Raw genomic sequence first — 139,778 nt, 5'->3', positions numbered from 1 at the left:
TGATGAAAACAAGAAAAGAAAATAGTAAAATTGTAGTGCTTTGTTTAAGATAAAGCAACTGACTTACTTGGTTAAATCCTTGTATCGGGAAACAAGATACTGCTTAGCAGCATCAATGAGTGGTTGGATTGCATAAGCCATTTGGATGGTATGAGGAAGCTCGAGGTAAAATAATGCAGAGTCAAGTGCCATGGGAGAATTCAGCAATATCCGGCACAGTTGTCTCGTGCGTGAAAAGGAGGCTTGTGTACAGTGGCGGAACTTGACATGAATGTTTGGAGGGGCTAGTATATTGTGCAAACTTTTGGATGTTTTGTTTAATATTTTGGTTCAAATTCAAACTTGATTTCATATATCTTTACATAATAAAGAAGTTAAAATTTGTCAGGTTAAACTTAACATTGATTGAAAAAATAGAGTTATGTTTACCATATAACTTTAACGTAAATCCACGTTAAGTTTAATAAAAATTAGAAAATAAAAGATACAAGTGATACTTAGAATAAAAAAAAGAAAAGGAAAGAGAAAAATGATGGATGTGTAATATATATGATAGACGTAAAAAATAGAGAAAAAATTAGATGTCTTTTAGAAGTTCATAGATTTTTTTATTTTTGAGTATCCTTACTCAAAAGCAGTCCCAAACCATTAATGCCCCATTCGTTAATAGTAGCAATATTTTTTCATACTCTTATTTTTTTTTCTCTCTCTCTTTTCACATCACATTTTTTATTAAATTTATCACTTATGACTTATTAGTATTTTTCTTAGTATCTAAAACTTGTGGTCTTCATCAAACATTATTGAAAATGAAAATACGTATTACAATTTCACTTTTCATTATAAAAACAACCTTTAAAAAAAAAAGTGAGAAGACATTGGGTTCAGAGGCTTCACGAACATCCAAAATTAAAGAAAAGGAGATTAGCATAATGTTAAAAAAGAGGTAGCTTGCATATGTAGCCTCTCACAGCTAGTATTGGAAACATCAGAAAAGTAGCTTTCAATTATTTTTATTATTACTAAAAGTAATCTCTTAAATTTGCTTCAACTCCTTCGTCTTCCTCTCGACTTTCACACCCAGAAAGCTTAAACATGGCTGGAAATGGTCTGTCTTACTAGTACGTTAAATTTTTCCGAAAATGATGGGGGAGCTGAGGCTCCCCTATGTCACCAAGAAGGTCCGCCACTGCTTGTGTAAGTGAAAATTCATTATTACTGCACATAACATTGAGTAGCTCCAGGAGAACAGGTTCGTCTATAATGCAATGCAAAAGAAATATATATATATTATACAGCATGCAAGTGATGAAAATTAAAGCAAATATATATATATATATATATATATATATATATATATATATATATAAAATTGTTACCATCCAGATTTACGAATCCAGAGGGTAATACGTTTGTACCGATTTGATAAAAGCTGCAAAAACAATAAAAGTAAAATTATACACAAAACAAACATACTTGAGGTTAGGTTAGGTTACATGTATGTATGTATGTACCTACCTTTTTGAAGGAAGGGGTTCTAATAGCCATGGCAGAAGGACTGATATGCAGGGTTTTAACTGGAACACCTGAGAAATCCATGGTCGAGTAAGAACCATTGTTGTTTGCAACGAAATCTCTAACATCTGAATTGGGTGAGGCGGTGGTGGTGACGCTAACTGAATAGGGTGAGGCGGTGGTGGTGTCGCTATCTGAATAGGGTGAGGCGATGGTGGTGGCCCTATCTGAATAGGGTAAGGCGATGGTGGGGGAAGAACTATCTCCAATCGGAAAGTCACTCTCTCGGGATTTAACGATGGAAGGGTTGGCATCTGGAACCCTCAAGCTATGGTGCAGGGGTAATTTAACCTATTTTTGGGCATACTTTTTAGGTTATTACATTTATGAAAGAAGAAACATTGAGTGTAATATGTGCTTGCAATTTCCCAAGTCATCCATAAATATATATCTAGAACATCTACATTTGATTAGAAAATATTCAATTTCTCTCGCTTCCATTTCTTTCTCGCATAAGTCTTGGGTTTAAAACAATATGGTGTTTAGACGGGAAGTGTTGGAGAATTAGTGGTTGCATATTCAAGAAGTGAGAAAAGTTTAGAGCGGCAGAAGTTTATTAATAGAAATAGAAATACATATATAGGCGGCCTTTCACATTCTCTCTTTGATTTGCTTGCTATCGACCAATGACGTTCAAATATGCCCAATCTAATCCCAACGCAACCTCGTTCGTCGCGTTTCCGCCGGAAGAGCCCTACGACTACCTGATTGTCGTCGTAATGGACAGGCATTAAATTTACAAGCTTAAGTTCAGCTCCAGAAACCCTATAATGCCACTAGTCCAGAGTTACGAAACCCATGTCGTCGCCATAAGCATCCCGTGGGGGAAGAACTATCTTCAATCGGAAAGTCATTATCTCGGGATTTAACGATGGAAGGGTTGGCATCTGGAACCCTCAAGCTATGGTGCAGGGGTAATTTAAGCTGTTTTTTTGCATACTTTTTAGGTTATTACATTTATGAAAGCAGAAATATTGAGGGTAATATGTGCTTGCAATTTCCCAAGTCATCCGTAAATCTATATCTAGAACATCTACATTTGATTAGAAAATATTTAATTTCTCTCGCTTCCATTTCTTTCCCGCATAAGTCTTTGGTTTAAAACAATATGGTGTTTGGACGGGAAGTGTTGGAGAATTAGGGGTTGCATATTCAAGAAGTGAGAAAAGTTTAGAGCGGCATAAGTTTATTAATAGAAATAAAAATACATAGATAGGCGGTCTTTCACATTCTCTCTTTGATTTGCTTGCTATCGACCAATAGTGTTCAAATATGCTCAATCTAATCCCAACGCAACCCCATTCGTTGCGTTTCCGCCGGAAGAGCCCTACGGCTACCTGATTGCCGCTGTAATGGACAGGCATGAAATTTACAAGCTTAAGTTCAGCTCCAAAAACCCAATAATGCCACTAGTCCAGAGTTACGAAACCCATGCCTTCGCCACAAGCATTGCGTGGGGGAAGAACTATCTTCAATTGGAAAGTCACTATCTCGGGATTTAACGATGGAAGGGTTGGCATCTGAAACGCTAAAGCTGTGGTGCACGGGTAACTTAAGCTGTTTTTGTGCATACTTTTTAGGTTATTACATTTATGAAAGCAGAAATATTGAGTGTAATATTGCTTGCAATTTCCCAAGTCATCCTTAAATCTATATCTAGAACATCTACATTTGATTAGAAAATACTCAATTTCTCTCGCTTCCATTTCTTTTCCGCTTAAGTCTTCGGTTTAAAACAATATGGTGTTTGGACGGGAATTGTTGGAGAATTAGGGGTTGCATATTCAAGAAGTGAGAAAAGTTTAAAGCGGCAGAAGTTTATTAATAGAAATAGAAATACATAGATAGGCGGTCTTTCACATTCTCTCTTTGATTTGCTTGCTATCGACCAATGGCGTTCAAATATGCCCAATCTAATCCCAACGCAACCCCGTTCGTTGCGTTTCCGCCGGAAGAGCCCTACGGCTACCTGATTGCCGCCGTAATGGACATGCATGAAATTTACAAGCTTAAGTTCAGCTCTAGAAAAACTATAATTCCACTAGTCCAGAGTTACGAAACTCATGTCGTCGCCACAAGCTTCACGTGGGGGAAGAACTGTCTTCAATCGGAAAGTCACTCTCTCGGGAATTAACGATGGAAGGGTTTGCATCTGGAACCCTCAAACTATGGTGCAGGGTTAATATGTTTTTGTGCATACATTTTAGGTTATTACATTTATGAAAGCAGAAATATTAAGTGTAATATGTGCTTGCAATTTCCCAAGTCATCCATAAATATATATCTAGAACATCTACATTTGATTAGAAAATATTCAATTTCTCTCGCTTCCATTTCTTTCTCACATAAGTCTTGGGTTTAAAACAATATGATGTTTGGGCGTGGAGTGTTGGAGAATAAGGGGTTGCATATTCCAGAAGTGAGAAAAGTTTAGAGCGGCAAAATTTTATTAATAGAAATAGAAATACATAGATAGGCGGTCTTTCACATTCTCTCTTTGATTTGCTTGCTATCGACCAATGGCGTTCAAATATGTCCAATCTAATCCTAACGCAACCCTGTTCGTTGCGTTTCCGCCGGAAGAGTCCTACGACTACCTGATTTTCGTCGTAATGAACAGGCATGAAATTTACAAGCTTATGTTCAGCTCCAGAAAACCTATAACACTAGTTCAGAGTTACAAAACCCTTGTAGTCGCCACAAGCATCACGTGGGGGAACAACTGTCTTCAATCGGAAAGTCACTCTCTCGGGATTTAATGGTGGAAGGGTTGACATTTGGAACCCTCAAGCTGTGGTGCAGGGGTAATTTAAGCTGTTTTTGTGCATACTTTTTAGGTTATTACATTTATGAAACCAGAAATATAGAGGGTAATATGTGTTTACAATTTCCCAAGTCATCCGTAAATCTATCTCTAGAACATCTACATTTGGTTAGAAAATATTCAATTTCTCTCTCTTCCATTTCTTTCCCCCATAAGTCTTCGGTTTAAAACAATATGGTGTTTGGTCGGGAAGTGTTGGACAATTAGGGGTCGCATATTCAAGAAGTGAGAAAAGTTTAGAGCGGTAGAAGTTTATTAATAGAAATAGAAATCCATAGATATGCGGTCTTTCACATTCTCTCTTTGATTTACTTGCTATCGACCAATAGCATTCAAATATGCCCAATCTAATCCCAACGCAACCCCGTTCGTTGCGTTTCCGCCGGAAGAGTCCTACGACTACCTGATTTCCGTCGTAATGAGCAGGCATGAAATTTACAAGCTTAAGTTCAGCTCCAGAAATCCTATAACACTAGTTCAGAGTTACAAAACCCTTGCGGTCGCCACAAGCATCACGTGGGGGAAGAACTGTCTTCAATCGGAAAGTCACTCTCTCGGGATTTAACGATGAAAGGGTTGACATCTGGAACCCTCAAGCTGTGGTGCAGGGGTAATTTAAGCTGTTTTTGTGCATACTTTTTAGGTTATTACATTTATGAAAGCATAAATATTGAGGGTAGTATGTTCTTGCAATTTCCCAAGTCATCCGTAAATCTATATCTAGAACATCTACATTTGATTAGAAAATATTCAATTTCTCTCGCTTCCATTTCTTTCCCGCATAAGTCTTCGGTTTAAAACAATATGGTGTTTGGACGGGAAGTGATGGACAATTAGGGGTTGCATATTCAAGAAGTGAGAAAAGTTTAGAGCGGCAGAAATTTATTAATAGAAATATGAATACATAGATAGGCGGTCTTTCACATTCTCTCTTTGAATTGCTTGCTATCGACCAATGGCGTTCAAATAAGCCCAATCTAATCCCAACGCAACCCCGTTCGTTGCGTTTCCACCGGAAGAGCCCTACGGCTACCTGATTGCCGCCGTAATGGTCATGCATGAAATTTACAAGCTTAACTTCAGCTCCAGAAAACATATAATGCCACTAGTCCAGAGTTACGAAACTCATGCCGTCGCCACAAGCTTCACGTGGAGGAAGAACTGTCTTCAATCGGAAAGTCACTCTCTCGGGATTTAACGATGGAAGGGTTTGCATCTGGAACCCTCAAACTGTGGTGCACGGGTAATTTAAGCTGTTTTTCTGCATACTTATTAGATTATTACATTTATGAAAACAGAAATATTAAGTGTAATATGTGCTTGCAATTTCCCAAGTCATCCATAAATCTATATCTAGAACATCTACATTTGATTAGAAAATACTCAATTTCTCTCGCTTACATTTCTTTTCCGCATAAGTCTTCGGTTTAAAACAATATGGTGTTTGGACGGGAAGTGTTGGAGAATTAGGGGTTGCATATTCAATAAGTGAGAAAAGTTTAGAGCGGCAGAAATTTATTAATAGAAATAGGAATACATAGATAGGCGGTTTTTCACATTCTCTCTTTGAATTGCTTGCTATCGACCAATGACGTTCAAATATGCCCAATCTAATCCCAACGCAACCCCGTTCGTTGCATTTCCACCGGAAGAGCCCTACGGCTACCTGATTGCCGCCGTAATGGTCATGCATGAAATTTACAAGCTTAACTTCAGCTTCAGAAAACATATAATGCCACTAGTCCAGAGTTACGAAACTCATGCCGTCGCCACAAGCTTCACGTGGAGGAAGAACTGTCTTCAATCGGAAAGTCACTATCTCGGGATTTAACGATGGAAGGGTTTGCATCTGGAACCCTCAAACTTTGGTGCACGAGTAATTTAAGCTGTTTTTGTGCATACTTTTTAGGTTATTACATTTATGAAAACAGAAATATTAAGTGTAATATGTGCTTGCAATTTCCCAAGTCATCCATAAATCTATATCTAGAACATCTACATTTGATTAGAAAATACTCAATTTCTCTCGCTTACATTTCTTTTCCGCATAAGTCTTCGGTTTAAAACAATATGGTGTTTGGACAGGAAGTGTTGGAGAATTAGGGGTTGCATATTCAATTAGTGAGAAAAGTTTAGAGCGGCAGAAATTTATTAATAAAAATAGGAATACATAGATAGGCGGTCTTTCACATTCTCTCTTTGAATTTCTTGTTATCGACCAATGGCGTTCAAATATGCCCAATCTAATCCCAACGCAACCCCGTTCGTTGCGTTTCCACCGGAAGAGCCCTACGACTACCTGATAGCCGCCGTAATGGTCATGCATAAAATTTACAAGCTTAACTTCAGCTCCAGAAAACATATAATGCCACTAGTCCAGAGTTACGAAACTCATGCCGTCGCCACAAGCTTCACGTGAAGGAAGAACTGTCTTCAATCGGAAAGTCACTCTCTCGGGATTTAACGATGGAAGGGTTTGCATCTGGAACCCTCAAACTGTGGTGCACGGGTAATTTAAGTTGTTTTTGTGCATAATTTTTAGGTTATTACATTTATGAAAGCAGAAATATTAAGTGTAATATGTGCTTGCAATTTCCCAAGTCATCCATAAATCTATATCTAGAACATCTACATTTGATTAGAAAATACTCAATTTCTCTCGCTTACAATTCTTTTCAGCATAAGTCTTCGGTTTAAAACAATATGGTGTTTGGACGGGAAGTGTTGGAGAATTAGGGGTTGCATATTCAAGAAGTGAGAAAAGTTTAGAGCGGCAGAAATTTATTAATAGAAATAGGAATACATAGATAGGCGGTCTTTCACATTCTCTCGTTGAATTGCTTGCTATCGACCAATGGCGTTCAAATATGCCCAATCTAATCCCAACGCAACACCGTTCGTTGCGTTTCCCCCGGAAGAGCCCTACGGCTACCTGATTGCCGTTGTAATGGTCATGCATGAAATTTACAAGCTTAACTTCAGCTCCAGAAAACATATAATGCCACTAGTCCAGAGTTACGAAACTCATTCCGTCGCCACAAGCTTCACGTGGGGGAAGAACTGTCTTCAATCGGAAAGTCACTCTCTCGGGATTTAACGATAGAAGGGTTTGCATCTGGAACCCTCAAACTGTGGTGCAGGGTTAATCTGTTTTTGTGCATACTTTTTAGGTTATTACATTTATGAAAGCAGAAATATTAAGTGTAATATGTGCTTGCAATTTCCAAAGTCATCCGTAAATCTATATCTAAAACATCTACATTTGATTAGAAATTACTCAATTTCTCTCGCTTCCATTTCTTTTCCGCATAAGTCTTCGGTTTAAAACAATTTGGTGTTTGGACGGGAAGTGTTGGAGAATTAGGGGTTGCATATTCAAGAAGTGAGAAAAGTTTAGGGCGGCAGAAGTTTATTAATAGAAATAGGAATACATAGATAGGCGGTCTTTCACATTCTCTCTTTGATTTGCTTGTTATCGACCAATGACTTTCAAATATGCCCAATCAAATCCCAACGCAACTCCGTTCGTTGCGTTTCCTCCGGAAGAGCCCTACGGCTACCTGATTGCCGCCGTAATGGACATGCATGAAATTTACAAGCTTAAGTTCAGCTCCAGAAAACCTATAATGCCACTAGTCGAGAGTTACGAAACCCAAGCCTTCGCCACAATCATCACGTGGGGGAAGAACTGTCTTCAATTGGAAAGTCACTCTCTCGGGATTTAACGATGGAAGGGTTTGCATCTGGAACCCTCAAACTGTGGTGCAGGGGTAATTTAAGCTGTTTTTGTGCATACTTTTTAGGTTATTACATTTATGAAAGCAGAAATATTAAGTGTAATATATGCTTGCAATTTCCCAAGTCATCCATAATTTATATCTAGAACATCTACATTTGATAAGAAAATATTTAATTTCTCTCGCTTCCATTTCTTTCTCACCTAAGTCTTGGGTTTAAAACAATATGGTGTTTGGACGGGGAGTGTTGGAGAATTAGGTGTTCATATTCCAGAAGTGAGAAAAGTTTAGAGCGGCAGAAATTTATTAATAGAAATAGGAATACATAGATAGGCGGTCTTTCACAATCTCTCTTTGAATTGCTTGCTATCGACCAATGACGTTCAAATATGCCCAATCTAATCCCAACGCAACCTCGTTCGTTGCGTTTCCACCGGAAGAGCCCTACGGCTACCTGATTGCCGCCGTAATGGTCATGCATTAAATTTACAAGCTTAACTTCAGCTCCAGAAAACATATAATGCCACTAGTCCAGAGTTACGAAACTCATGTCGTCGCCACAAGCATCACGTGGGGGAAGAACTGTCTTCAATCAGAAAGTCATTATCTCGGGATTTAACGATGGAAGGGTTGGAATCTGGAACCCTCAAGCTGTGGTGCAGGGGTAATTTAAGCTGTTTTTTTGCATACTTTTAGGTTATTACATTTATGAAAGCAGAAATATTGAGGGTAATATGTGCTTGCAATTTCCCAAGTCATCCATAAATCTATATCTAGAACATTTAAATTTGATTAGAAAATATTCAATTTCTCTCACTTCCATTTCTTTCCCGCATAAGTCTTCGGTTTAAAACAATATGGTGTTTGGACGGGAAGTGTTGGAGAATTAGGGGTCGCATATTCAAGAAGTGAGAAAAGTTTAGAGCGGCAGAAGTTTATTAATAGAAATAGGAATACATAGATAGGCGGTCTTTCACATTCTTTCTTTGATTTGCTTGTTATCGAATAATGACGTTCAAATATGCCCAATCAAATCCCAACGCAACTTCGTTCGTTGCGTTTCCGTCGGAAGAGCCCTACGGCTACCTAATTGCCGCCGTAATGGTCATGCATGAAATTTACAAGCTTAAGTTCAGCTCCAGAAAACCTATAATGCCACTAGTCCAGAGTTACGAAACCCATGCCGTCACCACAAGCATCACGTGGGGGAAGAACTGTCTTCAATCGGAAAGTCACTCTCTCGGGATTTAACGATGGAAGGGTTTGCATCTGGAACCCTCAAACTGTGGTGCAGGGTTAATCTGTTTTTGTGCATACTTTTTAGGTTATTACATTTATGAAAGCAGAAATATTAAGTGTAATATGTGCTTGCAATTTTCCAAGTCATCCGTAAATCTATATCTAGAACATCTACATTTGATTAGAAATTACTCAATTTCTCTCGCTTCCATTTCTTTTCCTCATAAGTCTTCGGTTTAAAACAATTTGGTGTTTGGACGGGAAGTGTTGGAGAATTAGGGGTTGCATATTCAAGAAGTGAGAAAAGTTTAGAGCGGCAGAAGTTTATTAATAGAAATAGGAATACATAGATAGGCGGTCTTTCACATTCTCTCTTTGATTTGCTTGTTATCGACCAATGACGTTCAAATATGCCCAATCAAATCCCAATGCATCTCCGTTCGTTGCGTTTCCGCCGGAAGAGCCCTACGGCTACCTGATTGCCGCCATAATGGACATGCATGAAATTTACAAGCTTAAGTCAGCTCCAGAAAACCTAAAATGCCACTAGTCCAGAGTTACGAAACCCATGCCGTCGCCACAAGCATCACGTGGGGGAAGAACTGTCTTCAATCGGAAAGTCACTCTATCGGGATTTAACGATTGAAGGGTTTGCATCTGGAACCCTCAAACTGTGGTGCAGGGGTATTTTAAGCTATTTTTGTGCATACTTTTTAGGTTATTACATTTATGAAAGCAGAAATATTAAGTGTAATATATGCTTGCAATTTCCCAAGTCATCCATAAATCTATATCTAGAACATCTACATTTGATTAGAAAATATTTAATTTATCTCGCTTCCATTTCTTTCTCACCTAAGTCTTGGGTTTAAAACAATATGGTGTTTGGACGGAGAGTGTTGGAGAATTAGGTGTTGCATATTTCAGAAGTGAGAAAAGTTTAGAGCGGAATTTTATTAAAAGAAATATAAATACATAGATAGGCGGTCTTTCACATTCTCTCTTTGATTTGCTTTCTATCGACGAATGGCGTTCAAATATACCCAATTTAATCCCAACACAACCTCGTTCGTTGTGTTTCAGCCGTAAGAGCCCTACGACTACCTGATTGTCGCCGTAATGGACAGGCATGAAATTTACAAGCTTAAGTTCAGCTCCAGAAACCCTATAATGTCACTAGTCCAGAGTTACGAAACTCATGCCCTTTCAATGGTAGAAGGACTGATATGCAGGGTTTTAACTGGAACACCTGAGAAATCCATGGTCGAGTAAGAACCATTGTTGTTTGCACCAAAATCTCTAACATCTGAATTGGGTGAGGCGGTGGTGGTGACGATAACTGAATTGGGTGAGGCGTTGGTGGTGTTGCCATCTGAATAGGGTGAGGCGATGGTGGTGACGCTAACTGAATTGGGTGAGGCGATGGTGGTGGCCCTATCTGTAGGGTGATGCGATGGTGGTGACGCTAACTGTATTGGGTGAGGCGATAGTGTGGGAAGAACTATCTTCAATCGAAAAGTCACTCTCTCGGGATTTAACGATGGAAGGGTTGGCATCTGGAACCCTCAAGCTGTGGTGCAGGGGTAATTTAATCTATTTTTGTGCATACTTTTTAGGTTATTACATTTATGAAAGCAGAAACATTGAGTGTAATATGTGCTTGCAATTTCCCAAGTCATCCATAAATATATATCTAGAACATCTACATTTGATAAGAAAATATTCAATTTCTCTCGCTTCCATTTCTTTCTCGCATAAGTCTTGGGTTTAAAACAATATGGTGTTTGGACGGGAAGTGTTGGAGAATTAGTGGTTGCATATTCAAGAAGTGAGAAAAGTTTAGAGCGACAGAAGTTTATTAATAGAAATAGAAATACATATATAGGCGGTCTTTCACATTCTCTCTTTGATTTGCTTGCTATCGACCAATGGCGTTCAAATATGCCCAATCTAATCCCAACGCAACCCCGTTCGTCGCGTTTCCGCCGGAGAAGCCCTACGGCTACCTGATTGTCGTCGTAATGGACAGGCATGAAATTTACAAGCTTAAGTTCTGCTCTAGAAACCCTATAATGCCACTAGTCCAGAGTTACGAAACCCATGCCGTCGCCACAAGCATCCCGTGGGGGAAGAACTATCTTCAATCGGAAAGTCATTATCTCGGGATTTAACGATGGAAGGGTTGGCATCTGGAACCCTCAAGCTGTGGTGCAGGGGTAATTTAAGCTGTTTTTGTGCATACTTTTTAGGTTATTACATTTATGAAAGCAGAAATATTGAGGGTAATATGTGCTTGCAATTTCCCAAGTCATCCGTAAATCTATATCTAGAACATCTACATTTGATTAGAAAATATTCAATTTCTCTCGCTTCCATTTCTTTCCCGCATAAGTCTTCGGTTTAAAACAATATGGTGTTTGGACGGGAAGTGTTGGAGATTTAGGGGTTGCATATTCAAGAAGTGAGAAAAGTTTAGAGCGGCAGAAGTTTATTAATAGAAATAGAAATACATAGATAGGCGGTCTTTCACATTCTCTCTTTGATTTGCTTGCTATCTACCAATAGCGTTCAAATATGCCCAATCTAATCCCAACGCAACCCCGTTCGTTGCGTTTCCGCCGGAAGAGCCCTACGGCTACCTGATTGCCGCCGTAATGGACAGACATGAAATTTACAAGCTTAAGTTCAGCTCCAGAAACCCTATAATGCCACTGGTCCAGAGTTACGAAACCCATGCCTTCGCCATAAGCATCACGTGGGGGAAGAACTATCTTGAATCGGAAAGTCACTATCTCGGGATTTAACGATGGAAGGGTTGGCATCTGGAACACTCAAGATGTGATGCACGGGTAATTTAAGCTGTTTTTGTGCATACTTTTTAGGTTATTACATTTATGAAAGCAGAAATATTGAGTGTAATATGTGCTTGCAATTTCCCAAGTCATCCATAAATCTATATCTAGAACATCTACATTTGATTAGAAAATACTCAATTTCTCTCGCTTCCATTTCTTTTCCGCATAAGTCTTCGGTTTAAAACAATATGGTGTTTGGACGGGAATTGCTGGAGAATTAGGGGTTGCATATTCAAGAAGTAAGAAAAGTTTAGAGCGGCAGAAGCTTATTAATAGAAATAGGAATACATAGATAGGCGGTCTTTCACATTCTCTCTTTGATTTGCTTGCTATCGGCCAATGGCGTTCAAATATGCCCAATCTAATCCCAACGCAACCCCGTTCGTTGCGTTTCCGCCGGAAGATCCCTACGGCTACCTGATTGCCGCCGTAATGGACATGCATGAAATTTACAAGATTAAGTTCATCTCCAGAAAACCTATAATGCCACTAGTTCAGAGTTACGAAACCCATGTCGTCGCCACAGGCATCACGTGGGGGAAGAACTATCTTCAATCGGAAAGTCACTCTCTCGGGATTTAACGATGGAAGGGTTGGCATCTGGAACCCTCAAGCTGTGGTGCAGGGGTAATTTAAGCTGTTTTTGTGCATACTTTTTAGGTGATTACATTTATGAAAGCAGAAATATTGAGTGTAATATGTGCTTGCAATTTCCCAAGTCATCCATAAATTTATATCTAGAACATCTACATTTGATTAGTAATGATAATCATCTAGCTCATCCTCTCTACTTATCTGATGCTTCATCCCCCACTTTGTCTACATAACACAGGTTTGGTCCTCCATTTGTAATAAGGAAACTTTGGAGTTTTGTACTCCCACTTAATATGAAGTCTTAATTATTGTGTTTCAACAATTTAAGAAATTGGTTAGCAATTTCATGAACTTAGTAAGGGAATTTATACGAATGGCTTTATTTTTGCATTTATATTGATTGTGAAATCCTTATTTACTTTTCAGGTCACAAGTCTTGACTTTAATTCCATTGAACCTACCCTTTTGGCTTCTGGCCCAGGAAAAGGAAAAGTTCACGTATGGGATCTGAATGCTCACGAATACTATGAATGGTTATAGAAGTTTCCATTTAAGACTTGGTAATGCTCTGTTTTGATGTGTTCTTAGACTTCAAATATCTTGTTTTATAATTTTATAAATTGATATGACAGGACAATGCTTATGGAGAAATTTCATCCTTATCCTGGAACCTGAAAATGCCAAATATATTGGCAACTACAGCATCTGGTGGAATTAATGGTGAGGATCAAATTTTTATATTTTGTTCTCAATATTGTTTAATAGAATATTATCAACTATTAATTTTTTTGCTTTTTTTTTCCAGTTTGGGATAAAAATATTAGGAGCCCAGTGAAGAGGTAACAATGAGATTTTTATGTTTTACCTAAGATTCTTTGAGATTTTATTGCAAAAAGCTCATTGTAACAATTATAAGTCCTATGGGAACTGACAGGTTCTTAGTTGGAAGATTGTGTTTCAAAGTTCAATGGAACCCTAACAGAGAAACAGAATTCGTAACTACATCACCTGATGGTTCATTCGTAACTACATCACAGAATACAATCCTCGTGATGATGTCTTTCAGGTGTTTTTACGAATGCAAGGCTCAAGAAGTTTGTCCGTGCACTATGATATTGCTGCAATGTCTAGATCATCACAAGAGTATACTACTCTGCGCAATGACTGGGATCTCATTCCCGCTTCTCGGTTTGAGGCTATAAACTATGCTGCATTGTTGCAAATTGCCTGGGATGTCTTGATAGCTGAGGATTATGATTTATATATAGATGGTGAACTCTTTTTCAAAGTTTTTTTCAACGTTCAAAATCCTGGTGACGAGTGGCCTTGACTTGTAGTTTTTGATTTCTCATTTTCTGTCATTTTAAGTACTTGTAATTCTGTTGAACATCCTGTAGAACTTTAAGACCAAGGCACTCTGCACTAGATTATATTCCTAGTATGTTACTCAGGCGTGTTCCTAGTACTCAGGTGTTTGTATTGGAAAGCTGTTGTTGGTAGGAACCCTCTTCCTAGATTGTGTTTGGAGTTTTGCAGTGTTAGGATTCATTTTATGACAGATTATATCATCTTCTTCAATCCCTTATAGTAATTTTTCATAAAATTAAGGGCCTGTTTGGTTTGAGGAAACATTTTCTGTTTTCATTTCCCATTTCCATTTTTTGAAAATGATTTTCATTTCCAATTTTTCAACATTTAGAAAACGTGTTTGGTTTAATTTGGTATTTTCCATTTTTTGAAAATGAAAATAATGAAAATGTGTTTGATTGAACTGTTTTCAATTTATGAAATAATTTTGAGTAAAATACACTCACCAAGGTTTGACATAATTAATAATATATTTTATATCTAATTCTTTTATTTTCAAATATAAAAAATGGTATATGTTTGTTATATAACTATTATAACAAAAATATTTATTATTCAAGCGTTGAATCCGGCTGTCACAACAAGTTGCAAGTAAGAGAAATATATTATAAATATTATAAGTATCATTGGTCTTAAAAATAAAAATTATACAATTCTACCTAAGATCTATTGAAATTTTCCCACATTTGATCTGCAATAGTTTCCCGAACATGAGCCATTTCAGCGGCTTGATTAGCATCAACATTGACTCCTTGTTGGTCTACTTGTAAACCTTGTGCATCCATAATTAAGTCTTCTTGAGCATATTGGTCAAAAAGATTATCTCTAGCGTATTGCATTCTAATAAAATTGTGTACTGTGCAACAAGCAATAGGGATTAGTCTTTGTCTTCGAACGGGATAATTTGGCATTAACTTCAAAATTGGAAACCTTGCTTTCAATACTCCAAAGCATCTTTCGATAATATTTCTCAATGAAGAATGTCGATAGTTGAATAATTCTTGTTTTCGTTGTGGTCTTACCCCATCACGAAAATCTCGCATGTGATACCTTTGCCTCCGAAATGGGGCAAGATAGCCAGACACATTTGGAAATCCAGAGTCAACAAGATAAAATTGATCTGTAAAAAATAGAGCATCTATTGAATAACAAAAATATGTTGGTAAAATTCATTATTAAAACTAAAAATTACCTCCTTCTGGCTTTGGAAAATTGTTTTCAGGAGTCAAAGCATCTAAAAACACTCTTGCGTCATTTGCTGTCCCTTCCCAACCAGAATAAACAAATATGAATAGCATGTCAAAATCACATACTGCCAGAACATTTTGTGTTATCAAGACCTTTCTTCCACGAAATGCAGTTTGTTTAGTAGCAGGAGCCCAAGCAGATACATGTGTGCCATCAATAGCACCAATGCAGTTCTACATTTAAAACATAAATAGTAGGTTAGTAGGAGTATTTAAAATATTATAAGTACGTGATAGAAATTTACCTTAAAATAAGGGAAATATTTTGGGTTGCCCATAATATATGGATGTGTAGTTGTCTGATTTCTTGGTCGAATAATGGTTGTGCCCAACTTGCAGACTGCCCTTAGAACAATTCTAAACCATTTGCTTATTGTATGCAATGAGTGTTGAAAGCGGTCGGCAACGAGTCAATGACGCAAGTTATGACACACTATGATCAAGAACATTGCAACTGCTTCTTGCAGGCTCACCTTTTTTCCATCTCTCAAGTTTCCAACATCTCTCAAAGTTTCGCAAAAATTCAGAAACACGGTCTTCTTCATTCTAAAATTATCATAGCATGTAGTTTCATTACCAAGCAAAAATTCTAGAGTATACATCCTTCCAGTCAACTTGGAATTTCTGCATGGTGTTTTACTAATAAAACTCTGCTGGTATTCCATGACCAATGAAGCAATAATAATATCTCCAAAGTCATCCAAATAAGAGTCAGTGCTACTTTCACTTGAACAATCCATAGATTTATCTATAGACATTTTAACCTGCTCAATTAAATAATAATATTAATTATTATCAATAATATGAAAACATTCATATACTAAAAAATAATGTCAACCCATTAAACGCATATCATAGCAATTCAATACTAACAAGGAAACAAAACAAGAAAATCCGATCTTCAATCTCATAAACAAAATAACATAAAATTAGAATCAATTAAATGATACTACTCAAGAGATGCTAGCCAATCCATTTTCCTAATTGAAGACATTGCTATAAACATTTTTCTCAAATCCTTATTTGTAAACTTCTCCACGGCAATGCTGAAAACTTTTGGGGAAATACCATCCATGGAATCTAATAATTTAATGCATGCGTCTGCAGAAGAATCAACTTCATTTTTATATCTATCTGCCCTTGCATCCATTGCGTTAGACCATTTGGTCACTGCTGATTCTAACACATCCAGCCTTGAATTTTTTGCTTCCTTACGACGACCTTCACTAGAAGTCCCAGTGACTTTTCTCCTTTTACTAACTTCTTGCAGATCCTCTCCATCAACATCAATAACTTTAGAATCAATATGAACACCTTTTGAGAGAAAGTCTTCCTCTATTTCTCTCTCTTCATCGGAGTTTGGTGGCTCTTGAGTAGAAGCTTGACTTAACTTTCCAGTTGCTGTACTAGAATTAAATATCTCACCAAGGATATAATAGTCATGCTCAAATCCATGTTTCTTAAACTGCTTGTAGAATTTTCCTTTCTGAAAAAAAAAGAACAATGATTATATTTCCCAACATGTGTACTCTTGTCCAAATACATAACAAAAACAGTAGTAGTTGAGATTATAATTACATGCTCACTTGTTAAAAGAAATAACTACTAAAACAAGTCCATATACATATATTAACTATATACTACTAAATCCAATGATAAGTTTTTACTAAAATTGTACATATACTTGCAGTATATACCACAACTACAAGTCCATATCATTTTTATTTTATAATTAACAAAATTTCATTCGGTTCAAGATAATTGTGTAGCCTACTAGCCTATGCATATATATATATTACAATACAAGAGCAAATTCTTTTTCCTTTTTTAAGAAATTCATCTCTGATTTGTCTTCACAATAAAGCCATTGATAATTGAAGAAGATAATTTAACAATGATAATGATATTCTATAAGTTAAACTTACCTTGTACATCTCTTCCCATACTTCTTCAGGAGAATTCACTTTGTTAGCCTCAGGATCCCATGTAACTCCTGTGCGAGATATCAAAGTTGAAAATTCACGATGTTGAAGGCGTAGCCGATTAAACTTTCCCTTCAGCCTTTCTACACCATCAGGTAGGGGTGCTCCACTTGTCTTTTGCAACTCAATGTTTATTTCTTCCCATATTGTTTTCTTAAATGTAGACCCTTGCAGCTGCCCTTTTTTCACTCGATCATAAATAATATCAATGAATATCTTTGTGTTTTGGGTTGTCCATTCCATGCTCTCCCCCTTCTCAGTTTTTCCTCCCATCTTATGCAAATAATCTCATATTAAGCAAGTAAACTATTAAAGGGCACAAGAGACTCTTACAAGGCAAGTAAAAAAAACAGACCCTGCAGAGCACAATTAAAAGAACACAAGAGACAATATATATGGATGCCATAACATTCAGATTATTGGTACAGCAACTGGAAAAAGTTAATAACCAAATGCAGCCACTAGCTTCAATCCCCAACAAAACAAAAGAAAAGGTAATACATCACACCCCTACTAGTCCCAAAACCAAAAGCCCCACCAAATTTACCATGGTGGAGGCATTCCCAAAAACTGAAAAAGAACCAGCACCTATTATTGGAAAGCCAACTACAAGCAACCAAGATGCAAGCATTCCTACATCAAAGTTGTTCCTACTACAAGTAAACCTTTTTTTTTTGGTAAGCCAAAGTTTAATTACTGCAAATACTATGAGTATTTTAAGCCATGTACAAAGCAAAAACAAGAAAGAAGGAAGAATACTAAAGCTACTTCTATCTAGTACTGGTACTGTACAAAGGAAACATAACACCATACCAAAAACAATTCAAATCCCCTACTAATTTAAAAATAGCAGCCACGGGCCCTTACAGAAACAGGAAAAATATGCAACCAGCCAAGTCTCCACATAAAGCCACTAGGTTCTATGGCAAACCCAAGGTTTCAATTGCCTCAGCATCACGTGTTTTTGCATAGCACATATGACATGTATTACTATGAAAAAATATATGTCCAGTTGGTTAATCTGTGGATTCTGTGTTGTATGTTAATTGTTGAAGACACCCTAATATCAGCAGTCAAAGTGGAGCAATTTGCCTGGACATCTTAAAAGACCAGTGGAGCCCAGCATAAAACGCAAACCAGCCAAGGAATAGAGTTCAGAATCAACCAAAAAACATGGGTTTTACAGATTTTGAAGGCAGTATAGAGGGTTTAAACATGGATTGAAACACCAAACCGAAAAAACTAGCTCCAAAATCAACCAAAACCCATCAAGTGAAGCACCCAAAATAGAGTAACCAAGAAATAAGGTTCATATCAGATGGCACCCAAAAAAGACATAAAATAGGGTTCACAGTGCAACATGGTGAGAACCCAGTTTCACGTTTCAAAAATTCAAAAAAGAGAAGACAAAAGAGAAGGAGAAGAACCTTGGTTGTGGGATGAAGGAGGTAGCAGAGAAGAACTTGCAGAGGTTAGGGCCGGCACACACTTTCTTCCTTCAGAACGAAAAGAAAAGAAAGAAATCAATTTCATTATAATTACAACCCTGCCACCGCGTGTTTCCATCATTTCGTTTCCGTTTTCATTGAAAATGTGAAAACGACTTTTTTTTATTTTCAAAAGTTGACCCATTTTCGGAAATATTTTCTCTGAAAATATTTTCAAATTTTTAATCAAACACGTTTTCACAACTATTTTCTGTTTTCTTTGAAAATGAAAACAGAAAATGGCCAAACCAAACAGGCCATAATATTTTCAGACTTACTAGTTCGGCTATTAACCCCTTAACCTAGCACTTTGAGTGAGTCATTGACCGACACGAGTTTAATAATTGCCGGTTCAACTGCCACTCATGTTATTTGAGCCTGACTCTTAATTTTTCTCCATTATTTGTCATTGTAGATACGAGGTAATAAAACATCGGATCACATTTTTTCTCTCTTAACCACAAAACTTGATTAAAAATAACTAATTAATAAAAATAATAATTTAGAAAAATAACACCATCATTTGTAATAAATATTATTTTTTTAGGTAAAGAGGAAAAAAGACATGTAATGATCTAATCGAGAATTATTCATCATGGCTTAAAAGTTTGATTTTACAAACACAAGGTAATGTTCCTTGCACAATAATTTTGGCATACTGTTCATAGTTGTGGTGGTCATTGGTCAGCATAGTTTGAATAACATTATAATACTGAATTGTTGACAAGTACTCATTTGGGTTGTGTACACTACATAGTATAAGAGCGAAAGAAAGATAACATAAAGAAATAATAAATGTGATATATGATGTTACGTAAGAGAGGTAAAAAATAAAATTGAGTGTACTAGAATTTACAACAATAATGGAATCAATTGTGATGTGTAGATTTCGTTTTTTCTCTATCTCTAAATTCTCATCACATCGCAACATATATATTATATTCATTATCGGGTGTCAACCAAACATTTTCCTAATAGAATATGGAGAGAGGTCTTGTCCAACCAAAGTTCTTTTCAAGGAGACAGAAGGGTGTTTGTCTTTGAGGTTTTATAATTTTATAAAGAAGTTAGTCTTCTATCACCCTAAACTACTTTTAACTTCGGGGTTACATTCTCCTTTAGTACTTTTCTTTGACAATTACATTGGAAAGATGGAAGGAGAAGGAAAAATGTCAGCAGAGAACAAGCAGAAAGGAAGGTTCAAAAGAATATGTGTCTTTTGTGGTAGTAGAGTTGGATACAAGTCTGCATTTAGTGATGCAGCTCTTGTGCTTGGTGATTTGCTGGTAGTTCTTTCTCTATTATTATTTGCCAATTCATAAAAGAGTAAATGTTCATTTGTATAGTTCTAACTCTTGCATGTGTTTGTTTATTCATTGTTTTGAATTATTTCATAGGTTGAGAAGAGAATTGACTTGGTTTATGGAGGAGGAAGACTAGGACTAATGGGCTTGATCTCTCAAACTGTGCTAAAGGGAGGCTGCCATGTTCTTGGGTAATATTTTTTAGTTCCTCAACTTGTTTGGAAATCCCTCTATAAATGATTCTACAGTCAAAATCAATTATAGAGAGAAGCTAAGTGCCAGAATTGCTTCTGACAGAAAATCAACTGATCCAAACATGTTATATATTAGGATCCCTTTGATTGATTACCTTCATTGTTTATCTTTTTTTCTTGTTAGAGTGATTCCTAAAGCTCTGTTTCCTGTTGAGGTACCATTCCATCCTTGATTGCTATGATCATGTGCTTCTTTCAATTTGAATTCTCCTCATAAAAGACTTACACTGATCAAAGCATGCAATTAGATAGCTGGGGAAACCTTTGGAGAAGTGATTTCAGTTGCAAACATGCATGAAAGGAAGTCAATAATGGCTAAACATGCTGATGCATTCATAGCCCTTCCTGGTATATGTAGATATGGAATTTCAGTGTTCTTTTCTGTAATTCAAACATTCCTTTAGTCATTTCACATACATGGATATCTAATCAAAGTTACAAGCTTTTAGGAGGCTATGGAACCATGGAAGAGTTGCTGGAGGTGATAGCCTGGTCCCAACTAGGAATACATGATAAACCAGTAAGATTATCCTTATCCACTACTTTTAGGTGAATGAGTATATCAGTAAACTTGATCTTGAAGAGGATGGACCATTTAGAAAGACTTCTTTTACAATAAAAACATATCTAACTGAACTTGGACTTTGCCATAAAAAACCATTCATGCTATTTTACCCAACAACTAAAGTTTTTGGGCTAGAGATTCATGACGCCCCTTTTAATTTATCATTACTTCTTCTAACTTGGTCACGTTCGGAAGAACTTGTTTGAGTTTATTTTACACTATAAGCGCTTATGTATGTGTTTGTGTGAGCTTAAGTCTACCTATAAGCAGTTTTGACTTTATTTATTTCTGTAAGCGACTCAAATTACCTATAGCTTATTTTTAGCTTATTTCAATAAGTTTATCAGATTAACTTATAAGTAAGTATTTTATGCGATACATGCTTATTGATAAAGTGCCTAAGGTGTTTATCCAAGCACACCCTATATGCAGGTGGGATTGTTAAATGTAAATGGGTATTTCAATAGCTTGCTGACCTTATTTGACAAGGGAGTGGAAGAGGGCTTCATAGACAACTCTGCAAGGCATATTGTGGTCATAGCAGACACAGCAGCAGAACTCATAAAGAAAATGGAGGTATGTTCTTACAATTTACACAAAACATGCTGATGGTCATCATGTCCAAGATTGTAGGCAAAAAATAAGTGAATTATTTTTCTTGTTTATTAATTTGCTTTTTTTATTTTGTGTTTTTCTAGGAGTATGTCCCCATCCATCACAAGGTTGCACCAAGACAAAGTTGGGCAGTGGACCATCTATTATTAGAGAAGAGTACTGAAACTGAGGAGATCCTAAAAGCTTAGACCTCCATCATCCGTTTGTATAAGAAAAATGTTTCATTCCAAGTCTATAAGTCTTGTCCCTAATCATCACATCAAACATCCTTTTTTGGTAAAGAGAGAGAAACTCAATTGTGATTTTTATAGTCTCCAATTGGTTGCAAGAAAAAATAGTGGTGTGAAAATAGAAGAATTTTGTGTATAAAAAACTGAAAACATATATATAGCAAGTTTAGTTCCATTTGCATTAAAAAAAGTCTTTAGTGTGGAAATCTCAGGATATAACATTATTAAGCATGAATCTTGCATGTTGGAGCTCAATAGATCAATTGAATAGTACTAAAGTTTGTGAAGTTTGAATCTCTTTCCCTAAAAGACCCATTGACTCTGATAAATTATATATCATGATGAGGTGGAAAAAAAGTGAGCAAGATTGTGATGTTCTTAATTATAATTATTTTTTCAGTATGGGGATGGTGAGGAAAGGACCAGGGACCTCCACTTGCTACCTAGTTTCATTTGTGTAAATGTGTGAACGGGAGCCTCTGGAATTGACCCCATTACACAATTGACACCTTTGTTTTTTAGTGTCTATTAACTTCTGAGAACCCCTATGGTGTGGAGTTGACAAATAATGGGGTAGCATTTCCTACTCTACACGTAGCTTAGATAAGGGCACATATCTGTAAAAACTAAAAACTATATCTTTATGTAGTGGAGTTACTTTCAAACACGAGAGAAAAGGTGTTTTTGGCCTTATGGGGACAGATAAGTTCCTTTCAAAACTTCTGGGACATCTTTTGTAACTAGCCTTTCTATATCATGATATGGATTTAAGGGAAGCATCACAACCGTTGAATGACAAGTCAACAATTGAGATTATAACTATAAACTTATACGTATATAAGAACTATGGTGTTCTTACAATTTCAACAATTAATTTTTTAATATGTGGTATTCTTACAATTTCAACAATTAATTTTTTAATCAACGGATATGATAACTTATTTAAACTTTTAAAGTGACTTTCCTCATTTTAGAGCATCTCCAATGGTGTGATCTTATTTTGAGACTTAACTCATTTTTTGTGGGCCTAGACCGCCACATAGGATTTAAGACACCCATAAGGTCCTCATGCACATTTTACTTTAGTGGTTGAAATCTTATTTTACTTTTGACCGGACCCACGATACCTAATATATTTATATTATTTATTTCTCTCCCTGATTTTTCACTTTGGTTATGGTATTGAAGGAGAGAGAATAAAATATTATTTTATTTAAGATCCCAGATTTGAGAGTACCTGAGTTAATCTCATACCATGTTACCATGTAGGATAACTCCAATGATGAAATTTAATAAAATCCGGATCTTATTTTGAAATCCCAAAATAAGGACTCCATCGATCGATCATAATACATAGGGAAAATCATGCAAAGGATCCTAATTCATTAGTGGTGTCATTAATGTTAGCAATTTGTTGGGGCTATACTGTAACTCATTTATTTGTCACATATTAACAGTTGGCTTAGTTGTAATTTTATCCCTCGTTTCCCAAAAAATAAAATAAAAAAGTGTCCCTCTAGTTTTGGGATAGGTAATTTTGATCCTATAGTGTCAGCTACTCCATTTGTCTTTCATCCAATTACTCCATTTAAATCTTTCTACTTTTAAAATTGAACAAATTTGATCATATAGTATATTAACTTGTCATCCATTAACTAATAAAAATAATATTTTTAATCAAACTAAATATATACTATTTTATATCTTTAACAAACTATTCTGATGCTCGGTCAGACATCATGCTTTTATACAAGTTCAAGGTTCCAAGCCATAGATATAAAACTATTAGCCAAGTTATGAAGTGAGTTTCCAGTTATAGCGGATGTGTACAGCAGCAATTCGGGAGGTAAATTTGATTTATGGTCTTGTACACAACTTTCCTTTCAAACAATTTACAAAACATCATTAATAAGACAGTAAATTACTAAGGCATTGCTTACAAACTACTAAAAAAAAGGTAGAAAGGGTTGTACAAGTAGAGGTGTAGCTACAGCGTTACAAAAGGCCAAAATACAGGATATTCAAGTTCAAAAGATAATTAAGCAAGCTCCACTTGTTTCTAATCCTAGTTGCAGAGTAAGAAGGTTGCATTAATAGAGATCACTGCAGCTATTAGAATAATACAATAACATGAACATCTAGCATCTAGAATCTAGAATCTACATCAAACCAAGGATGAGGGCATTTTACAGTACAAATAGAAAATGCTGAGGAATAAACATATCTTGAAATGGTGCAGATGACTACTGTCAGAAGCATTTCCGATGAACAATGGAAGGTCCGGTTTCATCATAGTCTGCCTTAGTTATATGCTGATTTTGAGGGAAAACTACTTTTGCAAGTATGGCACCTCCCACCCATGCTGAATACATGGTTAAATTTTCTGGCATGTACTCTGGAGGCTGAGAATATCCACCAGCAGAAACATGAATTAAAACATGAATAATCACACATTTTTTTTACAGTTTTTATGTAGTTGTACAAGAGGCGCAAAATACTTTTCCCTCTTGTAAAGATTTGATATTTACATTTACAAAAGAGAGTTAAAAAAAAACTAGCTCGTAACATATTGATTTTTTTATATAATATGAAGTTAGGTAATTTATAAGTCAACCAAATTACCTTAACAAGGGTAGGTTGAACCGCGGATGAACTTAAGTTAGATTCCTTCTGAAATCTGTCTTCAAAACCTGCAGAGAGAAGCAGCATTAACCAGTTAGAAATAATAATTCATATACCATAGATTCCTCATAAATAAGAAGTCAGAATGTTGAAATAACCCCCATCTTTATTGAACAAAATAAGTATGAAGATAAAAGACAATAGTCATTTCTCCAACTTCTATCTCTGTATTATGTAATTCTTGGGTCAATTCCCAGTTTGTGTATTTGGAAGTTTCTGTCAGACTATCATGTTTGACCAATTATCAGGCATCAAATTTACAAAATCACAATTGAGAAATTTAATGGTCTGATATTAAGTGGTATAGCCAAGATATCGTAATACTCCATGGGATCAGTCTCCTGCAAATGCAAGGTAAGGTTGCCTACAATAGGTTCATAATAGGTCCAACCCTTCCCCATATCCCACTATGGAAGAAGCCATAAGCACAAGGTTGCCCTTTTTAGTAAGTAAGGAAGTATTGATATATAAACCAAAGATCCACACATTATTCTTAAATGGGAAAAGAAAAAAAGTACAAGTTCGCATCAAGTTTGTCCTAAATTCACCACTACTATTAAAGAGGGAAAATTGACCTGTCATAGAAGAAGTGCCACCACAAACCACCGTATTTTCTAGAAGCTGCCGATGATTATCAGATGATACAGTTGAAATAGTTCGGACAAGCTGCTCAACAATGCCATGAGCATCTAAACCCAACAGACTTGGCTGGAATAAAGCTTCACCAACAGTATATCTTTCTCTCCCAATTGTTATCACCTAAGGTAATTCAACTTTCAAATGAAGTCATAAATTATTGAAGATTCATTGATAGAACTTAGAATGTGAAACCACATTGTTGACAGGCAAAGTTTTCCACCCCTCGGACAAGCCTGTTTGGCCTGCAAATAACCCTTGGGCTGGTCCAGATTTTTAGAAAACCACTTTTGTTGGCTCAGTCTGACAAAAGCTGCTGCTAGTTCTATAGATAGACAGCTAGAACACCTTTCAGAGGCATACTGCTAAACTGTCCCCCATAAGGAATGTGAAGATTTCAGAGAGAATTTTCAACAGTCTGAGTAGTAGAGAATTTGCAAAGTGGTTCTCCAAAAAAGCTAGTTATAACATATAAATACAATAAAAGAAATTCACATGATAAGCCAGAAAAATTATGATTTAATTTTAATCGGTAAACCATGAGAAGTTGAACACAATGTATTCCAATTCCAAAGTAACAAATATAGCCACTTTGTCATTTCAGCTTATAAGTTTTGTGTAAGTCTAACAGCAACCCAAATGTTTAAATCAAGCACAATAGTCGGAAAAAAGCTCTGATATCTCCATAATGATTCTTCATCCCCACACTCCCTTTCATTTTCATTTCCTTCCCACTCTTGCAATCAATATTAAGTCATCTAGAGTACTACCAAATTACCGATATATCAAAAGCTAACATAAAAATCAAGAATAGCAAATTATGAGTATCACAAGTCAAATCGAATCAGACAAATCACTAAATCAGACCTGTCCATCAGGAAGGGTATGTTTCTCCACAGGACAAAAATGTTCGGTCTTCTGATAAGCTAATTCATCTTCAGCACAGCATGAGTATTGCTCTTTTATTTTCTCCACATCAGACAGGCTGATATTTACTAGAGGATTGGACTTGCCAAGTTCTTGAGCCAGGAAATTAGTTAGATCCATACCTCCCAACTCGAATCTTCTTGAGGCAATGTGGTGAACAGCACCCTCAATTACTGGTGCAATATCTATTTATAAAACCAAAAATATGAAGATGCATGTAACAACCAGTGAGGTCAAGAGTAAATTCATATTTGAAGAACAACACTGAGACATCCATTTATCTACTTCAATGAAGTATGCAATATTTACAGGACCTAGGCATGGCAAACATATCTGAACCCATGGGCAGTTACTCGAACCGACCCAGCCTGACTTTGACAAACCGAACCGACTTTGACGGAGAAAAACCATTTTCAGTAGGTTTGGATATGACTGTGTGTGACTACTAATATACTACTCCCACTTGCTTTTCGGAGAATATTAACAAGCTAGACCTTTTCTATTTGGACCAACGCCCAATCTTTATTTTTAGTTTTCCTCTCCTCTCATGACTATTATTTCTCAGCACATTAGAAGTTTTGGGACCTAAAGCCACATGATTACGTGCTGGAGATAACATACACCTACATAAAAACAAACTGCCTGATCCACATAGCAAGCAGATCAAAGTTTCTAAAATTCTATTTATTGTATAACTCATATGCATAATTAAAATGAATTCCTATCACAAAAGACGTGGATACCTATTTTTCCGTGGCCAATATCAACAGTGCATCCTGAAATACGTCCCACCGCATACAGTGACAACACAGCTTGTTCTGAGGCATAAAACCCAGATATGTTGAATGTTTCAAACATTAGTTGCACTAACTGTTCCTTGTTGGCCTGGAAAACAAAAATAATGCATACATTGTTCAAGAAAAAGCTGTATATATATATATCACATGTATCACTTATTTATTTTGTCTTCCTAATATGGGTATATAAGAAAACAGAAGGGGAAACCTTTGGGGTACAGAGTGGATCAGTAAACAGTATTTGTCCTTCATTGCCAATTTCCCATCCAAGGCCAGTGTACAAAACATGGTGCAGCAAATCCTCAATGGCGTCCCAATCCCTGACGAACCCTCGCACGACAGGATCGACAGTGAAGCTATCAAGTGATGAATCTGACCCATCATCTAGCAGCCGTTTCATCTGAGTGGGAATTATCTGAAACAGAAAAATACACAGACATGACTAGCATCCATCAAAATCTAGTGTAGTAGTGATGGTAGCAGTGGGGAAAGGTAGAAAATGCAAAGAGGGGAGCATGGAGTCAAATAGTTGAGAATGAGAAATTGCAAATAATACCATGGGAGGAGTCTGATCAGGGATAGCAAAACCAGCTTTGAGGAGCTTGGAGCCGACGTCGACCACCGCCGCTTCCATCTCCGGCGAACCCTAAATCTTCTACTCTTCGTTTCCCAGTGAATCGTCTCTACTCTTCATAATAGTTGGTTTTTTTAAATCTTTTTTTTTAATTAATAAAAAAAATCATGATGTATATATATAAATGATTTATCAGTTTTTTTAAATAATAAAAAATCTATTTACAAAAAAAAGTTAAAATGATTTATCAATATTTTTTTAGTCAAAGACAATGAGCGTGGCATAGTGTATTAATGTTTGGCTTATTTTCAGAGAGATTGTGAATAATAGAAATCAAATAGTATTAATGGAAATTAATTTTAATATTGGAAATAAGTTGGAGTAGTCGAGTAGAGCTCTCCTGATGTGGTCAAGTTGATTGACTTGCCAAACGTGCCTCTATACTTCCTTTAGCTAGGCATACATTTCCTATGCATAAGAAAAATATTTTTAGGTATAATAATTTATTTTTTAATAAAATGAAAATTTCTTTTTTGACATACTAAGACAATCGGATCAGCTGCTAGGTCACAAAAATGATTGTTCTTACTGCAATTCTGATCTTAACTTTTAATTTTTTTTTTTTTTTATAGTTTTATCAAACACAACATAAATTCAATGTAATGTAATCCCTTTTTTGGTGTCATAGGAAAGAAATTCAAAATTTGTGGTAGCGCCTATCTTCACTAAGTTCACCAAGTTGTTCATTGTTTAGCCAGTGACCATACCAAAAGGACATGCAACTTGCGCAAAGTTTAAAAGTTGAACCCTTCTTTGATTGTCTTCCATATTGACAACATAAACGTATACATATCCACGAACAAACAGAGCACTAAAATTATGTGACATTGACTTTAACATGAATCATTTGAGTTCAGCGGAAATTCAAACACACACTAACATCTAAATATCAAACAGTAGCTCTATATTCTAATAAAAGAATAGAAAAATATCAAGAATTTCGATAATTGCAACGGCCTTATACGCCAACAATATCCAGTGGCACAAAAACTCTCATTATTTAACTATAATGTATGAAGAAAAATAATTCACCTCTGAATAATTCACCTGCAAGGACAATCAGGGAGTGACAGTAATTACAATTGTCATGTAACCACGCCATAAACAAGGAACAGCTGCAACATGTTTTTACGAAGCAACTTCTATGACTCTCTAAACAAATAATTATCTTTTGGTGGTACAAAATCTAGATAAGCAAGCAGATGAATCATATTCATGAAAACAGCTATATTTACAAATGGCTAAATGATCAAGATTCATGAACCGAAACAAGAGGTATATGACTAGAAAAGACTTCATATGAGACTTGATGGAGATATTTCACCAACATCACGCTTGCGTTTATGGTCTCCCTGCAGATTATCAACAACCCCCATGTTCACAGGTGAAGAAGCTATGGAAGTACAGAAGGCTTCGTCCAGAGCAAAATGATCGTCGCTAGCTGGATTCTCCAGTTCCCCATTGTTAACTGAGATCAAGTTACATTGCTCCTCAACTGAGTGACTACCATTGCCTTTCAGTTGAAGATCGTCATTGCTTTCCTTGAGTGATGGGTCTCTTGAGCTGGTCTCTGGTGTCTCAACCAGAAGGGCTTCAAGGAAACCCTCAGTAACAGGACTTCTCTGAGAAATGAATTTCACATCCAATAGCGGGATTTCAAAATCTACTACATTTGAAGCAAGTGAAAATTCCAGAACATTCTCTATAATGTTCTCATGGAAGGTTTTTTCTGGGACCTCTGTTGCACTTGCACTAGTAAGTTCAGTCCATGCAGCGGATCCTTCATGAGTGATATTAAGACCACTTGGGGTTTGATTGTCAAGCAACTCATTTGAAATGTAATTCACATCGGATGACAATACATCACTTTTTCCATATTTGTCATTTTTCGCAATCACCTCGTCACTCTCATGATTATCATCGTCTTCATTTAAAACCTCAGGGGCTTCATACGGTAGAGTATCAGTATTCTTTGGAGACTCTAAAGATAGAGAAGAAGATAAAAAATTAGCTAAAGCAGAAGATAAAGCATCATCAATGGACTGCTTTCCTCTATCATTTGGAGAATTCATTTCTGGTCCCGATGCATTATCAACCTCATCCTCATCATCAGAAAACTCAGGAGCTGTAACTACAAGACCTGGGAATATTTGAGGAGCATATTCCAAATCAGACATATCATGAGGAGAGACATACGATACCTCTGTGTGTAAATAATTATTATCTGATTCAATTTCTCTAATTGCAGGATCATCAAGACCAATGTCACAAGAGATGTCATCTGATTCAGTAGAAGAAGCATCAGGAGCAGAAATTCTATAACATGATGGTGATGCAGAACTCTGCAATTTCTGAGTCAGTGTATCAAGTTGCTGCTCAACTCGCTGGAGTCTTGTCTCAATGCTGTTCATGGGCATTACCATTTTCTCTTGAAAGCCCAAACAGATTTGTTCTAGCCTGTCCATTCGAGATACAAGTTGTTCCAGGACTCTTTCAACGCCGCCACCTGAAAACCCACCTTGATTGCTCTCAGTAACTGCAACTTGTGATGGGACAGTACTAGCACTGTGATTGTTCACCACTTCTGCAATTTTTGAGTGCACAGCACTGCAACTGCTATCCACTTTAGCAGCGTGTAAGGGAACAGCAGCATGGCCACTCTCCATGTTAGCAACTTGTGTGTGTATGTCTGGCTGGGATGAACCTTCTATCACCTCTTTCAATTTCACTTCTTGAGGATCACTCATGCTAGCTTTACCTTTAAGTTGAGTTTTAATTACAGAATCACTAGGGCAGGGGTTTTCCTCCAATCCATCCTCTGAAACATGTTGCTTCTCCTTTCTAACAGCATTTAGATCTCCAAGGCCCGTTTTTGCCTTGGATAACTGCATCAAGGTAGGAAGAAACATAGCCATGAGAGAACTGCTAGACGAGTTTTCATTCCGGGTTTCCTGGGTTTCTGAATCAACAGGATCAGCAAACACATAAATCTCATGGACATTAACGCAACCTTTACTCTGAAGCGAGAGCAAACGGATTGTAACAGAAACACAAGGATCCACATCATCAATCTCTGCCGTAGCCTCATAAAGATCCTAATGACATAAAAAGAGAACCTTAAAATCAGAAAACAAAGATATAACCAATAAATTACTAGTAGGTAGTAGCTAACAATTACCACCAACTTGGTTAAGAAAAAACCATTTAACCTGAGTTTGGATTTCCATAAAACTCAACATCAATCCAAGCTAAACTCAATGCCACAAAATCCTAGTTATCTATTTAATCCTTGAAATCTGTAAAATCATGTTTATATTAATGCAAACCGAAAACTAAAACACAATTCAGTAATTCACATTAGCTTCTATGGTTAGTGTCTAATAGTTTCAGGACTTAAAAAATACCCAACATTGGCAATAATACCATCATCTTCAAATTTATTTGGAATGAATAACAAAGTGGAATCTGCAACTACAAACCATACCTGAGTGGCATGATCGGAAGTATCAGCAACTTTGACTTCAACCCAATCATCTTCACATTTAACACTCGAATCTCGATTAGGTAAAGACTCGATCAAATTACAACGAAGAACGTCACCGTCTCGAACAGCGACACCACATCGAACCGTGCATAGATACTCGCCGGTGGTCTTGAGGTCGGGTGCACAGTAAATCTCGTAGACTCGCGCGGTGCTTCGAATGTAGACTTGTCTCAGCTCGTGTTTCCCTGCAAAATTAACTGCAAAACACAACACAACAGAGAATGAATGAGAATGTCTCAGTCAGATCATGGAACAGAGAAGAATGAAATTGAGATTACTGACTCTTGATCTCGCAAGGAGGGGAATCTGGTGAGGGAGGGAGGAGGAGAAGAGGAGTGGATTCGATGGTGGGTTGTTCGTCGTCGGTGAAAGAGAGAGAGGATTGGATGGTGAGGCAGTTAGGGATTGTGCCGGAGGCGATGGTCCAGTTGCTTTCGGAACTCCAATTTGTTTCCATCGTCGTCGTCGTCATCCTCATCAATACAGGTTTCTGAAGAACAAAAGGAGAAGGAGAATAAAGGTAGGGGTTTATTTATACTCTTCTTGAATCTTGACGGAAAAATCAAGCAATGTTTATTACGAATAATATCACCTATCACGTGCATATTTTAATGAGATGAGAACAATATAAAAAATATTAACAATTTCAAAAAAAACTAATTTTGATGAAAGTTTTTATTTGAAGATAATAAGTTAATAAATAATATTCTATTTTTATTCAATATAAAAAATCACCTTACCTTAAAACATGAGGTATAAAAATTACTTATTGAGAATAAGCATATCATTATTATATTTATATTTGGAAGGATTAATTAAAAGATGTTATTTGTGGGCCTGAGTAGAGTGGATCAATAATATTTTAGTTCTAATTAAACACCGTCAAATTTAAGGACACTCGATCAAACTGCAATAAACTATGAAATTAAAAAAAATTAAAAATGTGCTATACTCGTGGTTTTAAACATTTGGTATCATGTTTTTCTTCTTTTACCTTAACTTTTCAGGTTGTGACGGTTAAAATTGCCACAAATTACTTATGTCATTTGGGTGTCTGAATATAATGAATGTGACCCAATATTTCTGTCAATACACGAGCCATATAAATGAACATTTCGTAAAATTCTCTTATATTAAACTCTACCAATTTGCTAACTTAACAATAATTGAAGTAGTTTTTATTTTGGTTTATACCAAAATATCTACTGTCGGTGTTGGTGTCAACAGTAGAGACTAATCCCTTCATGAGTTCATGGTAAATATTTGCACTAAGCCGTAAATATCTTGTCGTGAATGTGCTACATTGGCATGAATATGTATTGAGTATTGGACTTCAAACCTCACCAATTTAGATGGCAATGGGTAGGGTACTATAATACACATTCCCGTACCCGCGTTTTCAAAAGATACCCGTACCCGTCCCCATACCCGCGTGGGTAGTAATTTGAATGTCCGTCCTCGTACCCTCTGGGTACCTATATGCCTGTACCCGTGCCCATTACCCACAATTTAGTTAACGAATATTTAATTTTCATTCTCCAAAAGAAAATAATATATAACTAATGTTATAAAATAAAGAGCATTAATCAAAAATACAAAAGACTATCCAAATACTTAATAAGTAATACCATTCATTTTTAAAAGAGTAATTTAGAAACTTATAACTTAAATTTGGTTTTATAACTTAAATTTAGTTTGTTGGTATATATATTTCAAAGTGTGTATATATAATAAAAATAATTATAAAGTGTGTGCGGGTATGGGGCGGGTTGGGTACTATACTACCCATACCCGCACCCGTACCCACTAATTTTTGCGGGTAATTATCCATACCCAACCCCATACTCATCTAGCAGGTTTTTACCCTACCCATTGTGGGTATTTTGAGCGGGTACCCAATGGGTCCGAGACCGGACCCATTGCCATCCCTAATCACCATTAAAGGATCAAGTGAGACCATAAATCCATCCCAAGATAGTAAGTTAGTAATTAAATCAAATCTAGTGTTATCACACCTACATTTCTCTTCACCACTTTACTTATCATACCTCTACCTTTTTTTTCTTTCTCATAATCTCTCTTCCTTCCAAATATATTTTGTTTCACATGTCTTTCTCTTGTACAGCATATGAAGATTCATTTCTTTTTCTTTCCAAAAAAGAAAATGCTGATCATCTCACGAATGAATGTTCTTGATCAAGTGGCTTCTAGTTAAATCTACTCAAGGTCGTTTTCATTTCATCTTTGTAAATCGCAAACATAATATTTCCTCCCCTCTCAAAAGAAAGATGAGTAACACATTTCGATGTTGCGCTGGTTATGAACCGTTAACTTGTTGGTTGGCTGAGATTCTCCAAACTAACAAACCACTTTAGAGACCGGCTAAAACAGATTCAACTAAAATAGATGCTAAAATTTATACTAGCCAGCATTAAACTGAAAACTATCAGAGACAAGAGATAAGGCAAAGGTTGTTATTTCTTTCATGATCAACTAGTACAGCGAGTCAGAAACGATCATGCAGATGAAACCAAAACATTACATACACCCCCCACTGTTATCAACTTTTTCCTTAGTTGCGGCAAATTCTAGCTGTTGGATTGGTGACACAAACAGGAGCATAGGCTTTCTTAGCTTCTGGGGAGCCACGTTTGGGCTCATCAGCCACAGCCATCCCAGCAACAGAGCAAACAGCTGCTGCTGCAGCAGCAAACATGATGTTCCTCCTTCCCTCCTTGTCATTGTCATAACTCACCTTCATTTTTTCTCCATCAACTGTTCTGGCAGCATTGGCTACCACCACGAGGCTCCGCCGGGAAGCCACGGGAGACCGGTTGGCGATGGCTGAGCTGCTGAGGAAGGATGCTGCCATGGTGACTGATGCCATTGCTGCAATGTAATGTGATCTGGTTCTGAACTCTAGTCCTTCTATGTTGCAAGTAGTTTAGTTGGATAAAACATAAAAGAACATATGAAAGGTAATCAGAATCACAAACGAGGTGCTGGTAGGACAATGTCATCCACTATCTTATCTCATTCAAGAAATGACCACTAAATTAGTGCCACGTTGAAAAGTTGATCCTCAGGAACTGGTGGCCCTGAGACTTACAATGAAGCTTGCGAATATCAGACTAGGAGGATCAGAAAAAATAAAACATGGGAATTGGAATTAATGACTTAAACACTTTATAGCTTCCTTTAATAATAGCTTTGGGCACACATCTTGGGTGTGATTGTGAAAAGAGCTCACATGTGTTTGGATAATAAGCTTAACTAAGCGCTTATTGTCATATATTACATAAAATAAGCTAATTTAATAAGCTTACTAAAATAAGTTTAAAATAGCTTATAGATTAGTAAAACATTTATAGGTACATCAGTTATTTTCATAAACTTACTCAAACACATGTTTATATTATGAGATAAACTCAATTAAGTTCTTCATATTGTTACCGATCGCGGAGCGTCACAACCAACCAAAAAATAGCGGGATCGTGCATAGAAGACAACTCAAGAAGGCCAAGTGGTGGTGGTTCACGCTTGAAAGAGCAAAGAAGACAGCTCAGGAAGAGGGGCGCTTTCATTTAGGTTTCTTTCACGTCAAAATACTAGAAAAGCCCCTAAAAGTACTCACTTAACATGGGCATTTCCGTACCTCCAAAGACATTTCACATTGCTGAGATCCCATGCAAACAGCAGTGAAATGAGCTGCGATAGTAAACTGAGACACAATGATACATGTTGTCCCAGGACCCAGGGTGTAGACACATTGTGATGACGCGATCGATAACCTAGGTTCTTCCAAACACAACATGTCTATCTCCCTCCCCCTTTTCCTTTTCCAGTTTTCTTTTCTCTTTTTCTATTTTTTTTGGGTGGGGTTGGGCTCATCTCAGTCAGAGTAGTGTGAGCCACCCAACATTCTACTTAAGCAGTCCTAACACCCACTACAAGATTCTACAGCCCAAAAGACAAGCTAAATCAAACAGCAAACGCCATAAAGAATTGCAATCCACACTGTTTTGCTCAATGCTACATAGAATAGAATAAAATGTACTTACATTTCAAAGTCAGTTGCTTAGAATAAATAACATCCATTTACATTGTATTAATGTGAGCTGATACATTGATTCGTCAACAAAAAAGGTGAGCTGTTACACGGGACCTAGAATTTCATTTTACAAAAAAATGGCAATGGCTTCAACCTGTTTTTGTAGAGTACAAGTGAACCTAAGCGCATATAATAACAGCCTCTTCTCTTGTCGTGTATGGAGGAGGCAGTAAACTGTCCATATTTGCAAAAAGATCTCTGCGGCCAGGAGTTGGTTCCACAACAGGCGAATCCAACACAGAGTCAGGAATTGCTACAAGGGTTTCTTCAAAAAATGATTTTATTGTCTACATGGTTCAAGAATTCAGTTAGCATTTGAATCAATTAATACAATAACATTAGTTATAAAAAGGACAGTTAACAGTGATCAAATTGGGTTACACACAAAAAATTGAACCAAATAAGACTTTAAGAAAATTCTCTTCTCCCGTGTCCTCCCTCCAACCAAACACTATCTAAATGACGTACACTTCTAAGCACTCAACTAAGTAGAATTCATCGTAGCAACTATACCGTGCAATGTCGGAAAGCAGCATCTGCTTTGCGCTTCCAAAGTCCATTCCCGGGCGCTGAATGGAAAAGATTGAGTAAAGGCTGCAGCAACATAACAGATGATGTTCATATAATAGCAGCAAATAGGATGTAGAAATTTGAAAAACATTACAGCACTATATAGAAAAACATAGTTTTATTATATTAAATATTGGCTATTCTATACTACATACAGCTCTACACAAGAATTACCAGTGAATAGTACAAAATATGAAATTGCAAAATCAACTGACTGAGTGTTGTATTTATTCACACCTTCACAATATCTCGCACAGTTGGCCTATGTCCATATTTTCCCAACACCGAGTCCCCGTAGACGATATATTTTTCAAGGACCTAAATTAAGTGAGAAATAAATAAGGATAAACTCTGAGTAACGTGAAGGAATTGGTGCTGATGAATTCATGAAAGCCGGTATGAACCTGACGACGTGTAAGACTACAGCTTGGTGCACCGTAAATTACAGTATCAACATGTCCCAAAATATGCCAAGGGCTGTTGAGATTATCAACAATGGTTACTCAAGCCACAATATATCAGTTCATAAAAAACAATATTAAGAAGATTCAATCAAGAAAGAATAGTAATAGATATGAATCAATTTCTACATCCCCACTTAACATCTAAAACTTTCAGAAAGGTTGTTTCTCCTTTTTATGAGAAGCAGATTCCTGGTTATTGAAAGCAACATTTTATTGGAAACACAAATGGGGGTAATTTGTATTGACACTTACTTATTGTATGCTGCACGTCCAACCATAACACCATAAGCCCCAGCTTCTCGAGCTGCATAAACCTACAAACAAAGTCCCCGTGAACACGGGCATAGATGGAAGCATCAGAATGATATATAGTGACTACAGAGAACGGTTTTATTCGGGAAAGTTCCAAAAATAGCATGCACATCATATTTCAATGCACAAAAAATGATTACAATGACAACAACTCACCTCGTCAACACTAGTAATGCCACCGTTTATTGTAAATGTTAAATCGGGAAAGTCACGTAAGAGGCCATAAAAGTATTCATATCTGCATTTTAAAAAGAAAAAACTTGACATATCTTTTGCAATTCTATATATAATATAACTACAAAAAAACAAATAGTACATACTTTAGTGGAGGAATACTCCTATTTTCAGCAGGGCTAATGCCATTGAGCAATGCCTTCCTTGAGTGAATTATGAAGTGCTTAGTGGGTGATAGAGAAGAAACCTTGAATATGAAATCACCTGACAGACAACAAAAAGTTCAACATATAACCACCTAAACAATGACACAGATATTTTATAGAATTAAGTAGAACCTATGATCTAAATCACATCAATGACAATGTACAATAGAGATCCATCAAACTTTAGGACAAATATCATAAAAGTGCCCATCTTGCCAATGCTAATTGAACTCAGAATACTTCTTAATAATGTACCACGAAAGGCCTTACACAGCTCATCATAAGAGTCATGATCGTCCACACCAATTCGACATTTGACACTAACAGGTACATTTGTATTGGCAGCAATGGCTGACATAGCCTCAGCAACAAACTTTCCTTGTACACATTATCAGATTTCTATATCAATGCGCCAATGATGAAAACTTGTATATTCAATCCATTTGCATGTCAGAAAAATTAATTTAAGAATGACTTTCTAACCTTTGGGTCAAGCATAAGACTCACACCAAAGCACCCATGTCCAGCTACTTTGGGACTAGGGCATCCGCAGCTGGTATGTGTTTATTTATTAATAAAGAAAACTACATCAGAAACCATAAGTAGAACAATGAAATTTCAAGATTTAAGATGATAGGAAATATACTAACTTTAAGTTGATCTCATCATAGCCATAGGCATTAGCAAGTTCAGTTGCTTTTGCCAATTTTTCTACATTACTCCCTCCAATTTGAAGCACGATGGGATGTTGGTCAGGAGAAAATGCCAAGAACCTGTCCTGAACATAATAGATAAAACAAAATAATAGATGGTTTTTAAAGACCAATTTATCATGAAATGATGATGTGTAAATGTCATTCCATTAATCTGCCCTCTGCTGCACACACATATGCCCCCCTGCTACAATATGAATAGTCGACTTTTAAATAAAACTTATAGTCTTTTTACCATTACTAGTTACAAGTACATCTTATCACAAATAACTCAGACACTACAAATACAGTACTTACAATCATGATCTTAGCTATTCGCATAATAAAACCCTTTTAGCTCTTTCTTTTCTTTTCTTTTTCATACTTTATTTTCTGTTAACAAGCAGTCTAAACTTACCAGATTGTCCTGTTGATAGACAATTGTCTCAGCTGCAAGCATCTCCGTGTAGAGCCAAGCATGTTTTGATATGAGGCGCGCTAGAGTCCTATAGTGATGATCTGTCCACTCCATCATTGGAGCAACACTGAAATTCAGCCAACGAAATACAAAGACCAAAACATGTCAATAGAATCAGCAGAATACTCATAGTCATAACCATGGTTTTAAATCAAGGTCCACGACCGTGATTTCAGCCGCCATGTCAAGGTTTTGGAGGTTTCTGAAACCGCAACGCGACCATGATTTCGGCCGCGAAAGCCACATTTGTTCACAATTTCAGCAATACAAAGGACAACAACAACAAAAATATGTAGAGACAACAGGTAGTACCCACCTAAACCAAGGAGGAAGATAGTAATTTGGAAGCACTCCTTTATCATGTGATTGTTGTTTCGCAGAAAAGAACCTTGAGCTGCTACGGAAATTCCTACCAACATGGAATCTGCAATTGTTTCTAATGACAGTGGAACCTACAGGAGAAAATGAAACCGCTAGGGAATATCCTGAAAACTTCATCATCCCTTTCAGCAATGCATTCTCTTTGGTGCAGTGCCTACCCATCAAGAGAAAGCATATGTCACACTCTAACACACAACAAAATACGTGTGGTATGTACATGTGATGCATGAATTGAGAGAGAAAGAGGCATTTATAGAACAAGAGATGTGCAGAATAGAGAAAAAGAAAAAATATATATATACGTGAAAGAAGGAGAGTTCTGCCGGCGCCGGAATCTTCCTCGACCTTGGCGGCGGAGCTCAGCGTTCAGAGTTGGATTGGGGGAGAGGCGGAGAGCAAGTTATGTGTAGCCAGGGGAGCTTTATCCAGGAAATTAACTGCAATGCAAGCACTTTCAGTATCTTAACAAATAATTGTTTAAAAAAAATATCCTAATAAATAAATAAAAAATATTAAGGTTACCGAAAAAAAAAATTGTTGTATGATAGCTAAAGTAGTAAGAGCTTTAGGGCCCGTTTGGTGCGACGTATAGTATAAGGCCTGATAATATAAGACCTGATAGTATTATGCCTGATAGTATAAGCCCTGACAACTTTCTTATACTATCCAGCGTTTGGACATACTCCGTATAATTTACCATATCGTTTAAATTAATGAAATTTTATATTTAATGAAGTATTGAATAATGATATATAATAAAAATCAAATATGGAGGTGATTATAACGGTGGTGGCGGTGGTGATGGAAGTAGTGGTAGGTTGGTGGTGGTGGTGGCAATGGTGGTAGGTTGGTGTTGGTGGCGGTGGTGGTGACAGTGGAGATAGGTTGGTGGTGGTGGTGGCAGCGATGGTGGTGGTGGTGGCAGCGATGGTGGTTGTGGTGGTGGCGATGATAGGGTGGTGGTGGTGGTGGTAAGGCGGTGGCGGCTACAGTGGAGGGTGGAGGCAATGGTGGTGGTGGTGGCGATAGGGTGGTGGTTGTGGTGTTGGTGGTGGCGGTGGTGGCAATAGAGTGGTGACGACGATTATGGTGGTGGTGGCGATAGGGTGGTGGTTGTGGTGTCGGTAGGGCGGCGGCGGTGGTTGTGGCGGTGGCGGCAACACCGATGGTGGCGGTGGTGGTGACCGGGTGGTGGCGGTGGTGGCAGCGATGGTGGTTGTGGTGTTGGCGACGATAGGGTGTGGTGGTGGAGGTAAGGCGGTGGCGGCTAAGTAGGGTGGCGACGACGGTGGAGGGTGGAGACAATGGTGGTGGTGGTGGCGATAGGGTGGTGGTTGTGGTGTCGGTGGTGGCGGCGATAATGGTGGTGGTGGCGATAGGGTTGTGGTGGCGGTGATTATGGTGGTGGTGGCGGTAGGGCAGCGGCGGTGGTGGTGGTGGCAACACCAGTGGTGACGGTAGGGCGGTGGTGGCGGCGGCGGCGATGATCGGGTGGTAGCGGTGGTGGTGCCAATGGTGGTGTAAGTTGGCAGCAATAGAGGGTGGTGGTGATGGTGACTTATACGTCACAACCTTATCATGCCTTATCCATCACTCACATGATGGATTAAATAATACGTCATTTTAACGTATAAGGGGACTTTGATGGATAAGCTTATACAATACAATGTCATCACCAAACAATGGATAAACTCATAATGTATTGTATAAGCTTATATTATCATGCCTAATTCGGCGTGCCAAACGAGCCCTTAAGGACATATATATACACGGGTGAATGGAATGTTTAGGATCAATTCCTGTAGAATGAAATTTATATTTCTCCTAAAAATAAAAAAAAAATCCACTACAATTGATAGATAATTTAACTTCTAAAGTAATTGCGGATATCAGAATCCACAGCTAATCCGAATCACGTCTTTCAAGTCGCACGTTGCTTTTTACCACATCGGTAATGGGTTCATGAAATTCTACATGATTATGCATTCCTAAGGGGCAACAACAACTTGAGGTGTGTGGTGTGCTTGTAATGTTTTTCGTCTAGAGCATAGACTAATCCATGATGATGTCAAGCTCGCTTCCATTCTTGCTAAGAAGCAGAGCTTCCAAGGAGCCTTGAGTCAATCGGCAGCGACTTCCTAGGTTTGTTGGATAGCTTCGAGTCCACCATTTGCTAATATAGTTGCGGTGAATTGTCATGGAAGCGCCGGAGGAGATCTACTTCAAGCTGGTTGTGGAGGTTGCACAAGGAACAATGATGGGTTCATAGATTTTGTTGGAGTGCCTTCTGTCTTCAATATGGAGATTGTGGCTACATGGCGTTGCCTACAAGTGGCTTGAGACCAGGGTATTGGAAGATTATTAACTAATCGGATTCTCTTCATCCTATTAATTTGGTGAGGACCCCTCCCTCCGATCATCATGCGTTTGACATTACCTCCGTTAATAGGCAATGAGAGATGCACGTAGTTCATACACACATAGAAGAAAACACGTGTCCGGATTTATTGCCTAAAGCGAGAACACGACAATTTTTAAATTTTCTTATTCAGGATCCCCTCTTAAATTTGAGTCTACAAAATTGGCCTGATTAGTTGTACATTTTAGGGCTTGACGTAGGATAACAAAACCCCGCACTCAGTGACCAACTCAGGTACACTTACACGTATCCTTCACTAATAAATATAAATACACAACGCAGTGCGCATTTAGATTGCACTTTGTTTCGTTTCTCTCTCGAATCCCTCGATCTTCATTCAACTCACTGGTAATCAATCTCTTCTTGCTTTCTTTCAACGCTTATCCACTCAACAAAATCATCATCTCCGGCAACCATTCCATCTTTTGATTTGTTTTCCTTAGCAGGTTATAGCTCCGTTCGGGTTTTCGATTCCTAATCAGGTACCCAATCTCTCTCAACACTCTTCTAGGGTTTCTACATTCCTCGCTTCCTCTCCATTTCCACATGCGTTTTCATGATTCCTCTTTCTCGAGTTCTTTCATTCATGTATTGATGTTCATGAATTGTTGTAAATCGTTCATTTCTGTTACTAAATCTATTTGCGAATGGAGTGTATATTTGATTGAAAATGTTTTGTTTAGGTTTTTATGCATGCTTATGCTTGTACTTGAAGCTGTGGCTGTCAATTCATCATGGGATTTGATAACGAGTGCATTGTCAACATTCAATCCCTTGCTGGAGAGTATTTCTGTCCTGTTTGTCGCCTGCTTGTGCTTCCGGATGAAGCTTTGCAGTCGCAATGCACTCATTTGTACTGCAAGCCCTGCTTGACGTATGTAGTAGGCACCACAAGGGCTTGTCCTTATGATGGTTATTTGGTCACCCAGGCGGACGCCAAGGTTTTTCTCTTTCCCATACGTTTCATTACAATATTATGCTGCTGTTCGATTTTTTTTAACCTGTGTTTATGAATTTCTATCTGTGTGTTTTAATTGCAGCCGCTGATGGAGTCGAATAAGACTCTTGCTGAAACTATTGGAAAAATACCAGTTCATTGCTTGTATCACAGGAGCGGATGCACGTGGCAAGGAGCTTTGTCCGATTCTACATCTCATTGTGCTGGGTGTGCTTTCGGTAACTCTCCTGTTGTTTGCAACAGGTGTGCGGTCCAAATAGTGCATCGCCAAGTGCAAGAACATGCACAGACTTGCTCTGTATGTGCTATCTATACATACATGTTAGTTCCTTCCGTCTATTTCTGGCAGGTTGGTTCTTATGCTTGTTGATTGGCAGGGTGTGCAGGGTCAGGTTGCCGTTGCCCAGGATCCTTCAGCCACTAGTGCTAGTGCTTCGACTGATCAGACCCAGGCTGCTGCTCTGGCTGGAGCAACGACTTCACAAGCTCTGACTTCTCAAGCTGTTGCTACTAGTACTACACCTGGGCAGGTTTCAAAACAGCTACCCAACCCACCTTCTCAAACTCAAGCTATAACTCAAACTGCTGTGCAGCCAACAGCAGAGCAATGGTATCAGCAGCAACAATATCAACAGTATTACCAGCAGTATCCTGGACAAGATCCATACCAACAGCAGCAGTATCAACATTATTACCCCTATCAACAGTCTGCAGTTCCACAATACCAGCAAGCCTATGGTCAACCCCAAGCTCAGCCCCAGGCTCAACCCCAAGCTCAGCCCCAACCACAATCACAGCCTCAACTTCAATCACAGCCCCAGGCACAAGGACCGTCTGCTCCGCAATCCCAGAAGCCGGGGCAAGTTCACCAACAACCACAGCAGGTTCAACCTGTTGTACAGCCACCTGGCCACAGTCAAGCCTTCCCTCAGGCTCAGGCACAGCCATATCCTTATGCCCAACAAGTGCAGCCTCATTCTGCACAACCCCAACAAAATATGCATATGCCTCAGTATCAGCAGCCTGTTCCTCAAATACAGCATTCGCAGCCTCAAATTCAACAATCAGTACAGAAGTATCCAGTTCCTCAAACTCAAGTTCATCCACAAGGACCACAACTGCAGCCCAATGCTACAATTCAACATCTTTCTCAGGCCCAGGTGCATCCTCACCAGCCTGTGACTCCTAATGTCCAGCATCAAGTGCCAAATCCATCTTCACATGCAGTGACAGGTCATCACTCTTATCCCCAATCTCTGCCTCACCAGAATATGCAACCTGGAGGTCCTCAACAGACTATGCACATGCATCCCCAAAGTGGCCCTCAGTTCCAGGCACAGCATTCTGTCCAGATGCAGAATCAATTTCCTCAGCAGATTCCGGCAATGCATCCAAATCAATCTCATGCTATGTTTCCTAACCAGCAACACCAAACTGTTCAGGGTCAAAGTGCCCCTTCTTTGCACCAGCAGCAGCCAGTATATGCACATAATCAACAACCTGGACAAATTGGCCAACGTCCTATCGTGCAGCCGGTTCAACAAATGTTGCCTCAGCAACCCTTTCCACAACAACAGTTGCCTATGCCATCTCATTTACGACCCCAAGGTCCAGCACATTCATTTCCTAAGCATGCTTATCCACATTCACAAGGTAATACTGCCCTGCCAAATAGCACTCAGCACAGTCAATCTCAAAATGCTATGGGAAGGTTGTTAAATACCAATCATACAGGACACATACAGCCATTTGCACAATCTGCCAATACCATTCCTGTTAGACAAGGTAATCAAGGACAATTGTCTTCTGAATTGCTGCCTAGGGCTCCAGAACCAATTGAAAGACAGGGTAATGTTGTTGAGCAACAAACTGAGTCTGCTTCTGGGAAACTCAGTAAAAATTTTAAGGATTCGGATGCAGGGTCTGGATCAGCAAATGAGCTGAAATCTGAAAAAGAAACAGACTTGAAACCAATTGAGGGTGAAGATCCACACTCTGTGAAGACTTTAGGCCCAAATGCAACTTCATTAGAAAATGGTGATTCAGGGATCAAGAATCTTGGCAATGAATCAGGTGGTGAAATGCCCGGGGTACAAGATGATAGAAATGAGCGATCTGCTGTCCCAGGCAATGAGACTCAAGAGTGTGCTCCGCAAAAAACAGAGACAAAACTGTCCGAGTCAGAAACTGATAAACTGTATAGTGATGGTACATGTGCTCCAAGACCTCCTGGTCCTGACAATCCGGCACCAGCTGTCTCCCAAACCGATGGTAGTCTAGGAGCTGGCATTGGGGGTTTTGCTCAGCCATCTCATCCAGCTCCTTTTACTGATCAAAGTCAGCATCAGCAGCAAATGATTAATTATAGGCCTGGCGTTACCCAGCAAAGGACTTCTGCACCGATGGCATCACATTTACCACATCCAGGAGTTCCGAATCAGCCACACACAGCAGGGAACTTGTCAGATCTTCAAGGGAATCATGGCTCTGCTCCTGGACCTCTAGGGAGCTTGTCACATCCTCAGTCTCTTGGACCTCTAGGGCCAAATAACCAAGTCCACGAGCCTCCTTTCCATGCTGGGGCTTCTAATTTTTCTCGTTTTGGAGGGCCTCAATTTGGTGCACCACCTGGTGGACAGACAACCAACTTACTACCTCATGCTCCTGAAGGTTTTGGTTTGCAGGATGAAAGGTTCAAACCTTTCCAGAATATTGATCGAAGAGAGTTTGAAAACGATCTCAAGAATTTTCCGAGGCTGCCTTTGGATGCTGAGCCAGTTTCTAAATTTGGAAAATTTTCTTCAGGTCCACATGAAGCTGGAAAGAATCTGCTTGGTTTTCATGACGATGCCAATAGGAAATCAGGTTCCACTCTTCATCCAGGTTATCATGGACTAGGTCCTGGATATGGGAGACATCATATGGATGGTATGGCTCCGAGAAGTCCTGTTAGTGAATATCCTGAGATGTCTTCTCGGAGGTTCGGTCCCCTCTCTGCTGGTCTTGTTAGTAAGCCAGGTGTTGATGATTTTGACGGAAGAGCTGCTGGTCGTTTTGGTGAGTCAGTTGGCATTCCGGATGCATTCCGTGATAGTCGGTTTCCTCATCTGCCTGGCCATTTGCCGAGAGATGAGTTTGATGGTTTTGGTAATTTTCGTATGGGTGAACATCCAAGGAGTGGCGATTTCATGGGTCACGATGACTTTGCTGGTCATTTTCGTAGGGGTGAACATTTAGGTCCACATAATTTTCCTAGACATTTGCAGGTTAGGGAATCTGTTGGTTTTGGTGCTCATCCTGGTCATTTGCGAGCAGTTGAACTTGGTGGTTCTCGGAATTTTGAATCTTTTAGCAAAGGCAACAGACCAGGACATCCACAGCTTGGTGAGCCTGGGTTCAGGAGCAGCTTTTCCCTTTCAGGATTTCCTAATGAAGCTGGGTTTTTAACAGTTGAGTGTTGTTTACCTCAAATGTTAATTATTGTGTTTGTTCACTTGTTGTTCTTATCATCTAGGTCTAAAGATGTTCAAGTCGAGTTCATGGAATGTGGAAGTTTTTGGGGAAATATAGTGATTGTTGTTTTCTTTGTTAATTTACTACAATATTGAATATTGGATTTTTTTCTTAATTTCTTGTGTTTTACTTGTGCTTCTCAGGGTGATAGCAGGTCGTTTGATAATTTGAGGAGAAGAAAGGCTCCTAGCATGGGGTGGTGCCGGTTATGTAAAGTTGACTGTGAAACAGTTGAAGGCTTGGACCTGCATTCTCAAACAAGGGAGCACCAGAAGATGGCCATGGATATAGTTAAATCAATCAAACTAAACGCGAAGAAACGGAAATTGTATGTTTTTTTGGCTGTCATTGATGATATTTCATACTTCTGGATAAATTTAATTTATTTTTTGGAAGATGAATCCTCTATTATTTCATAACACTCATTTCTTTTGCAGAACACCCAGTGAACAAACCTCTGTTGAAGATGGAAACAAGATGCGGAATATTGGTTTTGAGGGTCGTGGAAATAAGCATTGATTAGCTGGGGTTTGCTGTAATTTTGATATGCTCTCATGCTGTTGTCATCAAAAGATGTTGCTATGGTATTATTGCATTTGGCAATCCTTATAATTCCTTGCCCTTTTCCTAAGTTCAAATTTATTCATGCTACCGTCCTTTCAGGTTGCTGCAATCATGTTAATGGAGTTGTTTTTCAGACCTGAAGTACTGTGGCAGTTAAGTTTGTTGGCTTTTGAATTTGAAATCCATACCTTATAACTAGACTAGTTGTCTCGACTTTGGTGCTATGTTAGCAGTTTTAATCATTTCATTCTGCATATGTTATTTACTTGCTTTTGGTAATTAGTAATTACAATATCTATGGATGGCAATCTTTTGACATCTCTTAAAGCCTCCTATTATTGATTCTGCATTGATGGTATCCTCGCCCTGTTTTGTCTAGACTTTCCGCTTCTTTCTTATAGGAAGGGGATTTCCCCTTTTAGTGTTGTGAATTAACCCAGTATTTTTTTTCCTACTCTTGCTATCAAGAGGGGACAAAATTGTCATTGCAAAGTAACCTCAGAGCCATGTCACTTATACCCATCCTACTCTGTTTTTTTTTATAATTATTTTATAATACATATTGTAGTTTAAAAATCAGTTTTTGTTCATTGTTTAAGTTTTGAGAGAGTTTTACACGTCCATAAAGTTATATCTCCTCTAAGTCGGCATCCTGAGTGCTGTAAGTAATTAGCTGTTGGGTTCAAAGATGTCAAAGGTGCACCTAAGGTGCTAAGGCTAGCTGGCAGAAGGGTGCTTTGCTTTGATGTTTCAGGCAACACCCTTTTCATTTTGAACTTACTATCCTGCCTTATCAAACTTCTAGAGGCTATTTTGTTTCTGGTGATCCAGGTTTCCTATCTTAAATTGGGCAACAGTTAGAATCTTAGCTACAAAATCTCGAAATGTGTGTTTTTACCGCAGGGAATTTTATTTTTGTTGCAACTGAGACCCAGTCAGTTCGTGCATGGCACAAGATGAAGATTGCTTAGTTTTCCACCTTGTTATGGCATTTGTTAGAAATATGAAAATGCAAGAGCTGAAATGACTACTCTAAATTACTGGATTGAAACCAGCATCAGCTATCTATATTACCAAGTCTGGATCATATCAACATCCTTAGCTATATATAGCTCTTAAGGAAGTATATTATTCGGAAAAGAAGCCAAACCAATTCAATCATTAGTAAAAAAAAGTGGTAAGGGTTATAGGAAGAGATGGACTTTGAGAGAATAATTGTAAGTATTTCCAAAAGAAAAAGAATGCAACTATGTTGTCCAATAGCAGTATGAATTGCTGTGGAATAATTCAATCATGAAATAGGCCATGAGGAGAAGAGACATAAGACATCACTAAGAATATCAAACACCAGAAAACAAATTATGAAAATATGTAAATTTAATATGTAAATGGATATACCACTGAATTTTGTATTACATGGTGATTCCATTTCTCCACAACTTTCTTCTTTTTCTTCCCAACTTGGGAGCACATTTGTGGCACCTCTTGCCTCAAGGTAACTGGGTCTGAGTGACTCTCTCCTTCAACTACCTTGATTGGATTGTGGGTATCTAATAAAGAAATATTGATATATTGCATCATATTATCATATTTTGCTCTTTAATTTCATCATAACTGAAATTTTTTAGGCTAGGTGTTACACAACTTCATTTGAGTATTCCCAATATAGATGAGTCTTTGGAGAATTACTTAGGCCAATATTGTCATCACTCATCAGTATCCAGACAAATCCTAGGATTTCTTTAGATCGGGAGGAGGGTTGATGTTGTTTCCTTTGTTAGATTGGGAAGAGGGCTGGTGCTGTTTCCTCTATTAGTCAACGTGGAGTAAGGCCACGTTTGGAAACACAGCTTAATTAAGCACTTATGAGGTGCTTATGACCATAAGCGCTTATGACATAAGCTATTTTAAATATTTATTGAAATAAATTGAAAATAAGCTATATAAGCATAAGCTCTTTTTCATAAGCTATCCTGAATATCTTATGAAAGTAAGCTCAAAACAGCTTATGGTAGACCATAAGCTGTTTGCATAAGCTCTCCCAAACACTGGCATAAGAGCTTATGCTATTAGATAAGCTCCAATAAGCTCTTCCAAACGGGGCCTAAATGGTCTAATAAAAATCATCTGATTATGCAAACTAGGTCATATTTGGTTTCTACAAAGCAAGTTTTGGTTTTGATTGATCGACGAAGGAGAAAAGAATGTGCAGCTTTAGTTTTTTTCCTCTCACATTTGAACAGTGTGAGGCTATGAGCGATTTTCCGTATAATTTATTAATAGTTTAATACCTTGATCCTTTTGCTTTGGAATTTCCAAATATACTATTAAGTACACACATTGCCCTTTAATCTAAGACATGATAAGTTTTACAAGGTTTCGGAAATTGGTTTCCAGAAAACTATTTTCCCAGATGTTAAATTTGCATTCTGGAAATTTGTTTTCCGGAAACTAATAGAACTTGCTGTCTTCCAAAATAGGTGAGAAATGGATACCTCGGGGCATGTTTGGAAAATTAAATTGGAGAGGGTCGTGAAAGTAGGTGTGGGGATGGTGAGAAAAAGATGGTGTATACTTTGGGGTATGTTAGGATAATTAAATTGAAGAGGGTCGTGAAAATAGGTTTGGGGATGGTGAGGAAAGGAACTCCATTAACAAAACATGGCATAGACAGTTTGACATAAAAAAACACGACGTATACAGATTACAAATATAAAAAAAGGAGAATAAATCACTAATAAATGTTTGGACGTTGTAGATTTCAATACGACATTTAAGTGTGTTTGCGATGGCCAGAAGGTCTAATCCATTGCTGTTGTTAAGAGACTTTGTGAACTGAGTCTAGGCATAACTAGGTTTATGGCAACCTCTCACATATGATGTCCTTAATTCTCTAATATAAATCTTAAGAATATTCAACTAGAGTGCTCTGTCTTTGATTAAGTGACCTGTAGTCTATATTTGGATTCAAATAATATGTAGAGGTGATAGTGCCAATAATTAAAAATCTCTACTTCTAATTAAGAGGCTGTTGGGTGTTTTTTTCCTTTTTGTATTATTTCCTAGAATCGCTTCTTCCTAGTTAAAGGTCATATGGTCTATCATACGATGTTGGGAGCTTTCATTGAAGCAGTGAGATAGACTTCTTGATTGGCGATTCTGGGATTCCATCTCTACCCTGTCATTATGTTTTTATCAGGTTCGTGATTTTTCAATCTTAATAACTTATGTTAACAGATTCCTTCTTAACTCTATCAACAGCCTGACCCTTAAGCTGGCTTATTTAGTGTATATTTTGTGATTGTTTGTTATCTTTCTATAGTCTAACATGCCATGAGTCTCTTTTTTAACCCGTGATGGTACAAATTTTATGAGCAAGTAGGATAGGTGTGACCTTCCTGCCTGTTGCACTCACTTTAAGAGGGTCAACCTTAGCGCAATAGCAAGATTTCTGCCTAGGGCCTAGTGACCCTGTGGTCATTTTAACTAATGTTGAACTGGAAGTAGAATCAGCTCTACTCCCAATCTAACTCCCCTTTGAATAAGAGAGGTCCTCGGTTGACCTCTAATGAGAGATGTAGATGTTCAAAGTTTCTGACTTATGCTACCTTGTCAAAAGACTAGGAAAACCTAATAAGATTCTAGTGAGAATAAAAAAGTTCAGTCCAGGATTAACTGTGTGTTGCTGCTAGTTGATGTGAACATGCTTTCATCTCAATCCCTAGGAAGAATTTTGTTTTCTTTTTTGTCTTGAAGTGAGACGTCCGTTTGCACGGATGCCAACGGGTATTCACCGGCCTAAATATTTTGGAAATAAGTGAGTGAGGGAAATGAATTAACGCATGAATATCTTAAAGCTGTTAGGAGCACTTGGAAAGCTATGATTTTAAATAATAGATAGTTGACTAATATTTAAACTTGGTAGTAATGTATAGCCATAGCGTGGGATTAGGAGAGAGGGGAGGCAAGATAGTTATGATAATTTGCTTCATGAATCTTCGACATGAATTCGTGTTCGCTTCTTATGTCTTCTTAGTAGTTGTCGGACTGCATAACAGTAGCCTCACAACTAAAAAGGCATGAACTGATAAATTATAATGATATGCAATATATGATAAATTGTAGAAAATTGATTAAATATAATGATTGCTCATTGAAGACATTAAAAAGACAAAAGGAAGTTAGAAACCTAGATATGATAGTCAGTAGTTAGAAACGAAGCAGTCATGAGTTGCATAATCAACATAAATGATGTATATACATAGTTGGTTTAGACAACTAGTGATTTTTCAAAAGCTAGTGTGATGGATAAGAAGACAGGTAGTCAGGTCGAATAGGATAAAATTGAACTAACTTACTTTTAGATGATAATAAACCTTTACCACACCCAGGTCGGATATTATTGCTTTAATAGAGGATACCTGTGGGTAAAAACAAAATGATAATGAATTAGATAACCAATAACTTGTTTTATCTATAAGTATAATTATATTCTCACTAGCTATCCATTTTGTCTAGATCTTACAGAAACGAATACCATTAGTTATAGGAGTTGTGCAGTTCTTATGGGTATCTTTGCTCCTGCCTCTCCGCTCCTTATCAAGTTTTTTGTTTTTACAGTTTTTATTTTACTCCACTATTGCATCTTGAATCTCTTGTGCGTCTAGGTTGATGCTATTTTAGAGACTTGATTTTATTGTTGATTTGAGTATGGTCCCAAAAAAGAAAACCAACTCATTTTGGTATGCTTGTAAATCTGTACTATTGACCATCATAAATTTATAATATATATTCTTCGGATCCTCATCATAGATCCCATAAGTAGTCTAGAAGACAATTTTAACATATTCTCAAGATTTTGTACTAAAGCTAATTGTAAAGGAAAGTGTGCTGGTAACAAAGGGAATTTTGAATGATCACTTCAACCGGTTGATAAATATCCATGAAGCAGATAGGAACTGATAGGCTTACGTCTCTATTAATGTACCTAGAATTTGTAGATGGGAAGTTAAATGCCCACATTCACTTGTCGCATAAGACATTCCTATACTTTATCTTCTATTGAAATGGCAAATATCAAATCTTCAAATCATGGTAAGAGGTCCATATTTATTTTTAAATGAAAGAACGTACAAACAAACCTTTATGTCCACAATTAAGCTTAAGAAGTTTGATAAATCATAATCTGACAATGTGATATTTTTTACACATCCTATCACGATTTGGATTTACTATTTTGCCATATTATTCATAATTAAAATCAGAAATTTCAAAAAATAATGTGACAAAATATGATTGGAGGTTTGTATTAATCTTGTTACATGTTAGTGCATATAAATTAAATCATTAAGGACCCACGAGATGTCACTTAGTTGGCAATGCAAATTGAGTGTGAGAAGAGCTTTTAGGTTTGATCCCAGCACAATACCATGTGGGAGGGATAGAGAGCTTAACTCTAATTAAATTTTGAATCTAGTTTAGTCGGGTGTCAGAAAGGTGAACAGATATCACACAGTCTATACCCAAACAAAATAATTAAGGTTAAATTGTTATTCATGTAATGTAGTCTTTACTTTATCTACACTATTTTTAAGAAAAATATATCTACAATACAATTTGAACCTTTTAATATTTATAATTTTATTAAGATTATTTTGAATTAAAAGTTATATTTACCAAAAGTTTTTATAAATAACATGAAACCTATTGTACTTAAAAATTAGGTAAAATAATAAACTAGTGATTGTCATGTTTTGATATTAATGTGATCTCAATTTGAAAGTTCATAATGTTTTATTTCATGTCAAGATGCGATGAAGTGTAAGTTTTGTTTTTTGACCTTTTTCCTGTATCTTATGAACCTGTATCTTCTTTGGGTTTCTTTTCAAAGAGATTTTGCAAGTAGATTTCGGTGCTAACTTTTTTTTCCTGAAGCATGGAGATGACCCTTTGCCAGGTGTTAGTGATTCAATCTTGGTCTCTTTTTAATATATATCATTCTTCAGTTTAGCCCTTTGAGGTTATGAATAATCCTTGCTCTTGACACCATGGAAAATTCTCCACACACCTCCTAAATAGTTTCTGGAAATTAATTTTTGGAAAATTTGGCTAATTTCCGGGTGAGATATGGTTTTGTGGAGAGTTTTCCACGGCGTCCAGCAGCACCAAAAGAATGATTGTTTTGTAATCTGTTGTGCTCATCACCGGAGGCCTTATTTAGTACTCTTCCATAAGGGGCTATACAGTGTAATTATTTTTAACGTTACCCCTTGTAATGTAATTTTTTTTTTTAACAACCCTTGTAATGTAATTGATTGTATATTAAAGGATCTTATTTCATGCTTTGGCTATCATTTGTTTAATTGGCATGGTTGTTGCTTGTTTTATTCTTGTTACTCCGGCAGAAATTTCTAACCAATGTTTTAAAACTTGAATCAGTCATGTAACTTATATGACTTTGTTCATGTTAAGGAAAACTAATGACTTTGGGGTATTGATAACTGAATTTTATATGGGTAAGATACGGTTCGACGAGATGAACTTGATTAGTTGCAAAATATTACATATGAGAATGTTGAGTTCGACAGAAAAATGGTTGTAAAATCTGTCTTAGAACTTTTGAATTATTTTATTAGAAACTTGTGCGCTTTTGGGGCAATGATTATACTCTTGCTTTTTTATACATAGGAAGATTGATAAAAAAGACAAAACTACAAGCAGAGAGCGAGTCCCTCATGATGAAAGGTCCAACTTCCGGGTCTCAGACCCTCTAAATTATCAAAAAAAAAAAAAAGGTCCAACTTCCACCGTAGGCCTCTCAAAAATATGAACGCCCAACGAACTAGCTGTTGCACCAAGATGAGCCAAGCAATGGTGTTCCATTCTCTAGGTGTCCATTGAAACGACACTTTCCATGGCAACTAGAATCAAAAATGTATTTTACATTTTTACTTTAAATTTAATATTTTGTTTAAGAGATTAGATTAAAGACTTAAAAGATCAATCCAAACAACACTTGCAAAAAAGGGAAATCATACACAAATGTAGGTTAAAACTTAAAAGGTCCTTAGGCCCCTAAAATTAAAAGAAAAAACATAGTTTTCCTTATGGGGCTGAATGACCAATATGACCTATTGGGCCTACATAGTAATAAAGGGAGTTTAATTTCGCGCCTCCAACACTCAATTTCTGACCTTATTTTAAAATATAAAAAATACTATATTATCCCATATAAATTGTACTGAGTTCTAAAAACCCGAAATGTTTTATAATTTATTGTCCCATGAATTAAACTCTAACACATAAATTAAAGCAAACTAATACTTTGAGTTTGATGTTTTAAAGCTCCAACAAGTTGGATTTTGTGTTTTCAAAATCTAAGTGTAACATAAATCACAGCAAGCTAATACTCTGATGTTTTAATTACACTGTTGGATTTTGAATCACAGTGCTTTGATGTTTTAAAACTTCAACAAGTTCATTGACTAACTTAATGAACAAGGGCTAGATGTATAACTCTGCAACAACACTATCCAAAATATCTAGAAGCCAAGTGCAACATCTTTTCCATCAAGAATTCTCTGATAAAATTTATGTAAAAACGTTGAACTTTCAAGCTTTTCACTAATGGAAATGATAAATTCACTTTAAATTGGTAGGATTTGTTGTCTTCCAAAAGAGAGAGAAGAGGGGTGGAGGAAGAGAAATGAGTCGTAGAGAAGAATGGAACAAGCAATTGTCAAATACTAAAGTTGCAAGTCCTATATTCGTGGGTTTTTTCCCCTTCCTAATATCTAACAATTAATCCAACACAACACTAAAAATACTTTCAAATCCCTTCTAAAAGAGTTCGGGTTTTTAATGGTACTTGGATTTTTATCAATCATATTCGCCAATGGACTTGATAAGGACCTAATGATCATATTGTTCACGTGGTTTACATAGTCATCACACTAAACATGAAGTAAATATGCTCCTCTCCAAGCAAATACACCAATTCTTGTGTCAGTAGCCTTGTTTTCCTATCTTGCTTCCTCAACGGTCCTCACAGAGGCTATGAGTTTCCGTTGGGAGAGGGATTTGACGATTGATTTGGGATTCTGTTATATTTGTCTTGAGATGGATTGTCTCCAACTTTTCCAATGGTGGAAGAAACCCGACCTTGGGGTTTCCTATTTGGCTACTTCGATTAAGGATTGTTTTCGTTTTGTATATGGTTTTGGTTTTGTTTCTTTTCCATTGTATGTAGGACTGGTAATTGTGCGACTGGTTTTCTGACTCGGAACGCTGACCTATCCTCATTTTGTGTGGGTGGAAGTGGTTTAACCAGAGTTGGTCCACTTGGTCTTTTTAATATTTTGTGTGGGTGCGAGGGAACCATTGGCCCACTTGGTCTACTGCTATTGTGCTCAATTGGGCCTCGTGGCCAATAAGACCCACTAGGCTTGTCAATCTTTTACAACTTAAATCGGTATTATATGCTTCTTCTTTTTTTCTTCATCGGAAAATTACAAAACAAACAAACGGACCCTAAGGTTTTTTTTTATAGGCAAATATTAGTGGTTAGTTGTTAGTAAGTTAGAAAATTTCTTCAAATTTCTCTTCCAGGATTCGAACCCTGGACCTTCCCCTCCCCAACCCTTATGTCCCCTAACCTTTATGAACCTAAGGTATTATATGCTTTTAAAGAATATGTAACTAATTCTACTATTAAGATTTTTTTATAGAGGAAATCCTAATTATAATTAACAGATTTTAATTCATCATATTTAGTGAGAGTTTATATTTAATCTATATCAAATGTGAGAAGTATGAAAAAATTATTGTTTAATTATTTTATACAAGTGTCAATTAGGGTTTATTTAAAATAAATTTTCATTTTAAAACAAAAATTATCATCTAGTTATTGCAAAATTTGTATTAGTTTTATGTTTTCTTATCCATTAAAAATATATTATAATAAATAAATTTTTTTTTCTATTTATGAAATGTGTTCACTATCAATGAAGTAAAATTGACTAGACCTCAAATTAGTAAAGATATTAGTTAGCAATAACATTTTATATTAGTAATTAATAATTAATATAATTGTCAAAATTTCAAATTCTCATTATTAATGAAAACTTGAGAAAAAAATTAAAAATAATAATGATAATAATAAGTAAAATTACAAACCGGCTTGATCTTCACATCAATAAAAATATTAGTTAGTTGTTAATAAAATTATTCGTTATGTTAAGTACTAATTTTTTTAACTTTTCAATTTTTCATATTAATCACAAATCAAGGAAAATGTTTTAAATAATAATTGACTTCACGTTTTCGCTAAAAATTTATTATATATTTATTAATAATAATTTATGGTTATAACTAAACTAGCATGATTTTTAAAGAAAAAGTAAAATTGACTGAACATTTTCATTAATAAAAACATTAATTAGAAATTAATAATCTTTTATAGTTATAACTAAACTATGATAATTTTTATATAATGTCGAAAAATATTGTAAAAAATCGTGCATTATCATTATTATTTTTATATTTATTTTAAAATATAATAAGCAATAACTAATTTCCTTGGTAATATGTTTTAGAAAACGATAATTTCCTTGGTAATAAATATATTAAATTTAAAATTTTCGAAATTGTATTTTCAAAAGCTATTCAATTTTTTATAAACTTAAAAATTGACTTGAATTTTTCATTAGCGACACCGTTAATTATTCATTATATATATATATATATATTATTTGCAGAAATTATTACACATGTAATTAAAAAAATTAGAATACAAGATATTTATTATCTACCTCTTGTTGAGAAAAAAAAATTAAGCTATATAAATTAATATCTTTTATATATAATAAATATAATCAATTTAGGAATAAATGGTCTCTAGGGTTTTGCACCCTATGAGGGTGGAGCCATCGACTATGTGGAAGACGACAATGCGCTGGTAGTGGGAGGGGCAGCGTAGAGGATAGGGGGCGCGACGAATGGCGACATACTCATTACAATAGGTTGCATGGTCAAAGTGTAACATATCGTAAGAGTCAGAGTACCATAGAAAGATCCTGGTGTGATGCTGTAACGGGTACACGGTAGCATGAACAATGACATGAGCTAAGGGATGACGTTATACACATAGTGCGTCCAGCAAGATGTTACCAGAATCAGAGCTTACAAAGGATAAGATCGGAGGACATTGAATCGTTCTCAGTTTTCATTGATGGACAATGTGATGGGGTTACCACTTGGAAGATTGGGTCCATATTCACAGAGGTAGGTCGTTTACATCATGTGTTTATTCAACAACAACGTAAAGATGGCTGGAGGTTTAAGGTGTGTTATGTCCGTTATTCGACAATCCAATGCTTTAATGGATTGCGTTTGGAAGGGGCTTGCGTGACTAGAAAATAAGAGATGAAGAAGAAGCAAGTGTGAAGAAAGCGACTTGTGGACGTGTATTTATAGGTTAATGACGATTTTTTTCATTATGTAAAGTTGTCATTAAAAGCAAAAATAAAATAAAATAAAATATCAGACTATGTCGTTTGTATTTTGGACGTGTCATTAATGTGATCGACAACAAAGCGTGTAGGTTAGATAATTTGGACAGTTTGATCGTTGATCATACTACTGACGAATAAGTCGGTCGACATTTTCCCCCACTTTACTTTCATGCCAAAAAGGTCAACTTACGGATGACTCTAGTAGCCGGTAATACTTTTTATTTGAAAACATGAAAATGTCAATCGGGTTGGGTCTTAGTAACACTAAGATGTATTGAATTTTTTGATTGTGGATTGAATTTCCTTCTTACTCATGACTTGTATATTTGAATTATGGAAACAATTATTTTTTGGTCAATATGAAGAAGGGAGGTTGTTCTCGGTCTTAGGGCTAGAATGTAAAAAAAGAAAGTGGAGTTGTTTGGACATTTAGTAAATGGGCCTATCCCGGGCTAATATTAATAAGATTGTAACCCAACCCAAAGCGTTCGACCCTAGTAGGCGCATGATATCCAAAACCGAAAACCTGTGTGTGCTTCACCGCATTCTAATCTATTTCCTCCTTCCTCTTCTCGGTGAACGACGCCTTAACACAACAAAGCACTTCACCCCTCTTTCGATTTATTTTGTTTTTAAAATTCTAATTCCCCTTTTAATTGTCTTTTATATATAAAAAAAAAAGGTCAAGTAATTTTTGTGTGTGAGAGAGCAAAGTGTGTGTGTGTGTGTGCGCAAGGGGAGAGGGAGGGAAGGAACGATCCCCTAAGGTTGAAAAAATTGAAATTGAAATCTAAATCTACAACTCACCACACCATTAGCATAGAATACATACATGGCATTTCACCTCGCATGTCCAATTACATGGTATGTATGTTGCTTCGTTATTCTTCTCTATTCTCTAATCTCACTCTCTTCTTCTTCTTCTTCTTCTTCTTCTTCTGTTTCTTCTTCTCAATTACAATTCAATTGGTTAAATATATATATATATATATATAATTATCATTCTCTTCTATTCTTCTTTGCTGCTCTCTCATTTTCTGTTTTCTGTTTTCTGTTTGTTAGTCGCCGAATCTGCTTCTGTTCGTTAGGGTTTCCGCGCTCTCTTCCCGACGCGAATGCTTTTCTCAACGACGTCGCTTTGCTCACCGACTTCATTTCCGCCGGAACCACCGCCAATGATGCCACCGCCACCGTCCAGGTCGCTGTCCCCAAGGTTGTGCCGCCACCGCCTGAAGCTCTCCCCGTTGCTGGTGGTGACGCGCTTGATGAATCCGCCTCCATGAAGGCCAAGCGCGTCGCGCTCCAGCGTAAGGGCGCCGCCGCTATGATCGCCGCTGAGGAGTACGCTCGCCGCTTTGAGTCCGGCGATGTCCTGGTTAGCCTCAATTGCTATTGAATGGTGTTGTTGTTGTTGTAACTTGTAACCCTACTTGAGTGAATTTGTGATGTTGAATTCAGTGCTTGATTTCAAAGATGAGCTGCTCTTAAGATTGTTATTAGTTTCGCATGTAAATGGTGATGAATTTTGATTAGAAGAAAAGATTTATGGTGTGAATGAATGTCGGTATTGGACTGTTGAAATTTGGTTTATACATGATGAACTAGTGTAGTTAGTTGGTTTTGGTGCTGCTGTGTCTTTGTTACTGACCTGTGGTTGTGTGAGCAGGATACGCCGGGGAGTGTTACTGGAGAAGAACTGGGACAATCCAATGTGAAGGTCTTTTGTCGGATGTGCAATCGTGTTGAGAATGAAGGGAGTGAGAGGGCGAAGAAGATGCTGTCTTGTAAGAGCTGTAGTAAGAAATACCATAGGACCTGCTTGAAAAGTTGGGCTCAAAATAGAGGTGAGGAGGCGTATTTGCCGGCCTGTGCTTGCTGATGTGGTCTGAGTGCTATCTGTTCTCATCTTGTGGGCCTTGTTTTTTTGCAGATTTATTTCATTGGAGTTCGTGGACTTGTCGTGCTTGCCGAATTTGCGAGGTAATGATTGGTTCGCGCCTTCGCGGTAATAAATGTGCTTGTACTTTTTCTTGTACAGCTTGTCGAAGTTTCTAAATGCTCGTGTGGAAATGGTTGCTGGCCTTATAATTGATTATACTCTAAATCTAGCTATTCTATTTTCTTAGAGTATATTCATATTGCCCTTGCTTGAATGAAAATAGTATTTTAATTGAGCGTTTCATTTTATTTACTTGATCACGTGTTTCACATGTCGGATCCTTCCTCAAATGTCGCTCGACTTTGTAGGTACATCGAGATTTGCATTTTTAATTGAATGAAGTTGGACATTTGTTTTATTATTAATTAATAACTGGGGACTCGCCCTCTCTCTCTCTCACTCTCTAATAATTACTGGAATTCATATTACACATTCATTCAGTTTCCTATCTAAGTCTATTTGGAAATTAAATTGATTCGGGTTACCATAGAGCAATGTTGTCAGGACGTCAATCTGGATTCACTCTATCCCACGATCTGTGCAAGGCATTTCGACCGGAATCGGTGGAAGGATTGGAAAAGGGTTGGGATCGCATCGATCTGATCCTGAAGATTAGGGTTTCGGGTTGGGCTTCCCGTTTTCGATCCTGAATGTGAACTTTGTGATAGAGCAATGTGATTGAGCTGTTTGTTTCACAGCTTAGCCATGAACTTAGAAAAAATATGTTCTCTGGTGATCAGTTCTCGTTAGTTGCTTGTGGGGTTTTTGTATATCCTGTCATTACACTCCACCTCTAAATTTCCCTGAAAGTTTGTTTGTTTCAATGTGAAGTGTTTATAGTTACTTCTCATGTTCTTCACCTTGAAATTCCATTGCAATTGACATACTTCACAATTTACATTTTGAGTATATACAGTTCTTTGTAGATTGATTGAATGTTTTTGATTGTTGGTAGACAAATTGCTAATACCAGCTGATATTTCGTTATATTTATGCTAGTCTTATGCTTTATTGCTTCATCCAGGCATGCAGAAGGACTGGTGATCCCAGTAAGTTCATGTTTTGCAAAAGGTGTGATGGTGCTTACCATTGTTATTGTCTGCAACCTCCTCACAAGGTAGAGTCTGTATCACTTACTAATGAGCTTAATAATCATTTTATTTTATCCATGCCATTTCACTGATGTATATGCATTTTGTAGAATGTTAGTGCCGGACCCTATTTATGCCCAAAACACACAAAGTGTCACAGTTGCGGATCCAATGTCCCTGGAAATGGACTTAGCGTGAGGTATGAATCCTGGGTAATTTAGCTTTTATTGCCTTGCAGATTCCGTGTATTTTAATTGATGGAAGAACTTACCATTTTCTTAAATGCAACTTATAGGTGGTTCCTGGGATACACCTGCTGTGATGCTTGTGGAAGATTATTTGTGAAAGGGAACTACTGTCCTGTTTGTTTGAAGGTGCTTGTCTTTTCTCTAAATCTCTTCCTAATCTTATTTTATCAAACAGTTAATAAAATTCAACCCAGTATTGTTGGGGCAAGGATCTAGAGAAATCTCGAAAGGGAATGTCTTTGATTTGTTTTATAATGTTGGAAGGAACTTATCTGCAGCGTTTTAATTTCATTTAGTGCTTTGCTACATAATACGAACTGATTTTCCATGAAACTCAAGATTGCAGTATTCAATTGCTTTAATCTTTTGGAAATAGAATATCAACCGAGTTAAATAAAAAATCTTTCATGATCTAACGGTGGTAATCATTTCGTATAATTTCATTTTGAAACTTCTTGGGCTATTTATCATTTCTGTTACATTTGTGATCATTTGGACCATCAACCTAATTGATGGATATGGAAAATATTGTTTTTTTTTTAAATATTCACTAGAAGTGTGACACAGGTTTGTATAAAGTCTCATGTCCATTCAGCCTGCATCTCAGATATGCTGTGCTGGCATGCATAACATAATATCTTCTGTCAATTTCAGTTTCCCTCGTGTCCCCTGAATAAATAAACAATGCGGGGGCAGGAAATAAATTTCAAATGTTCACTATATGTTTTTTGGGTTACTTTCTAGGTTTACAGAGATTCAGAATCAACACCAATGGTTTGCTGCGATGTTTGCCAGCGCTGGGTACATTGCCAGTGTGATAATATTAGGTTAGTTTACCTCTTCTATTTGTGAAGATGGAGTACCTTTACTGTGCCCTATGTATTGCTTTCATTTGGATCCCAGAATACATATGTTGAGTAACATTCAAGTGGCCATTGATAACATTCTGGTGTTTACTTGTCCTGATTCTTTAATGCATCGTGGATTAGTACTTGGGTTTCAGTCATCAATGGTATATTTTTTGAAGTTTATCAATGGCAATTTTGGAATAGAAATTGTCAATTTTACATGTTACAGTATACCGTACAAGTAAATTGAATTAGCACTTTTGTATAGTTTATTGTGAGGTACAGATAGATTTTCAGTGTTGGTAGATTAATTTCTTTGAGTAAGTTTCTCTTTTAATGTTCTTTTTGTACTTGAATGGTTATGTTTGTTGATTCCTGTGCTAGTCTTTGTAAATCATGTGACACTCTCTGTTTTGGTTAGTCGGCCTATCTAGTTCACTTATATTGGTAGTACTATTTCTGCAGTGATGAAAAATATCACCATTTTCAAGTGGATGGGAATCTGCAGTATACATGTCCCACTTGTCGTGGGGAATGTTATCAGGTATATAGTCTGCTATCAATATAAAAGCTGCCTTTTGTTCTTCATGGAAAAAAACTCCTAAGTGAGTAAATCTATATGTTATTCTCCGTACCCACTCTACCTATATGCTTCAGGTCAAGGGTCTTGAGGATGCTGTTCAAGAGCTTTGGAGGAGAAAGAACATTGCTGATAAAGATTTGATTACCAGCTTGAGGGCTGCTGCTGGTTTACCAACACAAGAAGAAATATTTTGTATTTCACCATATTCTGATGATGATGATAGTGGGCCTCCGAAAATAAAGAGTGAATCTGCGCGTTCCTTTAAGTTCTCTCTAAAGAATTATTCATCCAATAACTCACCTATGAAGATGAAAGATTATGGGAAGAAATCTTCAAGCAAAAAGACTGCTAAGAAAAAGGATTCTCAGTCAATGTTGACTGGTAAAATTGACAATAGTTTTGAAGGACATAGTGATGTTAAATCTTTACATAGCTTGGATGATGATAAGTATGATGACATACAATCTCTGAGAAATGAAGGTCCTGATGTTTATTCATCACCTGCTACTGGAAGCCTGAGTCAAACTGAAGCATCTTGCCCTATCAATCAGCCAGGGATTTTGAAACGTAAGTTTGTTGATGAGGTGATGGTCAGTGATGAAGAAAGGAAGCCCAGAGTTGTTCGTATTAAAAGCAATAAGGCACATACTTTGAATAGTGAAGAGGAAAGTAGAAAGCATGGTGATAAGACTCAAAATGTGAAAGGGAAGAAGTTGGTTATAAATTTGGGAGCGCGGAAGATTAATGTGGCTAGTTCTCCACGGTCTGATAATTCAAGCTGCCAAAGAGATCAAGATCTGGTTACTGTTAATGGTATACATTTAGATGAAGTTATGTTTATTTATTTATTTGTTTCCCTTGTCACCATATATTAGCTTGAGAAATGTGATGGGGTTTGATTCCATTAAAGTGGATTATGGCTGTTTTTTCAGGCAATATCACTTCTTTATCCCCGTAAAATCTGTGGCATCTCTTATACATTTTAGAGAAGACATTAATTAATCTTTCAAATAATTCTGAATGTGCAGCAGCAATCACACATTTTTTACATCTCCATCCAGTGTTCAGCAATCACATATTCAATGGTTTCGATAAGCATTCTTCTTCTTCCTTTATCTTTCTTTGTGTGACTTTTCCATTTCAATTTTTCTCAGGAAATGAAAATATAAGCCATTTGAGGAAAGGAGACAAGTATGCATTAGATAGACCCGATGGGACAGGAATACTTGTTGATGGCAAAGGTAGTTTCCTTTTTAATCTATAACAAAGATAGTCTATTTCTTTTCATTATACTCAGCATTAGCATTTGGAGATATATCTGGTGTTTTATATAAAATTTGATTTTCAGGTAACAGAGTTGATTCTGGCCAATCAAAAATTTCAAAGGCTTCAGGGAGAGAGGGGAATTTTATTAAGCTGGGAAAAGTTAAGCCTGGTGCTTCTCAATTTAACTTGACCCCTAGTAGAGGCAAAATGTCTGATGGGGGTGAAATTGTTCCTTTAGAGCGTTCTCTCATCTCGAGGGGAAAACGTTGCACTGATGGAATTACTGGTCAAGTTGGAAAAGAGGCTACATCAAGAGGTGAAAGGACGTATTTGGGCAAGCAGTCAGAAGGCAGCTCTGATGCATACGATGAAGTAGATGACAATAACAATCAGACCCTGGCACGTTCTTTACCAAAAGATTGTAAACCTTTACTGAGATTTAAATTAAAGAAACCTAGCATGGAAAGTCAAAATTCTCATCAGGAGGAGGAAAAGACTACAATCAAGGGCCAGAGGTCAAAAAGGAAGAGACCTTCACCTTTTAAGGAAAAAATATCATTTAATGGGTCTGACGATACAAGTCAATCACATCAAGACCGTGTAATGGATGAGATCATGGATGCCAACTGGATATTGATGAAGCTGGGTAATGATGCAGTTGGAAAGAGAGTTGAAGTTCATCAGGCATCTGACAATACTTGGTTAGTGCCTTTTTATAACCTTCTGTCAATATTGTTAAAGCTATGGGTATGAACTGAACACTAAACAATTTCATGCAAGAGGCAATAATGCATTATTCATATTATTTTTTTTATAAAATGCAATTTCATCAATTGCTATGTTTGTCCCCAAACATTCCATTTTGAAAAAATAATCTGTTGGATGGATGAATGCATTTTGTACGGAACGTGGAAGTGTTTACTAGTTTATTCCCAAAGTTAACTCTTAAGAAATAAATGAATGTGTCTATGTTAAAAAAGTTTTGTTATTTGTTTGCATCACAGCACTGATGAAATGAATTGTGTTTGTTGTTCAAAATCATTTGAACAATGCCCCTTATTTTAAGCCATTTTGTGGCAAAATCATTCTAGATTTTGTAATGAATTACAGTTCATACTTTTTTTCTTTCCCATTTTTGTCCAGGCACAAAGGAGTAGTTACTGAAGTAGTTGAAGGCACTTCAAAGTTGCATGTTACCTTAGATGAAGGTAGGGTGGATATCTGCGATCTCAAAAAGCAGGGGGTTCGTTTTGTTCCTCATAAGCAAAAGAGATCAAAGACATGAACTTAACTTATCCACCCTTGGGGAATCAACTTAGATGGGGACTTTTCATTCATTGACTTTGAAGATTGTTTCATCTTTGAGGCCTCTCTTACTGAACTTATATTCATAGCCGCTCACATTCATGCTGAATTTTGGGTGAAGCATCCTCGATTATGGCAATTTCAGTTTTCTTTGAAAGAATTAACTGTATCCACCCAAGTCCTTTTCTGGGCTAAAGGTTCTTGACCTTGAATTTGATTTCCCCCCCCCCCCCATATGTATCTGATTTCATAAAGTAGATTTATGTCAGTGATGTATAGGTCATCGATACTGTAGAGTAGAGAAGGGCGCTAGGTGTTAGATGTATGATTAATGCTGCTATTAATTTTGTGAATTGCAGGCTTCAAGAGTTTAGATATTGTATTGAAAATTGAAACTTCCTGACATTTCCTTAAGGGCATTAGTTTTAACACCCCTTATTAATCCCACACCCTCTTTTATTTTCTAAATTCCCTTAATACCCTCTCTTATAAAGAGATAGTCAAAGTGTGATAGTATTTTCACACATACTTAGTGTGAAACATTTTCACACTCAATGTGTGTGAAAATATTTCACACTCACTAAGTGTGAAATGCTTAAAACGGAGGTGAAGAGAGAATAAAGATACTCAATTCGCACAATTGTGTTTCACACTCAAGGGTGTGAAACACAATTCAATTTCGCACTCAAGATCAGTAGTGTGAATGAACTTTATTTTCAATTTTAAATTTTTCGTTTCTTTAGAATTATATTTCACACTCAAGTGTGTGAAACATTTTCAAATTTCACACTCAAGAGTGTGAGTTATTGAACTGTTAATAACTTTTTAATTTTTTTTTTAATTTTCATTTCACACATATCACACTCAAGAGTGTGAAAGAACCAAGTGTTAAAAATTTTATTTTTAGTTTTAAATATTTAGTTTTTAATAATTAAATTTCACACTCAAATGTGTGAAACATTTTCAAATTTCACACTCAAGAGTGTGACTTATTGAACTGTTAATAATTTTTTAATTTTTTTTTGTTTTTTATAATTTTCATCACACTCAAGAGTGTGAAATCTTTTCAAATTTCACACTCAAGAGTGTGAAAGAAACAAGTGTTAAGAATTTTAATTTTAATATTAAATATTTAGTTTTTAATAATTAAATTTCACACTCAAATGTGTGAAACATTTTCAAATTTCACACTCAAGAGTGTGAGTTATTGAACTGTTAATAATTTTATTTTAAAAAAGTTGATTTTTTTATATTTTCATTTCACACTCAAGAGTGTGGAATAATTTCAAATTTCACCCTCAAGAGTGTGAAGGAGCCAACTGTTAAGTGTGAAATACTTAAAATGAAAGGAAGAAGGTGAAGAGAGAACGAACATACATCGGTTCACACTTACAATGAATGAAATGTTTTCACATATATTAAGTGTGAAAAGTGGCAACGAAGAAAACTATAAGATGAGAGTAAAAGTGAAGGGTGGTGTGATAAACAAAAATGATGGTAGTGATAAGATAGGAAAAGTGATATATTTAGAATTAAATTAAATTTTAAAGGGTATTTCAGATATTTTGGTGCATAAAGGAGGGTGGGGGATTAATTGAGGGGGTGTTAAAACTAATGCCCTTTCCTTAAAGGACATGGTAATTTACTTCTATCTTCTCATTCTCATTTTTTTCCTTAAAGGTGATTTTGCACCTTTACCATTGTTTTACTGCATTTTGTGTACATTAATGTCTTGAGGGGGCAGATCGGAGGACATTGAATCGTTCACAGTTTTCATTGATGGACAATGTGATGGGGTTACCGCTCGGAAGATTGGGTCCATATTCACAGAGGTAGGGCGTTTACATCATGTGTTTATTCAACAACAACGTAAAGATGGCTGGAGGTTTAAGGTGGGTTATGTCCGTTAGTCGACAATCCAATGCTTTAATGGATTGCGTTTGGAAGGGGCTTGCGTGACTAGAAAATAAGAGATGAAGAAGAAGTAAGTGTGAAGAAAGCGACTTGTGGACGTGTATTTATAGGTTAATGACGATTTTTTTCATTCTGTAAAGTTGTCATTAAAATCAAAAATAAAATAAAATAAAATATCAGACTATGTCGTTTGTATTTTGGACGTGTCATTAATGTGATCGACAACAAAGCGTGTAGGTTAGATAATTTGGACAGTTTGATCGTTGATCATACTACTGATGAATAAGTCGGTTGCATTTTCCCCCACTTTACTTTCATGCTCAAAAAGGTCAAGTTACGGATGACTCTAGTAGCTGGTAATACTTTTTATTTGAAAACGTGAAAATGTCAATCGGGTTGGGTCTTAGTAACACTAAGATGTATTGAATTTTTTGATTGTGGATTGAATTTCCTTCTTACTCATGACTTGTATATTTGAATTATGGAAACAATTATTTTTTGGTCAATATGAAGAAGGGAGGTTGTTCTCGGTCTTAGGGCTAGAATGTAAAAAAAGAAAGTGGAGTTGTTTGGACATTTAGTAAATGGGCCTATCCCGGGCTAATATTAATAAGATTGTAACCCAACCCAAAGCGTTCGACCCTAGTAGGCGCATGATATCCAAAACCGAAAACCTGTGTGTGCTTCACCGCATTCTAATCTATTTCCTCCTTCCTCTTCTCGGTGAACGACGCCTTAACACAACAAAGCACTTCACCCCTCTTTCGATTTATTTTGTTTTTAAAATTCTAATTCCCCTTTTAATTGTCTTTTATATATAAAAAAAAAAGGTCAAGTAATTTTTGTGTGTGAGAGAGCAAAGTGTGTGTGTGTGTGTGCGCAAGGGGAGAGGGAGGGAAGGAACGATCCCCTAAGGTTGAAAAAATTGAAATTGAAATCTAAATCTACAACTCACCACACCATTAGCATAGAATACATACATGGCATTTCACCTCGCATGTCCAATTACATGGTATGTATGTTGCTTCGTTATTCTTCTCTATTCTCTAATCTCACTCTCTTCTTCTTCTTCTTCTTCTTCTTCTTCTGTTTCTTCTTCTCAATTACAATTCAATTGGTTAAATATATATATATATATATATAATTATCATTCTCTTCTATTCTTCTTTGCTGCTCTCTCATTTTCTGTTTTCTGTTTTCTGTTTGTTAGTCGCCGAATCTGCTTCTGTTCGTTAGGGTTTCCGCGCTCTCTTCCCGACGCGAATGCTTTTCTCAACGACGTCGCTTTGCTCACCGACTTCATTTCCGCCGGAACCACCGCCAATGATGCCACCGCCACCGTCCAGGTCGCTGTCCCCAAGGTTGTGCCGCCACCGCCTGAAGCTCTCCCCGTTGCTGGTGGTGACGCGCTTGATGAATCCGCCTCCATGAAGGCCAAGCGCGTCGCGCTCCAGCGTAAGGGCGCCGCCGCTATGATCGCCGCTGAGGAGTACGCTCGCCGCTTTGAGTCCGGCGATGTCCTGGTTAGCCTCAATTGCTATTGAATGGTGTTGTTGTTGTTGTAACTTGTAACCCTACTTGAGTGAATTTGTGATGTTGAATTCAGTGCTTGATTTCAAAGATGAGCTGCTCTTAAGATTGTTATTAGTTTCGCATGTAAATGGTGATGAATTTTGATTAGAAGAAAAGATTTATGGTGTGAATGAATGTCGGTATTGGACTGTTGAAATTTGGTTTATACATGATGAACTAGTGTAGTTAGTTGGTTTTGGTGCTGCTGTGTCTTTGTTACTGACCTGTGGTTGTGTGAGCAGGATACGCCGGGGAGTGTTACTGGAGAAGAACTGGGACAATCCAATGTGAAGGTCTTTTGTCGGATGTGCAATCGTGTTGAGAATGAAGGGAGTGAGAGGGCGAAGAAGATGCTGTCTTGTAAGAGCTGTAGTAAGAAATACCATAGGACCTGCTTGAAAAGTTGGGCTCAAAATAGAGGTGAGGAGGCGTATTTGCCGGCCTGTGCTTGCTGATGTGGTCTGAGTGCTATCTGTTCTCATCTTGTGGGCCTTGTTTTTTTGCAGATTTATTTCATTGGAGTTCGTGGACTTGTCGTGCTTGCCGAATTTGCGAGGTAATGATTGGTTCGCGCCTTCGCGGTAATAAATGTGCTTGTACTTTTTCTTGTACAGCTTGTCGAAGTTTCTAAATGCTCGTGTGGAAATGGTTGCTGGCCTTATAATTGATTATACTCTAAATCTAGCTATTCTATTTTCTTAGAGTATATTCATATTGCCCTTGCTTGAATGAAAATAGTATTTTAATTGAGCGTTTCATTTTATTTACTTGATCACGTGTTTCACATGTCGGATCCTTCCTCAAATGTCGCTCGACTTTGTAGGTACATCGAGATTTGCATTTTTAATTGAATGAAGTTGGACATTTGTTTTATTATTAATTAATAACTGGGGACTCGCCCTCTCTCTCTCTCACTCTCTAATAATTACTGGAATTCATATTACACATTCATTCAGTTTCCTATCTAAGTCTATTTGGAAATTAAATTGATTCGGGTTACCATAGAGCAATGTTGTCAGGACGTCAATCTGGATTCACTCTATCCCACGATCTGTGCAAGGCATTTCGACCGGAATCGGTGGAAGGATTGGAAAAGGGTTGGGATCGCATCGATCTGATCCTGAAGATTAGGGTTTCGGGTTGGGCTTCCCGTTTTCGATCCTGAATGTGAACTTTGTGATAGAGCAATGTGATTGAGCTGTTTGTTTCACAGCTTAGCCATGAACTTAGAAAAAATATGTTCTCTGGTGATCAGTTCTCGTTAGTTGCTTGTGGGGTTTTTGTATATCCTGTCATTACACTCCACCTCTAAATTTCCCTGAAAGTTTGTTTGTTTCAATGTGAAGTGTTTATAGTTACTTCTCATGTTCTTCACCTTGAAATTCCATTGCAATTGACATACTTCACAATTTACATTTTGAGTATATACAGTTCTTTGTAGATTGATTGAATGTTTTTGATTGTTGGTAGACAAATTGCTAATACCAGCTGATATTTCGTTATATTTATGCTAGTCTTATGCTTTATTGCTTCATCCAGGCATGCAGAAGGACTGGTGATCCCAGTAAGTTCATGTTTTGCAAAAGGTGTGATGGTGCTTACCATTGTTATTGTCTGCAACCTCCTCACAAGGTAGAGTCTGTATCACTTACTAATGAGCTTAATAATCATTTTATTTTATCCATGCCATTTCACTGATGTATATGCATTTTGTAGAATGTTAGTGCCGGACCCTATTTATGCCCAAAACACACAAAGTGTCACAGTTGCGGATCCAATGTCCCTGGAAATGGACTTAGCGTGAGGTATGAATCCTGGGTAATTTAGCTTTTATTGCCTTGCAGATTCCGTGTATTTTAATTGATGGAAGAACTTACCATTTTCTTAAATGCAACTTATAGGTGGTTCCTGGGATACACCTGCTGTGATGCTTGTGGAAGATTATTTGTGAAAGGGAACTACTGTCCTGTTTGTTTGAAGGTGCTTGTCTTTTCTCTAAATCTCTTCCTAATCTTATTTTATCAAACAGTTAATAAAATTCAACCCAGTATTGTTGGGGCAAGGATCTAGAGAAATCTCGAAAGGGAATGTCTTTGATTTGTTTTATAATGTTGGAAGGAACTTATCTGCAGCGTTTTAATTTCATTTAGTGCTTTGCTACATAATACGAACTGATTTTCCATGAAACTCAAGATTGCAGTATTCAATTGCTTTAATCTTTTGGAAATAGAATATCAACCGAGTTAAATAAAAAATCTTTCATGATCTAACGGTGGTAATCATTTCGTATAATTTCATTTTGAAACTTCTTGGGCTATTTATCATTTCTGTTACATTTGTGATCATTTGGACCATCAACCTAATTGATGGATATGGAAAATATTGTTTTTTTTTTAAATATTCACTAGAAGTGTGACACAGGTTTGTATAAAGTCTCATGTCCATTCAGCCTGCATCTCAGATATGCTGTGCTGGCATGCATAACATAATATCTTCTGTCAATTTCAGTTTCCCTCGTGTCCCCTGAATAAATAAACAATGCGGGGGCAGGAAATAAATTTCAAATGTTCACTATATGTTTTTTGGGTTACTTTCTAGGTTTACAGAGATTCAGAATCAACACCAATGGTTTGCTGCGATGTTTGCCAGCGCTGGGTACATTGCCAGTGTGATAATATTAGGTTAGTTTACCTCTTCTATTTGTGAAGATGGAGTACCTTTACTGTGCCCTATGTATTGCTTTCATTTGGATCCCAGAATACATATGTTGAGTAACATTCAAGTGGCCATTGATAACATTCTGGTGTTTACTTGTCCTGATTCTTTAATGCATCGTGGATTAGTACTTGGGTTTCAGTCATCAATGGTATATTTTTTGAAGTTTATCAATGGCAATTTTGGAATAGAAATTGTCAATTTTACATGTTACAGTATACCGTACAAGTAAATTGAATTAGCACTTTTGTATAGTTTATTGTGAGGTACAGATAGATTTTCAGTGTTGGTAGATTAATTTCTTTGAGTAAGTTTCTCTTTTAATGTTCTTTTTGTACTTGAATGGTTATGTTTGTTGATTCCTGTGCTAGTCTTTGTAAATCATGTGACACTCTCTGTTTTGGTTAGTCGGCCTATCTAGTTCACTTATATTGGTAGTACTATTTCTGCAGTGATGAAAAATATCACCATTTTCAAGTGGATGGGAATCTGCAGTATACATGTCCCACTTGTCGTGGGGAATGTTATCAGGTATATAGTCTGCTATCAATATAAAAGCTGCCTTTTGTTCTTCATGGAAAAAAACTCCTAAGTGAGTAAATCTATATGTTATTCTCCGTACCCACTCTACCTATATGCTTCAGGTCAAGGGTCTTGAGGATGCTGTTCAAGAGCTTTGGAGGAGAAAGAACATTGCTGATAAAGATTTGATTACCAGCTTGAGGGCTGCTGCTGGTTTACCAACACAAGAAGAAATATTTTGTATTTCACCATATTCTGATGATGATGATAGTGGGCCTCCGAAAATAAAGAGTGAATCTGCGCGTTCCTTTAAGTTCTCTCTAAAGAATTATTCATCCAATAACTCACCTATGAAGATGAAAGATTATGGGAAGAAATCTTCAAGCAAAAAGACTGCTAAGAAAAAGGATTCTCAGTCAATGTTGACTGGTAAAATTGACAATAGTTTTGAAGGACATAGTGATGTTAAATCTTTACATAGCTTGGATGATGATAAGTATGATGACATACAATCTCTGAGAAATGAAGGTCCTGATGTTTATTCATCACCTGCTACTGGAAGCCTGAGTCAAACTGAAGCATCTTGCCCTATCAATCAGCCAGGGATTTTGAAACGTAAGTTTGTTGATGAGGTGATGGTCAGTGATGAAGAAAGGAAGCCCAGAGTTGTTCGTATTAAAAGCAATAAGGCACATACTTTGAATAGTGAAGAGGAAAGTAGAAAGCATGGTGATAAGACTCAAAATGTGAAAGGGAAGAAGTTGGTTATAAATTTGGGAGCGCGGAAGATTAATGTGGCTAGTTCTCCACGGTCTGATAATTCAAGCTGCCAAAGAGATCAAGATCTGGTTACTGTTAATGGTATACATTTAGATGAAGTTATGTTTATTTATTTATTTGTTTCCCTTGTCACCATATATTAGCTTGAGAAATGTGATGGGGTTTGATTCCATTAAAGTGGATTATGGCTGTTTTTTCAGGCAATATCACTTCTTTATCCCCGTAAAATCTGTGGCATCTCTTATACATTTTAGAGAAGACATTAATTAATCTTTCAAATAATTCTGAATGTGCAGCAGCAATCACACATTTTTTACATCTCCATCCAGTGTTCAGCAATCACATATTCAATGGTTTCGATAAGCATTCTTCTTCTTCCTTTATCTTTCTTTGTGTGACTTTTCCATTTCAATTTTTCTCAGGAAATGAAAATATAAGCCATTTGAGGAAAGGAGACAAGTATGCATTAGATAGACCCGATGGGACAGGAATACTTGTTGATGGCAAAGGTAGTTTCCTTTTTAATCTATAACAAAGATAGTCTATTTCTTTTCATTATACTCAGCATTAGCATTTGGAGATATATCTGGTGTTTTATATAAAATTTGATTTTCAGGTAACAGAGTTGATTCTGGCCAATCAAAAATTTCAAAGGCTTCAGGGAGAGAGGGGAATTTTATTAAGCTGGGAAAAGTTAAGCCTGGTGCTTCTCAATTTAACTTGACCCCTAGTAGAGGCAAAATGTCTGATGGGGGTGAAATTGTTCCTTTAGAGCGTTCTCTCATCTCGAGGGGAAAACGTTGCACTGATGGAATTACTGGTCAAGTTGGAAAAGAGGCTACATCAAGAGGTGAAAGGACGTATTTGGGCAAGCAGTCAGAAGGCAGCTCTGATGCATACGATGAAGTAGATGACAATAACAATCAGACCCTGGCACGTTCTTTACCAAAAGATTGTAAACCTTTACTGAGATTTAAATTAAAGAAACCTAGCATGGAAAGTCAAAATTCTCATCAGGAGGAGGAAAAGACTACAATCAAGGGCCAGAGGTCAAAAAGGAAGAGACCTTCACCTTTTAAGGAAAAAATATCATTTAATGGGTCTGACGATACAAGTCAATCACATCAAGACCGTGTAATGGATGAGATCATGGATGCCAACTGGATATTGATGAAGCTGGGTAATGATGCAGTTGGAAAGAGAGTTGAAGTTCATCAGGCATCTGACAATACTTGGTTAGTGCCTTTTTATAACCTTCTGTCAATATTGTTAAAGCTATGGGTATGAACTGAACACTAAACAATTTCATGCAAGAGGCAATAATGCATTATTCATATTATTTTTTTTATAAAATGCAATTTCATCAATTGCTATGTTTGTCCCCAAACATTCCATTTTGAAAAAATAATCTGTTGGATGGATGAATGCATTTTGTACGGAACGTGGAAGTGTTTACTAGTTTATTCCCAAAGTTAACTCTTAAGAAATAAATGAATGTGTCTATGTTAAAAAAGTTTTGTTATTTGTTTGCATCACAGCACTGATGAAATGAATTGTGTTTGTTGTTCAAAATCATTTGAACAATGCCCCTTATTTTAAGCCATTTTGTGGCAAAATCATTCTAGATTTTGTAATGAATTACAGTTCATACTTTTTTTCTTTCCCATTTTTGTCCAGGCACAAAGGAGTAGTTACTGAAGTAGTTGAAGGCACTTCAAAGTTGCATGTTACCTTAGATGAAGGTAGGGTGGATATCTGCGATCTCAAAAAGCAGGGGGTTCGTTTTGTTCCTCATAAGCAAAAGAGATCAAAGACATGAACTTAGCTTATCCACCCTTGGGGAATCAACTTAGATGGGGACTTTTCATTCATTGACTTTGAAGATTGTTTCATCTTTGAGGCCTCTCTTACTGAATTTATATTCATAGCCGCTCACCGTCATGCTGAATTTTGGGTGAAGCATCCTCGATTATGGCAATTTCAGTTTTCTTTGAAAGAATTAACTGTTTCCACCCAAGTCCTTTTCTGGGCTAAAGGTTCTTGACCTTGAATTTGATTTTTTCCCCCTATATGTATCTGATTTCATAAAGTAGATTTATGTCAGTGATGTATAGGTCATCGATACTGTAGAGTAGAGAAGGGCGCTAGGTGTTAGATGTATGATTAATGCTGCTATTAATTTTGTGAATTGCAGGCTTCAAGAGTTTAGATATTGTATTGAAAATTGAAACTTCCTGACATTTCCTTAAAGGACATGGTAATTTACTTCTATCTTCTCATTCTCATTTTTTTCCTTGAAGGTGATTTTGCACCTTTACCATTGTTTTACTGCATTTTGTGTACATTAATGTCTTGAGGGAAGTGCTAGTTGTTCTTCAACCCCCCTCTCTCCCCCCCCCCCCCTCCTCCTCCTTATGCTTATTCTTTACCGCGGGGTGACCTTGTTTGAATAAAGCTATGAAAAGAATAACAAATATTGTGTGAATTTAAAAAGATAAAAATACAAAAAAATTATTTAAAGGAATTGCATTTTACGTCTCAGCTTTTGTACCTCATTTCAGAGTGGCATATAAGCGATAGCATTCCATTTGAGTGTAAGTAGTGTTTAGGATTCCAACTCGGGACATCGTTTAAGTGAGTTAGCATCCTGCTAGCTGGTGCATAAGCTGGGATTTTTGTGTGAAACGAAAGTTTTTTTTAAATGATGATTAGATGAAAACTTACATCTAACTAACCAAAGCTTACATAAAAAGAGAAAAACAATTCCTGAGTGCAATACAACAATGGCGGGACAATGGATGCTCGGCTGCAAAGTATGCTTGTGCAATACAACCTATAATTCAAAGTAGTATGCTTGCGCATATAGAGGCAGGTGGAAGACAATGGATGCTCGGCTGCACCATACTCCACCATCAAATCCTTCAAGCCCAAAAAAAGGGTCACGGTGGACTTGGTCGTTGGAAGGAAGAGGGAGAGGAAAGAGGCAGCAGAAAAGATGAGGATGGAAATGGAAAGAAAATAGAGGCAGAAATGGAGGGTCAGTCAAATAGAAGAAGGGAAGAAACAAGAAAGAAAAGTTGTACCCAAAAATGATTTGAAAAACAAAAATTTATAATGAAAAGAGACGAATTCAAATTTATATTGTTTTTCTTTACACTTATACCACACATGATGGAGCAATTAATTTTAGCAATTTTTAACTATTACCCAATAAAAAAACGTAGCACTCACTTCTTTATATCTAGAGTCAACAATTATGAGATTAAGGCTATGTTTGGCACGTCTAGTTGATAAGCTAGCCGAAAGCTGAAAAGCTAGCTGATAGCTGAAAAGCTAGCTCATAGCTGAAAGTTGATAAGCTAACTGAAAGCTGAAAAACTACATAATTGGAACAAAAGTGTTTGGTAAAACTAGCTGTTGAACAAACTAAATTTGTAAAATGACATAAAAGAAAATACTTGCATAATACCACATTAATACCTATAGGATATTAATATTAAAATTATTATAACTTTAAACATTTTAATTTAACCCAATTTATTTACCATCTTAAAAATAGGTTTTCCGAAGGAATCAAAAAAATCATCTTAAAAATATAATATTAATTTTTACTTATTTTATTTTAACATTAATACCTATATGGTGGAATTTTAATAAAATAATAAGGATAAAATGACAATAAATTCAATAAACTATAAGCTTTAAGCTACTGAAATAAACTCCTTTACCAAACACTTTTATAGAGCTTTTAAGCTAGTCAAATAAGCTATAAGCTAACTGAAATGACATGTCAAACATAGCATAATCCTTTGCGGCATTGAAATTAAATTGAGTGGGTCAGTCTCTCCTATCAAATCATTCTCCATGTATACCTCCAAAAAACCAAACCCTGGACTAAATGCTTAAGAAGCTCAACTATCTACAATTGTGCTGGACCATATTAGTAGCAAACTTGCAATTACAATTTTCCTTTTAGCATTATAAGTAATATTCACGGCTGAAAACTATGAGACTAATCATCTCGAGAGGTAGATATCACATTAAGTGAAATATTTCTTCCAACAAATCATTCTCCATATATATTATTTAGAGATCAAATCCTCAACTAAATTCTTAATGATCTCTCAATGATTAATATTAAAAACAACTACATTAATACAATTTTTCAGCTCACTTGACAAAAGGATTAACCAACACAATTTTTAGATTGCTAATTTGAAAATAAATTAAAATATACAATCCCCGAAATTTTCAGTAAGTTGTCTTATAAATATATATTTGATCGTAGTGAGAGTGGAAGAGAGAAAGAAGCAGTTGCAGAGCAGAGCAGAAGAGTAGAGTGAAGCCATGAACGCACCTGATCGTTACGAGCGTTTCGTCGTCCCTGAAGGCACCAAAAAGTATCTTCTTCTTCTTCTTCTTCTTCTTCTTCTTCTTCTTCTTCCTTCCATTCTCACTTTCCTTTTTCTTCTCTCACTCGCTCTTTCTATTTTGTCTGAAACTTTCAAATTTTGATTTCCGAAAGGGTTTCTTACGAGAGGGACACCAAGATCATCAATGCGGCATCGTTCACCATAGAGCGAGAGGATCACACCATCGGAAACATCCTCCGAATGTAACCCTCACTCCTTTCTCTCTTAATCTGGGAAAATTCTCAGTTTCTAAACCCTAAACCCTAATTTGTGTTTTCTGTTTGTTTGTTTGCAATTTTGTGATGTTCAGGCAGCTTCACAGAGACCCCAATGTGTTGTTCGCTGGATACAAGCTTCCTCATCCTCTTCAGTACAAAATTATCGTCAGGGTTAGCTACCCCACAATCTTTTCCTCACTGATATGCCTTTTATTGATGATTTTTACTTAGTATGGCACAAATGCATGTCTTTTATTTACTTCCATGAAATGGGTATGCATAAAGTTGCCATTTTTTTTCTTGATTTCCTGTTTTTGTGATTATTTTTGCAGATACACACAGCTAGTCAGTCTTCACCTATGCAGGCATATAACCAATCTATTAATGATCTGGACAAGGAACTTGATCATTTGAAGAATGCTTTCGAGGTATAATCATGTTTCTCTTTACATCATTGATACTTGTTTTCTGTCCTATCTTGTATCAGCCATTAGTAAATTTACTATCACTCCATGCTTGTTTCCCTTGTTCCATTTCATTATCTCTGCTTCCCTAACCTTGAAAGTAGTTGTGGATTTCTGAAATTAGAATATTTATACCATTTGGTTATTTGTGTTTCTAGTGTTTACTGGTACCCTTGGATGAAATTGGAGATTGACTGAGGGTTCAGCATATATAACTCAAATTTATGCATTAGTACCCGGCTTTTCCTTTTGAGTTTTGATGTTGTCTTCTCTTCTATGGCACTCAGTTTTTTTTTTCATAAAAACATTTAGAACATTGTTATGTATGGGAGAATAAGAACACCATCTACTTGGGCGCTTGGGATTTGGTTTTCCTTCTCAAAGAGATTCTTCCTTATTTGATACGTAACCCCTTATCACATAACCTCTAATGATTCTGTAGCTCTTGTATAGATGGTTTAAAACACTAATACCATATAATTAGCTCCTTCAAGTGGTGGACATCATTATATCATTCCAGAAAGTGTGGAAATTTGGGTAGGATTTTCTTGAACCCATGTAATTCTTATAGATGATTGTAGTATATTCTACTTCATATGCTGGGAATGGGTAAATCTTATTTGGATTCTATTGGGCATTCTTATCTTATTTACTTTTTCCATTAGTAACATGCTCAAAATTTTAATTGCAGGCAGATATGTTGAGGTTTTCAAGGGACTATTGATTTACTCTCAAGATGGAAGTTGTGTGTGTTAGACACCTGAACAGATATGGAGATAGCAGATCACTACTGCTAAATTGAATTTAAATAGAATGTTTTGAATGTTTTAGGAGACTTGTTAAAGATGTTTGTGCTGGAACTAAGAAATTCAGTTGTGAACAATTTCAATGTGAAATGAAGATTTGCAAAGTAATTTCCTGTCTCATGCATCTTATATACTGTGGATTTCACGTTTACTGTCCATAATATATTCTTCTGAGAGCGTCTAGTGTTGAGTAACCGGTTATATTGCTTGGATTATTTTAGTGCATGTATTGTTTGAATACACAATGGAAAACTATAGGAAAGCAAAAATCACGGCGGGCAAAAACAACTTCTCTTCGCTTTTGCGATTGTCCACTATGATTTTAGGCTAAACCACTATATCCAAACATGTACGTAGTAAGAGTGTTCCTCCGTTGTTGAGATGCAATGATTTGCGATTTCTATCTGGTTTTCACTTAAAAGTTAGTCTCATTCTTAGTTGAAGTCAGCATGATAAGAATTGTGTCAAATTTCATTTATCTTTACAATTTGCACAAAGCAGTTCTAGCAATTTTCTGTTTCCTTGCTACAAATTAGTATCTACATCTACTCTACCTATCCATCTACACTCCTACATGATGGAGAACTCATCATCAAGCCCATCTAGTTCTCCTTTAATTTTGTGTTGTTGTATTATTAACACTGAGACAGTCTTTGAGAAATCTGGTCCTGATAGAACATCCCCTATTGGTCCCAGTTCTGGACACTGTTGCCAGTCATTCATACCCTTTGTCAATATAGAATTCACCCCACCTTCTCTTCCTACAATGACCAGTGAGTATTGTCCTTCAAATGATCTAAGAGTAGTGAAGGTCTCAGCTGCATTAGCAAGATGTTTCTCTGTATAGGAAATTCGACCTCCAACTACATGTCTCTCATAGAACTGTGCAAAGCATTCATCATCCAGCCCCGACTCATCCTCTTCTGGTAGGGTAACCCTGTAAGCTGCTATTCTTGATGATTCTGCACTGGTATCTACCAGGAATCTTATAACTGTAAGCTTCACTCCCGGGTGCTGCGCTACTCGACTGGCATAAACAAGTGCTTCTCTGTCATCTTTGCCACCTATGAATATTGTTGCCACATTGAGCGGTACCTGAGATCTTGATATCTTTGAAATGGATCCTAAGCCTCTGTTCACTAGAATCCCCACGGAACAAGGAGCATTCCTCAATAACTGTTAATCAAAACATCTGTTATTGGAAAAATGCATGCTAGTTGAGCTATTAAAGTACTTACCGGTAAACATTGCACAATCCACACTAATAAGACCATAAAGCATATAGGATAGACAGTAACTGCTAACTTAAACATGCTATCTAAGATTTTCGCATGGAAGGACAAGATTACAATGGCTTGAGTGTATTTTCATTCTGTGAAGATTTTCATCTTTCATTTTCATAAGACAATATTGTATAGGTGAGAATAATTTTTGTATTTGTTCAGAACCTCAAACTTCAGTTTGGATAAGAGATCTTAGGTTCAAGTTCATGACATTACCTTTCGGTTCACGTATCGGAAACCTTGATGGCCACCATCCAGTTTTCCATCTTGGCGCTGGGTCCGGTGGAAGGGTAATATGATGAGGGCCATCATCAAATCCTCTGCCAAATTGCAGATGTCCTGTGCCATGTTATTGATTGTTGACACTGCCACTGTTCTTTTGAGTGTGATTCCATCACCATCCTCATCAACATAGGCTTGAAATAAGCTTGTTATTTGGTCCCTCATGTCAATGACTGCCTTGTCTTTTACAGTTGTTGCTTCTACTCCTTCACCCTTCTCTGCTGTGGCTGTTAATTGATCAGTTAGTTCAATCATTTCTGTGACGTAAACCAGAATGCCAGGGTCTGCTATCCCTCTTGAGATCTCCATTAAGTTGATGGAAGCAGGAACGTTTTCAAGTCCATGAAGACACAGGAGTATCCTTAGCTCACTTGATGGATCAAGCAATTGGAGGGCCATGCGGTGAGTAGGTGCCCTTTTCCTGGCACGTTTGATGATGTGTGCCACAACACTGGGGGCATGCACAACTGTGAAAAATATTGCAATAATCAATCCAATGCCGGAAGAAGTGCTGGTGCCACAACCAATCTGGTAATAAAAGGACAACCTATGAGATTGGTTTGTTAGTATAGTATAATCATTCATGTGCAATTAATGGTTTGTTCCCCCTATTAATTTCAACACAAGGTAGGGAACCTTATACATTGTCTATGTTTCAAGCCCAATGAGCTCTTGACGAAGGGGTTGTGTTCCAAGTATAATATAAGATTATTTATGCATCTTCACCCAACAGTTTAATCCTTTGGGATCATTGGTTCATGACATGATTCAATGGTAAACAAGATTTCTGTTAATTTTGTTACAATGCTGGAAAAGAGTGCAGTTACTACTGAGAGTTCATGCTTTCTGCTGCATGCATATTTAGTTTGACAATAATAATTTATATGTGAGCTTGTAAACCCTTCATAGATTCTCAAATATGCCTGCAGAAATATCAAGAGAGAGATAGATTCCAAGTAAATATCTTTTCTAGGGCTCTTCTGTGCTTTTGCCTGCATAATGCTCATATCCTAGATTTTCAAATGACTTGGATTTCAAGAAGTACAAGAAGCAAAATTCAAGTGCTACACTTTGTATCATTGGTGAAGGAATATGTCTCATCAAAATTCATTCATACTTCTAACAGTTGAAGAACCATGCCTTTCTCTGGGTTAACTTACGCATACATGCATGCTGCTAGTGCTATGTGAGTTCAGCCAAACATAGAATAGAAACTTTGGACTCTATATACTAACATACACATAAATGCATGCAGTTGACATCACTTTGAGACATTATAAAATTTACCATGCTAGAAATTTGACATGATAAATATAGGTAAATGGTCAAACAACTATCTTGCATTGTGGAGAAAGAAACGGACCTCGATTCCTTGCAGTCAGGAAATCCCTGCATTCGATGAAGTCAGGGGTTCACTGCCGTCTGATCAAAGAGCCAATGGTTCAGATTTAAAGAGGTTACTATGTATTAAAATAGTTTTATTAAATCTGGACCGTGCGGTTTTGATGCGATGGCTATGAACATATGATTTCATTGAATTCAGGATTCTCTAGCTGCAGGAATCCGAATTCAAAAGAAACGAAGAGAATACTTGCCACTTTGATAGCCATGTAGATATGAAAATGTCCCTTGATGGTGAGAAGCAATCCTATTGCAATTGATTCAGGCCAGTGAAAGCCAAGAATAGCCCCATAAACAACTGTTCCAACAACTTTACCTCCTATTACTATTCCAATGGATGCAAACAATCTTATCCATGTGTCCTTTTCTCCAGGATGGAACTGCCTGAAATCAGCTGCATACCCCATCCACAAGAAAAATATGGGAAAGAAAAGGGTGGTTAGCATGTAGTTAATTTTGCTGATAACCCATTTGGAAACTCTTCCCTCCCTGGGAAACCATATCCCTGTCATGAATGCACTTAGAATTGGAGTGTAAGCGTATAGAGTTGAGGAGGCACAAATCATGACCATAAAGGCAATTGACAGCACCAAGTGTGAACCTTTCATGGGTTTCCCTTCAGGGTTCTCATTGTTAACCCAGTTGATGAATATTGGTGACACCAGCGCTGTGAACACAGTCTGAAAAAGAACAGCAAGCCCCATTTTGATTGACTTCTGAATGCGATTCTTCTCTGCATAAGGAGTGCACATTGTGTCCAATGGCATGGAAATGTAGCCAACTGAGAGAAGAAAAGAGCATATAAAATCTGAGTACATCCCTGCTCCTATGACAAGCTTCCCGATATCTGATTTCCCTATCTTGAGGCGTGTTATTAGGCGTGTGAGAACCGGTGACGCTGTACTAGAGAGGAGAGTTGAGAAGGCCAGGGTGAATTGTATACCGTGTTGATCTGAGAAGTAATAGAGAAGGGGGGATGTGAAACATGCAAGGAAGAATGTGGTGATGATTCCTGCAAAAGAAACTTGTGCATCCTTTGTTGGTCTTTTAAGGAGTATGTAAGGATCCATTTCTATACCCAAAGCAAACATGTAACACACCATGCCAAAATCAATGATAAATCCAAAGGTTTTGTTGAACTTGTCATATGGGCCACGTAAAAATGATACATTGCCCAGAATTAGTCCTACCTGCATGAACATGAACATAACAGCTAACATCAGAAACTTTATCTTCACCCTTCTGGATACCATTATTGTTTAGTGCATCTTTGGAAATTCTCCTATAGTTGATCTTAAAGCCAGAATCAATCTGGGGAGTAGCTTCTAGGACTTAGAATTGATTCTGAGAAAAGACTTTCAGAATAGCTTCTATAATCGATTCTATCAAAATCGATTTTCATACATAACTAATAGCATGTTTGGATCAACTTATTTTTCCTCATAATCAATTATGGAATCCAAAAACTACTTACAAAAAGTTTGAATTCAAATTCACTCCGGCCAACAAGCTATATAATATTTAGATTAACGTTAGCCATTGATTACAAGAATCAATGACTATAGTTATGCAGGACAGGAGAAGGGATGCTGTAGCATAGATTCTGCTACAGAGGATCCAAATATACCATAAGCTATTCTCCCTAGAATTGATATTTTGCACGTTTGAAGCCATGCAAATTGTGAAACTAAACATGCAAAAATGAGTAGAGGGGTTTCCTAGCATGCACTGAAAATGATTTAGAAGTGCTAAAGTAAATGCAAATTTGAGAATTGTTGATTATGTGAGGGGAAGCTTACAATTATGTCAGTAGCAATGCGAGGTTGTGAAAAAGGCCTTAGTATGTAATGCAAAGCATTGCATGCAATCACCATCCCTAAAAAGATAACGAAATTTAGGCCTAGTTCAAATATGAGGCCTCCTAGCCTCTGTGAACATTGGGTTATGGCCACTGGCATGATTGAGATTTGATATCAAATATGTATATTTGTGTGTATCCTGGCTTTCTTTCTCTCTAGCTTGTTACACACCCTATAATAATTTTTCTTCTTCACATTCTCATCACCATGTGGGCAAATTTTCCTTCTCATTTTTTGTTTTGTTTTGATGAAGATGATCAGTTGTGTTGCCAAAAGCTTTTGGAAGAAGTGAGTGGTTGTGATTCATAGCTTACTTTCAGGAATGTTGTTTCTCAATTGGACACTGCATGAGGCTATTGAACCGGAAAACATGGATTAATCACAAATGTTCTATAAAATCTCCAACGCTAATAATTTTTTTTTGTTACAAGAGTAAAACGCTAATAATGTATTTATCTATGAACATTATTTATTATAGTATTTTTCTGTATAATTGGAATATTTGTTTCGTATTTCCTTTTTTTGAGGTCATTCTATATCAATTTTAAAAAAATTTGTTTTTAGCTATTAATATCAACTTCATAAAAATGAAATTCAAAGAAACTATTGAATTAATTCAATTTATTTCATTCTACACATACAGAAATTTCCATTTATATAAACAAAAGTTATTTAAAGGATTTTATTCATTTTCATCTAAAGTGTAGGTGCACCTTTTGCACTTAAGAGGAGATGAATGATGAATCCATATTATCCATTACACGACTAAAATATTTATTTTTTCTACTTTATCACGAATGATTTATTTACACCAATTTTCTCTTTTATCTTATTTTTACTTACTTATTTTCTATCTCACTTTGTATTTTTTATCACATAATCTATCATATATAACTCACTTCTTTCCTTATTTCACTCTTTTCTTTTAAACCGAAATAACTTATTTTACTTGAGTTAAATTAATATGTGAATGCAATATAATTCTTAAAATATATAATGGTTATGTTGTTACTTCCTTGTAATAGAGCTCAAATAATTAGGAAAAGTGTGTATCTGTGTTGCACGGGTACGGTACCCGGTACGGGTACGGTATTGGGTACGCGGTACGCGATTTTTGAAAAAATAGGGGTACGGGTACGTTAGATATATATATATATATATATATATATTTTATACATAATATTTAAATATAAATAAATTATGCAAAAAAAAAATATATAACTAATTAAAATAAACATCCAAGACATAATATATCAACCATTCAACCAAATTCAACAAAGCAGAGGAAGAACAAATGAAAGGAAAAAAGCAACATAAGAATGATGTGGAGGAGGGCGGGTACCTGCGGTGGTGGCCGGCGGTGGAGAGGCGGCGCACGCTGGAGAGGACGGCGGAGGAGAGGACGGGCGGCGCTGGTTTCCTTCTCTGGTTCGTGAACCCTTGAACCTCTTCTCAGTTCTCAGCTGCTCTGTTTCTTTTTCTGCGTTTTCACGCGTTTTAGGTTTTTTTTTTTTTTTTAATGGCCAAAACGACGTCGTTTTGACCTAGAATTTTTTTTTTTTGTGAAACGGGTACGTACCGTACGCGTACCCGTAGCGTATTCGTACCGGGTACGTACCCGGTACGGGTACTCGGCCCAAAAGGGCGTACCCATGCTTCAGAGGTGTGTATAGTCTAAAACTGAAATAATTACTCTCATCTCCTAAATATAATATATATAGTCTCTTTCTGGTTAGTTTCAATTTTCAACTCATGAGCAACAATTTGAATAGCTTTTTAATCATTAAAAGTTATATCCTTGCTTTCCCTTCATACAATCAAGATGTTTGACAAGCAGCTCACTGAATAATAGTATTTGACAAGCTACAGCAATCTCTCTCTTCAGTTTCAAACATGACCAGTTACTAATTAAAGATGTCATTTTTTAATAGTACTAATATTTTTGCCATATCATATCGAAATATATAAATAATTAATTATGTAGTAGTATTTTCAAGTTTGAAAAAGGCTTGTTGGGTTGGCCATAAATATAATAGGGAAGAAAAGAAAAGGAAAGAGGTTACTTTGTTATTATGTGAGGTGTCATAAGAATAGAAACTGTTGTAATAATAATTATCCAAAACAAAAAAAAAAGATAATTATAATTATTATATATAAACGAAGAGAATCAAACACGAACGAGTCGAGGAAGAGGGAGAAGAAGAAGACGAAGAGGAAGAGGGTCTCACCTCACCTCACCTCACCTCACCTCTGATTCAGATTCGGAGAACCTTTCATTCTGCGTTGCTCTCGCATCCACATTCTCTCTCTCCCCCTTTCTTCTTCTTCTTCTTCTTCCATTTTCAATCAATCAATGCAATCGCAATTTCTATAATCAATCGCTCTTCTTCCAATTCAATTCAATTCAATTCATCATCATATAATTTAACAAATAATCTGCATTTTGAATTAGAAGAAGGCGAAGATGAGCGTGATTTCTCGGAACATTTGGCCTGTTTGCGGAAGCTTGTGTTTCTTCTGCCCTGCCTTACGTGAGAGATCAAGGCATCCTATTAAACGTTACAAGCATTTGCTTGCTGATATCTTCCCTCGCACTCAGGTCCCAAAGCTCTTTTCATTTCATTTTCCGCGACTCAGTGTCTGTGTGTGTGTTTGGATATCGGTTGAGTGCTATAGCGTCCTAACAAGAGTTCTGTTCACTTTTTATCTCTGCGTGTTATCCTTTTGTGATGATGCTAATGAATATTCAAAACATGACCTAAAATGAATGAATCAGATCATGAGACATATTAGGAAATGATGCTATTGCTATGTTGTTGTTGTGATGTCATTGATAACGTCTGTCTGTTTGCACTGGTGCCAACAAATATCCAAACTTAGGATAAAGTGAATAAATCAGATGAGTGAGATCAAGAAATGATGTTTTTGTTATGTTGTTATTCTTGTTGTAGGAAGAGGAACCTAATGACCGGAAGATCAGTAAACTTTGCGAGTATGCCTCGAAAAACCCTCTCCGAGTTCCCAAGGTATGTATGTATTATATAACAACTTCAAATGTTCTTTTTCTTATGAATGAATGACTGAATGTTCATGTAATGTGATTAACGAATCGTTCTATTCGTTTGTTTCAGATTACTAGCTATCTCGAGCAAAGGTGTTATAGGGAGCTGAGAAATGAGAACTACCAATCCGTCAAAGTTGTCATTTGTATCTACAGGAAGTTGCTGGTTTCTTGTAAAGACCAAATGTGAGTAATTGGTCATGACATGATATTTAAGCTATGAGTTTCTCATCACTTTAACTTTGATAGACTAAGGAGGCCATTCAGATTAGTATATACTACATATCATGACGATTGACTACACATAGAAAGTTTGGTTAGTCAACTTTATTGTGAAAATTGCAGCTCTGCAAGTGTAAGAGCTTGATTGTCTTGGATGCTCTAGTCTCCATGATTTCATATCTGTTTTGGAAAATAAAGAAACAACAGAAGATGATTTTCTGTAATTGTCCCAGAAAAGGAAATGGCTGGAGTACCCAATTTTTTCCAAACAATTTCGATTCACTTAATTTTAGTTATCGATTCACATATGCACAAAAGCAAAAATTTTATTGACAAGAAATACTATTATGACAGGCCTTTGTTTGCAAGTAGCTTGCTTAGCATTATACAGATTCTTCTTGATCAGACACGGCAGGATGATGTGCGGATTTTAGGCTGCCATACCCTGTTTGACTTTGTGAACAATCAGGTGGGGGGTAGGTTCTTTATTTGTGAGTTTACTGCTAGCTCATTTTTTACTTAAATAATTACATTCACGCCGGAATTTGAAGCGTGTAGCATTCTCTGATTTGTGCAGAGGGATGGTACTTACATGTTTAATTTAGATGGGTTCATTTCAAAACTTTGCAATCTAGCTCAAGAAATGGGAGACGATGCAAAGATACAACATTTGCGTGCTTCTGGACTTCAAGTCCTTTCATCAATGGTAATATAATGTCTCCTTTGTCATGTCTACAACATATGACATAGATGTTCATATGCTGTGACTGTTTCAAGCTCTTATCAATGTAAATCCATTTTCAACGTGCTAGATAAAGTTGTCAAATGAAGAGGATAATGCATTGCTGAAGTTAAATTGATAAAGATTCTTTGCATGTTTTGCAGGTTTGGTTCATGGGTGAATTCACTCATATTTCAGTTGAATTTGACAATGTAAGTTAGTAATCTATTACCTTACCTTTAAGGTATCTGTGGTACTTGAGTTATTGACCGTATTTTTTTGGTACTTCTCAAATCAGTGCTCTTTCCTTGACCTGGAACTAGGTGTTTAACGGACATGTAAATAATAACTCTAGCATCTGTCATAATCAACTTAACTACAATAGCATTGATTGTTCAATATATTACGTACTGACTGTAAGCGTGAAACACTTCTATTGTCATAGGTATGAGCTATGAACAAAGAGAAACACTGACTTTTATTGAAAGAATGACATGAAAAGTGAAAACTACACAAATCCCTGGTATTCGAGTGACCAGGACTCTCCCTAATTTCCCTCATGTCAAACAAGATACTTTAACTATTACCACCTCCCTCTTATTTATAATCTCTCCTCACTCTGTAATCTCTAACAAACTCCCTAACTATCCTCATGATTTCCCTAACTGAAGTGACTAAGGGGTGGTTACATATCATATTGACTAGAATCACTTATCATCTGGATTTGACTTTCCCATTTATCAGCATTACAATCTCTCCTAGAACAGTTTCCACTGGACCTTTTGTCTTACCCTTCTGTATACTTCTTGCATTTGACAGCTTTATTCATCTCTTGTTAACTCAGGTTGTTTCAGTTGTTTTGGAAAATTATGGGGATTCTCAAACTGGGAATGCGATGAGGCTTTACTCATGGAGAATGATAGTGAATGACAGAGGAGAAATTAATGTTCCTACGTAACTATCCTTCTCATAATATTACCTTTTGTTTTGAGTTACTCATGAATCATAGTTGATGTTAAATTCTTCATCTCCTCTACAGGGAGGATGCCATTAACCCTGGATTCTGGTCTCGAGTTTGCATTCAAAATATGGCAAAGTTAGCCAAGGAGGGTACAACTGTACGACGTGTTCTGGAATCATTGTTCCGTTATTTTGACAATGCCAATCTCTGGTCTCCAGAAAATGGGCTTGCTCTTCCTGTCCTGTTTGACATGCAGTCTATAATTGAACATGCTGGTATTTATTTTCTTGAGTGCTCTAAAATTAGATTTCTCTCAAACTTTGTTTATCCTTTCTGAAAAGTATGTAACTGGGTTCCTTGTATTTTACAGGACAGAATACACACTTGTTATTGTCCATTCTAGTAAAGCACCTGGATCACAAGAACGTCTTAAAGAATCCTAATATGCAGCTTGACATTGTTGGTGTTATTACCCATCTTGCTCAACAAACAAGGGTTCAACAATCTGTGGCTATAATTGGTGCATTGAGTGATATGATGAGACACCTGCGGAAAAGCATACACTGCTCTATTGATGATTCGAATTTAGGGACAGAAGTAATAGAATGGAACCAAAAATATCGAACACAAGTAGATGAATGCCTTGTACAATTAACCATTAAGGTGACAATGAATTCCCCACTTCTTAAGATGATTTTAGTTAATAATGTAGCAAACCAGATAGAAAATGGATCTGTATCCTGATTTGGATGTGAAGATTGGACGTTTAATTTTAAATCATCCAACATTCTTTTGTGTTCACTGACTTTATTGTTATTGCAGATTGCAGATGCAGGTCCTGTTCTTGATACCATGGCTGTGCTGCTGGAAAACATGTCTAATATAACTGTTATGGCTAGAACCTTGATTTCTGCAGTTTATAGAACTGCTCAAATAGTTGCTTCAATACCAAATTTGTCATATCAGAACAAGGCAAGATTATTTAAATTTCTTGATTGACTATCATTGTAATATTTTCTTGCTTCTTTCTGACTTTTTCTCGTCTTTTCCTATTTGTGTGCTAACTTGAAACTCTACTCTTTAGGCATTCCCTGAGGCATTATTCCATCAGTTACTCCTAGCCATGGTCCATGCTGACCATGAAACCAGGGTTGGTGCACACCGCATATTTTCTGTTGTTCTTGTGCCATCATCAGTTTGTCCTCAACCTTCTTCAAACCCCCCCTTGACAAAGGCGACTGATATTCAAAGAATGCTCTCAAGGAAAATGTCTGTGTTTTCTTCCTCAGCTGCACTCTTTGAGAAATTGGAGAGGAAACAACATTCCTTGTTAGAAGATAGTCATTCAGATGGAAAGAACAATGATAACACCGTCTTGAACAGATTGAAGTCAACTTATAGTCGGACCACTAGTACAAGAAAATCTGCAGTGACAGCTAGTGAATGTATAGATAACAGGAACTTAAAGAATAGTTCTACTGTGATGAATAGATTGAAGTCAAGTTACAGCCGAGTTACTAGTATGAAAAAGCCTCAATTAAACGTAACTAGTGAAGAAAATAGTGATAGTTCTGATAAACAACAGGTATATATACATTAACTTCTTTTATTTATTTTTTTCATTTTACTTTTACTATATGATACAACTTATCACCACGGCCTACTACCATTCTTCTTTCGACTTCTATGTTGCAGGTATTACCCATTAGGCTGAGCAGTCATCAGATTACCCTTTTGCTATCATCAATCTGGGCCCAGTCTATCTATCCTCTGAATACGCCTGAAAATTTTGAAGCAATTGCTCATACCTACAGCCTTGTCTTGCTAGTTGCTCGGAGCAAGGTAATGTCACCTTTCTAGTCATTGCTTTCTTGTGTGAAACTTGTTATCTTTTAGTATAACCTTTTAGGTATACCGACTTTCCGATCAAATAATTGAATAATTTACTTTTTAAACTAAAAATAGTGCTTTATATATGATTGAGAGAATTTGCATTAATTTATTAAAGTATAGTTAGTTTGCTTTTAATATTCTCATTAGTTCTGGGTGAGTACTTTTACACGCTTACCAACATTTAGCTGTTTAAAATCGAGGTTTTAGTAACTATGTGGTTTTGGTTTTGCCTCAAACTTTGTGTTTCAAAAGTTATTTTTAGGTGTAGCTTTTATTTTGTCCTCATATCTTGTATGTTTTGGCTCCTGCAGAATTCCTCTCATGAGGCTCTAATTCAAAGTTTTCAGTTGGCATTTTCCTTGAGGAGCATTTCTCTCAATGAAAAAGGTATTGCCTTGAATCCCATATTATTTAATTTTGTATATGTTATGGTGCCTGCATATTGTTGTCTATTGTCACTTTGTCAGAATGACAAGCTCAATATTAGAAATGTACGCTATGGATGGGTATCTTATGAACCCGTCTTTAGAGTCATGTGATTTACTTCTCATTCTTTCCTTCGAAGAGAAGGTTTGATACTCAGGAATGGGAAGATTCCATTCCTGACAAGATTCCATTCCTGACTCTATTATGCAGGAACAACAATTCCTTAATTTTGTATATAATGAAGAAATGAATAACAATTCCATTTCAATCCTTGACTCTGCATAGATGGGAGTAACCATTCCTTCTTAATGAGGCAGGAATGATCATTCCTTGCAGTTATGAATGAAGTAGTGCTCGTTCTATGATTCCATACGTACCAAACATGCTGCAAGCAATATATATGAGCTTATTTTCAGCTTGAACTCAGCTCTGACTTTTCATAATTGAACCAATGGTAGAAACTCTTAGCTTGTTTCTCACAAATGTTTACATATTATCATTCGAATTAAATATTGAAGTTAATGGAGGGTGGAGGCTCTGTAAGTAAATGTATGTTATCCATCACGTTTCAGATTAAATATGCAGGTTAAAATTTTGAAGCAATGTTTCTGCCAAAAATTGTCTATTTTGTTCTCTAATCAAAATAATAAAACTTTTATGTGATGTGTATTTTGAATGCCATCAGATGGTGATTTGTATTTTGAATTTATTAGGTGGAAGCTGTTAAACTTTTATCAAGAATCATTTGCATGATCATATATTCTGATTTAAAAAGATTGTACATAAAAAAACGATAATTTTATCATTGTAATTGACGTGTTGTACTCTATATGGCATTGCAAAATTCTAACATGGCAAGTGATGTAATATGCTTCAACAGGGAAGCTTGGAAGTTAGCATTTTCCATGATATCAAATTAGTCAGATTATTTTTACATACTCAACCAAATAGAAAGTGATGTAATAATATATATTTATTCATTGCATATGTCTCATATTAGATAGGCTTTCTGCTTATTTGTTTTATATTGCTTTTGGACAAAATGGTCTAGAGTTGCAAAAGCATTGTTAAGGTGCCAGTTATGAAACACTGTTTTTTTTTTTTCCTCCAGTTAAACTGCAGCCGTCGCGCCGCAGATCTCTCTATACACTAGCAACATCCATGATTATCTTCACATCCAAGGCCTACAATGTCGTCTCTCTCATTTCTATCGCTAAAATGGCACTGACAGATAAAACAGTACGGACATCTTATTCTGTACAATGAATGTTATTCATTTAAGCTGATTCATTTTCCTTATTTTATGTGATAATATTACTCTTCTTTATATCTCTTATAGTTTTTATGCTTCGTTTCAGGTTGATCCATTCCTGCAGCTGCTTAATGACAGCAAATTACAAGCTGTTACTGACTCAGTTAGGCAGCCAAGTAAAGTTTATGGATCGAAAGAGGACGATGAGGATGCTTTAAAGACACTTTCATCCATTAAATTAACTGAAAGCCAGTCTAAAGAATCATTTGCTACTATGATAGTGCAGAGTCTGGGAAAACCTTCAAATGTAAAACTAGATATCATGTAATGTTTCACTAATTTATCAGGATTAGTTTACTGATTTGAGTTCTATGTGCTGCAGGAATCATCTTCCCTAAGAGAGCGTCTGCTTAATGATTTTTCACCTGATGATGCTTGTCCATTGGGAGCTCAGTTATCTCCTGAGACAGCAGGAAATATTTACCAGTCTGGACTAAAGGATGATAAAGATCCTGATATGGTACCTTACACAGCTCTGCTCTTGCTTTTTTTTTAATTCCATTTTATTTTAACTTAAGGTTTATATACTTGAAATTATGCAGGTAGATATTCCATTATTTACAATTGATGATGACATTCAAGCTTCTGGTTTGGAAATCCAAGCTTATCCTAATGCACAGCAGCAGCCTTCAGAAAATCCAAGCGTGCTGAGTGTTGATGACATTTTGGGTTCGGTAAGTTTTCCTATTCATTGTTATGCACACGCTAACACCTTGTTATGTTCAGTTTTGATTAAGATTAAGGAAAGATTAAAATCACTCTTTTCAAAAGCTCTCTTAAATAGATTTTGATTATAAGCTACTTTGAATATAAAATAAGCTAATCCTCGGAGTAGAATAGCTTCCTTGGTTTGAAAAAAATTCTCTTCAGCACTCTCACCCATTTCTTTCTTCACTTGATTCATTTAATTCTAATGTGAATGGCACTTTCTGGTTTTACTGATTAAATTATATTTCTCAAAGAATAATGAGTTTTATTAAAAAAAATATATAATTCGTCTGCAGGTTTTGGAGACCACACATCAAGTAGGAAGGATTTCTGTTTCGACACCTTGTAACATGCCTTACAAAGAAATGGCTCTCCATTGTGAGGCCCTCCTCAGGGGAAAGCATCAGAAGATTTCCACTGTGATGGGTGCCCACCCCTTTCCTTCATTTAGAATTCCTGCGCCTGACCACAACCAGGAGAAGGACGAGTACTCAAATTACAATGTCCAACTGAGTTTGCCTATGGTACTGCTTTACTTCATTTATTTTTTATATTTAGAATAAACGTTATTCGCTTTGAGATATCAGTGAGTGTGTTTGAATTTCCGTTAACAAGACTTACAAGCACTTTCATTTCATTTCACGATATTATGAATTGAAAGTATTTTTTTTAATGTAACGGAAATTCAAACACGCTTATAACATGTTTGGTTCCACGATGAATAGAGTCACTTATGACTAAACATGCATTGGATTCTATCAAATTGTGAAATCAAACTGTTATTTATCATTAAAGTCTACACTGGATATTTGTTGAATGTTATCAAGTTTAAAAGGTTGAAGGTATCTGGTTTCCTACTGTCAAATAACCACTTTATCCCAAAAGCTTAAGCTGTTGGGTAAGGATCACTTTAATGGTTTTATATTATATTCTAACACGCCCCCTCACGCAAGAGCCCTTTGGGCTTGAAGCGTGGATTACTGCACAGGCCCACCTACCATGTGCTTAATTAAATTCCACTTTTTAATTAGAAAGTGAGGGGAGCAAGGATCGAACTCTAGACCTCTCGGTCATAGAGGCTCTGATACCATGTCAAATAACCACTTTATCCCAAAAGCTTAAGCTGTTGGGTAAGGATCACTTTAATGGTTTTATATTATATTCTAACACCTACAATAAACAGAAAAATATCTAATTACCACACCATTTGAATTGCAGAATGGAAACCCGTTCTTGGATGCAAACTTAAGCTCCACTTCACACAACACATTGCCTGACACTGGTCTAAAGCTTTGTGCAACAGCATACCAGCACGAAGCTGCCCTATTTCAACTACCGGCATCACGCCCATATGATAATTTCTTGAAGGCTGCCGGTTGCTGATTCATGACAAAGAAGATGGTGATTCTTCTTGATAAAGCTGCCCTCGCATTAGTTGATATACAACCGACTCAGAAAAGTTTCATTAGTTGCTTTCTTAACCATGGATTGGCAGCAATAGTTATTGTTGTATCAGTGAGTTGTTGAGAAGCACAACTATCTCACATAATCTTGTCTCTTCTGCAATGGTTTGCTTCTAGCAAGGAGGTGTATCTTTTCTTAACGTCCTTGCAAATTTTTCAGAGCTGTGTTTATATGTTGTGCATAGGTTACTTGTCATGTGACTGAGTACATTTTTTTTTCCTAATCTTCATTATTCTTTAATTTCTCATTCCATTATTGGGGTATGAGAATTTTGTAAAGACAAGTATCGTAGACAGATTCGATAATGCAAATCATCAAATGAAACCATAGGAGAACCATTGAAATTTGGTCATCCTGGAAGGCAAGGCTTGCTCTGGTTTACATTTCCATGCAGAACTAGCATACACCACTGGAATTCAGCATAGGGGATCCATGTGATGAGATACAGTTGGGAACTTGCAAAAGCAATTAATGCAAAAGCATCTTCATGTTTACATATCCATCTCAAAGGGATAAGCAAAATCATATCACCTTTTGTAGTGACTTGAGTGATTTTATTACTCATTTGAGTCTGCAATATAGGGCGCCTTATTTTTATTTTATTTTGGATATGAATTAAGTTTGTTTAATATTTTTTAATTCTTTTAACTATTTGTTACAAAATTTAATTTTTTTTCATAAAGATCTATAATTAGTAAATTACTATTCCAATAGATATACTGAATAAAAAACTCAACAGTGCTTTAACACAAAATAAAACTCAATTGTGATTGTAAAGTTGAATTCCAATTTCAATTTTAATTTCCAAAAAGACCTATTTCTTTGAAACTTCTATAAATTTTCTCCTCCAAGTTTCAAGCTTTCACAAGTGGGTACTAATATTATAGACCAAAATTCATGATTCTCTAATGTAAAAATTTCAGTTATGTGCATCAGAGGAATATCACATTCATTACCCAATCTCCTTTCTTTGTGCTGGGTGGCACAAGTTTTTGGCCTCTGTTGTGGCCCGTTATGTACCTTTATGGGCTGGGCTTCAGTCTCCTTTTATTGAAACTGTTACCTTTGACCAAAAATATTTTAAGTCATCCAATCATTTTGAATTACATTCACAAATTACTTATTATTATAACTAAAAATATGAATCGTCCGATTAAGATTATACGACTCATTATGTTGAATTGTGCAGGATTCTCTTTATTACACAAAATCTAAATTCATAAATTTCACATAATATTGTATTGGAAATTCATGCCAATATTTCTCTTCAAACATATGTGAGATCATCTACATAGAAAATTTCACATACATGAGATGAGAGGATTATCCTAAAGAGTACATAGTTAATTAAAAATAAGACTAGATTAGAATTATCCATTACAACTTTGATTATACTCTAAATTCTCTCTACCCAGCCCTCTGTCTCTCTAGAATCTTCTTGAATCGAGTGGGCACACGAAACAAACAAAATACGATCTGGTCAACGCGAGCGAACGAGCTCCAGTGTTCTCCCCTCCCCTCCCCTCATGTTTGTTTCTCGAGAAAATTTCTAAGACCCTCATCACTGTTTTCTTTTCTCACCATGGAGGAAGTTCAAGACGACTCTCAAACCCAATCATCAACCGGTAATTTGCATATGCATTGCTAAGAAAAAGTTCAATTTTCTGTTTAATTTCTTCCAAACTGTTGTTGGGTTTTGAATTTTGGCACTGTTGTGTTTGTTAATGGTTGGTTGCAGGTCAAGAAAATGGGGATGATGAAGTGATCACTGAAACTTCTGCTTTTGTTAAAGGGGAACCCTCACAACAACTAGAATTGAGTAGCCCCCCAAAAGTTGATTCTGAACTTGTGGTTCTTCATGACAAGGTCACCAAACAACTCATTAAGGAAGGCCATGGTCAGAAGCCTTCTAAGTATTCAACTTGCTTCAGTAAGTACCTCAGCTGATCATACTGTCACTTTGAGTTTCATCCATTTAGCTGGGAAAAGATTTGGTTGTTGTTGTTGAATGGAATTCATTATGTCTAGCTAGGTATTGCAACTCAAGCTATATTTTAACTGTTTAAACAATTTAAGGCAATGCTTTGGTTTTGGTATGAAAATGTAAAGTGTTAGAACATAGAACATCTTTTGTTGTTATACAATAAGAAAACCTTCTTTTTTATAGAATCAAAGCAAAATTGTATTAGACACTAGTTCCTCTTATCTATGCCTGTGCTCTTCTTATGAGCCCTTTCTTGCATAGCCCTTGTTTTGTTTCCTTGTCAGGTCAAAATCATGATTGTGACCTAGATGTTTTTTTGGTGGTAGTTCATTACAGGGCGTGGTCTGAGAGCGCGCAGCACAAGTTTGAAGACACATGGCTGGAGCAACGACCGACTGAGATGATATTAGGAAAAGGTAGGTTCCTGATGGAAGTTTGAAGTATTGGATTTCTTTCATCCATTTGTCAATAGGACTTGTGGATTTTCATTGTCTAAAGTTCCTATATTTATTCTCCAAATCTTTGATCCTATTTGTACACTGCTAATGGAACACAATTCCAACTATATTTTGCTCATCTTCTGTAATGTTAGTTTCAGACATTTGCCAATGAGTTTTGATAAATGAGAGGACACTTTGTATATGTTTGTTCAATATTTTGTCTTCAATTCTTTTTTATTACTAATTCTTTGTATACATTTACCAAGAATAGTGTGGCCAACATCTGCTATGTCACTATGCCAGAGTTGAATGCAATCCCCCCCACCAACACACGTACACAACCACCACAAAAAAGAATTAAAATATGTTTTTTCCGCGTGCATTGCTCTACCAGTCTTGTTATTGATTTTGATGGATTTCTCTGAAACAGAGAAGAAAGAAATGACTGGCTTGGGCATTGGTGTGGCAAGCATGAAAGCTGGGGAGCGGGCGTTGCTGCGTGTGGGCTGGGAATTAGGATATGGAAAAGAAGGAAGCTTTTCTTTTCCAAATGTTCCACCCATGGCAGATATAGTTTATGAAGTTGAGCTCATTGGCTTTGATGAAACAAAAGAAGTAAGTTGGCAATAGACTTATTATATGACCATGGACTTGGCAAGATGCTTATTGTTCCTAATTTCACAGGGAAAAGCTCGCAGTGATATGACTGTAGAGGAAAGGATTGGTGCAGCAGATCGGAGAAAGATGGATGGAAATGCTCTGTTTCAGGAAAATAAACTAGAGGAGGCTATGCAACAGTATGAAATGGTTACACACTTATGTTTCTTTTGCTCTTTTAATTGCTCTTAATCCATGAAAATTTCTTTCTTCTCTCTATTTGTATTTCATTATTTTGGTTTTGATAAATTCTTGATTGCTGTGCTTCTTGTCAGGCCATTGCTTATATGGGAGATGATTTCATGTTCCAGTTGTTTGGGAAGTATAGAGATATGGCTCTGGCTGTAAAGAATCCATGCCACCTTAACATGGCCGCCTGTTTTATTAAGCTGAATCGCTATGAAGAAGCTATAGGACACTGCAGCATTGTAAGTGACTTTGACGGTCAATTCAGATTTCAGCCTATTAAAATGCTCTTTTATATGCTGTATTCTTTTTAAGTCATACTATATATTGGGGTTCTGGTCAATGTTCCTTTCACCTTGTCTTTTTTTGTGACTTGTGAATGGAATATAATTATGAATTAACAATTATATCCTAATAATATGCTGCTTTTTTTTTTTCTCAAGGGTCCCTTTAAATCTTAATGAATGAAAATTTCAAACTATTTTTTTGTTAATTTGCATCATGAGTCAGTCAAATTAGACATAAGATGTGGGTTTTACCACACTAAGCATATCTTGTCATATTTTTTCAGTCAAGGAAAATATACACTTGCTGTCAATTAAGAGTTGATTTCGTTGCCAGTTTAGCATGTAATTGTGGGTACTGCATCAAGTTTATTTGTTATGCAATTGGGATGTTTTACCTCATTCAGAACATGAATTAAGAGCCATGTCTGAAGTCTGTATGCATTCAAACTATGGATGATGAAACTCATGTGGATTTGTGATGGTAGGAAAAACCATGAATTTCTGACTGAAAAAAATAATCACCTTTTAGTACATACATAAGAGTCATTGATTATCCAATTTGGTTTAATTGCATGATGGAACTTGCAGGTTCTAGGTGAGGACGAGAACAATGTGAAAGCATTATTTAGGCGAGGTAAGGCTAGAGCAGCACTTGGGCAAACAGATGCTGCCAGGGAAGATTATCTAAAAGCGCGAAAGTATGCCCCTGAAGATAAAGCAATTGCAAGAGAATTAAGGTTGCTTGCTGAACATGACAAGGCTGTTTACCAAAAGCAGAAAGAGATCTATAAAGGAATATTTGGACCAAGGCCTCAACCAGTACCTAAGAGAAAGAATTGGCTCATACTTATTTGGCAGTGGTTTCTATCACTATTCTATGGCCTGATCACACTCTTCAAACGTGAAAGATACAAATCTGATTAATTAAACTTTTGAAGGAGAAGACTATGTTGACAATTGTTTACATGCATCCTGTGAAAGGCCACTTCTTCTGCTACTGAGGAGTAATCGTACTATGTCTCTTGGATAATGGAACAATATGTTTGAAAAGCAATTTCACTCCTTTTTAGATGTTTGACAATACTATCTACCTGATGCTAAACAGTTTGATAGTTTTGTCTAGAACCATTTTGTTGTTTAATTTAAAGTGTTCTAGTTATGCTGCAAAATGAGAATACTGTGTTATTACTTATTAGTTTGTGTAGAACGACATGGTTTAATTGAGGCTAATTAATGGGAAATGGAAAATTCTGCTCTTCTTTCGCAGGTTGCTCAAATATAAACGTGATTATATTCTCATGCGTGTTATCTACATCAAGCTCAAACCTCCAAGTGCCTAGAAAACATCCATTTGAACCCTTCACACCCTTGCAAGCATGCTCTTTTACTTTAATGGGTGACATAGTTTATTTGTTCTGGGTTATCAGAACTCTTTACCAACTATTTTTTTTTTATAAATATTATATAGGTATTTTCCACCGGAAGCAATATTGTTAGAGTTGGTAACAATCACGTATTGGTGGGGCCAGTGCTTCTAGCAAGATTATTCTCAATTTCTCATACACAACATTCGAATATGAGACATTATTTAACGAAAATCATGTACCCTTAAACCAATCATCTGCTTGTTTTCCCAACTATAACTGCAAGTCTGCAGCAGAGGAAATGGATATTGATACCATCATACATGTCATGAGCATTTTCCAAATGTAAATAAAACACATCTTGCTTATTAGAAACTAAAACCATCATATATCAATTCTGCAAAGAAACAGCCTTTACTTACAAGTTATACAGCTTTTCTACAAATAAAAGGCCAGTGCAGATATGAGGTATCCAGCTAGCTAGTAAAACTACCATAGGTGTTTGGGCAAAGATGTCCAAGCACAATAAGCACATACTAGTTTCTGGGATATGTACACATAAAGTGCAAAGGATATACTCATGAGAAACAAGTCTTTCCAATCACCCTTTTGCTTTGGACTCAAATTCTGCTCTGGCCTCTTCCCAAGCTTCTCAAAACCATTCAACACTTTCCATTTCAACAAGTTAATCAACTTTCCTCCTCTCATGTCTTTCTTCTCATCAGGGTTGGAGTTAGAGGCAAGTCTTCTACCCTGGCAGGCCACTAGAATGAAGATCCTGGGGCTGGTTCTGTTTGTGAATTCATGATGAGATGATGTCCTTTTGCCACAACAACAGTGGCCAACAGTGAGAGCTGCCATGGAAGGATGAGAGAGGAAGAAGGAGTTTGGTATTGTAATAATTTGCGGTCAACAAGAAGTGATTGAATGGAAGAGATAAAGCTTCAGGGTTGGTGACAAAAGTTGGTGGAGCCTTCACGCTATAAAGCATAATAATGATTGCTCACTTGGTTAGATATTTTTCTTCAAAGGGGTTAATGGATAAGGGGTCTCAGCACCTGATATTTTGTGGAGACCAAAAAATTTGCAATTCTTTGTTCATACATATACTGATCGATGTTGTTAGTTCAAATTGCTATTGAATTTTTCTCAATTAAGCAAGTTTTGGAATTGAATGCTGCTTGAACATTGTAAGACATTGAACCGTCTCACTTTTGTGAACACTGATCATAAGTGGCAAAAGTCGTCGGAATCTTGTATAGCTAACTTATTAAGACTAGGATTATACCCGTGCGTTGCACGTAGGGTACAACATTTTAATATCGAACATGATTACTTTGACAAACGTAATTAATATTGTTGATCACTTAACAGTCCATTCATTGACGAACAAAGAAGTCACCAAACCTCATTATACTCAATTGTTATATTGCTTAAAAAAGATTAAAATTACGTTTTAAATATGGTTCTTATTGGAATTTAAGTAAGACAAAATCTAATCATTTTTTGTTGTTATTTATAATCATATATTAGAGCATTTAGCAAATAGTGACAACGTGAATTCGCGGGACATCTTCATTAATAAACTTTCTTCCGGATACCAGCAGAACACTTCAAAGTTAAATAGTAGGCAACGACACTGGATGATAAAAATATTCTCCAACACAACGGCACAGACACAACAACACAAAAACCAGATAGAACATTCATCAACAAACCCAGCACAGAACATTACCGGCAATTTACATACCAGCAATCAGCTCAAGATCGATTCCAAATTTAACTCATTTTAATGGTTATCTTTACTGCATAAGTGTATACGTGTAGATGAATCACTTCAATGTTGTATTACAGAAATATATATATATATATATATAATTTTTACAGTGTTATTATAATTATAATTATTTTATAATAATATTGTTATCATGAATTTATGCTTCAAAACTCAAACAACACCAATGACAAAAAGAATTGCATAAATGAGATTTATTTTGATGCACGAAAATATTAATACAAATAATAACATCAACATTGCATCGGTCATTCTGAGTATTAAAGATGTCAGCGACAGTGCTAGTGCCATTTACATGGGCAACACCATTGAGGGTAAGTTGAGCCCAACATCCTACAGTAATGACTATATGTGTTATTATTTGTCCTTATTGCATATAATAGATTCCAGTTGTATGACACAAAATATTAAAGAAGAGGTCGATCAAATATAAATATGAGCATTGCATGGGTCCTAGAATGAGAAACGATTTTACAATTTCTTAAAATGAATTACCAATTAACGAATAAGTTTCACATGTACACTACTTACAAAGAAGGGATAGAAAATAGCTCACTTCTCCGTCATCGCCATTCTCGTCATTCCTGATACATTCAACAGACATATTTTTAATGAGACCAACACTGATGAACTTGTTGCTCCAAACCCACCCAGTAATGCTTGGTGGCACGACATGCCATATGCACACTTTGCACAACTTAGTAGATTTGATAACAAACATTTAGTACTTACTAATTTTCTAATTTATTTTTATTTTCAAAAAATATGATTTAACACTGTTAGTGCACTCTCGTGCTTCATTTACTTGTGAAATCCACCCACAAGTCAAAGAAAAAGTTGTAACCGGAAACGAAGCTTGTTTAAATAAAAATATCAAGTTGATAATAGAGATGGAGCGGCTGCTGCTATCTTTCAAGCGTGTTTTCTGCAATGATCCTGCTGATGAATACTGAGATAGCGCGGGGCTTCCTAATGATACTGGCCCTGTTTTGTTCTTTAGCCCTTTCTTTGTGCTGATAGTTTTTCTTGATTTTCATTGTAACTACTGGTTTACTGTCTTTGCTTCTTGTCTTTCCTTTTAGTTTGTTTGGTTGTAATGAGTAAGTGTTGCTTTTTGTACTCTGGCTCGTGACATTCAATTATTAATATATATGTTTGGTTTTCCAAAAAAAATAATAATAGAGCCAGCCTTAAATTCATTCTTCTCAATAATATGGAAACAATTTTGGGATTAAAACTTTAAAGAGCTAGTATAGTAGATTATCAAGCAAAAGGTGACCACATCATTTCAAACTTTTCATCATTATTTCACATGTCTGCCACATCTAATCTCCATTCTTCCACCATGATCTTGATTGACAAATCATTTAGCCAACAAATTATAGAAATCCCTCACATCTTTTGCTGCACAAACTGCAAAACAATGTTGGTTGTTAGAGGTGGGTGACAGTACTATAGAACACAATTTGTAAAGCAATAAGGTACATTTAAAAATACAACCAAGTAAAAGCAATACCTTTGGACGGTACATTTGACAATTTTTTCAGCACCTGTGCGCTGCTATTTTCGGCAAAAGCTTCACACTCTTCAACCCTTTGCTCTTTTTAACCTTCTTAACAATTGTGCCTTCTTTGATTCCATAACAATTGGGAAAGAATTATAGGTTCGAGTACATAGATCCTAGCTATACAACCTCTTAAGAAAAAACCAATAGATTAAATAATATATTGAACACTAATGCATATGCCTAGAGTTTAACATAATATTTTATTGGTCTGCCGAACCTCAACATACAATACAATGAATTAACAGAAAGAGTATATCTGAGTATCTACCTATATTAGCATCAAGTCTCAAGTTGGATGACGTTACCTAACCTCAATATTCTATATTCCTTGTTTTCTTGGCTTCTTGCTCTGAAAATTGTTAGTTATTCTTTTGGCATGATTGTGTGAATATGAAAATGAATCATGTGAATGCACAAGCCACTGTCTCGGCCTCAGATTTAGTTGTTTTTCCTTCATCATTCCTTACTTATGAAGACCCCATCTCTCCAAAATCTACCTCACTACTTTCACTTCCCATCTTTTCTTAGTTCTTATGAAATCAGCAAATGATTTAGCTTGCCTATATGTATTGCAAAGGTGAAAATCATGATCCTATTCCTACCAAAAATTGGCCAATGCGCTTTTAGAACACAATTGTTACATTTTAAGATTTCCTACCTCTTTGGTAAACTACTGACTATTATTTTAAGCTTGTATAACCCCTCAATAGTCAATACGTATGGAAAAAGTCGCAATAGATAAAATGTACTGAGTAATCTGATTTGCTATGGCCTATGGTCTTAAGTTTAGGAGAAGGAATAGAGAAGGAGTTGCCACATCCATGCATCTTTTAGTTTTGATTGGGTTTCATGAATTTTAGGAGTCACTTCAATTTATTTTTTTAGGCGGGGGCTCTTAGGGATTCAGAGCTTAGAGAACAAATTATATCACTTTCAAAGTATTAAAAAAGTTTCTTACTATCTAAAAGTGTTAAATAGAAGAGGAACAAACCAGCAAATAAACCAAAGATCTGTGGAGGTGCCTTGAAATCGGGGCCAAGCCATCAACAAAGACCTTTGCTGCAAATCATAGAATCAAGAGTCAAAGTGATTACTGAATTACACAAAACCATGAAAAACACCAAGAATTTAGGGAGACTAATGCAACCAAATAATGTAATAGCATGCATTCCTAATACAAAACTGAATTTAACTATCAATACTAAAACACTAATATCTATAGATCGCCTAATTATTAGTCACATAAGAACAAAATCAGAGGTAATCAAGTAATTATGTCCATAAACAGCAAAAGGTATACAAAAAAGCAAAGTGAAGGCTAAACTTGGCAGCAGCAGACAAACTGATCTGTCTTCACTCTTCACAACATCATATTATTATGATCAAATGTCAATATAATGTTGACAGCGGCAAATTAATGTTAACAATGTAAAACTATTTTTTAGTTCCCTTGTCTTAGTTGTTGATTGCAGCAAAACATTGGAGGTACCTTAAGGTCACAAACATCACTTGATAGCAGCACAAAGAGCTTAAGAAATGCTAAATAATTTGCATTTGAAAGAAATATAATGAACTTGAGAAATGAAAAGTAATTTGAAGTCCTTTGGGTCAAACTCATAATTGCAGCGAAATGAAATTGCTTTAGTTTTAATCTGCATTAAACACACAAAAAACAACCTTACATGTGAACCTGTGATTGCAATTTGGAACCCCATATTAAGTCACTCCATAAAATAACCATGAGTAAAAAAAATACTGCACCAGAATCATGATGTACCTTAAAGCCTCACATGTAAAAAGGAAGCATTTACCTGTGAGTGATTATTAAAATGTCTCACATAAAAGAAACAGAGGAAATACATTCATAGGTATTAATAACTATGTTTCCCATTATGTTCAAAGTGATTTTAGGTAAAGGGTAAATGAATATAAAAATATTTTAAGGAAAGTATCTTCTCCTTGTGTGCCTTCTTCTTTGCCTTTGGTGGTCTAAATGCCACCATTACAGCAACATAGTTAGTGTCTTCACATTCTGAAACACAAAAAATTTAGTCTGTTGAAAATAGTTACTTGCATCATCCTTAATTTTTTGAACAACTTGCATGCCTTATTTCCTAAGTTTGGCTTAATATATCAGATTCAGCGTTGATTAAGTTATTAAATTGATAGAAGGAGGAGGTATCATTAAGTGGAGAAAAGAGAAATTCATATACATACTCTAAGAAGGAAAGATAAAAAAGGAACACAATAATAGATGTTTGATATAAGGAAACCTGGACTAAATGCATGACACCTTGAAAGAAAATGAAGCACGAGCCAATCCTCACACCCCGATGACCATGTTGTAGAACAAAGGCATGGAACATGAGCATTAGTCATAGTTTACTCAACAAAACAGGTGAAAGCACAACAAACACAAACAGATAAGGAGATTGAAGAAGCTAAACGCTGATGAGCAACAACACAACAAAAGGTGTATTTATAAACATATAATTGCAATTGAAGATAATCAACATTTATTTCTAGATGAAATCAATTCCAATATCAAATGTATCAAATCAATCTGCAAACCAGATAGAAGCAAGAATGACAGATTGAGGTCGCAAGGAAGATATACAGAACCAATAAAATAGAAGCAAATATATATGCTTTATTTTCTATATTTCAAGCTTCTTTTCTTCACCTTAATATGGATGTAAATAATGAAACCTAAAGAACATATTACATCTATCTTTTTCTCTGAAACTTGGAAAAACTTGAGACTTGTCAATTAAGGGTCCAAGAACTCAAGAAGCTAGATTAATGTTGACAATGAGCATTCACATCTGCACAATTTATTCCAGGATGATGAAAAATCTGAAATTTCTTCCAAAGTGAACTGGGATTGTTGCCGACAAAAATGATCATGCAGGGCAAGGAGCTTTCTCAACTCTCAGGAGAAAGACAAAAAGCCATGATGTAATTTCCTGTGTTTCTTTTGATGAACTTGTCAACATACTTGATACTGAAAGGTTCCACTCCTAGCTGCATAGAGAGATTGGTCTTTGACGAATTTTCCGAGAATTCAAAATAAGACGCCGCTTTCTGTTCTTCATTGCGCTGCTTCCTAAGTTAACCCTCATCTACAAAATTTGCAGAATCTGCTATCTCTGCATTACTCAAAGTCGAGTCTGTTGCAGTCTTTATTTCTTCCTTGTGTTGATTACTTCCACTTTATTTGTTGCCATATCATTAGCAAAAAAAATCATAATAAGCCACTGAATATCACAAAACACAAACTGATGACTACTAAGTACTAACATACAAAACATTTGCTTGTGAGATTGGTATATATGGGTAAGACTCAACCTCAGCATCAATTAATACAATATGGATAACAAATGGATTCAATGGGTCGTTCACAGGGCATATATCCCACATCCTGATAATTCTACTCCTAATTCTCAGGAATTTCTTTCCTGTACTGAGAGTCTTAATGGGGTTGACACGGGAACTCATATCTCCCAATAAGAACAGGACAGTAGACTCAAATACACACAATAAACACAATACACACAACAAAAGTGAACTATGAACTGATCAAAGTATGAGCAGTTATATTTATAGACCAGAACTGCAAGTTGTGGCTAGCCAAATTACAACTGTAAATGACCAAGAAAATAGATTATAGCTAATAGATGATAGCATATGGGGGAGAGAAGGGCCAAACAGACTATAAAGCATCAAAGAAATATAGAAGAAGATGGTTGAAGGTGGAAAGTACCATTGATTATAGGAACAGCTGCAGGAGGATAGGCATCAGATCACCTCCTTAGGGATCGACCTTCGATGCAACAGCTGGCCGGTGGGACGTCGTACCTCCTACATCGGTGCAGAGTGAGCTGGAGCAATAGGCACAGCGGAGTCTCGGTGAAGTAGGGGGACGAATGAGGATGGTAATCAGGGGAAGATGCAAGGTGGGAAAGAGAGCTGCTAGCGGCTAACCCTACGTCCAAAGGCAAATAACTTCCCCCAACGCAGCCCATGAAACAACACTGCTAGCAGGTTTCGAGTACCCTCAATCCTAACCCTACGTGAATTCACACAATACAGCTCAATACAGCTATGGTTTTCCATGCTTGCTCCATATCGATGATGTAGGGAGGACGATTGGGGAGGGGATTCACGATTTCACGCAAGTTGCAATCTGGGTTGAGTGTACACTGCTGCTAGTCTGCTACTAACCCTATATTTTTATTACTAACCCTACTTGAAAAGATAGTATCCATGTATCCTAACGCAGCCCATAAAAGGGCCAGACCCAAAAAGCAACCTCAGTTGTAACAAAAAAAAAATGGCACTTGGTGAACAGTAACAAAACCTTGAAACTTAAGTTAGAAGATATGAATGTTTCCGAGTATACTGTCACATACAAACAAACAAAAACTTCGTAATTATTGGACCGTTAAGAATGATTTGATTGATCAAGTTGTGAGTATTCCGTCAGAGTTCTAACCGGCTGACTAAGCATATGTTGATCTGAATTGGTCACCCGTTAAGGAGAACATTCATATTCACCCCTCGCATTATTACTAAAGTTTTCATAATTCCCTCTCCCCACATAACTGTAGTTGCATTATCCTCTCCTTCGCATGAATGTAATCGCATAATCCCCCCTCACACATGAATATAATCGCACCATCGCGAGTAATGATATATACACACTTCATTTTTTAAACACTTCATTTTCACCTCTTTTTATTTTCATCTCTCTCATCTTATAATCTATTACATCTCATATTTTCTCTCTCTTACTTTTTCTTTTCTTCCTATCTCTCTCACCATTTCACCTCTCCACCTCAAAAGAGAAGTGTGGATGAAACATTATCCCACCATCGCCGTTCAATAAGTCCTCAAAATATGAAAGAGTCATTGTACTTTTCAATACTTCATTTGATAATTCTTAATTAGGGCGGAGCTAATAAGTTAAATTCTTAATTAGGGCGGAGCAATAAACTTATTAGCTGACTTTGTTCTAAGGTTTGTTTTTTTTTAACAATTATGCATAATTTAATTTTCTCATTCAAGGGCATGGCTGACATTAGCTATGGGCTTACAAGCTGGGTCGGACCCAATTCGCATTAGTGTTTGTTATACTAAGTTGATCACGGGAATTAGATTTCCCACCCCCTCATTTAGAATTGCCACCCCATTTAAAAGTGGGGAAAAACCAAAATTGTCCCTCCGTGTTTTACTCCGGAGGTTGAACATTCAGACTCATCCAGAACTTCAACTTTCGGACTCTGTTAATATTAGAACAGAATTCAGATTCACTTTTAGAACAGAACAAAACATCAACACTCGGAGCTCTCAAGACGTGCGACCCAGAAGCGACATTGAGGTACCCAAAAGCGACCAAGAATCGCGACCAAAAGGCTATTGTAACCATGTCTGTTTGTCCCATATTATTGTCACTGCATTTTCATATTTCTGTTTTTGTGACAGTATCTGGTTTGAGAAATCCGAATCTTGAAGTTTCATATTAATCCAGTACAACAACTCTCGGACGTCTTAAAAAGGGAGTGGCAAATTTTATTATCAACCAGTCCGAACCTTGAAGTCCTGGAGAGATCCGAAACTTATAGTCCTGGATCACTATCACTCTTACCAGATGCAATATTGTTATTTTGCTTTACTTTTCAAATGCTTAACTTGAATTATGTATTGTAATTTTGTTTAAATTGAACTATGTAACTTTTCAATTTTAAAGTCATGTTATTTTTGCTGCAATTGGACTAAAGTCATGTTATTTTAACTGTAATTAAAGCTTCCGAACTTATAACTCTCGGACTAGTCCAAAACATCAACAACTGGACTGATATAGATGTTTAAGTCCCGGAGGGTAGTCCTGACATTTTCTTAAAAAGGCTAGGGTGACAATTCTAAATGATGGGGTGGGAAATCTAATTCCCGTTGATCACAAGTGAATTTAGTGTCAGCCCATACCTGTTGCTAATAGCAGGTGAGCCAATGGTAAGCAGTACCTTTGAGATCGAGCTATCATCAATTTAGTTACCGCTGACTGGTGTTAATCTTTTACTAAAAATAACAATTTATAATAGTTACATGAATCAATTTAGCAGTCTCTTGAAATATTAACTTTAGGGTTAGAGAGCTATGTTTTTTTTTGGTTACAGGAGGAAAAGAAACAAAACGACAAAACTAACTAAGAGAATCTAAAAACAAAGAAACATAAACGAAGGAAGGTGGCTGCTTCCAAACTTGAACCGGTGAGCCTTGACAGCAAGCCTCCCGGGCTAGTTTGTCAGCCGTGTTATTCTTGGCTCGATCAACCTGGACCAAAGTAACATGCTGCATACTTGCCATAGCAACACGAACGCGACATATCTCCTCCCTATTCCAGTAGCTTGTGATGTTGGTCCCTTCATGTAGAGCATGGATAACCTTCGAGCAGTCAGACGAGCACGAGGCCTCGGTGTAGCCTATCTCCAGAGCATGACGGAGCCCCAGCTCCATAGCAAGAATCTCGGCAAGAAAGGCCGAGCCAGAAGCATAACTGACAGAGATAGCAGACAACCAGTTGCCACAAGAGTCCCTCACAATAGCGGCACACCCCATCCTGTTCACCGAGGGATTCCAGCTACCGTCAACGGCAATGGACACAGTCGGGGAAGAAGAGAAGGTAGCCAAATTCGCCATATGATCTTCTTGCACCAGGGATTGAAGAGAACTCCTCCAAACGGCTTCGTCCCGGAGGATGCACCGCAGAATGATGTTCAAAGGAAGCTCATTGTCATTGAAAACTTTATGGTTACGCCACCTCCAACACCACCATAAAATAGCAACAGCCAAAGTGGCGTGACGGTGTACCAGTAAACCAGCAAGCCAAGTGTCGACCTCGACGTGAGCAGCGGGAGCTGGCAGAACCGTTCGGAAGTTACTCCACAGGTCTCGCGAATCTGGGCAAAACCGAAACAAGTGGTTGATGTCCTCTGTCTCTGCAGTACATCTGGGACAAGCGGCGGTCGCTGCTAGGTGAGACTGGAAACGCTTAGCATTCGTGGGCAAAGCACCATGGGCAAGCAGCCATAAGAAGAAACGAAGCTTCTCTGGTATTTTAAGCTTCCAAATTTTCCTCCACAACCCAAAACTTCCAACCTGTGGTGTTCCCATGCTATGATACGCGGAACTGGGGGAGTAGAGACCATCGGCACTATGCATCCATCGAATGGAATCTGGATGAGAAGATAACTGAGGCACCCGCACACTTTCAATTTCCTCCAGAATTGGCGGTGGTAAGACCGTATATAAGACAACCAGATTCCAAGCTCCACCACGCCATAAGTCAGCAACCTTGAGCCGCGTATCAGCTATGTTAACAAATGGAATACAGTCACACAACCGTCCCGTGCCGAGCCAGTTGTCGTACCACACAGAAGAGAGACCATCCCCCAATTGAGGTCGAAAACCGCTGCCCACATAGTTCATAGCCCTGACAATACTCTTCCAGACATAAGAATCACTGCTCTTAACCTTCCCCTGAAGCACAACATCGGCCTTAATATACTTCTCAGTAATCGCACGGACCCAAGGTTTGTCACCATCATGCAGCAAATTGTCAACTAGTGTGCCTAGCAAGGCGATATTGTTCAGTCTCGCTGATCGTAGCCCTAGTCCACCCATATCCTTAGGTTGAATAACAGTATTCCAAGGTAGCAAACTCCAACCTCTATTACTTGTACCCTTTGCCCATAGACAGCTGCGAACTTTTTTATCTATGAAATCACATACCGATTGGGGAAGCCATAACGATTGCATTGTGTAAACAGGGATGGCAGTTATCACGGATTTTGCAAGACAAAGCTTACCAGCTCTGTTCAACATGCGAGTCTTCCATGACGCAAGTCTTGCATTAATCTTTTCCATGATGGGGAGGAAGAGATCTCTCTTTACCCTCCCAGTCAAGAGAGGGATGCCAAGGTATTTCCCAAGGTTAGCCGCCCTTTGGATACCTAAAATGGCAGACAAGTCATGTTGGACTGGTGAAGCAACTGTTTTGGTACAGAACATCCTTGACTTATCTAAATTCACTCGCATACCAGACGCCTCACAAAAGTCATGAAGAGTATCAGCTACCACCTTCATCTGAGACTTTGTGGCCTGGCAAAACAGAAGAACATCATCAGCAAAGAAGAGGTGAGAGATGCCAATACCTTCCTTCATAATACGGATAGGATGCCAAGCGCCTTCATCAACTCTCTTCTGAATCAAAAGTGCTAGACGCTCCATACACAACACAAAGAGATAAGGAGAGAGAGGATCCCCTTGACGAAGGCCGCGTTGAGGAGTGAAAGGCTCAAGCTTGGAACCATTCCATAGAATAGAGATAGAGGCTGACTGCACACCCCACATAATCAGATTCACTATCAATGGAGGGAAGCCGAAGTCATGCAAAGTTGCGCGCAGAAAATCCCAGCTGACTCGATCATAAGCCTTCTCTAAGTCAATCTTCAGGGCCACTAACCCACCCTTCTTCTTATAGGTATGTATTGTGTGCATTACCTCTTGTGCTAGAAGAATATTATCTTTTGTTCCTCTCCCCGGAATGAAACTCCCTTGTAATGGTCCCACTAGATCATGTAGAAGAGGTCTGAATAGGTTAACCAGAACCTTGGTGATAACCTTATATGCTACATTGCACAAACTGATTGGGCGGAGCTCTTTGAAACGGAGAGGGTTCTCCACCTTGGGAATGAGAACAATGAGTGTCTCAAGAAGAGAAGATTCCCCTCTCCCCTGGGCGAAAGAGTCCGCCACCATAGTGTGAAGATCCTTCCCCACAATGTCCCAAAACTGCTTATAGAAGAAAGCTTGGAAGCCATCCGCTCCTGGAGCCTTGAACGAGTGCATGGCCATCACAGCACAACGAACCTCCTCCAAGGTGACGGGTTGGACTAACTTAGTCCTATCCCGCTCTGATAGTGACGGAGTTTGGATCTCCATAACATGATTCCTAGACACCTGTGAATCCAAAGAAAAGAGGTTAGTATAAAAAGATTGAGCACCCTCCTTTAACGCCTCTGAATCTGTACACCACTCGTCGCCAACATACAAGCCATGGATTTTATTTCTTTTCCTCCGCACCACTGTCTGTGTGTGAAAGAACCTTGTATTGCGATCTCCAAATTTCACCCATTTCTCCCTAGACTTCTGGAACCAGGTTAACTCCTCTTGTGTCAGGATTTGTTCATACTCCACTTGCAATTCCTTCTCCAAACGAAGTAAAGATTCAGACTCCCGCACTTCCAATTCCCGTTGTAGGCCCTGTAAGCGACGCTCCACTCGTTTCTTACGTCGAGTAATGTTGCCAAACACATTCACATTAAACTCTTGCGATGCCAACCGAATGTTATCTAGCTTGCCTACTAAATTAGGCGGCGGCTTCATCCATGTTTCTCTAACCAATGGTTTGAAGTAGGGATGCGTTGTCCATGCCGCATGGAAGCGAAAAGGACGACCGGAGCGATCCTCCACTCGTGCATGACAACGAACCAGAACAGGTCGATGATCCGAGTAAACTCGTGCTAAATTCTCCACATAGGCTTCAGGGAACTTATGGCGCCAAGAAATGTCCCCAAAAGCCCTATCCAAGCGTTTAGCTATGGTACGCCTGCCATTTAGTCTCCGCTCCCAAGTGAACCTTGGACCAGTGGCTCCGAGATCCATGAACTCACAAGCCTCAACCATTTCTAGAAAGCGAGCAGCGCGCGCCGCACTAAAATCGCCGCCAAGAACCTCCGTTGGGGACGAGATATCATTAAAATCCCCCACCGCAAGCCAAGGGCTTAGGGCTTGTTGGCGGAGGTGCATAAGATGCGACCATAGGCCTTCCCTTAAAGATGGGGTCGGACTGGCGTAAACCACTGTGCATAACCAAGCTCCATTGTCTACGCCAATCGACACAGTCACAGCCTGTAAGTGAATATCCACCACCTGAACTACAAAGTTTCTCCCTACAGGAGCCAAAATCCAAATGCCACCCCGGTGCCCTACTGCTTCTGAACATGCACAAAGATCATATCCAACGCTTCTCCAGAACGAAGCAACTGTCTCAAACTGACAATGAGTCTCCACTACTGCAAACAAGGATGGATGGTGTGATCTAATCAAATCGCGGACACGCCTTTGCCCACGGACACCTGCACCTCCTCTAATGTTCCATGCTATAATATTGAAGTTTGTATTATCCATAGACAACAAAAGAAGGGGAACAGTTCCAATCCGGGGGGGTGTCAAGCCCCACCCGATGAGCTTGCTGCGTGGTTCCTCGCACCTGGGTCATAAGGAACCTCCCCAGTTACTTGGAGCGGTTGCTCACAGCCGTGTGTCATCTCCTCATCCACTAGCATGGCATAGCGATTACCATCCCTGGGCTGCAAGTTCAGAGTCGTTCGTGTGCCATCCGCAAGCGCCACGATCCTCGTATTCCCCATCGACTGAGGACCCTGGGTAGAACTCCGATTGGGCCCTTGCGTAAGTGGGATATTTTGAGAAGAACCTATATGTTGCCCCCCCATCGCGGTCGACTCCTTTCGGTATCTTTTCCTTCCCTGTTGGTGATCACCCAAAACGGGTAACGTATCCTTAGCTGATCCTGCATGGAATTGCATGGTCCCACCGAGATTGAGTTTAGTAGCTGAGGCAACAAACTGTTGAGCAACTCCTTTCTTTTCTCCATGAATCGCGCCTGTATCACGCGATTGTTTCTGCATAGTCGGTTTCTGTTTATTTTGAGTGACATTCACAACTGTGGATTTTCGGCTTTTACGTGTAACCGACAGCCAGTCCCCATGGGCATCGTTAGGACACTCAATCCCCTTCTTTTCCGTGTCTGCATTTATTTCAGTAACCATCTGTTGGTCAGCTTCTAGTGTTGCAACACTTCCATCTACTACCACCGGCGGCGTCGCCGGTGTTACACTCGCACACGGGGAATGTGTCTTCTGTGGTTGGGGCACTGGCGTACCAGTGCATTTCCTTGAGAGGTGGCCATAACAGCCACACTTAGCACATAACAAGTGTAAACCTTCGTACTCAATATTGTACCACACACCTCGGAGTCCCACTCTGCCAAGGACCGGCTTTGTGAGATCAATTTCGACACATACTCGTGCATACTTCCCTCTCTGCATGTCCGCCGTGTTCATATCAACGCGAATAGGTGTGCCAACTGCTGACGCTAGGGTTACCAGGATGCTTTCCTCATAGAACTGGAACCCCAACCCAGGGATGCGTATCCACACCGCCGTCGTGCTTATCTTCGAATTTGCAGCCACAAAATCCGGGGTCCATGGTTTAACAGCAAGATAATGATCGTAAATCATCCACGGTGCTCCAACCATGGCACATTCCCTGTCCTCTGTGAGATCAAACTGAATTAGAAAGTACCCATGATGTAGATCTCGAACCTCAAAGCCACCAACCGGTTTCCATAAGAATCGGAGCTTCTCACACAAGGCTTTGTAGCCAATGCTCTTGCCAAGCAATTGCACCACCAAACAGGCCTCAAACGGTTTGCAGATTGCTTCATAGGAGTGGTCATCCTTAAAATCAAACATTGGGAAATAACTATTCCCATCCACGAGGTCCTTCTTCATGATACCAGCGTCAACAAGATTTCGCACCTGCTTCCTTCCCTCCTCCACCGCTTTCTTCCCTAGTACCTTCTCTTTGAACGTTGGCCGCCGCGTTGGCTCCGGCGGCTTACCGACTGGGCCGCCACCGCCGCCGTTAGTGGTGTCGCCGTTCGCAGTCTCGCTCTCCACTTCCATTAGGGTTCAGAGAGCTATGTGCATAAACATTTTAATTTTAAATATTTTTTTTTTGTCTATAATAGAAGGTGCAACTTATTAATTTAATCACTTGTTGTAAGTGAAGTAACAACCTCTCTTTTTCTATATCTAAAACTCAGTTTAAATTCTAAACATATACCTTCACATAAATGGAGAAATTTTAATATAATCGCACTTTCGTTCTTTTTCGTCTTACTTTTACTCAATTTATCTTTATTTCTTACACTCCTTTTCCTATCACATTATCTATTGCATCTCACATTTGTCTTTTTCTTATTTTTATTTCAGTAGATGGAAATGAATTGAGATGTGTATGATTTATTTTCCTAAAAGAAATAAAAATTTAATTGAAAGGGTCCCAGGGTGATATCGTGAGGTAGTCCACAGAGAATAAGGCATGTCAAATTAGAGTCAACATGTTGAAAAGTAAAAGAGAATAAGGTGACGTCAAAAGTAGGCACAAGAGTCAAATTCAGGATGCCATGATTCTTACATACAGCATTAAATTAATTAATTATTACTACTATATTTTAAGCTGTAGAAAAGCTGAAAAGGTATTTCTTTTGAATTTTTGAATACTCATTGCAATAAAAAAAGATATAAAAAATTAATGTTTGATTTCTAAAAAACAAGTCATATTTAAAAAGTTTACTTCAATAAAATGAAATGGGTCACCTATCGATCAAAAAAATAAATAAAATGAAATGGGTCCAGAACCAAAGTAAGGGCAAATATTTAATTTGGTAAGATATAGTAGAAGTTGCAGTCTACAAGGTTACGCATCGATGTCCATAAACAATGAAAAGAAAAGAAAAGCGTCATAACGTTGAAAATTTGCAGTCTTCTCTTCTCTTCCTCATCAACACAACACAACACAACTATTGAAGATTCCCACAAACCCTACATGACATGTGATCAGAGATGTTAAACATAAAGTTGGGCTCATCTAATCTATCACATGCACCTGATTGATGGGTCATGGGTGCACAGACTAATCCAACATCAACCTACGACCATTCGACCAATCTTAATTTTATTTACACCTTTAAAAAATAATCACTATTCGATCCAGCCTTGAAAGTTGAAACCAACCAAGCCTCAAGTACATTCTTCAATCACAAGTTACACATTCAATCACAAGTTACACAGTTTTATTGACCAAAAAATAAAAGTTACACAGTTTTAAATGTGGAGTCCTCTCCGACAGATGTAATATGCAAAAGTGTTTTGGTTGGCCCTCAATAAATCGTTTAAGTTATCTCACAATTTCAATTTAATTCAAGCCGTCAAATATAAAAATCAATGACTAGGGATGTGCTTGTAGGAGCTGGAGGGAAAAAACTACCGATGAGGATTTAAATTCCGATCACCATGACCTTATAAGGAAAAAATAATAATTTATTAACGACATTATTTTCAAACTAGAATAAAATACTACAAATTTCTCTAATTGAATTGGGGTTAACAATCACAAATTCTCGAGTAATGTTTCATCCACACCCCTATTTTGAGGTGGAGAGGTGGAATGGTAAGAGAGATAGGAAGAAAAGAAAAAGTAAGAGAGAGAAAATATGAGATGTGATAGATGATAAGATGAGAGAGATAGAAATAAAAATAGGTGGAAATGAAGTGTTTTAAAAATGAGGTGTGTATATATCATTACTCGTAATTAAACAACTTCAATTTCTCTCTAATTTTATTGTCACAGAGCCAAGTTATTTCAATAGGTTTGTTGCAATAATATTTCATCATAGCTATGAGACCTTACTTTTTCATTTTAACCCAAACTCATACCATCTGACGATATTATACCAAACAATTAAAATTACACTTTTTATTTATCCTAACTTTTACACACAAATACCATAATATATATCCGTCACATTTTCCGCATGTAGTATTTAACTACAAATCAAATTGCTGGTTTAATAAAACTTTGCTAGAGGGAACTCGAGGGAACTCTAAGATGATCATCTGGTAGGTCGTCAAGGGTCTCAAAGGACAAATCTAGTACTTGCCAAACATGTTAGGAGAAATCAAATCATACAACTAAAGAGCAGGATGAGTTTATCTAACTTACACATCCCATCTTGAGGAGATCTTGTCTATTGGTGTTTCGTATTTTCCAAACTTAATATGTCAAATTATTTCTTGAACTAATTTTTTATAATTTACAAATTTTAGTCTTATATATTTTAAACAATACACTAAAAGATACTAAGTTTTATATATTTTTATAAGGGTATTGAAGCATCGCCCATTTTGAGTGAGTTCAGAGGATCCATCGCTGCTTTCTTTTTGTTACTACTAAAAAAGCGTATCTATTGCGAAGAGTAATAATCATTTTCCTCATCATAGTTGCTCGCATTAAATGATAAATGATTGACCACAATATCTGTTCATTTAATTATAAAGAAAGTTGTCACATTTTGTAAAGAAAAAAAAAAAATCAATTTCCTCAAGAGCCATCATCCCAAAATATATTTCTTTTACAAACTTTGAAATCTCTTGCAAACTCGTAACGTTGCACCGACCGACACACAGTCACACACGTACACACATGGAAATGTCTTTTGGAACAACGTTTTTAACAAAATAACTTGACCGTGAATTAATTTTAACTCTAACCTAGTTTGATAAGGTAAGTTCAACCAAGAAGCTTCGCACAAGAAAGAAAAATGAGTACTATATTGAAACATGACAAATAAATCATGCACCTTGTACCAGCTCCTCTAATTATTTGCAATGCTATTGGGTTGGATTTTTTTTGGATAAAAGAAGCAAAGAAGGAACTATTGGGTTGGATACTTGGATTTGGTATAATTTGGAAAAAGATGAAAAAGAAAATGACGAATGATATGTTTAGATTTTTGTTGGTTTGATATAAATATATTATTACATGTCAGCGCAATTAGAGGACATAATGCAATTAAATCAGATAATTATATTAACGCAATTAGAGGAGATTTAGTGATAACCCTAAAATCTAAACTATGAAAAATAAAGAAGAAAGACAAAATGGAGGAAATTTCTCAATTTTACCATGGAAACAATAAAACTTATACTAACTATCTACATAAGGAATGAAATGCGACTTTACACGTGACATCATCATTAAAACTATAATATCTTGGACAATAAAATCTAATAAAAGACTAGAATTATTAAATTAATATTAATAAAAGAGCAATATAATGAAACTAGATATTTCTAACCAAACTAAAAGAAGCCCATTAGATAATGCTTCTATCATGTAGTAATTAAAAAAATATTGTTGGGTATTCAAACATCTGGTTAAAAACTTCGACACCTATAAAGTGTATTTGGAAAAAAATTTGTTGGAAAAAACTTACGTATTTAATGTAATCTCAGAGCTATAGAAGATTAATCTCATATTATCATCTACGAATGCATCGGGAAAAAAAACAATTAAAAGAGATAACACCATAAAATAAAATCAAGGAGTAATATTAGCACAATTAAATAAAATTCCTTGATTTTCTTATTTGCAATATCAATAAGACTATATTTTTAGTATAATCACTTTGTCCAAATCATGTGAAGAGAAGTCAAATAAATAAGGTATGAAAGACACGTGTCAGCTCCTGATTAGTAAACCACACACAATTTACGATTCCACTGCATGCAATACAAACCCACCTCCATTGGCCCAACCAGAGTACAAAGTACTCCAAACAAGTCAAGCGTGTTATTATTTTTAAATCCCACTAACCTGCGCCAGCTACGCGCAATGCGCACCCTTGCATCTCGCACGTGAGAAACACGCGCGCAGTTTGCGTATCAAAGTCCAACTCCTTCTCTTTCACACACACACTGGTCCTTAAAACTGCGTTGACTGACACAAAATCTCAATTTCATAACTCCCCTTCTCTTTTTCTTCTCATTTTCTCCTTATTCCTATCGCCGCCGTCAAACTCGCCGGAAAACATCTCCGACCACCGTCTCTATTTATTTCTGATTCTGATTGATAATCATTTCCAGCTTCTTCTCTTGCTTTAAACGCGGAAGCAGAACCTTCTTCTGTTTGCCTATCGTGAAACTAGGGTTCCGTGAAAACCCTAGCCGCCATTTCTGTAACCGCTCCATGATTTCTGGTGGAATTGCTTGGTGCTATTCGGATTCACCTGGTTCAGATACGTAAACCGCATCTTGCTTGCTCTGTGTTTCTCTGGTTTTTTTTTTGTTTTGATTTCTGGATATGAAGAGATTGAGGTCAAGCGATGATTTGGATTCGTACGGTGGTGAGAAGAATGCATGCAAGGATTCGAATCTGAATCGGACCATCTCTTCTTCTTCCTCGCAGAGGAGCTTTTACTACAAGTCTGATGGTGTGCGGAAGGGTTTGTTGTCTTCCTCCTCGTCGTCTTCGTCGCGATATGATAGGGATCGGGCGGTGGAGGAGGATCGGGAGGGGTCGAGGATGGTTCGGAAGAGATCGGAGCATGATTTTGATGGTTTTGATCGGAGGAAGGGGTTCGATCGGTATAGGGATGGTGGTTATGGGAGCGGTGGTGGAGGTGGAAGTGGAAGTGGAGGAGGAGGAGGGGATAGGAGTTTGATTCACCGTTCGGAGAGTTTCTGTGGTCGGAGGGAGTTTCCCAAGGGGTTTCGGTCGGAGAGGGACCGGCCGAGAAGGGAGGGTAGCGTGTCGTCGTGGCGGAGGGGGTTGAAGGATTTTGATGAGAGCGGTGCGAGAGGGAGTGGGAGGGTTGGAGTGGCGGAGGAGAGAGCGGTGCGGTCGCCCAAGGGTTTGAGGGATGCTGTGAAGTCTCCAACGTGGTCGAGGGATTCTGAGAGTGAGCAATCTAAGAAGAGGTATTCTTCTTCTCCCAGAGGAGGAGGAGGAGGAGGGTTGAGAGATGGTGGTGCTGCAAAGTCAAAGTCAAAGTCACCCAGTTGGTCTAAGGATTCGGAGAGCGAGCAGTCCAAGAGTGTTGAGGTGAAGAAGACTGAGGAGGAGGTGAAGAAGACTGAGGAGGAGGTGCAGGTTCAGAGTGGAAACAGCAGTAGTGAAATGGAAGAGGGGGAGCTTGAACCTGAACCTGTACCACCCCAAACTGAACCTGTTCAACCCGAATCGGCTCCGGAAGATGCCACTGGAAGTGAAGTCCAGGATTCTGTACCAATGGAAACTGATGAGAAGCAAGTTCAGGAGAATGAATGCCACCCTAATGACAGAAACACTGGTATGGATGAAAGACAGGAGCTACCTAGTGAGGAAGAGGTAAAACCTAATGAGGGCATTGATTCTGAGGTGAAAAATGCAGAAAAAGGAGCTGATAAGCAGCCAGATATTCAGAATGATCCATCCAAGGAAATGCTTGTGACTGGGACTGAACTTGACAACGATGGTAATGAGGCTGAGAAGAAAGACGTGTGTTCGAATGCCGATGTTGCTCAGTGCAAGGAGGATGCAGGGAAGGGTTCAGAGACGGAGAAGATATTGGTTAATGAAGAGGAGCACAAGCAGGACAAGGGTGCAGATCTAGCAACCAGCACTGGTGTTGACAAACCTGAGTTAAATGATGAAGTCACAAAAGAAAATGAAGTTCCCAAGGAAGTGAACAGAGGAGTGGTGATGGAGAGTGTGACCAACAGCAATGCAAAGGATAAAGGCAAAAGCGTCTCCGCTGCACCTGCTGTTGATGCTCATTCTTTAGAAGATGGCTTGTGGATTGATAGAGGATCAAGAGATATCGCAACGTGTTCTGTTGATGTCATGGAAGGGCCAAGCACAAGAGGATTCGAGTTGTTTTCTAGGTCTCCTGTAAGAAAAGAGAAACCAGACCTGTCAGTTCTCAACAAGCAGAAGGATGACAGTCTTGCAATGGGGCAGCTTGATCTCACTCTTAGCTTGCCAAATGTTCTGCTACCTATAGGTGCTCCTGAGACAACAACACAAGGCCCTGGATCCCCCAGTCAAGCACGGAGCGTGCAGTCTTTGAGTAATACATTTTGCACTAACTCAGATGGTTTTACTGCATCAATGTCATTTTCAGGTTCCCAATCACTCTATCACAATCCAAGCTGTTCCCTAACGAAAAATAATTCAGTGGACTACGAACAATCTGTTGGCAGTCGCCCCTTATTTTCTCAAGGATTTTGGCAAGCCCAGGCTCAGAGTGATACCAAACAGAAAGAAGTTCCTCTTGGCCAGAGAGCTTCAGTGAATGGGAATGGCTCTTTTTACCAGCCTCAAGCATCATGGAGCGTTTTAGAGGGTCAAGTTGTGAAAGGTCAACATTTAATGGTTTTAGAAGGAAGCACAAAAATGAGTGGTGGAATTGATAGGCAATTGAGTTTTCATAAGCAGCTTACAGGACAGTCAAGGCGCCATGATGATGTTAGATCTCCTTCACAGAGTGTTGGGTCTCATGACATCGGATCAAATTATAGTTATGAGAAAAAGAGGGAGGTTAGGGACAGGGGTAGTGGTAGTCTGTATCGAACTACCAGCCTTAAGCAAAAAGAACAACTTTTGATAGGTGGAAGTGATTTTGTTGAGACAATCATTGCAAAAATAGTTTCTGAACCTGTACATGCTTTGTCTAGAAAGTTTCATGAGATGAACGGACAGTCCATAGCAGGTCTGAAAGAGGGTATTCGTGAAATCATGCTCAATACAGATAAACGTGGGCAAATACTTGCTTTTCAGAAAGTCTTGCAGAACAGGTCTGATATAACTTTGGATGACCTACTCAAGTGCCACCGAGTGCAACTTGAAATTTTGGTTGCTTTAAAAACAGGGTTAACCCAATTTCTTCAACTAGATGACAGCATTTCTTCTTCTGATTTAGCTCAAGTTTTTGTAAACCTGAGATGTAGAAATCTTTCATGTCGAAGTCAGTTGCCTGTGGATGAATGTGATTGTAAGGTTTGTGTGCAGAAGAATGGGTTTTGCAGGGAATGCATGTGTCTTGTGTGCTCTAAATTTGACAACGCATCAAATACATGTAGTTGGGTCGGGTGTGATGTTTGCCTTCATTGGTGCCATACTGATTGTGGATTACGAGAATCGTATATTAGAAATGGGCATAGTACTACTGGAACAAAAGGGATGACTGAGATGCAGTTTCATTGTATTGCTTGTGATCATCCTTCTGAGATGTTTGGCTTTGTCAAGGAGGTGTTTCAAAATTTCGCAAAAGATTGGTCTGCTGAAACTCTTTGCAAGGAGCTTGAATATGTGAAGAGAATTTTTGCTGCCAGCAAGGACATTAGAGGGAGACAATTGCATGAGATTGCAGATCAAATGCTGACAAGGCTGGTGATTAAGTCTAGCCTTCCTGAGGTTTTGAGGCACATCATGTCTTTCCTTTCTGGTAAGTAACAAATGCCATTAATGGTTTGGGCTTCTAGCCTTCTTTTACAGTTAGTAAAATGCTTGCATCAAGTATTCGTTTATGTAGACCGTAAATTAACTGGAATTTGCTGAGTGAATTGTTTTCTGCTAAGTTCATGTAAATGAATTAAATACATTGACATGGCTTTGGGCTTTAATTGTCAAGATACTTTTAGAGTCAGAGACCTGGAGTATTTGTTTCATGTCAGTCCTGTTTTTTCACATTTAGATAAGACATGCAAATTACACTCGTGTTTTTTTTCTTCATAATGTTGGATGGAGTTATTATTATTACTGGGAGTTATTCTTGCTGTCTGAATGGCATATATGAATAACTTCTTAATACAAGAGAAACAGAACTTATTAAGTTTGTTTATGCTATAGCAAAAATCTAAGTATGACCAATTTGTTTTGCTGTTGTAAATCATTCTGTAAGACCTGGTATTTTTTAGAGTTTATGGAAACCATTTGAATGTTCTATTTATTAGTCGTGTATTAGTGTTGAAGATAATATCCTGGAGAAATGTCACATTCTTATTGTTTACTTTTCCCTGTTTATCTTCTAAGGGGTTTGTTTTTTGAAAGCCATGAAAGGGTTGAAAGAGGGGAAATTAGCGGTGGTGTTTCCTCAATACTTCTGATATATGAAAAAAAATTAGGATATGCTGGATCCTGCTGAGATCCACATGTGGTTGATTCAGTTTGGCATTTATTGTCTTTGGATATATTGGCATGACATCACTAGTGTTTGTGAAAGCTAAATTGTATGGATGCTTATTTACATGCATTTTGGTTAATTGCAGATTCTGATTCTTCTAAATTAGCCATGACAACAAGCTTTTCTGGGAAGGAGCATGTTACAGAGAACAATGGGATAGCTGGGCCGAGCCAGGAAGTTTCGTGGCGGAAATCTATTTACGCAGAAAAGCCACCTCTTTTAGAAAGGCCTGCAAACATCCTTCCTAGCTTTGATCAGAATGATAAAAGGTCTCTGGCGCAAGAGTTCCAGATGAGTATCGTCCAAAAGGACTTCCAGTTTGATGAATTGGAGAGCATAGTGAAAATCAAACAGGCAGAGGCTAAAATGTTTCAGTCTCGCTCTGATGATGCTAGAAGAGAAGCTGAAGGGTTAAAACGCATTTCCCTTGCAAAGAGTGAGAAAATTGAAGAAGAGTACAACAACCGACTTGCCAAGTTGCGGTTGGTCGAGACTGATGAAATGCGTAAACAGAAAGTTGAAGAGCTCCAAGCATTAGAGAGGGCACACTTGGAGTATTTGCACATGAAAAATAGGATGGAATCAGACATTAAAGATCTGTTATCCAAAATGGAAGCTACTAAAATGAGCCTTGCCATGTGATCATATCCATTTATCTAGAGTAGTTCTTTCAGGTAAATGTAATATGTTGTCCTTTCCTGAAATTTGTAGGTTCTAATATTGTTGTGAGCTCTAGTGACACTTTAGTTCTTGATAGTTAGATGCATTTATCTGCTGTTAGTTGATACATTTTGCTTTCAAACTCTGCTAACCAATATCTTTAGAGTTCATCACAACAGTTACTAGTCTTATGAAAACAATATCAGTTGTGAATGCAATTTAATGCAGATCATTATTTAAACACACAAAAATCTCCATCCAAGTTTATCTGAGCCTTTCTTTATCTTCGCTTTCTGTTGGTTTGGTCTTTGAGTGATGAATTCTGATAGTTTCACAAGATTTTTCCACCGAAAACGTTCAGTATTTAGTTAATCTTTTAAAAATGTTCATTTCAATCATAATTCAAAAATCTTCCGGCCACTATTTTCTATCCTAGAGAACTGTTTCACAAGATTTTTCCACTGTTTTTTGTCGGTGGATAAATGACCCATATTTATACAAGCACGTAAGCATGTGGATTAATAGACTATTTTGTTTGAAAACATATTTTGAACTACCGTTAGAGAAATGAGGGAAATCTTGACTTTGCCAATGTAAATAGATAGAGTACCTCTTGATTTCTATGGCTACTATGAGAGGAAGAAAATAGACAAATAAATTAATAGGTATATATGATTGGGGTATGTTTGGGTACTTGTTACTGTGAGCGCTCACCGACGTTAGCAGTGAAAATTTAATGAACTTTTTATGGACTAAGATATAAGTGTTTTCACATTAATCAGCACCAAACACACACTTTATAATTTTCTGTCTGCTTTTGATGCCCTCCCAAAATATTAGATTGAGTTTTTGGAAAACTGAGCCGGCGAATCTTCCATATATTTTGTTGGACAATAGATCATGATTCCATAAATGAGGCAAGAAGCCAAATTAGTACATGCTTGGGTCTTGGGCTAAGTTCCAAAAAAAAATAAAAAAATTACTAAGTAAAAAAGACTCATAATTTTTTTAGCTAAGTAAAAAAAGCCCAAAATTAAAATAAGTAAAAACGCCCCAATTTTATAAAAGAAACATTTTTTTGCCAATCTTTTTAGATAAAAAGTCTAACTTTAAAATTTGTTTTAGTCATTTGGTGCTGGGCTGGTCCTGCCCGCAGTACACAAACACAAACTAGCTACTTCGGGTATGGTTGGACTTTGGGTAACAGTTGACGCAAGTGCTAGCGGATGTTAGCATATATTTTAAAGTAAAAAGTAGATGAAATTCATATTTCAAATTAAAAAGTAGATGAAACTCTTCTTCTGGATTAAAATGAATGTGCTTTTACGTTAAATTAATTTATATTTTTTTTTTGTCAATCATTAATTTGATATCTAAATATACCTTTGTGTGTTTGAATTATCTTTGTGCCACTTATCCTATCCAGCTAATTGCTTTCATAATATAAATGAATATTAGTGATAACGAACATTAAGCATATTGTTAAGAATCCAGTTATTGGCCGTGCATGAAAAAATGATTTATTAAAAGAGGCAAAATCCATTTCAGTTATCTTTACGCCTCGAAAGAGACTAATCTTAGTGCCAAATGGTACCTTGGTGGAAAAACTTGAGATAATGAAGTACATAATTAGCTTTTTTTTAGCTTTCAACGTTTTTTTTTGGGTAAGCAATGAATTATATAAAACACAAGGCACAAAGGGGTGCCAACCCTTAGACTACCCACAATGGTGTTGAAAGTGGGTAGTTGAAAGTTGAAATGGGGTTTTAATGGTGTTGAAAGCAATGTTTTAAAACTCGGCTCGGTCATCGACTCGGTCGAGGCATTGAGTCAACGAGTCACTGGTCGAACCAGTGAGTCATTGGGCGGATTGCTTGACTCGGTTAATATTAAAATAAAATAAAAAATGGAAATAATAGGTCAGATTGATTGATAACTTGGTATTTTTGTACCAAAAAAAAAATAACTTGGTATTTCAAATTTAAAAACATAAGCACGGAGTGTTTTAAGCAATACTAAACTTAAATTTCATTAATTGTTTCCTGTATTCATTTGTAAATATTTTAATAATATATTTCATTTTATTGTTTACGTATTATATTTGGTTATTCTATAAATATTTCTCATCCAGTAAGGTTAGCAAACTTCACTAGCAGCCTAGTGGTAAGACATTCCTTGTATAACATTCAGGTCCTGTGTTCAAGCCTTACTTGGAACACATTCTTTTTTAAAAAAACGTAAGGAAACAAATTATTGAGGGTGGCTCGCCGGTCCAACCGAGAACCGGCTGAGTCACCGGTTTTATGACCAAACCGGCCGAGTCACACCGGTTTGATCCGATTCTGTGCATGTCCGGTCCAACTACTCGCTTGAACCGGCCGCACCACCGAGTCCCGGTTGAACCGGTCGGACCGGCCGGTCCGAGCCGAGTTTTAAAACACTGGTTGAAAGTGGGTGTTGAAAGTTGGAAGAAGGAGAGAGGTGTTGAAAATTTTCAACATAGTTGAAACCTGCGTGTGGGACCCAGCGGAGAGAGAGGGGCTGCAGATCAACACGTGGCTCCGTTTGATTGGTCCGGGCGATTTTCGTTTATCCTAATCTTTCCAACTCAATTATTTCATTCAAAAAAAAATTTAAAAAATATAATTTTTTTATCAAAATTCATGATTTTTTTTCTCTATAAATAGAGACTTGGTTCGTTTGATTTGGAAAAAAAAAAAAACCAAGTTTTTCATCATCTTATTATCTTTCTACTATCCTCTTTCTATTAAATTATTAAGTGTTTTAATTTAATTTACGTTAAAAAAATATTACGTTAATTTAATTTAATTTAAATAAATAAAAAAACATTAAATTAAATTAAATCGGAAATATTTTATTTAATTTAATTTTTATCGAAAATTTTAATTTTATGAAATCATAAAAAGAAAAATATAAAATTAAATTAAAATATGAAATAAAAGTGGTAGGGTAGGGTGTTGAATGAAAAACCATTGGAGTGAGTAAAAGTTGAATGAAGTGTTGAACTGGAGAGAGAAGGTGATGTGGAGTGTTGGGAAGAGAAAAAGTGGAGTGTTAAAGGTGTTGAATGTTGAAACCATTGTGGGTAGTCTTACACAAACAAAAGAGAGAATACATGGGAAAGGAGAGAGATAATAAAACAAAAGGAACATGGGAGTGCACCTTGCACTTTAGATACAGTGAGAAACATTCAAAGGACTAGAGGTCTTTATTGGTATATGAAACTCTTCCAGTAAGGGTGAGGTTACGTGTCTACTATAAAAAAAAATGCTAAATTACATCTCTTTTTTACATTTTCTTAATCATTTTCAATTTCTTGTCATTTTTATCATTTCAAAAAAATTTAAAAATAATAAAAAATAAAGATGAAATTTAAAATTGAACTTAAAAGAAAAGAATTGATATTAAAAAAATTTGGATAAAACTAGGTGGTGATAGAACACCTCATTTGATTAGTATGAAAAGGTAAAACAAATTCACAAGCAGTCGATTTAGGCCATACAATCGACCATATAAAAACAAATAACATTCGATAATCTAAAACCCATCATGAATCAAAAGTATGAGATAATTAACTAAGTCGAAAGGAATTTTGAAGCTTGAGCTAATATAATAGTAAAACACTAGATGCAATAAGGTACTATTTGACGCAATTTTTTTCTAAGGGATTAATCTTAAGTATCGCCATGAAACCCTTAGTTTAAAAAAAGAAGAAGGTATATATATACATAATTCATGTGATGAGGCATCAATATGTATAGCAAACAATATTAACATTTAATGTTAGCTGCTTCGTACTGTGAATATATTTATTTTAAGCATGCTTCTGATAACTTGAGGCTTAACATATACACGAGACATTACCTGCATCTAAAGCTAGGCTTAAAAGATCATGAATACATATCTGAAAGCAAACGTGTTTCAGAAGAAGAACAGACAAAGTAATTAGATTTAATTAAGGGAATTCTCATTTTGGAACAATATAGAAACACAATCAAATTAATGACTTAAAGTGAGATTCTTATTGAGCTTATGATATGCTCAAATCTATCAAAGAAAATACAAACCAGTTTTAGATGCTAGTGTGCTACCCTAGGAATAGATGAAAAATCCTTTACAAAATTGCTCTATTGGGTTGATTACTTTCAGAAATAAATGAAAAAAATGAGATATCATAGCATCTTTTTATACTCCTATCTTGTTTCCTCCCCTAATTCTGTTTTTCTTGGATGGTTTCAATGTTCCTAAGCGGTTTTCCCATATATAAACTGAGAGAAGAAAGAACATGCCATGTCGCTTTCATGGAAGGATCATAACGTGCCATGCATTTGGGTCCACTCAAATGGTAGGAATTAATTAAACAATGATAATAACTAAATTGAGGCTTCCCAAATGCTGGATCTTAAATTATGTATATATTTTAGTTTGAACATGCATGGCATGATTGAGGAGGCTCCTTAGATCCTTTTTACATGGAAGATTTAGAGCAGGGAGAAGTATAAGCTGCATGATAGTGTGCTTCTTTTATCTGTTTAGATACTTGTAAGAAAGTAAGAAAATAGAAAAATATAACACATTTTGATACGTTTTTTTCTGAATAAAAATGTATAGGATGTGTTATTTTATGTTTTTATACTTTTTGAAAGATATCCAATTAGGCTCCAACCATATTAAATTTTTTGGGTCCATAAGCACATGCACTTTTTTCTTCATTTTTAATCCCCTACCGAACTCTCCATCTACTGAAAATTTGCTGCATCCAATTTTCACAAGTTTCATACCATCGATGCTTGAGGTTTATTACTCACCAAAACTAAGGATACAAATTAAAGTTGCCACTTGCCAGCTGAATATAGGCAGCAACAGTCAAATTTGTTGCAGGGGTGCAGAACAATTAGTTGATTGTTTATTAGTTACTGGATTGCATTTTCACAAAAGGACAAAAAAAAAAATTAAGTCCATAAAAGCTAAATTCAAATGTAATAAGTAGTAATAACCAATTAGTGTGTAATATTGAATGATTGTGTAAAAAAAATTACACTGTCAGTACATAGAAATTAATCTCATTAACTATAGAAGAGTTCAACAGTTGATGCAAATAATATTAAAACTTATTTAATGTAGTTTCTAGTAATTAGAAATTAATCTCATTAACTATAGAAGAGTTCAATAGTTAATGCAAATAATATTAAAACTTATTTAATGTAATTTCTAGTAATTAAACTCCAAAGAATTCATACCCAAACAGACATATTGCTAGCTCCAATAGAAACAAACTGTTAGAAACATAGCAACTATGTGGTAAAAACATGTGAATTATTTTAAAATTTGGATTTACTGCAGTTGAATAACCTATAAGTTCACGTCGTCAATAAATCTTAGTTTATTGGAGAAATACATAGCCCATTAAATTTCACAATCATACATTCACTATCTCAAAACCTTAAACTATTAATAAATGAGATTGTCTAAATAATTCATGTGAGTTATTAACCCACAATTCAATGAACCAATAGGATTTTACGCAAAATTAAGTTTATGTTATTTCAAGGAATTTACCTCATAAATGATATGAGAAAAGAGAAAAAAGGCAATTGGTGGAAAACATTAACACTAGGAGGTGTGAAGTGTGAACTGTGAAGAAGTAGAAACTAGTCATAAATCTTAAGTATATCTTTGGTAAATACAATTAATAAGGAAGGTGGTCCAAACAAGAGTCATGTGACCACCTAGACAACAACATGAGATTTGAAACTACAGGGGACACGAAACTACCTTCATCAGTTCCTAACTGATATATAATATTATATATAGTTTCAAATTTGAGCATAGATGAACTACACATGAGATTGTTCTAACTTAAATTTGTGAATACAATTATATTAAATATTTATAGAGAGAATTTTGTCGTCTATATCCTACCCAACTTGAACAAAATTAATGAAGGATACATGTGGTTTAAAAAAAATAAAATAGAGGTAAGAGCATCTCCGATCCAATGCTAGTTCTTATTTCTTAGTTCTTAGCACTATTCATGTGGGTCCGTATTGCCACATGTGTTTAAGCAACTCTCAAGCAATTTTGCTCCAACCATGAGTTCTTAGTTCTTACTACTATTCATTTAGTCTCACCAACTACATTATTTATACTTTTTATTTTCATAAAGTAAAACTCTTAAACTAATAAAGTAATTTGGATGAGAGAGAAATAATTAATATTTTAAGCTAAAAACTCAAAAAGTAAAACTCCTGATATAAGAACTGAGTTCTTATTTTTAAGAACTAAGGAGTCCATGTCAGCACCTCCAATGGTAAAATTCTTAGTTCTTAATTCATAACTCTAAAATAAGAACTAAGAACCTTGCATTGGAAATACTCTAAGAGAGTTACAACCTAACACATAATAAATATATCAAAGACTTTGAAAATTGCAACCAACTTTTTCTTTTTCAGCATCCTGTTTGGTTCATGAATCTGATCAAACTGACAAAATCGACTAGTTTTTCTATTTGTAAAAAACATTAACTCTTTGATGAATTGAAAGATGTATTCATTTTTTATTGCATGTTAACTATAAAATTTCTCGGCCATACCACATAAATTAATGCTTTCACACAAACACAAGTTTGAATCTGGAAACTTCCCACCTCTTAAAAGAGCTTAAGGAGTAGTATTATCAAGAAAAACCGTTGTAGTAAAAGTCAATTTGATTCATTTTCAAAATCTTGGTAACTGAATACAAACTCATCTTATATTCAGGATTAAAGTAATACTAAATTACAGAGTGCATCACTAGAGTGAGCATTTACAATAGCTTGTAGGAGAAAATTTGAAAACAACAAATTGAAATTTAACAGCAATAAACTAATATAGTAGTAGAATCAATCTAATATATTAAGTATTAGATGTAGCAAGTTGATATGTACCAAAAAAAAAGATATTGCAAGTTGATTCCATGTTACCTTTTAGAAATGTAGATGTTGGGGGTACTTTATAAGTTGATTTTGTTCATATTATACCGTAACTGTTTATAACAGAGTAAACCCCGTACATATCTCAGTACAATTTGTGATTATCATAGGAAAAACCAAGTTTGGAGGCCTAGATTCCCTCAAATGCAAGTGGCATACATGAAGCCATGAAATGCGGAGAAAAGTTCGGTTTGATCATTAAAGTCAAAACTTGAACACAAATCAAGTGTTCCTCTTCTTTCATGTTGCACTTTTTCCACTATAAAATGGAGTGAACCTCCCTTCATTGTACTTGCAAACTAAAACCATTCACCCTCTTTCTTTTCTTTGTGAAAATGGCTGTAACATTCATGTCTACACTTCTTCTTGCTTTGCTGTTTGCTGCTGCAGGTTTTGCTTTTGCTCAACCCAGGGTTGCTGAAGGTAATCCTCTCCTCTCATAACATAACCATTCATATAGATAAATCAATGTGTGGTGCTTTTGCAGTTTAGATGAGTTAAAGATAGACCCAATATTAACATGACATTTAGGATCTGATGTGTTCTTCACCATACACTCTCATTCCAGTTTCAAAGGTGTATAATGTCTAAAGTATTAGGCTATGCCTATGTTTGAACATCTCACCAGTGCAAACGGTTGTTAACACATAGTTCAAGAAAAAAAAAGTGAACATTACTCTTTCGTGGAAATGGATGAAACATGGTTCATGTTGTATTCAACTAGTATTCAAATACGAACTTAAACTCAACCTGGTGTAGTTATGGAGTGATCGTTATAACCTGATATCCTTGTTGAAGTGGTTTCTTCTACATTATTTGTGGCTAACCTTATATTCTGATCCATTGTGTTGTTTATGCTTCTTTTTCTTGTTTATTATGACAGTTTACCTCCAAAATGGCAATTTTGAGGAGAAGCCAGACCCTAGAAACGTCAAGAAAACAAGACTCATTGGGAAATATGCCCTGCCTAAATGGGAGATCAATGGACTGGTTGAGTACATCACTGGGGGACCCCAGCCTGGGGGCATGTACTTCCCAGTTTCTCATGGAACATATGCTGTGAGGCTTGGAAATGAAGCCTCAATCTCCCAAACCATCAAGGTCAAACCTGGTCAGTGGTATGCTCTGATAATAGGAGCCTCAAGGACTTGTGCTCAAGATGAAGTTTTGAGGATCTCGGTGCCTTGGCAGACAGGAGATATTCCTTTGCAGACACTTTATAGCCTCAATGGTGATGTTATTGCTTGGGGATTCAAGGCCTCTTCTTCTGTTATCAAAGTGACCTTCCACAATCCTGGAGTTCAAGAAGACCCTACTTGTGGTCCACTCTTGGATGCAGTTGCTATCAGAGAGTTTTACCGTCCTATGGCTACAAGAGGTAATGTAACAATTCCACATGCTTATTTGTCCTATGCTAATACTAGTTCTTTTAGGGGAAAATCTTGCTTTTATGTTTTGAGACCCACTTTGCGCGAAAAGTCTTTGGTCTTAGGTGGTGCTGTTTCTGTTCTTGACTGTTGCTGTTCTTACTGTTGTTTCAAAACACTTGAAAGTAATAAGAATCCACTAATTAAAATATTTATTAGATTCTGCTCACTTATCACCTTGCTGTTTCAACTTTGAACACACAACTTTATCATGTGAAATTTTGTCTCAACAAGAGAGAAGATAGCTAATGCTTTTTTCACACCTGAAAAGGCTATCTCACTTGTGTTCCACTCATGAGGTCAGTACATTTGCTGATTCACTCAAATAAAAAAGGCCAAAAAAAGTGAAAATCAAGTGAAAAGAGGTATGGTTAATAGAGTGTGGAAAGTGGAAACTGTTGGGTACCAGGGTAGCGAGATAAATATTACGGAACTAAAATAAGAGATGAGAGAGTAGGAAATTGACACACAATATTTACGTGGAAAACCCTCAACAAATAAGGGAAAAATCACGGGCACCGGTAGAAAAGATTTTCACTAAGTGGAAGAAGTTACAACACCTCTCTCTAATACAAGAAGAAAACAAATTAACTCTCTCTTATAATAGGAGAACACACACTAGGAGAACCTCGCAGGAAAATACAATATATCTCTCTATTTTTTTTTTCTCTCTAGCTAAGCAAGTTTTGTTGCTATGAATGGAGATTTTGGGATGATTTGAGAGTGGTGGGATTGCCTCTATTTATAGCAATCCTCACCGTTTCCTGCACACGCTGCACCTTCCATTTTTCAACACCGCGTGCATGATTTAAGGAGGCTTGTTGCACCTGTTTGAAAATTTTGCCACACATGTGGCTTTACTTTCAAACCCACCGAAAACTTTGTTGACAATCTCCCACTTAAAGCCACATTTGTGGATTTTCAAACTTTTCTCTACCTTGCCAGTTTCATGCTGCTCACGTTTCTAATAGGCCATAGGAGGACCTACACCATATAAACTTATCAGAATTAATCGGCTTTGTCATCACATCTGCTAGGTTGTCTTTGGTGTGAATTTTCTGCATATCCACACTTCCTTCTTCTACCACCTCTCTGACAAAATGGTACTGAACTCCTATGTGCTTTGTCCTGGAATGAAAGGCTGGATTCCTTGCAATGTGCAAGGCACTCTGACTGTCACAATACACAGTAATCTTCTGTTGCTTGTGCCCGAGTTCTTCCAATAACCTTTGAGTCTAAATTGCTTCCTTGCATGCTTGGGTAGCGGCCATGTATTCAGCTTCTGTAGTAGACAAAGCTACAACAGTCTGTAATTTGGATAACCAGCTTACCGCTCCTCCTGCAAGTGTGAACACATAGCCAGTAGTAGATTTTCTCTTATCAAGATCGCCTGTAAAGTCTGAATCGACATAGCCTCTGATAGTGAATTCTGATCCCCCAAAACATAACGCAGCACCTGAGGTTCCTCTGATGTATCTCAGGATCCTCTTCACAGCATTCCAATGCTCTTTGCCTGGATCTGCCATAAACCGACTGACCGTACCAACTGCTTGAGCAATATCTGGTCTAGTGCAAATCATAGCATACATAAGGCTTCCCACCGCTGATGCATACGGTACTCGAGACATCTCCATCCTCTCTGCTTCACTGCTAGGAATCATACTTGAGGATAATTTGTAATTAACAGGAAGTGGGGTTGAGATTGGGTTACAGTCTTGCATGTTGAAGCGCCGCAAGACTTTCTGAAGATAATTCTTTTGAGAAAGCCAAATCTTCCTGTCTTTTCTGTCCCGGTGAATTTGCATCCCTAAAATCTTGTTTGCGGGTCCCAAGTCCTTCATATCAAACTCCCTAGCTAACTGTGCCTTCAATTCTTGGACTCGATCTTTGTTGGGGCCTACCACCAACATGTCATCCACATACAACAACAAAATGATGAAATCACCATCATCAAACCTTTTGTAGTATGTACAATGATCTGAACTTAGTCTGTTGTATCCAAGGCTCATGATGAAGGAATCAAATCTCTTGTACCAACACCTTGGCGCCTGCTTTAAACCGTACAGAGATTTGGTCAACCTGCAAACCAAGTTTTCTCTTTCTTTTTCTTCAAAGCCTTCTGGTTAGAGCATATATATTTCTTCTTCAAGCTCCCCATGAAGAAAGGCAGTTTTCACATCTAACTGCTCAAGATGTAGTTCAAATGCGGCACACATTGCCAAGACTATTCTGATAGTAGTAAGTCTTACCACCGGAGAGAATATCTCATTGAAATCAATGCCTTCTTTCTGAGCATATCCTTTGACCACCAGTCTTGCACGATATCGTTCCACTTGATCGTTGCCATCTCGTTTAATTTTGAACACCCATTTGTTGCCAATGGCTTTCCGACCTTTAGGAAGTTCAACAAGTTCCCAAGTATTATTTCTATGTAAGGCTTCAATCTCCTCCTGCATTGCTGCCATCCATAGAGAAGCATCTGAACCATTTAACGCCTCCTGAAAGGTTGATGGTTCTCCATCTTCTGATAGAAGACAATATGCATCATGACTTGCCATCACATATTCTGAGTGCCATGATGGTTTTCTTATCTGACGTGTTGTTCGTCTGGGTTCTGCATCATTGACCTCATTTGGTTCTTGTTCTTCGTGCTCTGGCTCTGCTTCAGAATTCTCTTCTCCTGACTTTTCCTCTATCTCCACTGTAGCAGTCTCCTTCGTAGTGCCGTCATTTTTCTGCTCCTTTTGAACTTCATCTTCTACAAAAATTACATCTCTGCTGACAAAAATCTTGCGGGCAGTGGGATCCCACAGACGATACCCCTTTACATTGTCAGCATAACCCAAGAATGTGCATCTTCTGGATTTTAGATCCAGCTTTGTTCTTTCTTGGGAGTTGTACATCACGTACACAGGACATCCAAACACACGTAGAGAAGAATAATCACCTGGTTTTCCCTTCCACATCTCCATCGGTGTCTTTAAACCAATCGCAGTTGATGGCGATCGATTTATCACATAACAGGCAGTTTTGGCAGCTTCTGCCCATAAAGACTTAGCTAGCCCTGCTGTTATCAGCATGGCTCTTGTCCTCTCCAGGAGAGTTCTATTCATCCGCTCTGCTACGCCATTCTGCTGGGGTGTATGAGCAACTGTAAATTGCCTCGTAATACCCTCCTGCTTGCAGAATGCCAGGAAATCACCATCTGTATATTCTCCTCCATTATCTGTCCTCAAGCACTTAATTCTTTTCCCAGTTTCAAGTTCTACTTGTGCTTTGAACTCCTTGAATACTGAATACACACCTGACTTCTTCTTGATCGGGTACACCCACAGTCTCCTGGAGTAATCATCAATGAATGATACAAAATATTTGGCTCCTCCTATGGACACTTCCGGTGACTCCCACACATCAGAATGAATCAAGTCCAGTATGTGTTTGCTTCTAGCAGTTGACTTAGCAAACTTTAGTCTATGCTGCTTACTTATCACACAATGCTCACAGAAAGGTAAACTTACTGACTTGAGCCCAGGGATGAGATTACGTTCTGCAAGAACTTTCAAGCCTCGTTCCGACATATGGCCTAATCTGCGGTGCCACATCATCGTTGTTTCTTCTTGGCTTCCAACTGCAACTGATGCGTCTGCCATTTGCCACGTATCTCCCAAAAGCATGTATAGATTTGCAGCGACCTTCTTTGCTTTCATTACTACTAGCGAACCTTTCACCACTTTCAAGATCCCACCTTGAATATCGTACTTGTATCCGAGGTCATCTAGTTGCCCAACAGACAACAAATTCTTTGCTAACCCTTTCACATGTCGTACCTCTTGAAGTGTGCGAATGGTACCATCATACATTTTTATTTTGACAGTACCAATTCCAACAATTTCCAAGGCATGATCGTTTCCCATGAACACGTTTCCTTCTGAGACAGGCTCATAAGTGCAAAACCAATCTCGTCGTGGGGTCATGTGCCATGTTGCTCCTGAATCTACTATCCAAACATCAGTGAGACGATTTTTTGCCTTTGGTACTAACTGCTGCTTCGCTGTATAGGACTTCTCCATCATCAGAGGTACTAGCAACACATCCTTGAGATGTACTTGCTTCAGAAGATTTTTCACCACTCTTCTTGTTGGACCAACAATCTTTCTTCAAGTGCCCTCTCTTGCCACAATTGTAGCATTTGAGATTTGTCTTTCTTCGAGATGTTGATCTACCATGGTTCTGACTCCCACTAGGGCCACGCTCCGTTGATCTGCCTCTCGTCACCGTCAAAGCTTCCATTTGTTTTGAGCTCTCCTGACGATCTTCCTTATTTTTTCGCCTGGATTCTTCTTCAAGAATAGCTCCGGCAACATCATTAAAGGATAGACGGTCAACAATATTATTGTTTGTAATATTGATGACGAGTTGATCATATGAATCTGGTAAACTCTGAAGAAGAACCTCTGCACGTTCATTTTATTCATTTTATTCTCATTGGTCCTTTTGATATGCAATTCACATTTCTAGTGATTTCCTAAATTCATCCTTTCCAAGACAATAAGTGACATTTTTAATCGCATGTTTGTATCGACTTCTCTTTTCTCAAAATCCACTTTGACACCGAGAAGCTACTCACATAAGTTTATCTCCAAAATTGATTTTGGCTTCAGAATATATTTTAGAAAGATTTCGAAACATGCATTAAGTATGAAGCTTACTAATGGAGCTTATTATATTATATATGAAGCTTACTAATCTCTTATTATTTTTTATTTTGGAGGTTGTGGTTTGCTTATTTGAATATTTCTGCTAAAGACTATAATGTGGTTTCTTGCAGCTAATTTGGTGAAAAATCCTGGCTTTGAGGAGGGTCCATTCCCTATTTTCAACTCCACAAATGGTGTTCTTCTCCCTCCTAGGCAAAATGATCTTGTGTCTCCCCTCCCTGGTTGGATCATTGAATCCCTCAAAGCAGTGAAGTTCATTGACTCCAAGCATTTCAATGTCCCATTTGGAAATGGAGCAATCGAGCTTGTTGCAGGCAGGGAAAGTGCCATTGCACAAATCCTCAGAACAGTCCCCAACAAAGTCTACAACATGAGATTCACAATTGGAGACGCCAGAAATGGCTGTCATGGATCAATGATGGTTGAAGCATTTGCTGCAAGAGATACCCTCAAAGTTCCCTTCAAATCTGAAGGAAAGGGCAAGTTCAAAACTGCAAGTTTCAGGTTCAAAGCAATTGAAAGCAGAACCAGAATCACATTCTACAGTGCTTTCTACCATACAAGGGTTCATGACTATGGATCTCTTTGTGGACCTGTTCTGGATCAAGTTATAGTGTCCCCTGTTGCCTAAACACTAGTTCTGGGATACCTAGCAATTGAGATATTTGCACTATATAGTTTGCATGAAGATGTATAATACTCTTCTCTTCTATTAAAAAATATGTTTGGATCAGTTTCCTCTCCTCAGAATCAATTATGAGACTTACAGAAGTTTCTCCACAAAATTGATTCTGACTTTAGAATCAACTGTAGAAGGATTTCTCATCATGCACTCAGTGTTCTGACTGAATTTATCTTTTCATTTTCTTCTGGTATACATGTGGCCACCAATTTATATATATGTTCATCACAAACTTCGATAAGATGATATTTGAGTTTGGACTTGCTCAAAGAGGATGCTTGCATGTGACCAATTACATAGCAAATTTCTTTTGACTTCTTGCTTTCGTAACATAAACAGAACAGCTAACATTAACATGGGAACAGCAATAGTATCTGCATGTGAGGAGGCATCAATAGCATAACATTAACATTTAATGCTAGTACAGTGAACATTTTTAATTTAAGCATAAAACTTAAGGCTTAAGCCAAGGCATTGCCTGCATCATACAGGTTCTAGTACGGAAGGGTACTAAACGCATACTTGAAAGCAAGCACGTGACAGAAGAAACAATCAGATTTAAGACTGAATGTGCGGCATATTATGCGTGCATTGTCAAATAAAATAGCAAGAAACCAATTCAATCCACCCCGGAGAGCAAGGATTGATCTTCTATAACAAACAGTAGTTAACTAATACAAAAAACTAGTAGTCTAGTACACTTACCCTTTATTATGCGTTCACAATTTACATAATAACTGAAACTGTGGATTCAACTCAATCCGTTTATGAAGGGTGAGGTATAGCAAGCAAATGCACATGCAGCAAGTAACATTGACTAATTTATGAATCAAAGTAACTGTGATGGAAATATAGCACTAAGAGAACACTTGCTTCTGCTCAATTAAATTGCTATTCAAAACAAGGTCTGATAATTACAGTAGTAGTTACATTACATGGCAGAGAATAGGCATGAACAATTCTACTCCGATCACGCTTAAACTCATTAGCCAAACCATCTTTGACAATCCGTTTATGAAGGGTGAGGTATAGCAAGCAAATGCACATGCAGCAAGTAACATTGACTAATTTATGAATCAAAGTAACTGTGATGGAAATATAGCACTAAGAGAACACTTGCTTCTGCTCAATTAAATTGCTATTCAAAACAAGGTCTGATAATTACAGTAGTAGTTACATTACATGGCAGAGAATATGCATGAACAATTCTACTCCGATCACGCTTAAACTCATTAGCCAAACCATCTTTGACAATCCGTTTATGAAATGATCCATGAACAACTATTCACCCCATGCTAAGTGCTAACCAAGGTGATCCCACAACTCTCACATGTGTTAAGGCATCAAACTAGTCATATATATGCTACACCCCTTCAACTGGAATGATGTCAACTCTACTGCTTTAATATGTGACCATCCTAATACTTTCAATATCCTCTCAAAAGCATTAATGAATCTTTTTGGATCTTCACTTGCACTAGACCGAGAGAAAGGAAGAGGTTTAAGCTTCATCAAATCAATCAATGTGACTTCAATTTCTCTTATGGTACCCACTTTTTGTTGCTTTTTGTGTCTAACTTCTTACTGACGCTCATTACCCACTTTTTCCTCATGTTGATTCCCTTCTTGTTGCAGCAACAACTGCAAAAGGTGTTGCACAACCTATTATAATCACTGCATATCAGCTGTAAACACTTCCATCCCTATAACACCTCACCTTGCCCTAAGCACCACAATCTTAGCTACCTTAGCAGCCAACCAATGTTCATTGGACACGGCATCCCCTCTATCTTGACTACTACCCCGACCATTACCCCTCTGAGGAGGGTCTCAAGGTTGGGTAACAGACTCATTAGAAATTTCCCCTCTAAGTACACTGGCGACAATTCTCAACACCATGTTGACTTACATCAGAGTCCTTCCAAGAGCAATTTTTTAGTTATTATCAAAACTCTGCAAGAATACCATTCTCAACCTCATATTATTCAAAACATTCTCCATAATGAATGCTCATTTTTCAACTTGGGATTCGCCCATACTTTTTCATTGTTCATTTGTTTCTACCAACACAATGCAAGAGATAGGTGATAATTTTAGTTCGTATATAAGACAGATTTCAAAAGATTAGCAGTTGATAAAGGCATAGTATGCCATATGAAGTGTGCATTGTCAGATAAAATAGCAAGAATTCAATTCAACCCACCCCTGATAGCTAGATTTGATCTTCTATAGCAAACACAGTTTAACTGTTACAAGTTCTTTGTCAACAACTAGTACACTTAATCCTCATTATGAATGCACAATTTACATAATAACCGAAATTGTGCACTCAACTCAATCCATTTATGAAGAATGGTGGTGTACAAGATACATCAAGCAAATTCACATGCTGTAAGTAACATTGACTAATTTATGAATCAAAATAACTCATGGAAAGATAGTCCTAAGAGAAAACTTGTTTCTGCTCAATTAAATTGCTACTCAAAACAATGTCAGATAATTACAGTAGTAATTACATTACATGATGGTAGAGGATTATTAAGTACCCAAGTTTTGACTCTCAACTAGCTATATATGTCCAATTTCAAGACCTTCATTATTTCCTTCCCGCAATGCCAAAAATTGAAGTGACCCTTTTTGCCACCTGGTCCAAAGATTCAAGTGCTCCAATTACTCTTGAATTCAAACCTCAAAACACACAACCCCATTTGCAGGAATCTTCTTCCTCATCCATGACCATATGCTCGTCCTTATGATTCCTCTGCTTCTTGGGTGTGCCAATCTGTTACGGATACATAGCTGGAACGCGATTCAGAGACAGAGCGAAGGTTGCAATTAATCAGATATAGAATGGTCGTGCCAGCAGAGGAGCATGGTTATGCAACGTCCCAAGATGTAGAAACGCGTCTTCTGGTGCTTGGCGACCTGGAAACACCGTTTTCGGAGGCTGGTTTTACGGCGAGGTTGGGATTTGGAAGTGAACACGGAGAGAGTCATGGTTGGAAGGAAGGAAGAGTGAGTAACAGAAATCGGAAACTTGAGAACGTGTTCTGGTATTTGCAGGGGACAGAGGCTGTTGAATTGAAGTAAGTTAACTCATCAATTGGTCTTACTTTGTTAGATTTATAGAACATGTTGTTTCAATTCAACTTGATCACGTTGTGGCCCCACCATGCATTTTTGTTGTTGTTTTCAATCATATCATTTTTGGCACATGTTTATATGCATGCATATTGCATATTAACCTTCTTAAACAAAAACCTTCTAGTGTTTTCAAAATATGCTGCTAAAATTCTTGTTTTATTCAAGAGTTTAATATTGCACAATATATATTCAATCAGAATTTATTATTTTGAGTTTTGACCCATCATAAAATAGATTAAAATAAAAAATAAACATATATGACAATATATGATTGGATATATGTTTAATATTATTTGCGGCTTTATTTAATTTACGTAGATAGCTAAAGTTCTTTTAGATGCATATATTTCTTTAAATAAAAATTGTTAATATTTAGCTCTTTTGAAAACATTAACGACATGATGTTGTCATATAATCTGTCTGTGCTTATAAAATTTGGAATGAATAAAAATATGTGTTTGGATAGTAAAAGAAAAGCATAAGAAGTAGTAAAATTAAATTTTGCTGGTTTATTTATGTATTTAGTTCCATCGACCTATCTCACACTCGTCTAGAAGGAATATATTGTGATCAGCCTGAAAGGCAAAGAAGAGAATCAAATTGGGTCAAAAAGAAAAGAGAAGGAAAGTTCCATGGAAGCGTACAAAAACGAAAAAGGAGTATAATCCGTGTGGTCGTGATGATGTATGCAGACTGCAGTACAAGCCCACCCTCCCACAGGAACCATCCCAGCCCAGCCCACGTGGCACTCTTGTTCTTATCCTATTTCTATGATTCTATTCCTATCACGTTTTTCTTAAACCCATTGTTGCAAATAAATAAGAACAGCCTCTAAATTTGGAATAAAGCTTCTTTTTTCTTTTGGAGAGAATAAAGTTGCTGACTGTAGCAAAGGGAATTCAGTAACCGCAGGAATTGGGGTTCGCTTGCCTTCGCCAATCTCATACATTCACACTTCATCAAATTGAGTTATATAATCAAGATCAGTTAACTCATATTTTTCAGTAAAATCAGACAGTAGAAATATCTTACAATTTAAGCTATTTGATTTTAATCGAACAATTAAGATTCGTTGACAAATAAAATTACGGAATTGCCGACTTCTAAATTTGTTATTGCAGATTCACATGCTGCAATAATGTGATTGGGTGTGAAAAGATTTTATTTTTACAAACAGTAATTAATTATTGTAAAAATTAAAAAAAATCAATTTAAAGT

General features: G+C 37.0%; 16 protein-coding genes and 1 long non-coding RNA gene across 23 annotated transcripts in view; 9 read left to right on the top strand and 8 right to left on the bottom strand.

The window, feature by feature from the left end:
• LOC130745116 (BTB/POZ domain-containing protein POB1-like) overlaps positions 1-192 on the bottom strand; it is a 990-nt gene extending 798 nt beyond the window's left edge. The window contains exon 1 of the mRNA XM_057597256.1: positions 68-192. Within this exon, the coding sequence (XP_057453239.1) occupies positions 68-192 (125 nt within the window). The remainder of the gene's footprint in view (positions 1-67) is intronic.
• Positions 193-16,321: 16,129 nt separating this feature from the next.
• On the bottom strand, positions 16,322-19,011 carry LOC130747929 (uncharacterized protein At2g29880-like). The gene is made up of 3 exons (XM_057600991.1): positions 18,849-19,011; positions 17,365-17,694; positions 16,322-16,925 (listed from the first exon to the last, which is right to left on the bottom strand). The coding sequence occupies exons 2-3, from the start codon at positions 17,692-17,694 to the stop codon at positions 16,389-16,391; spliced, it is 867 nt and encodes a 288-aa protein (XP_057456974.1). The 5' UTR covers positions 18,849-19,011; the 3' UTR covers positions 16,322-16,388.
• Positions 19,012-19,898: 887 nt separating this feature from the next.
• Positions 19,899-22,163, top strand: LOC130747928 (cytokinin riboside 5'-monophosphate phosphoribohydrolase LOG1-like). Its single transcript, XM_057600990.1, has 7 exons — positions 19,899-20,194; positions 20,306-20,403; positions 20,591-20,621; positions 20,715-20,814; positions 20,916-20,986; positions 21,464-21,607; positions 21,730-22,163. Exons 1-7 carry the CDS (start codon positions 20,060-20,062, stop codon positions 21,832-21,834), a joined length of 684 nt encoding a protein of 227 aa, XP_057456973.1. The 5' UTR covers positions 19,899-20,059; the 3' UTR covers positions 21,835-22,163.
• A 1,680-nt stretch (positions 22,164-23,843) lies between these two features.
• LOC130747927 (actin-related protein 7-like) lies at positions 23,844-27,634 on the bottom strand. Its single transcript, XM_057600989.1, has 7 exons — positions 27,475-27,634; positions 27,127-27,333; positions 26,865-27,006; positions 26,062-26,306; positions 25,134-25,317; positions 24,499-24,566; positions 23,844-24,278 (listed from the first exon to the last, which is right to left on the bottom strand). The coding sequence occupies exons 1-7, from the start codon at positions 27,550-27,552 to the stop codon at positions 24,126-24,128; spliced, it is 1,077 nt and encodes a 358-aa protein (XP_057456972.1). The 5' UTR covers positions 27,553-27,634; the 3' UTR covers positions 23,844-24,125.
• A 930-nt stretch (positions 27,635-28,564) lies between these two features.
• On the bottom strand, positions 28,565-31,614 carry LOC130747926 (uncharacterized). Its single transcript, XM_057600987.1, has 3 exons — positions 31,379-31,614; positions 31,037-31,293; positions 28,565-30,647 (listed from the first exon to the last, which is right to left on the bottom strand). The coding sequence occupies exons 1-3, from the start codon at positions 31,572-31,574 to the stop codon at positions 28,848-28,850; spliced, it is 2,253 nt and encodes a 750-aa protein (XP_057456970.1). The 5' UTR covers positions 31,575-31,614; the 3' UTR covers positions 28,565-28,847.
• A 1,942-nt stretch (positions 31,615-33,556) lies between these two features.
• On the bottom strand, positions 33,557-34,088 carry LOC130743091 (photosystem II 5 kDa protein, chloroplastic-like). Its single transcript, XM_057595208.1, has one exon. It carries the CDS (start codon positions 33,981-33,983, stop codon positions 33,669-33,671), a length of 315 nt encoding a protein of 104 aa, XP_057451191.1. The 5' UTR covers positions 33,984-34,088; the 3' UTR covers positions 33,557-33,668.
• A 1,034-nt stretch (positions 34,089-35,122) lies between these two features.
• On the bottom strand, positions 35,123-38,941 carry LOC130747925 (uncharacterized). 3 transcript variants are annotated; one of them, XM_057600984.1, is made up of 13 exons: positions 38,787-38,941; positions 38,420-38,638; positions 38,044-38,170; positions 37,584-37,711; positions 37,417-37,486; positions 37,189-37,306; positions 36,874-36,991; positions 36,710-36,791; positions 36,494-36,555; positions 36,182-36,254; positions 36,015-36,095; positions 35,721-35,801; positions 35,123-35,494 (listed from the first exon to the last, which is right to left on the bottom strand). In XM_057600984.1, the coding sequence occupies exons 2-13, from the start codon at positions 38,602-38,604 to the stop codon at positions 35,327-35,329; spliced, it is 1,293 nt and encodes a 430-aa protein (XP_057456967.1). In that variant the 5' UTR covers positions 38,605-38,638; positions 38,787-38,941; the 3' UTR covers positions 35,123-35,326. The 3 variants fall into 3 exon arrangements, with proteins under 3 accessions (XP_057456967.1, XP_057456968.1, XP_057456969.1); XM_057600985.1 differs by having other exon boundaries at positions 37,204-37,306; XM_057600986.1 differs by lacking the exon at positions 38,787-38,941 and having other exon boundaries at positions 37,584-37,706; positions 38,420-38,561.
• A 2,190-nt stretch (positions 38,942-41,131) lies between these two features.
• LOC130747923 (chromatin modification-related protein eaf-1-like) lies at positions 41,132-46,287 on the top strand. 5 transcript variants are annotated; one of them, XR_009022550.1, is made up of 8 exons: positions 41,132-41,251; positions 41,350-41,385; positions 41,587-41,844; positions 41,944-42,159; positions 42,239-45,310; positions 45,518-45,702; positions 45,812-45,958; positions 46,038-46,287. XR_009022550.1 is itself a non-coding variant. In XM_057600983.1 (7 exons), exons 3-7 carry the CDS (start codon positions 41,638-41,640, stop codon positions 45,891-45,893), a joined length of 3,762 nt encoding a protein of 1,253 aa, XP_057456966.1. In that variant the 5' UTR covers positions 41,132-41,251; positions 41,350-41,385; positions 41,587-41,637; the 3' UTR covers positions 45,894-46,287. The 5 variants fall into 5 exon arrangements, 1 of the variants encoding a protein (XP_057456966.1); XR_009022551.1 differs by having other exon boundaries at positions 41,164-41,251; positions 41,347-41,385; XR_009022552.1 differs by having other exon boundaries at positions 41,189-41,251; positions 41,619-41,844.
• Positions 46,288-57,147: 10,860 nt separating this feature from the next.
• Positions 57,148-64,171, top strand: LOC130747922 (uncharacterized). The gene is made up of 13 exons (XM_057600982.1): positions 57,148-57,313; positions 57,512-57,824; positions 58,116-58,293; positions 58,380-58,429; positions 59,413-59,505; positions 59,590-59,678; positions 59,775-59,853; positions 60,472-60,554; positions 61,041-61,119; positions 61,233-61,971; positions 62,313-62,399; positions 62,507-63,125; positions 63,568-64,171. Exons 1-13 carry the CDS (start codon positions 57,282-57,284, stop codon positions 63,707-63,709), a joined length of 2,583 nt encoding a protein of 860 aa, XP_057456965.1. The 5' UTR covers positions 57,148-57,281; the 3' UTR covers positions 63,710-64,171.
• Positions 64,172-66,490: 2,319 nt separating this feature from the next.
• LOC130747921 (uncharacterized) lies at positions 66,491-73,517 on the top strand. The gene is made up of 13 exons (XM_057600981.1): positions 66,491-66,655; positions 66,854-67,166; positions 67,458-67,635; positions 67,722-67,771; positions 68,755-68,847; positions 68,932-69,020; positions 69,117-69,195; positions 69,814-69,896; positions 70,383-70,461; positions 70,575-71,313; positions 71,655-71,741; positions 71,849-72,467; positions 72,910-73,517. Exons 1-13 carry the CDS (start codon positions 66,624-66,626, stop codon positions 73,049-73,051), a joined length of 2,583 nt encoding a protein of 860 aa, XP_057456964.1. The 5' UTR covers positions 66,491-66,623; the 3' UTR covers positions 73,052-73,517.
• A 1,977-nt stretch (positions 73,518-75,494) lies between these two features.
• LOC130747920 (DNA-directed RNA polymerases II, IV and V subunit 11) lies at positions 75,495-77,240 on the top strand. Its single transcript, XM_057600980.1, has 5 exons — positions 75,495-75,632; positions 75,758-75,847; positions 75,955-76,033; positions 76,195-76,290; positions 77,018-77,240. Exons 1-5 carry the CDS (start codon positions 75,580-75,582, stop codon positions 77,048-77,050), a joined length of 351 nt encoding a protein of 116 aa, XP_057456963.1. The 5' UTR covers positions 75,495-75,579; the 3' UTR covers positions 77,051-77,240.
• A 319-nt stretch (positions 77,241-77,559) lies between these two features.
• Positions 77,560-82,251, bottom strand: LOC130747919 (cation/H(+) antiporter 28). Its single transcript, XM_057600979.1, has 4 exons — positions 81,898-82,251; positions 80,293-81,288; positions 78,632-79,225; positions 77,560-78,308 (listed from the first exon to the last, which is right to left on the bottom strand). The coding sequence occupies exons 1-4, from the start codon at positions 82,054-82,056 to the stop codon at positions 77,703-77,705; spliced, it is 2,355 nt and encodes a 784-aa protein (XP_057456962.1). The 5' UTR covers positions 82,057-82,251; the 3' UTR covers positions 77,560-77,702.
• A 1,874-nt stretch (positions 82,252-84,125) lies between these two features.
• Positions 84,126-93,085, top strand: LOC130747917 (protein SEMI-ROLLED LEAF 2). The gene is made up of 19 exons (XM_057600975.1): positions 84,126-84,556; positions 84,909-84,983; positions 85,089-85,204; positions 85,595-85,709; positions 85,818-85,946; positions 86,126-86,173; positions 86,806-86,915; positions 87,001-87,197; positions 87,293-87,585; positions 87,745-87,894; positions 88,007-88,507; positions 88,618-88,764; positions 89,127-89,202; positions 90,353-90,480; positions 90,600-90,800; positions 90,876-91,013; positions 91,096-91,227; positions 91,558-91,785; positions 92,480-93,085. Exons 1-19 carry the CDS (start codon positions 84,422-84,424, stop codon positions 92,642-92,644), a joined length of 3,084 nt encoding a protein of 1,027 aa, XP_057456958.1. The 5' UTR covers positions 84,126-84,421; the 3' UTR covers positions 92,645-93,085.
• A 934-nt stretch (positions 93,086-94,019) lies between these two features.
• LOC130747918 (peptidyl-prolyl cis-trans isomerase FKBP42) lies at positions 94,020-97,534 on the top strand. The gene is made up of 7 exons (XM_057600976.1): positions 94,020-94,350; positions 94,464-94,655; positions 95,036-95,125; positions 95,580-95,764; positions 95,834-95,956; positions 96,082-96,234; positions 96,868-97,534. The coding sequence occupies exons 1-7, from the start codon at positions 94,308-94,310 to the stop codon at positions 97,201-97,203; spliced, it is 1,122 nt and encodes a 373-aa protein (XP_057456959.1). The 5' UTR covers positions 94,020-94,307; the 3' UTR covers positions 97,204-97,534.
• A 3,077-nt stretch (positions 97,535-100,611) lies between these two features.
• Positions 100,612-101,283, bottom strand: LOC130743090 (uncharacterized). The gene is made up of 2 exons (XR_009021343.1): positions 100,955-101,283; positions 100,612-100,851 (listed from the first exon to the last, which is right to left on the bottom strand). It is a non-coding gene; the product is annotated as an uncharacterized LOC130743090 (long non-coding RNA).
• A 15,427-nt stretch (positions 101,284-116,710) lies between these two features.
• LOC130747916 (protein OBERON 4) lies at positions 116,711-121,725 on the top strand. Its single transcript, XM_057600974.1, has 2 exons — positions 116,711-120,200; positions 121,024-121,725. Exons 1-2 carry the CDS (start codon positions 117,077-117,079, stop codon positions 121,578-121,580), a joined length of 3,681 nt encoding a protein of 1,226 aa, XP_057456957.1. The 5' UTR covers positions 116,711-117,076; the 3' UTR covers positions 121,581-121,725.
• Positions 121,726-128,587: 6,862 nt separating this feature from the next.
• On the top strand, positions 128,588-135,730 carry LOC130747914 (protein DUF642 L-GALACTONO-1,4-LACTONE-RESPONSIVE GENE 2-like). The gene is made up of 3 exons (XM_057600973.1): positions 128,588-129,012; positions 129,473-129,967; positions 134,845-135,730. The coding sequence occupies exons 1-3, from the start codon at positions 128,925-128,927 to the stop codon at positions 135,363-135,365; spliced, it is 1,104 nt and encodes a 367-aa protein (XP_057456956.1). The 5' UTR covers positions 128,588-128,924; the 3' UTR covers positions 135,366-135,730.
• The last annotated feature ends 4,048 nt before the right edge of the window (positions 135,731-139,778 follow it).

This window comes from Lotus japonicus, chromosome 3, assembly GCF_012489685.1.
Source record: "Lotus japonicus ecotype B-129 chromosome 3, LjGifu_v1.2".
NCBI lineage: Eukaryota > Viridiplantae > Streptophyta > Magnoliopsida > Fabales > Fabaceae > Lotus > Lotus japonicus.
Note: the sequence above shows the minus strand (reverse complement) of the source record. Positions and strands in the feature narration are given on the sequence as shown.

Bases quoted from the DNA above. Each gene is read 5' to 3' on its own strand.
- LOC130747918 (XM_057600976.1), top strand. From the start codon at position 94,308: ATGGAGGAAGTTCAAGACGACTCTCAAACCCAATCATCAACCG. The intron at 95,126-95,579 runs GTAGGTTCCTGA...TCTCTGAAACAG, and splicing joins TGAGATGATATTAGGAAAAG to AGAAGAAAGAAATGACTGGC. The intron at 95,765-95,833 runs GTAAGTTGGCAA...CTAATTTCACAG, and splicing joins GCTTTGATGAAACAAAAGAA to GGAAAAGCTCGCAGTGATAT.
- LOC130747927 (XM_057600989.1), bottom strand. From the start codon at position 27,552: ATGGAAGCGGCGGTGGTCGACGTCGGCTCCAAGCTCCTCAAAGCTGGT. The intron at 27,334-27,474 runs GTATTATTTGCA...TTTCTGTTTCAG, and splicing joins CTGATCAGACTCCTCCCATG to ATAATTCCCACTCAGATGAA. The intron at 27,007-27,126 runs GTTTCCCCTTCT...TTTGTTTTCCAG, and splicing joins ATCCACTCTGTACCCCAAAG to GCCAACAAGGAACAGTTAGT.
- LOC130747917 (XM_057600975.1), top strand. From the start codon at position 84,422: ATGAGCGTGATTTCTCGGAACATTTGGCCTGTTTGCGGAAGCTTGTGT. The intron at 85,947-86,125 runs GTAATATAATGT...CATGTTTTGCAG, and splicing joins TTCAAGTCCTTTCATCAATG to GTTTGGTTCATGGGTGAATT. The intron at 90,481-90,599 runs GTACGGACATCT...GCTTCGTTTCAG, and splicing joins TGGCACTGACAGATAAAACA to GTTGATCCATTCCTGCAGCT.
- LOC130747923 (XM_057600983.1), top strand. From the start codon at position 41,638: ATGGGATTTGATAACGAGTGCATTGTCAACATTCAATCCCTTGCTGGA. The intron at 41,845-41,943 runs GTTTTTCTCTTT...TTTTAATTGCAG, and splicing joins TCACCCAGGCGGACGCCAAG to CCGCTGATGGAGTCGAATAA. The intron at 42,160-42,238 runs GTATGTGCTATC...GTTGATTGGCAG, and splicing joins AACATGCACAGACTTGCTCT to GGTGTGCAGGGTCAGGTTGC.
- LOC130747920 (XM_057600980.1), top strand. From the start codon at position 75,580: ATGAACGCACCTGATCGTTACGAGCGTTTCGTCGTCCCTGAAGGCACC. The intron at 75,848-75,954 runs GTAACCCTCACT...TGTGATGTTCAG, and splicing joins ATCGGAAACATCCTCCGAAT to GCAGCTTCACAGAGACCCCA. The intron at 76,291-77,017 runs GTATAATCATGT...TTTTAATTGCAG, and splicing joins ATTTGAAGAATGCTTTCGAG to GCAGATATGTTGAGGTTTTC.
- LOC130747929 (XM_057600991.1), bottom strand. From the start codon at position 17,694: ATGGGAGGAAAAACTGAGAAGGGGGAGAGCATGGAATGGACAACCCAA. The intron at 16,926-17,364 runs GTAAGTTTAACT...TTTTTTTTTCAG, and splicing joins TATGGGAAGAGATGTACAAG to AAAGGAAAATTCTACAAGCA.
- LOC130743091 (XM_057595208.1), bottom strand. From the start codon at position 33,983: ATGGCATCAGTCACCATGGCAGCATCCTTCCTCAGCAGCTCAGCCATC.
- LOC130747922 (XM_057600982.1), top strand. From the start codon at position 57,282: ATGGCATTTCACCTCGCATGTCCAATTACATG. The intron at 58,430-59,412 runs GTAATGATTGGT...TGCTTCATCCAG, and splicing joins GTGCTTGCCGAATTTGCGAG to GCATGCAGAAGGACTGGTGA. The intron at 59,854-60,471 runs GTGCTTGTCTTT...GTTACTTTCTAG, and splicing joins ACTGTCCTGTTTGTTTGAAG to GTTTACAGAGATTCAGAATC.
- LOC130747921 (XM_057600981.1), top strand. From the start codon at position 66,624: ATGGCATTTCACCTCGCATGTCCAATTACATG. The intron at 69,021-69,116 runs GTATGAATCCTG...TGCAACTTATAG, and splicing joins GGAAATGGACTTAGCGTGAG to GTGGTTCCTGGGATACACCT. The intron at 69,196-69,813 runs GTGCTTGTCTTT...GTTACTTTCTAG, and splicing joins ACTGTCCTGTTTGTTTGAAG to GTTTACAGAGATTCAGAATC.
- LOC130747919 (XM_057600979.1), bottom strand. From the start codon at position 82,056: ATGCCAGTGGCCATAACCCAATGTTCACAGAGGCTAGGAGGCCTCATA. The intron at 81,289-81,897 runs GTAAGCTTCCCC...ATGTTCATGCAG, and splicing joins GCATTGCTACTGACATAATT to GTAGGACTAATTCTGGGCAA. The intron at 78,309-78,631 runs GTAATGTCATGA...TTTGATTAACAG, and splicing joins TCCGATACGTGAACCGAAAG to TTATTGAGGAATGCTCCTTG.
- LOC130747914 (XM_057600973.1), top strand. From the start codon at position 128,925: ATGGCTGTAACATTCATGTCTACACTTCTTCTTGCTTTGCTGTTTGCT. The intron at 129,013-129,472 runs GTAATCCTCTCC...TTATTATGACAG, and splicing joins TCAACCCAGGGTTGCTGAAG to TTTACCTCCAAAATGGCAAT. The intron at 129,968-134,844 runs GTAATGTAACAA...GGTTTCTTGCAG, and splicing joins CCGTCCTATGGCTACAAGAG to CTAATTTGGTGAAAAATCCT.
- LOC130747926 (XM_057600987.1), bottom strand. From the start codon at position 31,574: ATGAGGATGACGACGACGACGATGGAAACAAATTGGAGTTCCGAAAGC. The intron at 31,294-31,378 runs GTCAGTAATCTC...TGTGTTTTGCAG, and splicing joins CCCTCCTTGCGAGATCAAGA to TTAATTTTGCAGGGAAACAC. The intron at 30,648-31,036 runs GTATGGTTTGTA...TTATGTCATTAG, and splicing joins CTTCCGATCATGCCACTCAG to GATCTTTATGAGGCTACGGC.
- LOC130747928 (XM_057600990.1), top strand. From the start codon at position 20,060: ATGGAAGGAGAAGGAAAAATGTCAGCAGAGAACAAGCAGAAAGGAAGG. The intron at 20,622-20,714 runs GTACCATTCCAT...GCATGCAATTAG, and splicing joins AAGCTCTGTTTCCTGTTGAG to ATAGCTGGGGAAACCTTTGG. The intron at 20,987-21,463 runs GTAAGATTATCC...CCCTATATGCAG, and splicing joins TAGGAATACATGATAAACCA to GTGGGATTGTTAAATGTAAA.
- LOC130747916 (XM_057600974.1), top strand. From the start codon at position 117,077: ATGAAGAGATTGAGGTCAAGCGATGATTTGGATTCGTACGGTGGTGAG. The intron at 120,201-121,023 runs GTAAGTAACAAA...GGTTAATTGCAG, and splicing joins CATCATGTCTTTCCTTTCTG to ATTCTGATTCTTCTAAATTA.
- LOC130747925 (XM_057600984.1), bottom strand. From the start codon at position 38,604: ATGATGAAGTTTTCAGGATATTCCCTAGCGGTTTCATTTTCTCCTGTA. The intron at 36,992-37,188 runs GTACATTATTAA...GTTGTCTGTCAG, and splicing joins GCTGTGTAAGGCCTTTCGTG to GTGATTTCATATTCAAGGTT. The intron at 36,096-36,181 runs GTTCATACCGGC...CACTTAATTTAG, and splicing joins GTAGTCTTACACGTCGTCAG to GTCCTTGAAAAATATATCGT.